At 42.0% G+C, this 118,929-nt stretch overlaps 2 protein-coding genes across 2 annotated transcripts; both read right to left on the bottom strand.

Moving 5' to 3' along the window:
• Nucleotides 1-486: 486 nt before the first annotated feature.
• On the bottom strand, nt 487-94,873 carry IGF2R (insulin like growth factor 2 receptor). Its single transcript, XM_054022209.1, has 48 exons — nt 94,662-94,873; nt 84,684-84,817; nt 74,421-74,545; nt 72,030-72,128; nt 71,324-71,450; nt 68,761-68,881; nt 64,996-65,110; nt 62,045-62,207; nt 61,667-61,847; nt 60,044-60,147; nt 59,356-59,520; nt 58,837-58,977; nt 58,226-58,372; nt 56,810-56,944; nt 56,099-56,249; nt 55,116-55,293; nt 54,241-54,356; nt 50,685-50,847; nt 48,121-48,300; nt 46,747-46,848; nt 45,702-45,803; nt 44,904-45,081; nt 42,855-43,022; nt 40,901-41,044; nt 39,341-39,519; nt 38,784-38,871; nt 37,013-37,225; nt 35,950-36,080; nt 34,321-34,418; nt 32,968-33,104; nt 30,621-30,811; nt 30,115-30,241; nt 29,426-29,551; nt 26,136-26,398; nt 23,061-23,279; nt 19,272-19,421; nt 15,619-15,780; nt 14,550-14,757; nt 13,914-14,060; nt 13,112-13,346; nt 11,806-11,942; nt 10,736-10,850; nt 8,038-8,184; nt 6,141-6,325; nt 4,926-5,112; nt 3,470-3,622; nt 2,743-2,812; nt 487-2,212 (listed from the first exon to the last, which is right to left on the bottom strand). The coding sequence occupies exons 1-48, from the start codon at nt 94,802-94,804 to the stop codon at nt 1,796-1,798; spliced, it is 7,467 nt and encodes a 2,488-aa protein (XP_053878184.1). The 5' UTR covers nt 94,805-94,873; the 3' UTR covers nt 487-1,795.
• Nucleotides 94,874-110,088: 15,215 nt separating this feature from the next.
• Nucleotides 110,089-117,567, bottom strand: MAS1 (MAS1 proto-oncogene, G protein-coupled receptor). The gene is given in 5 exon segments (XM_054022868.1): nt 110,089-110,505; nt 110,508-110,599; nt 110,602-110,672; nt 115,271-115,352; nt 117,432-117,567. Coding segments are annotated over 5 exon segments (798 nt in total).
• Nucleotides 117,568-118,929: the final 1,362 nt, after the last annotated feature.

Raw genomic sequence — 118,929 nt, forward strand, 5'->3', positions numbered from 1 at the left:
ATGGAGAATCCACCGTATCCCTTGGTAAAATGTTCCAATAGACCAACTACCCTTGCTGTTAGAAACGTGCATCTTATTTCCAGAATCTATTTCCTCCCAAGAATTGGCCTTACACCAATTTTCTTTCTAGATATAAAAGTGTCATTCAGGTTTGGAATGTGACACTTCCTTATATTTAACACAGCTTTATAGAATACACCTATGTTATGGTTTTATTGGTTACGCATAGTTATCTATACAGAATCTAGGAGAGAACTCCAAGTCTGAAAAAGAAAATCCATTATTTGAAATCTGCTTATAAACTCAGATGTCTGTAGTGAGACATCTTAAGTTTCATCTTTAGCTTTGCAATCAGAAATATTAACTGTTTCCAGCAGGAAATCTGGAAAGTGACTTTCAGGTGGTCAAACACACTTTTTTAAACAAAACTGTAAGCAAGAAAAATTTCAGCACTTATTTTAATACATATGAGAATCGTTTGGAATGTCCATTTAATTTATCTTTTATTGAAATTGCTGAATAGTTTATATTACACTAAATTTGATTCAAAATGGAAACTGTTTTATAAAATGAAGAAACCAGTGTTGAAACCAAATAAGCCAACCAAAAAGGTACAAGAAAGAGTCTCAAAAATTCTGACCAACAAGTACCTGTACACGTATATGAAACTGTATTATCGCCCATAGATAATTCAGAAAACATTGAGAGGAGCAGACTGCTACAGGAAGATTGATATCACCTCCATTAAGTTCTGGCAACATTGTAATTCAGTGACCATTGGCCTCAGGATATAAGACGACCTGGATCTGAGATACTACTGAAAGACGTGGGCCCACCATATTTTATGCAATTAGTACCAAAAACAATACCTGTTTTGCAAATTAAGGCTTCTCTAGGTCTTGGGCTTTTTAAGATGACAGAAATGACAGGATTGTGAATATGGCATTCTAGGAATTCTGCACCCACGACCTTGAACAATCCAGTTATGTCTGAGCATGCACAAATTCTAGTCCCGTCTGCACTCAAGGGAAAGCTTTGGGTGCTTGTCAGCTGTTTAAGCAAATACTGATGAAATATGTCATGTGACCAGTACCAAAAATATCATGCAAAGAACAACCACCATTTCAGACTAAAGCTAACAGAGTTGTACCTTTCAGTAAATGGTTTTAAATCAATTAACTGTTTAAATTAGAATGGAGTATTCAAATTTACAGGATAAATTAGACCAACTCCAACATTTACATCAAACCCATCCCAAACAAAAAGTTACTTATTTTCCTTCTCATATGATGTGTGAATCTATAGAATAATACCCTGCCGGCAGGAAGAACATGTTGCTATTATTCAGCAAACCTGAGTAGTGAGTCAATAAATACAAGGAGAGAGTTAAAATGCTAGTAGTCAAATATCTTGAATCTCAAGTGACAGGGGCACAATTCAGATTTAATCCTGTCCTTTGAAATGATTTTGTAACATGTCGTGCCTGTGCTGAAGGTTTAAAAAGAGAAAATCCTGGCTAGAGACAGAGGGGGAGAGAGAGAGAGAAAAAGAGAGAACCAACATAACTCAGCCAACTGGATGCTGGAAGTCCAGTCATTACTGAACAGATCATTGTAAACAACCAGGATTGATCCTTTTTTTCTTCCCTTTTGAATGTTTTCTTGTCAAAGGCAAAATCCAGAAGAAATCTCAGGCTAAAGTCTTCATATTTGGTTGGAAGTGTTTTGTTGTCCCACTATATATATATATATATATATATATATATCTATATTTATTTAATTAGGCACAAGAGGGGCTAAACATTCAACAAGTCCTCATCACTATCATCATGAAACGATAGGGTATTCGTAGAATTCTGTGTCTTCTGTTGGCCTGGGTTAGGTTTTGTTTTTCTTTCCTTTCCTCCATTCAGCAAGTTGGTCTTGGCATCACTTCCCAGGCTAAATGGCTTCTTTTGCTGGTGCCTGTTCTGGTCTGAGCCTCTGGATTGCACCCCTCTAGTTGAATGAATCCTCACATCTGGGACAGTTAGAACTTCATCCTCACTGTCCAGGTCATCCACCCGGAGAGATGTCAAGGCTTCTGATTTAACAGATGTGGTAGTGATGTGACCATTTTCTTGTCCTCCTTTTCCTGATCTCTGATTTGGTGCTGCAATTTCCTCCATAAGCCACTCAGTTTCATTCTCATTAGCTTCTTCTTCAGTGTTTATCTACAGTATGAAGATGGTAAAGTTACTGAATATTGGATAGGCTCTCACAAGCACCCTTTATGGTCTCCTGAAATCCATCACCTGAGAACCACTAACAGCCCCATCCCGCACTTTGATTTACCATTTTCCACTGATAAGCAGATAGCACAAAATACGGTGTTAGTGCACTAATACTTTGATCTCTCTATGCTGCCTTTTACATTCTGAGCACTATTCCACATTATTCTCATCTTCTCTGGCTCTGTGCTTTCCCAGTTTGCCTCCTATTTGTTGATCACTCCACAGCATTTCCCTTAATCCTCCTCATTCTCCTATCCTCCCATCTGTGAGGACAGAAACTATTCTGTTCTTTCCCTCCATCTACTTTCAGATTTAGTCTCAGCCAGCCAACCAGCTCGCCGATAGTCAAAAAGAGTAAGTTTAAATTCATTTAAAGTAATTGTGAATAGAAGCAGCTATAGTACTAGTTTGAAAAATCATTTAAAAAACAGAACCTCAGAGGTCATCACAACTATAAGTAGTACAATTACCTTTGTATATTTATAGGAAACATTTGATGTTCTTCTGCAGCAGTTGGTTATCTTGTGTATCACAGTTTCTCTAAAACAAAAAAATGGAAAAAAATAATGTTCATCTTACAGTATTAGATCCCTATTTATCCTTCTGAGAAAAAACAGTGATCAGCAATACCAAAACCCTTAATTTTCACTCTCTTCTGCCAGTCTGTGCGAAATCTGCTCAGTTTCCAGTCAAGAGAAGAGATCCAATACTCTTCTCATATACACCTTTCCAAGTCCATTAATTGAATGGGTTACACTGGTATATAAGAGAAAGATTTGGTCCAAGACTATTCTAATTGCTAGCACTGAGGACTCAATTCTAGTATCTGGAGGTAGTCAATCACACCACTCCCTCTCTACCTCATCACCAATAAATGTTCTGGAACTCCTCTGTCTTCTCAAATCTGTAACAAAATTGCTAGCAGAACATTCACCGGGGGGAAGAGCAAACTACATTTACTCTGCAGTGCTGAACATACTGTTAATCATGATAGCATTAACTCATGTATTTGTTCTCTGCTGTATCTATTGGGTCAAGTTGAACCAGGGGAAACTCTTGAGTTACGCTTAGAGATACCATCAACTTAAAAACACATTCTGAGAAACTGACTAGATATCAAGTAGACACCATCCCTTTAACTGAAATCACCTTAAACACCACAAGGAAACATTTTCCCATTAGCCTCCCCTATCTTACCTCCTCTCTTTTTTGTAAAGCAACAAGATCAACAGACACGCTGTGAGAACCACCAGGAGGACACTCAGCACAGCCCCAACAGCTTGGCTTCTTCCCGAAAGGCCTTTGAAAATTTGCACTCCCTGGTCAGATTGGCCCTGGCTCTCAGAACTTCTGTAGGCAGCATAGGAGACATGGATAAGAGGACACTCTGTCTGGTTGTGTATAACAGTCTGAGGAAACGTTGATTAGAAACAGTGGATCAAACAAATTCAGTAAGAGATGTAACGCCAGCTCTTGTTGGACTGTTATATAGAAGCTGCTTCAAAGGGAGAAGGTTTAGTGCATTTCAATTTAAATACACAAGTGATCTAGTTTATTCTAAACCAAAGCAATAGGAAGAGGGTCATTTGAGTCTGCAACCAAATACAGAATTATTGTTTAAAAGGACAGTTCTGTAAACATTACAGATTTATTAGCACGTAGTTATTAACAAGTAGAATTCACAGCAACAGTTTAAATATTTAAAGAATAAAAAAGCTGAACTCAAAACCACTGTAGGATCTAGCTATGAATCCACAGCACCCCAACCCTGCACCATAGCAAGTTATAGCAGGTGAACACAATTTGTCTTTCAACAAGCTGTAACATAGCACCTAGATGCAGCTACACATCTTACCTTTGAGACCACGACCTATTGTGCCAATCAGTATTGTCTTATTGTTACCTTGTGCTCTCCCATCTGTCTATATCCACTTGTTGGATCTTGTCTTATACTTAGGTCGTAAGCTCTTTGAGGCAGGGACCATCTTTTTGTTGTGTTTGTACAATATTCAGCATAAGTGGGCCCTGGTCTGTGATTGGGATTCCTAGGCACTAGCGCAATACAAATAAATATTGTCCACTCCAGCAGAGAAAGTTCTGGCATAAAGAAGTGGGCAGGTAAAGGTGACAACCATTTGCAGTGTGGAAGAAACATAGCTAGTCATTTCCACACACTGAATAAACGACTATGGAAAGCTTTCCTTTTTTTTTTTTTTTTTTTTTAAATTATTAAAGTTAAGGCAGTTTGTTAATGGGAGATATGCCTTAAGCTACTCCTCTCAGTAACCAGAGAAGCAGTTGTTGGATGGAAACAAACTGAGTGAATGGGGAGAAGTATATTTTAATTGAGGTCTCTTCTTTTCAATTTGTTTCAGTGCAAATATTAAACAAACAAACAATCTAGACCTAAAATAATCTTCGTACAAGATGATCATTTAGCTGGCAAGTGGAATCAATGTTCCGCCATTTATTAAGCCTTGAAATTGTATCCACTCACTCCTCTCATAAGCATTAGATGCTCCTTTTACTAGATTCTTAGATGTCTTTTCCTTGCCACAACTACCGTAGATAATGCTGGAAGGCAAAATAACCTTCTAGTAGATAAACTGCTAACAAGAACTGCATGTTACTTTGGGAGAATAAAGTTACTTACTCTAATGGACAGACTGCAGACGTGTACCAGGTAAACAAATATTGGCAGTCTGCTGTCTCGTGAAGGAATTCAGGGATGCCTTCTTTTGCCTGTAAATTGCAGTGGAATAAAATCGTTGAGGAGGCGAATTTTGATTTATCTTTACCACAGGCTGAATCAGATGAAAACACAACATCCAAGTCATCGTCTACAAAGAAGAAAAGTGAAAAGATTTCATAAAACATTGCACAGGCACTAGGTCCTTACAAATGGTCTATTAAATGTGCTACATTTTTACTGAGGCGAGAGCAAGAGAAAGTGTGTTACTTCAGAATGTCTGTCTAAATTTACTCCTGCAATGTTTAGGTTACGATTACTCACAGCATCCCTTTAAAAAAGTGTTACACTTGGGCGATCAGGCAGGAATAATATTTATATATTTTTATTACAGAGCTCTTCTAGAATTACTAATATTTTGCCTACTTTTCACAAAAACTCATAACAAATATTAAATCCAATATGCAGTTTGATAATGTTTTTCTGAATTCTGGAGAACATGAAACAGTTTGCACCAATGACATTCACTGAGTGCCATCTGCTATTCGAGGTTTTGGGAAAGCAATACACAATGTAAAGAGAGAGATTTAATAAGCAGTGATACCAATAACGGTCTCCAAGAAAACAGAGAGTCTGTGTCTTGGTATTTTGTCCTGTGTGTCATGGCCTGTTTGGCAGTATTGACTAATAGAAGAGGAGGTCTTGTAGCCAGGAGAGAGACATTCACTTTAATACTATTCAGGCAAGTTTTGTATCTGCAGGAGATGTGAAGGGTCCTGCCATAACTAACACTAAGTTTTGTATGCAATGTTTTACGCTGAAGAGCCCGCTTGAGCTTTATTAAACCCTTTTCTGGGATCACAGACAGTATAATCTATTACTTATAGAGCATACATGCAAATGGGGATGGGGAGAAGAAGAGAAGGGTCTTGTTTTCCCCATCACTCCACCAATATCTTTTTCCTATAAGGAAAGTCAGTCATTTCTGTCTCCGTTATGCCACTCCTGCATTTAAACTGACAAGTAAGAGTGGAAAGATTGTAGCCAGGAAGATCAATTCCAGCAGTCTTAACAGGAATATACTAATACAAACGATAGTAAAAGCAGAAGTCTCACATTATAGGAAGTAACTCACAGAAAGGTTCCAAGTGTAGACAATTCTAGTCAGTGAGGACTTACCTTGAACATAATATTTAGCTTTATCGGAAGAGCCAACTTTCCTAACGTAGGTACTAGTAGTTTTAATCTGGCATACGCTGGCTCCAGAGCACTGTGGGTGCGCAGAGTCTGTTATAGCAGAAAGTTGTATTTCATACACATATTTGTCACCATTTGTCCGTATATCACCAGATGCTTGGTATAATCTGAAAGCAAAAGCAACTTTGTAGTAAAGTCCAAATTTCTCTCATAATTATGGGCAAGAACAAATATTGCAACATCAGCAGCAACCTGATTTTAGCAGATTTCCAAGCACATTTCTTATATTCTACGGTCAGAAAGGACAGATATGGGGGAAAAAAAAGTTCAACCCTTGGTACCTACAAGTTAGCTCCCAAATCCACATGTAGACACCAAAAGGTAAGTATCAAAAGATACTGAACACCTGCAACTGCCATTGGCTTCAGTGGGATTTATGGGTGATCAGCCCACTTATTTTGAGGCCTAACTATGGATTTAGGAGCATAATTGGACTGGGCTGAAGTGTTAGTCATAAAATCATGCATTCTGCCTGATCAGTAACTGTGGCAATATCCTGGCACTGCTGACACCAATCCAGCATGTCCAAGAGTAATGGCTACCAACCACTTGTAATGCGTAAATTTTATAATTGTATCTATTGACATTACTGGAGAGAGTCCAAGTTTTGAGGTTTAAAAAAAAAAAAAAAAAAAAAGAAGAGGTTTGTTCCAGTACTCCTCCCCTGTCTCGAGATTGATTTTTGATCAAGCCCACGCCCAGTTACCTTTCCAAGTCTGTTTTGGAATAAACATCTGTTCCCCACCCTGCCTTATTCAATGACATTAGGCAGCAGAATGAACTGAACATGGCAGGGCTGCCATGTGAATAGATGTACCAGTGCTTTTGCATGGCTATACAATTCCTGCTCTCTTTAGTTCATGTTGCTGGTCTGTGACTCAGAGAAGCAATGCTTCTTCACTGTCTTGCTTTCCCATCACACCCTTGAATTATGAGGTTATATCTCCATGCCACACACCCTGCATTGTTTACTTCATTGCCTTTTTTGAGCATGTTGTAACCCTGCTCTAAGCAGTTGCTTCTGTAGTTTTACTGTGTACGTACGTACACACACACACACTAGAGTCAGTCTTGAGGTCTAACATTCCTCCCTTCCCTGAGCCTCCTGTTGCTTTTAAGGTTTCCCATTTCAACCAGTGACTCAATGTTATGCCTCTCCATGGTTAAAGCTTTGCACCATGGCCACAAAAACTTCTTACCTCAGAACTTGCAAGCAATTCTCCCTTACTGGCAAGTTTGGAGGTCTTTGGATGTCTTTCTAAAAGATCCACTCTAGGAATTATTTTGGGGAAGTTCTATGACCTGTATTCTGCAGGAGGTCAGACTATCATCAGCAGAATGGTCTTTTCTGGCCTGGGAAGCTGTGAATGTATCATTACTGGAGTACAAAAAAGGTGCTACATAAAAACCAAAGTCACCATAATGGTGTAGTAAGAGTCTATGACACAGTGGCTGAGGGAACAAACACTGGGCAAGATCAGAGGGTTGTTGTCTCTATCGTCTTGAAAGAGAGTTTTGCACACACTAGATGAACTCTCGATATCTGGTTTTAAAAAAGGGCCTGACCCTAAGGGGTGCTGAATGCATCGAGATACACAGAACATCCTCAACCCCGACTGACTTCAACAGGAAGAGAAAGCACTCAGCACGTTCCAGAATCAGGCCCAGAGTCAGTAGTTTGCACACAGCTGGTGAGTTACAGAAAGTTCATTAGCATGTGTGCTCCAAAGCTAGGCACATCTAAGACAGCCCATAGCAGTCAAAGTGGTACGGTTTTAGTAGCCAAATTCAGCACACTATAGGAACATGTTTTACTTACTTGTAATAAATGTCACCCAGGCTGAAATTTTTCCCAGTTGTAGGATTAATAACCATCCCATTCACTATCTCCACTTCTTGCTGCTTCACAGCACAAGCTGCTCGAGTTCCCCATGTGATATAGTATGTACAGTTTTCTTCATCAATCCTACCAAATACATAGGAAAGCAGTAACAAGTCATATTTGAGTGACGTGCTTGCTAGTCTGAAAAGAATATAACTGACCGTGGGAAAGAAGGAGGGAAAGATACTCATGATTTTCAACATGGTGTAACCTATTGGTTCAGCAGGTAGAAGCTTAATATCTGTGCTTATTTCTTGCATAAACTGATGATCTAGATCAAGATCACTGTTCTACCAGCCTTACTGAACTGCTTCCTATGTCAATGGATTCAGAAGTCCAACAACAGGTAATTTCTGAAACCACAAATGTAAAAAGTAAAAAAAATAATAAATAAATAAATTAAAACAAAAATTCAGAAAAACAGCTGCTTAAAGTTCCCAATGGCACATGCCGCATTTGAGATTTAAAGAAAAGGTAAAACTAATCAGCACTCTGGTTTGCTTTGGAAGGTTTACATTTTGCATTTCACTGATCTTGGACAACAAACATGGCTGGTCAAGTGCCAGTCCCTGGCTCTTGTGCTCAGTTTTCCTATTGCTACAGGGGGACATTTCATTCCCAGACAGAACTGAGCCATAAAGTTTGGCTCCAAACATATTCAGTGCTCAGGGGAGGTGTTCAGAGATTATGGCTCTCATTAAATGAGAACTTTTATACATAGAGTTGTGTCAGCTTTTACCATTGCGCACACAAAACACATTTTAAAGTTAAAGTAACACAGATTAAAGAAACCCGCAGTTAGGCAACACACTCTCTCCAAAACCTCTTTGGTAATGACAATCAATAGCTAGAAAAAACTTGAAACTGATATAATTTGATAAATCTAGAGAATGGATATACTGTAGCTACACCCACCTCAACAACAACTGATTCTTTCCTGCTATGCTTTCACATCTTTATCAGTTTGAAGGAAATGCCAACCAAGATGTTAGCCCACACAATCTAAAATAAATACTGAATGGAATTGCTGTTTATGAAAATGAACAAGTGGAAAGCATCCAAAAGCCTCCAATCTGGTAAACACAGATTGAGAACGTGTTCTGTGTAATTACACACACTGAAGTCTGTGCGATTTTTAAATGGCTTTCGGGGGGGGAGGGAGGGGGGGCGGCAGAGGAATCAGGCTATACATTTGCTATTCCAGGGCAGCCATCCAGTTCCTTTACTTGTAATTTACAGATAGCTGACAAGCAGCACAAAGTTAGGGTTACCATATTAAACAAATAGAGGACCCTCCACGGCCCCTGGCCCCGCCCATTTCCCACCCCAGCCCCACCCCAACTCCGCCCCCTCCTCCCTCCCACTCCCAGCCACATGAAAAGGGCTGCCCGAGCGCTACCGGCTTCACGGTTTGCCGGGCAGCCCCCAGACCCTGCGCCCCCAGCCGGCGCTTCCCCAGCCCAGCTGGAGCCCGGGAGGGGACGCGCCCAGCTGGGGGCGCAGGGTCTGGAGGCTGCCCGGCAAACCGTGAAGCCAGTAGCGCTTGGGCTTCGGGCAGCCCCTATGCCTCCAGACCCTGCGCCCCCGGCCGTGCACTTCCCCTCCGCCGTAGCGCTATGCTCTTAAACAGAGCCGAAGAGTCAGGGGAGGAGCAGAGCAGCCGTGGGAGGGGAAGTGCCCAGCCGGCATTTTCCCCAGACATGTTCGGCTTTTTGGCAATTCCCCCCAGACGGGGGTTTGATTGCCGAAAAGCCGGACATGTCCGGGAAAAAACGGACATATGGTAACCCTACACAAAGTGCACATTTATTCAGAACTTTCTGCATTTACTTTTAAGAACATGTGAGTACAGCAGGCAGCTGTTTGTCCCACTGCTAGCATTTTTTCTTCTGGCATCCTCACTTGTGACCATTGTTTTGGCTCTCCACAAGGTTCTAATGCCAGAGAACAATGTGGAGGATCAGAACAATCAGAGGGATGCCAACTAATCTTTTCAAGCAGAATAGAAAATGTATAGTTACAGATTGGGAGAGAGGTTGGGTAATTGGGCTGAAAATCGATTTAACTGGCAAAATTTCCAAAACTTGGCACCTAAATAAAGTTTGGAAATCTATTTTGTTCAATTTTTTTTTATTTAATAGTAACTGACTGTTGAGGTCTGAGCAGAAACTGCAAGTTAGAACCTATGGCTCCGATCCCCAGCACTACCATCGACTCACTGTATTACCTTGGTCAAATAACCTAGGCCCAGATTTTTAAGGTGTCTATGCACTGTTCCACCTCAATTATACATTGTCAACACTAAGTCACTTTTGAAAATGAGACATAAGCATTGAAACACTGAATGAAGTAATACCTGTAAAAATCTGGGTCTTACCCCCTCCATAAAATGGGCATAGTACAAACCTCACAAAAGTGAGGGAGACTATGTTCCTAAAGTACAGAGATTCTTGGATGAAAACTTTGCTCTGCTATAGCACCAAACGTTTTAAGTTCTTAAGCCAAGAATTTGTTCTGCTGTAAGGATGCAGTACTAAATGCACAAAAACCAAAACTGTTTCCACAACCCCTCTATCTTTCTGGTTGACTGAACCAAGAAGGTCTGGTTAATATAGTCAGAAGTCTTATTACTCACCTATGTAGCCTGGGCTCACCAACTGTTTTTGCACATTTCAGTTCTATAATAGTTGTTGCTTTCTTGTTTTTTCTACATTCAAATCCACCTGAGTAACTAACAAGGACTTTATCATCTGAAAAACAATCATTGAGAGACTCAGTTCTTTGTGTTCTGTAATCCTTTAAATAACTTGGCTTGTGACTGTGGTTATAAAATACTACTGCCATTTTAGATTAAGCTAAATACCTAATCCCAATGTTTTGATGGGCCCAGAGGTCAAATTACATCTTGTTACATCATTCCAACCATCCTTACCACACAGTTTCCCCCATGCCTCCCAAAAGAAACACTTCAGTTACAAATGTGTTCTGTCCTTTAAGGTTATGGATAATTTGCCTAGCTAGTTCCATTTTACAATTTTAATACAGCCCACACATTGTCAAACAATGAATGAAAAACTCATTTTTGCAAGTAAGGCACTGAGTATACGTGCATGAATTTTTTCCCCTATTGGTTAGATTTCTTTCCAATCTTTAAAAACACAAGAGATTTAAAAGTTAGCTGCAGGTACACTTTTGGAAGACAAGAAGAAAGATTCTTCTTTAAAACCAAAGCATTGCAGCAGAATAATTTTTCTTGCATTTTCTAAAACTGTCACTATCTAGTTTCCTTTAACTAGGATTTTAAACAAGAATCCTTGTTTAAAAAAGCAACACGTTCAAACATTCTATTAAAGTGAGTAGAATACCTGAACATGTCCCAGTGCTGGGTTCTTGATAGCAAAGTTTGCATTTTTCCTAAAAATGGCCTCAGAGAAGCTCAGTTATAACTAATTTTACTTCTTTTGGCCACTATCACAGCCTAAATGTTACTCTGTTTTAGATGGAATTTTGGAAGAGTTTTTAAAAGCATGTGTCATTAATAAACTATTACTGCCATTTAAGATGAAAAGCTTAATTAACATGCAACAGATGTATTTACTGAAGCCTTTATGCAAGAGTGTTTCAGCATGACCACTAGATCCTCCCTATAAAAATACTGATTTTGCAGCTGTCTACTGAAATAAGGATTCAAAAGGATTACTGAACCTGTCACATTCAGCTTCTGTGTATGTACAACTCCCAGAACCCGAACAGCCCCATTTCGACTTTTGCTGCAAATAGCGGCTCTTTCAGGGCAGCCTGTGGGTCCATTGTTTACTCTCTGACACAGATTCATGTAATACCTATCATAGGAGAAGAGAAAAGAAAAAAAAATAGTTTATGCTGAATGAACAGGAACAAGGAAAGGATTAAGCATCATGAAATATTCTGTATTCAGAAATTTTGATTGTTGCTTAGTTTACATGAGAACTCAGTGGTTATTTTGACATGCCTCATTACCATAAGAGCTATCTGAATCTGTGTGGGCAAACACAGAATGAGTCAAACTTCAGATTTTTTGACTGCATTTCCAAATCAACTGATCTGATTCTTATTTTAAGATTTGTGTGCCTGGGTCATTCACTGTTCCCCAACATTAATTTACTAGATCAATTTTTCACTCATGTCAAGCTATATTTGGAAGAAAATTGGAGTTCAATTAAAAACACAGAGAGACAGCATTATGAAATTGTTAGTTAAAAAACAGTACCTTAAAAGTGCTGGATACAAAGCCACACGTTTATAAAAGATGTGTTTTGCATTAAAAATTAATTGATTTATTAAACAAAGAAAGTATTAATTGTAGTTAATCAAAGACATTGTTTCTGGTAACAATGTTTTTCAACTTTTTAGAACTAGTACATCTCATCCTCTCCACTTTTACTTTATTCATAGAATGGAAAAGAAAAACAAAGTTCCAAGTGTCTCAACTCAAGTTGGAAAAGTAAACACCGGCATTCACTCCACTGTCACACTCAGAGCAGCAGATATATTTAGTGCAGGCCATACGCTTGATTTGACCTCAAAAAGATAAACCGATTAAGATAAAGATATCCCCTTTAACTCATTAAAGTGAATATTCTCTGAGGCTATATTTTATTTCAGATTTTTAAAAAAATCTGATGTTTATTTTAAAATGCCATCACTTTTAATCCACCCTGTGCAAAGGTACCCATTTGCGAAGAAGACTTTCCCCAGTTAGTTGGATGAGCAGGCTCCTTTCATTACAACTTTCAATTTCCCAAATGCTAAAATGCACACTTGTGATTTCACTGAACTTTATGAAAGGCTGCAATTTGGAGAAAAGCTATAAGTCAAACCCACTACCAAATGTGGACTATCAAATACTGAAAAACCATCATACACCCCTCCATACACCCACATGTAAATCAATCTCAATCCATTGATGCACAAACTGCTGTGTAAAAAGGATTAAAATCATCCGGGGGTGGGGGGGGAGGAGAACACTCACGCGATCCCATTATGGTTAAAGAGCCACGATCCTGTCAGTGAGGAGAGCACTCTTAAATCGTAGGTTTTGTGCTTTTGGATGAACTTGCACTCCATTTTCTTTGGAGGACAAACAAACTGTGTTTTCCATTCAAAGGTCACAGCACAGCCAAGTGTCTCGCTCAGGAGCTGAGGGTTCCCGTTCCCAGCATTGTCATCGCACTTGAAAATAATAGTAGCTTCTCGATTCCCAGTTGCTATGTGGAGATACATTAATGAAGAGAAAAAAAAACTGGAGGGGTTGTAATGTACGTGTGGACCATGCAGCGTAATAATTATGACTCTAGACAGTAGTGGAGAACTGTTCTGAATCAAGCATAGCTTCTCATTAAAGAAATATCAGCTTTTGTTTCTAGCCCACCTATATTAGTTAGATTCACGTAATAGGCAGAACACAATCACTCTGATGTACCATTACTTTAGTACATTAGGCTGATTAAATTCTACTTTTTTTTTTTTTTTAAACTTTATCTCCAGCTTAATGGGAAAATCAACTTTTATTAGGTAAAGTAGTTTTCACCATTTTATGACATTAGGGTGTTTTTTTTTTTTTAAATTGCATACTGTTTGCTCATGTTACAGTTTCTCCTCATAAAGGACTTTTACCCACACAACAGTAGTACTGGAGGGGAGGGAGGGAAAACCACACACTATCATCCTTATAGTGTACGAGCCATGTAAAAAGAGCCTTGGTTTAACTGAGAATCAGGCCCAATGGACACGTGCATCATTTCATATCTCTGGTAAATGAAGTTCTTACTAACCATTTCCACAAAATCCCCGTTTTCCATCTCTGTCATAGTCATTAGTGGTGGCACACCATCGCTGTTTTCCTTTGTCCACAATACAATCCTCATAGCTCTTGCCATTGTATTTGAAGGGGAATACGCAAAGCTCACCTTTTTCAGTCACTGTAAATGGAGGTGATACCCCTTGAGACATATGCTCTGTAGTTACCACGTGTAATGACAGGCAATAAATCAAAAGCAGTTTATAGTTCTCATATATTACTCTGTACTTTTCAAAAATATCCATTACCCCAGCATTCAGGAACAAATACAGAAACATCAAGTCTAAATGCAATCAAAGAGGACATTGCAAAGAGATACACAATTTAACTTTCTGGGCAAACAGCTAGGGCCTTCATTGAGCCACTTCAAACTGACATGTAGCAAAGGCTGTATTGAGCATAGGTAAATAACTTCTTTGCAGAGGTCAGCAATAGATCATAAATATAAATCAACATTATGTTTTTAAAGTGATTAATTATACAAGAGCCAGGATTACATCTTCCTATTGCTAAACTGTTTTTTTCCTGGCAGTTTTTCGGCTGCTCTGTGTCCTAATGGGACCAGACCATTTTTTATGTAAGTTACCTATAGCTAGTTACAGGATCTCACCTGGAGGGCACCGATCACCCCCGGTATACTGCAGAATGACAGTTTCATCCTGATGCCTGTAATCCATTTTCATTCCTTGTATGACTCCAAATGAAGCAGCACTGTTTTCAGAGACCAGGCACACTGCCCCATCTATGCATTTTCCCTGGGGCACATCTGCTACTTCAGCACACACCCCAACATGGTAACTGTTGGATCCAGAAGATACCTGTAGAGGCATCCAAAAGGGAATCATACGTCACAAAGATAAAACACTCTAGAGCCAACAGTCAATACTCTATGAGAATTACCCAAGTCCTTTATATACACCTCTACCCCGATATAACATGACCCGATAGAACACGAATTCGGATATAACGCGGTAACGCAGTGCTCCGCGGGAGCGGGGCTGTGCACTCCGGCGGATCAAAGCAAGTTCGATATAACGCGGTTTCACCTAGAACACGGTAAGATTTTTTGGCTCCTGAGGACAGCGTTATATCGAGGTAGAGGTGTACTTGAAGTCTTGTAAAAAGTTTAGACGACAGGGATTGGACATTGTTTTACAGAAAATCATTTAAGACCATAGGGAAGAAATATACCCTACAATTTAAAGTTTTATCGTACTGAGCCATATTAATAGGTCAGTCTTGCAAAATTCAATAAATATTACTGTAGCACCCAGGAGCTTTTATGAAAATTGATTGGCTTGTGCACAAGTACCCATTCATTTTTTTTAATATTACAATGCCTAATAACGGAAAAGTTAACAATGCTTCCTCACTGGGGAGAAAAAATACCCCAGACAAGTAGAATGTTGCAAGTCTAGTATAAGCATTTTATGAGGGAAGGACTAGAGCTACCAGTACGTCATTTTGTCTCCACCATAGGGCTGCAGTCTGGAACAGCAACACAACTTAATAGAAGTGGCTCTTGGAGATGGCACAAAAAAGTAATGCACATGCCTCTTCACTTTGATTTCCTCAGCTCACATGGCTTATTCAAATGAATATTTACTGCTTTGGTTTCAACGCATGCTATTCCCCTACTACTGAGAACAATAATAGCCCCAACACTGTGTTAATGTTACCTTATACGAGCTTCTAGAAAGGCTGGACAAGTTAAAAGTGTAGTTTAACTGCTCATCAGTCACAGAGCAGCCCAGCATCTTCACTTTGTCGGGACACACTAGAGGAGTGCCCCACTCAAACACAAAACTGCAGTCAGATTTTCGTGTCATCTTTGGCTTGCCCTGTTACAAAACACAGCAAAAGCATTACAATGAACTCTGTGTGGGTTTGATTATTTCTAGAGATCGGGGGATTGGGAGGGGGGGGGAGAGGAAAAAAGGAGACTCCTGATGGCAGGGTTGTTTTTACTAACTCCTTGGCTCAGGGCTCTAACCAGTACAAAATGGTAAGATGCCAGTCACTAGCAACAAATTATTCCATCATATCACCCATTTTCATGCCTTTCTAGAGCTGTGTGGAACACAGAAATGCTGTTTTGCAAAGTATTTTGAGATTCCAAGTTTTGGCTTTGTTTCATATCAGAACAAAAATGGAAAATTACAAAATTCTCCAAAGGAAAATTCAGGGTGGGTTATTTTAAGTTTAAGTTTTGTTTAGACTTTGACTTTTGTTTTATATTCTTCAATTCCTACCTGTCACCTCAACAGCAACAATAGGCTGAATGAAGTCTTTCCACCACTTTCTGTCTTGTACTAGCTTCACAACTTCGTTCAGAACCTTTCTGTTCTATACCATTCTTCACTGTATCTATCCAGCGCCTTTTGGTTACTTGCACTCTAGTGCAGATAGCCATGCATTGCATCCTTTCCAGGTCTATTTTTGACTTGCGTCCAAATCATCGTAGTTTTTTTTCTTGACTTGTCTGTAACAGCGTTATTTCTTGCCCTAATCATTTATTTGTTTTCCACTCCCTTGAACCTCTCAGAATTTCCATCAGCCAGTTCATTTCTGCAGTCAAAATCTTTCATTCATAAGCTTTCTTCATACTCCAGCATTTCGACCTCTACAGCAGTATCAGCATGATAATTCTCATGTACACTGATTTTTGTATTTATTGAAATGTTTTTGCAAGATCTGCAAGGCTAGAGTTTTCTGAACACTGTAGTGGCAAGTCTGATTCTTTATTTTATGGCATCTTCACAATTCCCATTTTTCAATACTAGTCCAAGGTACACATATTCCCACTTGTTCTTTGAGTTTGATCTTTACCACTTCCTCTTGTTTTCTAATTGCCATAATTTGTTTTATATTCTAAAACTCTTTATTAATATAATGTAAGAGAAAGTAGTTTCAAAACAAAAAATTGAAGTGTTCTGATAATGCTGAAATGTCTCATTTTGACATTTTTGGAACTTTTCAATTTTGCTCCTAAACAAAATTTTGGAGAAAGTTTCAAAAAAGCATTTTGACAGAAAAATATCTCAGTCAATGTTTTTCTGACCAGCTTTAGTCTTTATTAGTGCTGTCAAGCAATTAAAAAAATTAATTGCAATTAATTGCGCTGTTAAACAACTGAATACCATTTATTTTAAATGATTTTTGAATGTTTACTACATTTTCAAACATATTAATTTCAATTACAACACAGAATACAAAGTGTACAGTGCTCACTTTATATTCGTTTTTGGTTACAAATATTTGCACGGTAAAAAACAGAATTTTTCTATTCACCTCATACAAGTACTGTAGTGCACTATCATGAAAGTTGAACTTACAAATGTAGAATTATGTTAAAAAACCTGCATTCAAAAATAAAACAAATGTAAAACTTTAGAGCCTACAAGTCCATTCAGTCCTACTTCTTGGCCAGCCAATCACTCAGACAAACAAGGTTGGTTATAATTTGCAGGAGGTAATGCTGCCTGCTTCTTGTTTACAATATCACCAGAAAGTGAGAACAGGCATTCGCATGGCACTGTTGTAGCTGGTGTCACAAGATATTGACGTGTCAGATGCACTAAAGATTCATATATCCCTTCATGCTTCATCCACCATTCCAGAGGACAAGCTTCCATGCTGATGATGGGTTCTGCTTGAGAATGATCCAAAGCAGTGCAGACTGATTCATGTTCTTTTCATCATCTGAGTCAAATGACACCAGCAGAAGGTTTATTTTCTTTTTTGGTGGTTTGCGTTGCTCTTTTAAGACTTTTGAAAGCATGCTCCACATCTCATCCCTCTCAGATTTTGGATGGCACTTCAGATTCTTAAACCTTGGGTCGAGTTCTGTAGCTATTTTTAGAAATCTCACATTGGTACCTTCTTTGCATTTTGTTAAATCTGTTGTGAAAGTTCTTAAAACAAACATGCTGGGTCATCATCCGAGACTGCTATAAACATGAAATATATGCAGAATGCGGGTAAAACAGAGCAAGAGACTTAATTCCCCCCACAAGGGGTACAGTCACAAATTTAATTGCTGATGATGCTTGTTAAAAAAATAATACATCATGGAAGCATGTCCTCTGGAATGGTGGCTGAAGCATGAAGGGGCATACAAATGTTTAGCATATCTGGCGTGTAAACACCTTGCAACACCGGCTACAAAAGTGCCATGCAAACTCCTGTTCTCACTTTCAGGTGACATTGTAAATAAGAAGCAGGCAGCAGTAATTCCTGGGAATGTAAACAAACTTGTTTGTCTTAGTGACTGGCAGAAGAAGTAGGACTGAGTGGACTTGTAGGGTCTAAAGTTTTACACTTTTGTTTTGGAGTGCAGTTATGTAACAAAAAAAATAAAATCTGCATTTGTAAGTTACACTTTCACGATAAAGAGATTCCACTTCAGTACTTGTATGAGGTGAACTGAAAATTACTATTTCTTTTGTTTATCATTTTTACAGTGCATATATTTGCAATCAAATATAATTATATAAAGTGAGCACTGTGCACTTTGTATTCTGTGTTATAATTCAAATCAATATTGAAAATGTAGAAAGATATTCAAAAATATTTACTAAATTTCAAATTGGTATTCTATTGTTCTAACTGCGATTAATCGCGATTAATTTTTTTGAGTTAATTGCAGTTAACTCGCGTGATTGACAACCCTGGTATTTATAGAAAATGTGTATTTTTAAATGTAACCAAACACCTACATTAGAAGAACATTTAAGATTGATTACATTTCCTGTCTTGAGTGCTTAACCAGTCAGCTTTAACATTTCGTAACAAGATATCTTTGGTCTTTAAATTGGGGAAAATGGCACACAGTGTACGAAGGAAACATTCAAATAAATTCTAACGTTTTCCTCCACGAGGCAAAAGAATTCTACTCCTTCCTTTTGGTACAGGGCTAAGGCTGATCAGTGACAGTATTAAGAGGAAGTTTAATGTTAACAATAAGCTACCACTAAACTAATTAACTCAGCAAAGTCTCAGATAGCTTGCAACTTACATATTTTTAGGCAGGCAGGCAAATTACACATCTTAAAATAACCGAACAAAGGACTAATTTTCTTTCAGGCCATAAAATGAAAACACTCTTCTGAAGCAAAACATGCTTGCTGTCTTTCCATGAACTACTCAATTTTTTTTCCTTACTAGGTTTGGTTGCAGTTTAAAATAGAAATTCACTACGGACGAGCAAAGTTTACACTATCACATTGGTTACTTCCCATTTTTCAATATACTTTGTATTGTTCCTTTCTCTACACTACACACATCTGTATTTTCACTGTAAAATGTTTAAAAAAAAATAAAAGTTTCTTACCAGACTTGTTCCTCTTTTACAATGGAATACAATAAGAGAGTTGTAGCTGTACATTTTGTCTGCTTCACAAGGGGTTGTACTGTTAAAAGTGATATAAACTTCATTTACTGCGGGATTTATTTTTGGAGGTTCAGTGATGCGACCAATATCCTAAATGAGCAAAAACATTGATTAATAATGGCATATTAAATACTAGAGCCCCAGTTTTCAGATACGTCAATGGAAGATGCAGCTACTTGGCTTAAGTGAGAACAGAGGTACTGAACACCTCTGAAAATCATGCCCTATAACAACTGCTCTCCTTGGATATACTCTGATTAGATCTTAAAACAGAAGATGACCACTCACTATGATAAATGATTGGTAAGCTTGAAAAAACAGTACATAATAAATCAACAAAAATTCACATCTTGTGTGCAAGATGTGTCATTAGTCCAAGAAAGAGTGCTGTTTTCAAGTAACAAACGGGTTTCTTTTTAGCCAACATGGAAGCATCCAAAGTCAAGTATAAAAAAATGTTGTCATTTAAAATACCAGTTTCACTTGCTCACAGCCTTTGCAAAAAATGCGCATCAAGAGTCAGTAAGTTAATCTTCAGCAAGAGAAAACATCAACATCCCTAGCAACCTTCCTTATGGTGGTGAGTTACCATCACCTTCAAATCCGATTTCACCTTCAACTATTGCTTTGCAAACCATGATATCTGGTAATCAAGTGTTCACATAAGGTTTTGGAGATAATTCACCTGTAATTACATTTCACTACACACTGGGACACATACATATTTAGGACACTGTATTAATTTTATGGCTATCATCTTTTCTCCATATACAGGTAACTTAAAAGCTTTCTGCTCACCAATCCAAACACCTAGTAGGTACTGCTAAATATAAACCATGAATGAGACATGTTTGGCTAATGTTTTGGGTCTATCCCAGTGAGAGTTGCCAGTATATATATATCACAGGAGACAAAAGTCTGCAATGCCAGTGGATCTTTCCAACTCAGAGGATAGCCATGGTGATGTAAGACATGGACACAGTTTGGAGAGAAGTGACAAATGGTGTGATGGGGCAGGATTTTGCAGATGTAGTTTTAATCCACCTTTCCCCCCCAAAACTCATAACACTGCTCTACAGCCAAAATGCTTCTGAAATAAATGTAGTCAAACTTTACTAATTCTGAGTCACTGAGAACGAAAACGATGCTTAAAATTGTTGATTGGCTCAAGTTTTCAAGATATGCTATTGGGTCAGTATATACAACCCTTGACTTGGGAATGGCAGAGGATAAGTGAGTTATAAAGGGAAGGGATCTCAATTTAAACCAGAAATGACTAAAATACATCTTTGCCTGGATCTATGAATGGATCTATGAATAAATCTATGACTGGGTTTGGACAGTACTTGCTTTTTAGGCAAAACAATGAATGATACAATCTGAAGCTGGTATTGCGTCATACATGATATGAATTGCATCATGTTATTCCTAGAAGTCATGGATGATGCAGTCATAACGAAGCTTACATCACTCTGCTGAATTGCCCTAGATCAGCTCTAGAAATCATACAGTGTCCTGCTCTCTTATTTGTCAGTGTTAGAAATGTGTCCCTTTGCAAAATCAGTTTAGCCAAAGTGAGCAGAGATGCCTCGTACTTGTGTGAACAGTGCAGATAACTTCTGCTATGTTTGTGGTGAAGTTACTTTTGCATCACAAAAGCGCAGTATAACCACTATGGTTAAGAAAGCCTATCACCTTTATTTTGGCTGCAAAATTGGAGATCAGGACAAGAGGTGGGCCCCACACATATGCTGCAACACGTGTGCAACAAATCTTCGCCAGTGGTTGAATAGGAAAAGGAAATCTATGCCTTTTGCAGTACCAATGATTTGGAGAGAGCCAACAGATCATATCAGCAATTGTTACTTCTGCATGGTGCCTCCAGTTAGGAAAAGTGTGTCAAAGAAGAAAAAGTGGACTGTACATTATCCAAACATTCCATCAGCTATACGCCCAGTACCCCCCAGAGAAGGACTGCCAGTTCCTGATGCACCAGAATCATTCTCACTTGAGTCAGACGAGGAAGAAGAAGAGGATGAAACTTCTGGTCCTGAACCATCAACGTCACAGGACCCACATTTTCTCCCATCCTCCTCCTCTAAACCACACCTCACAACACAAGGTGAACTGAATGACCTTGTCAGGGATTTGGAAGTACCCAAGAGTAAGGCAAAGCTGTTGGGCTCCAGACTACAGCAGTGGAATCTCCTGGCAGGTGATGTTAGGGTTTCCATGTTCCGTGACCGTCAAAAGGATCTTGTCCCATTCTTCTTCATGGAAGGTGATCTTGTAGCCTGCAACAACATCGATGGTGTGATGGCAGCCCTCAACATCGTTCACAATCCAGATGAGTGGAGACTGTTCATGGATTAATCAAAGACGAGTCTTAAAGCTGTTTTACTGCATAATGGCAGTGTTTTGCCATCAATTCCAGTTGGTCATGCAGTCCATATGAAGGAAACCTATGACATGAAACAGCTTTTGAGGTGCATAAACTATGACCAACATCAGTGGCAGCTTTGTGGCGATTTGAAGGTTGTTGCTCTCTTGCTTGGTCTGCAGACTGGATACACAAAGTACTGCTGTTTTCTCTGCGAATGGGATAGTCGTGCAAGAGATTCCCACTACATCAAGAAAGATTGGCCACTCAGACAGTCATTGGAGCCTGGGAGGAAAAGGTGTTCAGCATCCACCACTTGTTGAACCAAGGAAGATTTTGTTACCACCCTTACACATCAAGCTGGGTCTGATGAAGAACTTTGTCAAGGCCATTGACAAAACACAAGCAGCTTTCAAGTACCTCCGTGGAAAATTTCCAAGGTTAAGTGAAGCTAAGATAAAGGAAGCTGTCTTTGTTGGTCCTCAGATTTGTGAACTTCTTCGAGATGATGCATTTGACCATGCACTGCGTGGCAAGGAAAAGACGGCATGGAAAGCCTTCCGGTTAGTGGCAATAAATTTTCTCGGAAACAACAAGGCAGACAACTACAGGTTGTTGGTGGAAAGCCTCCTCAAGACATACAAAAGCCTTGGTTGCAACATGCCACTAAAGATACATTTTTTGCACACTCATCTAGATTTTTTTTCCACCAAACTGCGGAGCAGTGAGCGACGAGCACGGTGAGCGATTTCACCAGGACATTGCAACAATGGAGAAACGCTATTAGGGCAAATGGAGCCCATCAATGCTTGCAGACTATTGCTGGACAGGGACAAGAGATGCTCCATTTAATGAATACAAGAGACAAGCCAAGAAGCGCCGAGTAGACACTGAATAGGACTAAACTATGTACATAATAGTTTTTTGCCTTTTGTTTCATAATACATTTTATTTATATAACCCTTTTGCTGATTTTTAAAGTGTTACATACACAGGACAGGTGAAATATTATCATGTAAAGCAACCATAAACACATGAAAAGATCTAGGTTTACAATTTATGATTAAAACTCTACTATATACATAATATACATAGACATAAAATGTAAAAACGTAAATATCTTAGAAACAGTAGCCAATCAGTTGTTTTAATTGTCATATTTGAATTCAGCACATCAAAATACAAAATAAATAGCACATTTTATCTCTGAAGCAGACGACTTCTCAAAAATTGTAGACCAGTGTAATCAGACCAGTTTCATTGGGGTAAGAGGTGTTATTCAAAGAAGAAGTTGTCAAGAGTTACAAGATCTCAAAATATTTCAGTGCTGATAGTTACACGGTACTTACTATGGGGGATCCAGTAACAGGAACCATGCAGACAGCCGCTCCAGGTGGGCAGTTGACATCTGGGATTGGATTCAGAGGCTCACAGATGTTAATATAGAAATCTGGAGTGACGTCAGTTAAATCATCATCATCATCATCAAATGCCTCATAATAACCAGTTCGATGGATCAGAGGGGAGAGGTCAATAACTGAGCTTCCATTCAGCACTGAGCACTTCACCTGTTAAAAAACAAATGTGATGCCTTTATGGGAACTGTCTATTATGCAATGATACTTCCCTTTCTCCCTCTGGCCAGAGAGGGAATTTCAAGTGGTATTAAATTTCAAATTCAATTTGGAGAGCCTTTAAGTAAAACTGCATTTGTTGCTCTTTGCTTAGCTACTGACGGTAATCTACATAATTTATATTTGATAGAGGAAATGGTATTTTCTTATTTAATGTTTATGACTTAGGGCCCAGGTTCACCACTAAGGAAGAGAGAAATGAAGCATTGGTGTGTAATTTCTTAGTGTAGATAGCCATAAAAATGTCTCAAAGGGTCAGCAAACTCAGTAGCAATCTCGAAAACAGTCATGGGAGTACACTTCAAGTACAGCATTTAAGCCATTTAATTACAATCCAGTAATTTTTTTCCCCCAATTGTACAATCAAGTACACTTGTTCTCATCATGTTTATACTTTCTGGCACCAAGAGAATCTGAAAGTGTCTACATTTCTCATAAACCATATGAAAGTTTTGGGTTTTTGAATGGTAGCTAGGAAAAAAGCAATTGCAAAATATGTCAGACTTCTAATGCCAGAAGGGACCATTATGATCATCTAACCTGATCTGCGTAACAGGCCATAGAGCCTCACCATGAAATTTCTGCATCAGGCCCATATTTTCTATTTCAGTTATGGCATATCTTTCAAGACAAAGATACTCAATAGTGAAATGACAAAGAGTCTGGTGGCACCTTAAAGACTAACAGATTTATTTGGGCATAAGCTTTCGTGAGTAAAAACCTCACTTCTTCGGATGCATAGAGTGAAAGCTACAGATGCAGGCATTATATACAGACACATGGAGAGCAGGGAGTTACTTCACAAGTGGCGAACCAGTGTTGACAAGGCCAATTCAATCAGGGTGGATGTAGTCCTCACCCACAACCACTTCAGATTTGGGGACAACTTATACCTTCAAGTCAGTGGCACTGCTATGGGTACCCGCATGGCCCCACAGTATGCCAACATTTTTATGGCTGACTTAGAACAACGCTTCCTCAGCTCTCGTCCCCTAGTGCCCCTCCTCTACTTGCGCTACATTGATGACATCTTCATCATATGGACCCACGGAAAGGAGGCCCTTGAAGAATTCCACCTGGACTTCAACAATTTCCACCCCACCATCAACCTCAGCCTGGACCAGTCCACACAAGAGATCCACTTCCTGGACACTACAGTACAAATAAGTGATGGTCACATAAACACCACCCTATACCGGAAACCTACTGACCGCTATACGTACCTACATGCCTCCAGCTTCCATCCAAGACACATCATACGATCCATTGTCTACAGCCAAGCCCTAAGATACAACCGAATTTGCTCCACCCCCTCAGACAGAGACAAACACCTACAAGATCTTTATCAAGCATTCGTAAAACTACAATACCCACCTGGGGAAGTGAGGAAACAGATTGACAGAGCAAGACGGGTACCCAGAAATCACCTACTACAGGACAGGCCCAACAAGGACAATAACAGAACACCACTGGCCATCACATACAGCCCCCAGCTAAAACCTCTCCAGCGCATTATCCACGACCTACAACCTATCCTGGAAAATGATCCCTCACTCTCACAGACCTTGGGAGGCAGGCCAGTCCTTGCTTACAGACAACCCCCCAACCTGAAGCAAATACTCACCAGCAACTACACACCACACCACAGAAACACCAACCCAGGAACCTATCCCTGTAGCAAACCTCGTTGCCTACTCTGTCCCCATATCTACTCTGGCAACAGCATCAGAGGACCCAACCACATCAGCCACACCATCAGGGGCTCATTCACCTGCACATCCACTAATGTCATATATGCCATCATGTGCCAGCAATGCCCCTCTGCCATGTACATTGGCCAAACCGGACAGTCCCTCCGCAAAAGAATAAATGGACACAAATCGGACATCAGGAATGGTAACATACACAAGCCAGTAAGTGAACACTTCAATCTTCCTGGTCATTCTATCACAGATTTAAAAGTCACTGTCATTGAACAAAAAAACTTCAGAAACAGACTTCAAAGAGAAACAGCAGAACTAAAATTCATTTGCAAATTCAACACCATTAATCTGGGCTTGAATAGGGACTGGGAGTGGCTGGCTCACTACAGAAGCAGCTTTTCCTCTCCTGGAATTGACACCTCCTCATCTATTATTGGGAGTGGACTACATCCACCCTGATTGAATTGGCCTTGTCAACACTGGTTCGCCACTTGTGAAGTAACTCCCTGCTCTCCATGTGTCTGTATATAATGCCTGCATCTGTAGCTTTCACTCTATGCATCCGAAGAAGTGAGGTTTTTACTCACGAAAGCTTATGCCCAAATAAATCTGTTAGTCTTTAAGGTGCCACCAGACTCTTTGTTGTTTTTGTAGATACAGACTAACACGGCTACCCCCTGATACTTGACAATAGTGAAATGAGTTATCTTACAAGCTATCAAAGCGTGTCACATCAACTCAGAGGTTAACATCTGAAAATGCCTTTTCTGTTCTTGTTAAGAGTATTCTCAGATTGGTCAATAAGTACCGAAACTAGAAATCCTTTGGTTACAAGTATTAACTGGTAGCAGACTTGCACTTTTTACTGGAACAAATTATACTCACTGCTAAAAAAGACACTTCTGCTATGAATTTCTTTATAAGTTAGGGTACTATATAAGATGAGACCTTTCCCTTGAAATGTAGAATTTAAAGAATAACACTTTTGCCACATCAGGACGACGCTAACAAGAAACAGAATGTTTTTTTCCATTGTACTGTGTCTGTGGTTTCTGTTTCAGAAAGAGAGGCTTGTTGATTCTCTTACCTCCTCCTCACAGGCTAAAGTAGTATGCCAAGAAAAGTAATGGGTGCATGTCTGCTCATCAAAGGACAAAAGCACAGGTCGGCTACCGGCTCCAGCATCAGACTTGCACACAAAGCTAAAATAGCTTGTGTGTTTCAATTCAGTGTTTGCAGGACAGGGATCTCCCCCTGAGTAGACAAGCTTCAACAGCTGATCCTCATAAATCAACATTTTGCTCAGCCTTCCAGCACTAATTGGCTTCTGATCACCAATGATGCAGGCACCTAAATCAAGTAAAATGGGGACAAAAGTTACTGGCTAGGAAAGAAAATGAATAATCTGATTGTACTGTGTAATTGTATGGTAGATGACAATTGTTCCTTAAATCCTACGGTGGTCTTAAACTAGGACTAAAAGCATTTTGAATTATTACTTTTCCCCTAAACAATTTAAAAAAAAAAAAAAGCCCTCTCAATATGGTATCTACTACTTGCACCACTATGTTTAAATATCAACGTTTTACAAGCATAAAAAGGGAGTGGTGGCTGTAGAACATTCAGTCAAGATGGAAGGTAACAGGCAAAGTTTTAGTATAGCTACTCCTAGTCCCAGCCACCCATTCCTTATCTCCATTCAGAACTAGCCATTTGCTTCTTTTAAATTATAAGGGTGCAAAGAACATTAGTCACTGAAAAACTAGAAACAGACTTTTTGTCTAAGATGAAATAAGGTAGGTTACTTGCCCATTTGATGGGTGTTAAGCCCTTTGGATATTAATATCTCTTTATATTAGAGCGATCACTATAAATTACTCAAAGCAGTTACAGGCAGACAACATTTGAAGTAAGTGATGGTGTTAACTGTTGTCCTTTGTGGAATTACACATTTATCTGGTAGACTGCAAGAACTCTGACAGAGGCACTACTGCAGCCACTATGGGTCAGAATATGGGGCCACACAGAGTAGCAGAGCACATCATACCAGACACACTGTGATACTTAGCCATAAATGGATCAGTGAAGTGTGGACCATCAGCGTTGGCTCTCTTTTCAATTCTAAAAGAGCGGTTTGTGTGTCATCGATTAAAGATTGTTTGGGAGAGGAGAGTTCTAATTCCTTCGCCCCAGCTAGAATCCCACAGCTTCGTTGCATTAACAGTGCAAGTGTTTCTACACTAAATCTTAAACGTTGCCTGCCATGGGCTTCCAAGGCCTGTTAGTAGGTTCCGTTTTAGTACATGGCAGATAACGCCTTACCTACTACTGTAGGTGACACTTAATATGGGAGAAGAACACTGTGTCAGTCTTCTAGACCAGATTAATCTGCTACATAAAGATTTATTAAACATCCTCTTAATAGGTCACCACTGGAAGTCTGATTTAGGGATGGGATTAGTACCTAGTGTAGACTACATTTATACTAAACGCACTAAATTACTCCTGAGGGAATTCTGCACTACTGCGTGTGTGCATATTTAATGAACCCTGCAGATTTCTATTTTTTCATGCAAAAAAAAGCTTGTCAAAATGTTGAAGCAGTCCCAAATTTTCCCCACCAGAGGGTACTGTGGCGACAGTTGCAGCTCCCAGCAGCAAGGGTAGAGAAAGCTGCCTTCCCAGCACTTGTCAGGCCAGGTCAGGAGACAGGGTCTGTGGAGTGCTGGAGGGAGGAGTGTCAGACAGGGGCAGAGGCTGAATGAGAGTGGAGGCACAGGGCCACGGGGGGAGAGAGGTGCAGAGACACATGGTGATGGGGGAGAGGTGGAGCGGCTGGGTGAGGGCACAGACACAAGGGGACAGGGGCAGATGTGCCTGACTGAATGGGAGAGTCTAGGGGCCAGCCAGAGTCTGCATGGGGGAAGCTCCCGAACAATCCTCCCCGTCCCCCTCAAAAAACTGTTCCATACTTTTCCCCATACCAAACAACTCTCTAAATTCACACACAGGCGCCTTCCCAGCAATTTACTTCCACTCTCCCTCAGCTCCTCCGTTACCCCTGATGCCCCCAAGCCTTTGCACTGCTTCTGAGGGGTGCAGGAAATACGGTTCTGTATTGTAGGATAAATCAATTATTACTCAGAGTTCTGTAGTAATATGCCTAGTAAGGAATCTATTTCCTGAATCTTTTTTGTCATCTGTATTGTTACAGACATACTTGCTGACAGGTATGTTGAAATAAATGAACAAAAATAATTGAAACTGGTGTGATTATATTGTGTTATTTTGACAAAAAGTATGTTGAATTTTGTAGAATTTGAAAATATTGTGCGCAGAATTTTTAATTTTTTGGCACAGAATTCCCCCAGGCATAACTAAATGCACTAGCAGAAGTGCTCTTCAGTCTAATGATCGCCACTATGCCTTGTAACTGGGTTCCTAACATACAGGTCTGAACTCACATTTATTTCCTTAAATTTGAGTGCAGTTTGAGGTTGTTGGAAGAAGGGTCACAATACATATCTAAGGGGTCTCTTTCTTACAGTTTGGCAGCACTTGTATAACTTACCGTGTCAATAAAGTCTCACTGAATTGAAATGAAGGAGTCATAGCTGCTCCTTAAATAGTTTGGCTGAATAAACTTAAATGATTATATTGGTGACTGTCACATGTCACTCCACAACTTATAACAGTTTAATGGAGTTTCTGCTGCTTGTTATTTGCAGTATTTTTGGTCAGTTTTGCAATCAGCTGTTTATAAGTGATAGGGATGGGGGAAGAAAAAGAAACAGATTTCCATCTTCTGGGAACCATATCTTCCCCTGATTTTTATTCCAAGTGCCAAGTGTTTTGTTTTTTGTTTTTTTTAGACAGAGTGCTTAGTGCAAATTCCCAAGTCTTGCCCAAAAGCAGAGACCCATAGCATACTGCCTGCACATGTCCAGAGGCTGAGAATTCTGGAGAATTCAACAAAGGACTAGTCCTATTCCCTGCTTGCAGCCAGATCTACGGGCTTGTCTCCATGGTCCAGAGAGAAGGGCTTCTGTTCAAACAGGGACTCAGGAATAACACTCACTTCTCCAAGGCAAATGTTGTCCATTTCTAACTCCATTCCTAACATGTTACATTTCTTATGATTTTAAAGTATTTTGCACCAGTGAGTCCCAACCAGGCTACCTCTATCTCCTCACGTATCAGTGCATTATATTCCATTATCTCTTGCCCACTTGTATGTTTTGGTGTTTAATACTGTGAGGAAAAATAGGTTTTTCTTTAGGCAGAGAGTTTCACTGACTGATCTACTGTTAGCGATGTCGCATACTATTTACAAGCACAGAAGGCAAATTCAGAAAAAAGCAAACAAAACAAACTTACCAACCCCACTACCACATGGGCTTTTAGCTTCATTACAAACATTCAACTGAAGCCTTCTTCTTCTCTTGCTGTCATAGACAGTGTAGCCAGACTCTCTCTTTAAAGAATTCAGGTCAAAGAGATGGCCTGCAGGGAGAACAAGGAAGAATTTATTCCTTTTGCAGAATCAAAATAAATAAAATCGAGTCAAACAAACAATGGCTTTTTAAAGAGATGCTGAAGAATCATAGCCCAGCACTCCCCCGACTCCACAGGATGCCCGATAGGCACCAACCAGTTTTGACAATTATTTGCCTTTTAAGTTACTTAAGAGGAATCCAATGCTGGAATTTTCTGAGGTAACAATCTGTTCAGGGTCTGCCAGTAGCATTCATGATAGACCAAGCATCTCCAAGAGGCTGAGAGAGTAGTTCCTTTACACAATATTTCTTCAACCCGCCTCAAAACAGTTCCCCTCTGGAGAAGGTGAGAGACAACAACCCTCATCTCCCAGCACTTGAGAGTTCTCATGCCACATCTGGCAGAATGAGGGCAAGCCGACCAGGGTTCAGGGACCTCCAATTCTCCTCATTCATTGTTACTGGCAATTACAGCTATCCGAGAGTACAAATGCAATACGGTTTCCAACTCCTCTAACACGTCTGGAACACATTGATGCCATATGTATAAAGTTGTCATGTGTCCCTAACCTGTAGCAGGGTTGGTTACTCTGCAGTCATTTTGCACATTTCTTTTCAGAGGACATGCAGCAGCAGTGAACCATAAGAAAGTATATTCACATTCTTCAATAGCAGTTACTAATTCTGGTTTAGACTCCTGAAACACAGAAGATTTGAGAGAGAAAAATCAAAGTATCTTCAAAAGTACAGCAAACATTTAAATGTGACAGCAAGTAATGGAAACTCCACTGCTGGGTATATCTGAAAGCTAGAGAAAATGTTGGACTATGTACTAGAGAGAATAACTCTGCACTAGCAGGCATATTAGACATGAAAGACCTTTCTGGTCAGTCTCTCAAATTCTAGGAGTCTCAGATCAGGAGCTCAACTCCTTACTTAGCTCCCACAGCTAGTTCCAATCCAATTGCACCAAAAGGGTTTTTGCCCCACCCCAAAATAGTGGTGAATATTTTTCCTTCACGGAAAAGTGGATACGTCACAGCAAGATAAAATCCTACTGGCAGTACCATACTTACAACTCTGCTTTCATCACACTTGAGGCGTAATATTGTTGTCCTGTTGCGAATTGTGTCCGGACATGGCTCCCCATTTACGTACTTTAGAACAGAAATGCCATTTTCCCATCGTGGTCCATCAGCAACCTCCCCTAGATTTATATATTTGGAACCATCCACTAAGCAGGCAGCCGCATCGGACGGACAAGACTCTAGATAAGAGACAAATGCAGAAATGTGACGTTTGCTCTCTGTGACTCCATCACCAGCTGTCCCAACACTTTAGGATGCATGTTTACGAAACAAGGGATTCTTCCACATGTACACTAGCGGCAAAGTGCTATGCTACTCACCAACACCACTTTAAAAGAAATGCTTATCTTGACCATCACTTTAAATGGTTGACCTCAGTCTCGAAAAGAACTGATTATGTTAATTTTGGACACTTAGTCACTTGGGACACTTTGCTTCCTTTATACAGCTTCACCTCCCACTCACACGGTCATGCAGCAGCAGGAGGAACCAGCCACAGCTGTAGCTGCTAGAAGAGATGTTTGCTACTGCACAGCTCAGCTGCCAGAATACCTGCCCCTAGACCAGGGGTCGGCCACCTATGGCACGTGTGCCAAAAACGGCACGCGAGCCGATTTTTAATGGCACGCGCAGCAGCGTGCCGTTAAAAATACTGCCCGGACTGCTCGTCTGCCCCCCCGGCAGGGGCAAGGGACAGGGGGCAGAAACTGGGTCCTGCCGGCTCTCCTACCTCTTCCAGCAGTGTGCTGGGTTCCTACCCCTCCTCCGGCTCTCTGTCCCTCCCTCCCTGAGGCCGATCAGCTAATGGCCCTTGCGAGGGGGGGGGGGGGTCAGGAAGGAGCAGGTCGGAGGCAGAGTAGAAGCGGAAGCAGGACCTTGGGGAAGGGGGTGTGGAATGGAGGCCTCCAGCACCCTGCCCTGACCCCCCCCCCCCCCACACACACACACACTCAGCCCTCTGCCTTGAGCCCTGTGCCCCGCACACCCCTCAGACCCCTGCCCTGAGCCCTGCACACCCCCTAGGTCCCTGCCCTGAGCCCTGTACCCCCTCACACATACTCAGCCCTCTGCTTGACTCCTTCACCCCCCCACAACCCCAGCCCTCCCGCCCCCATGCACCCCCCACATCCTGACTCTTGCGCCCCCCACATCCCCACCCCTACCCTGAGCACCAAGTAGGAGCTCCTGCACGCCCCCCCCCCCACATTCCTACCTGCACCCCTCGCACCAAATGGGAGCTGCCCAGGTAAGTGCTCCACACCCAAACCTCCTACCCCAACCCTGAGCCCCTTCCCTCATTCTAGCTCCTGGCCGGACCATACACCCCAACCTGCTCTTTCACCCCCAGCCCTATGCTCAGTGCACTCCCACCCTCAGCTCAGTGCGGGGGGGGGGGGGAGGGAGGGAGGAGGGAGAGAAGAAGAGAATGAGCCAAAGCCAGGGAGAAGGTAGGTACCCACTATATGTGGGCAGGGCTGGGACCCCAGACCGGCAGCGGGCTGAGCGGATCCGGCAGCCGGGATCCCGGTTGGCAGGAGCCGGCAGATGGAACCCCTGAGCGGCAGCGGGCTGAGCCCCGCACAGTCCGCTACCAGTCTGGGGTTCTGGCTGCCAGACCCTTGCCAGCAAGGGTCCCGGAAGCAGGCCCTGCTCAGCCCGCTGCCGGCTTAGGTGAACAGAACCCCAGACGAGCAGCGGGCCGGCAGTGTAAGATCAACGTTTTAATTTAATTTCAAATGAAGCTTCTTAAACATTTTGAAAACCTTGTTCATTTTACAATACAAAACTAGTTATATAACATATAGACTTGTAGACATTAAAACATTAAATTGTATTACCGTCACGCAAAACCTTAAAGTGAATAAATGAAGACTCGTCACACCTCTTCTAAAAGGTTGCCGACCCCTGCCCTAGACACCTGGCCAAGATTCTAGGATCAGCTCGGTGGGGCTAGAGAGAAGCAACCTCCTCAAAAGGTCACCCTCCTCCAGTGATGCTCTTCTGTGCCATCTCGCCCACCCCCAAGATCTATGGCCAATTTAGAATAAAGGGGGAAGAGCTAGAGAGTAGTGAAGCAAGGCTGAGGCTGTGGAGGGGTGGGGGTAAAGAAAAGAGCTGCTAAGGAACTCCACCATTGGTTATGATGAAACTGACCCTAAGCCTTGGCCTTCGCTCTGCTGCCCACAAGCCACAGCTGTGCCTGTGTCTACTCTGCGCCTGGTGATCTTTTGCTTTGCTGTTGGCACGGTGTGGAGAGGAGACAAGGCTGTCTCTCCTCCTATTTTCATCCCATAACTACCAATGGCATTTAAATATGTATTTCTCTTGCTCTTACCTGCCCCTGCATGTAGCACTAAGGACTGGCAGACATTAATATAGTATTTTTGTGTTGAGCCAGACATTGGAATAGCTTCCCAGTTTTCTCTATGCCGTGTCAGAGGTGAAAGATCAAATGAGTTTCCTTTGTTGTCTCTGCATTAAACAAACAGTTTTACATTTAGATGAATCAAAGCCACCTCCAAAAGCAGACCACCACGCTGGATCAACAATTCTGCACTGATTCAGGGGAAAATGCTACATGCAGGAAGCGTCTGGAACTCCTGCATCAACAGTAGGTTTCTATTAGCAGCATCCCAGCCAGGTCTCACACCCCTTAGGTTTGCCAAGACCAACCATTAGATAGGGTGGACCAATGCTATGAGATATTACAGAGAATCCTCTATCTAGGTCCCTAGCTGACGTGTCTTACTCAAAGCACAGTGATTGCCAGATTTGGGGTCAGGAAGGAGTTATCCCCCCAGGTCAGATGGGCTGGGGCACTGGGGATTTTTTCCCTCCCTTCCTCAGAAGCACAGGGTGTGGTTAACGTGCTAGGACCAGCTGGGTCTCTCTCACCTCATCAATTCCCTGACACTGCAGAGACCTCTGGCCCTTGGGGACCTCAGTCTCCCCTGTTCCCTGCCTGTGGCACGCAATTTAGTCTTCTGAGGATTAAATGCTTTAGTCTAATTCAAGTCTCTGGGCTTACTCTAGGTGTATCTGGATGGAACTTCATGAATCCTGATATACATTAATTAGATCCCTTAGTCTGAATTCTGGTCTCTTCTGGCCTTAATATCTCTGTGAAACTATGGCCTAGAGAACTATTCAAAAATGTTTTACTGGGAAAGCCTCACAAGTCATCTTGCTTCTATGAGGGTCAGAGAGAGCACGCGCTGGTGGTTAACTATATTTCAACACACACAGACAGCAAACTCAAACATTAGGTTCCAGTTTCCATCATACATACCCCTCCTTTTCAATGGTTCAAAAACCCAACACCAACAGCTTCATTTTATCTCTGGCCTCTTTCTGCTCCCTCCCCCACCCAGTCTAACAATGTCTGTTCTGGCACTAAACAGTAAAACCTCCCCCTACTTCCCAAAAAACAGTCTATTCCTAAATACAAAATTAGTTCATAAGCTTAAGTTTGTTTTCTCCCATCCCCGAGAATTACATTTGGACTTGTGCATTGGTGATACGCGTTACAATTTAATCCATCGCAAATTCACACTGGATCACTTTATCAACGAGAGAAAATAATAGCTGTGATCATAGCCGCTCATGCTGAATACAATGGCTCCTGAATGGGCACATGTCACCACCAGCACACCACCAGCAGTTTAGGTCAGAGGGAAGCACAGCTTACTTGTAGGAACATTCTATAGATCGGAAGGGTGGACAGGCATATTGGGTGTGCCATTCAAACAGGTAGGTGCAATCAGGAGTTTCTTTTAGAAACACTGGCTGAAAAAAAAAAAAAAAAAAAAAAAAATTAGTACCAGAGAAGTTTACATTTCACATCTCTAAATACAGCGGTGAACAAAAATTTCCCCTACTTCATTTGGCTTTCAAACATTAGTGCAGTTAGACAAGACACCAATCAGAGATCTAACATTATACAGCTGAATGCAGAGGATACCTTCACATGTTACTAGTCCTAAAGTTGTGTATACATGACCAGAGCTCAGAAAAAAGCCATTCATCAAGGGCATGTAAAAATGTTACCCACAGGAAAGGGTCAAGAACCACTGGCTCTTCTAGAGGATTGTAGGGAGGGAGGAGTAGCAGCAGAGCAGTGTAAGGGCTACTGTTTCTTTAACCTGGAAGGAAAAGGGAAAAACAGAGGGATCGGAGTGGATAGAACTGCTAGCTTCTGCCCAGTTCCCTCCAAAATGGGAGTAGGCAAGCAGAGCAACCCCATAGCCACTGGTCCTTTCAGAGTATGGGCTAGGGAAAAAGGAGCAGAGGGATCAGGAGGAGGAGGGCCACCTGCACCTTCAAGGTGATATTGAGGGCTACAGAAACAGCCCTGTGAAGATGTAAATTAATTGCATTTATGAGTGGACAGATTTGGTTCATTCGGGGATGGCAGAACTGGAAGTGCCAACATGGCCATAAAAAAATAAAGCAATCCTGGCTTTGGAAAGTTGGGGCTTTTAGGAACATGGCACTGCAGCAATATATTTCTTCCAAACTAAGAGGCTTAATCCTCAGGCGAGTACATTCCAGGAAGTTATTCATGCTCTGCAATGCAGCTCTTCTGGAAGCATTTGTTTCAACTTGGTTTCAAGCACACTCTTACTAAACGTCAGGCAGCCTTAAAAAGGTGGAATCTACCACTGTCTGTGGGGGCAAGATTAGCATGATCAAGAGGAATACATTTCCCAGAACTCTAATAATTCACTTATAAGGTATGTTTGTTATAAAAAAATATAATCTCGCTTAACGTGTAACAAAAGAATAAAAAGAATGCCCCGTTCTTCTGTAGGACAAGCTACTCATCCTCATGCCATGCGTTTTACACTTTCAAAAAAATCAAATTATTCAAATAAGGAAAGATCTTTTCCCAGTCTCCTTTAAAAGCCAGTTCAGGGCTCATGATTCAGCTACTGTAGTCATAGTAATTCTCCAGTAAGAGGAATGGTGCTGGAGATTTCCCTGAGGTCCCCACAGCATGCCAGGCAGACATCCAGATGCCACATCAGGGTGCCCTTCATTTAGTTGCTGATGCATTTTCTATCTAGCTACATTATCCCAAAACTAAGGAGGAGAACAAAATAATTTAACTCAGTCGGGGGGGGGGGGGGGGAGGGGGTAGGAAGCAATGAGAGGTGTTTCAAGAAACATGTAATCCTCCTTTAACAACAAGATACATAGTTTTCCTTATACTTGTCTCCCCAGCCCTCTGAGTATGGTAACTCATGAGGAGAATTTCATAAACTATTTTTTCTGCAGCTCCCGAAGACTTTTCTCAGTGTACAAAAGATAGACTAACCTCCAGAGTGTGATGATCACAGTAAAAAAATATGGCAGTTGAGCGTTCATATATTTTGTGGCATCTCTCTCCACTGGTATAGTTGATTTTTATTAATCCATTTTCAAAGGTCAGCTTCTCAGTATACAAACCTTTTAAATTAGATAGAAAAAAAAACAGCTGAAATAGAAGCAAATTACTACTTGAATCCAACTACAGAAAGCTAATCCAGTACATTTGCTCAGTTATAGTCAATACTTCTGCCAGCAGGCCACAAGGACTAGGTAAGGGACAGTAATTTAAAAAAGGATACATTTCTGCCAATATGGTCTCAGATCACGACAGAGAAGTTACAGGTTTCTGGTGATACTAGGTTTTTTAGCTACATCGAATAACTCAATCTTAGCTGTGAATGAAAATTTCTATGCAGAAAGACTGCCATAGTCGGAGGCCTTGTGTGCTCTTCTGCAATGTCTTTACCATCATTGCCAGTTAGATGACAGAATGTGCACAGGTTCTTCTCTCTACTCTGAAATCATCCTGACATTTTCACTGAAGCCACAGTCCTCCATTTGCCAGCCGATGTAGCCACCTCATCTGCCCCTTAACTCCCCTCAAAGCACCACATTAAAAACGCCTCCAGTAAGAGAAGGGACTCTGCTCCCCCACAGTCGGTCATTGACACTTGTGCATTAGCCAATGAAGATTCATAGAAAGCCGCTCCAGCAGATGCAGTGCTCTCAGTCGCTCCCAACCCGAGCTACTGATTCACTGTGGTCTGTACCCTACAGTTGAGTGGCAGTACAGGACTTATTCAAAGCTGACAACTGGATTTGGGGCATCATTGACTAGAGTCAGAAAGAGATGGTAAGGACAGCTTCTAGTTATACAGAAGCCATTTTAGGGAACACAGAAGTAGGAGCTGCTCCTTAAATGATGTTTTACTACTTTATATCTGCTTGGCAGTGGTTCTTTATGTCTGGGAGATGCACAGTAAAGCACAATGCGCTGAAAAGCTGCACTCACTTCCAGAATGACACAGCAACCCCCTCCCAACTTCTCTCACTAAATCCAACTACTATACCTGCTACTTTTCTAAGAGACTGGTCTTGCTTCTTTACTTGGCATGATGACACATTGCTCTGATGATTCGGCTGAGGGCAGTCTTCCGTTATTCTCTCACAGACTCTGAAATAGTAGTCATATTCATCTGTACTCACTTTCTTCTCCATCCCAGAAAGAGGCCTCAGATCATACACAAAACCATACCTTGGATCTTTCACTTGACAGTTATCTCCTTTAAATCAAAGTTAACAGAAGGCTTAAATTGCAAATAAATTAACACAGCTAAACACAAGCTTTGCAATATACACTCTGAGAGAGTTATACATACTCACAGCTGCAAAGTCAAACCTGCACAAAGGACAGTCCTTATTAGGCAGCCTCCTGCCCATCACTCCTAAGAACCCTAGAGTAAATTTTGCTCCAAACTTTATTGGAAGGCCACTTCAGTTAAAGCAACTCATTTCTGTTGAGCACGTGAGAAGCCTCTTAAGAGTTCCACTCTTATTTAGCTTTTAATGACAATTAAGAGAAAAACTCAACAATTTTTAATGATCTCTTAAAATTGTTAGATAAAAACTTATAATAGTCACTATTTTAAAGCAATATTCAAAAATAGACTCATGAGGCAAAATATGGCCATGGATCAAAAACCGTCTAGGAAGCAGGATAGAGCAGAATTAAATAGTCAACTTTCATCATGCCAAAAGGTTAAAAGCGGAGGAGTGCCAGGTCCAGGACCTTTATTTATTAATGATCTGCAAATAGAGAATGAGTAGTGAGATAGCAAGGAGAAGAGCAGTTTTGGATGGGCACCTTAACCCACTGCTGCCTAGTGCAGAGCTCTTGCACCTTTCTCTAAGCATCGGGTGACAATACTGGACTAAGACAACTCAGGAATTGCCACTGCAGATCAGACCTATGTTCAGACAGCACAATGTACACTTACATATTTTATCTGTACATCACAGCTTTACTTAAATGTAAGAACTAGAGTAGTTGTGGGTTAAACTGCAACTTGAAGAGCCAAACCTTAAGCTGGGTGTAAGATCAGTGTAGCTTCACTGCCTTCAATGGATGGAACTACACTGATTTACACCAGCTAAGGTTCTAGTGCCACATTTTTAAACACAGATTTTTAATCAAACCAAGACACCTGTGTGTTGACAATCATCACCGTATATTTCGCGCTATTCCCGCCACACGCCACCAAGCTTACTAGGGCCCAAATAAAGGTAAATTTAATGGGATTGGCCTTTGCAGCAGTACTGATCCTACAGCATTATGAAGAGTAATAATAATGGTTCAGAGTACTTTTATAACAAAACTTCTGATTTTTGCTTATACATCACTGGCAATTTAAAACAGAGAAAAACTAAGAGTTCAGGATCGCAATGACACACAGAAGTTACCAGACGGCTTCTTTGGAAGCCAGGACATTTAACATTAGAGCTTGAAATAAAAATGTACCCAGCCCCCACCAGCATGACAGCTAAGCTTACGAGCCTGGGTCGGAAACCTGTGCTGCCACACCCTACCCCAGGGTTACACTTTGTGACTTTCATGAAGCACAGTGTACCATAAAAGTACACCACTTTGTTTCTCTGTCACCATCACAGGTCAGTGGATTTTTCAGATACTAAAAGTTCTCTTCATAACCAAGATGAGCCTTTAGTGCGCGGAGATTGCGTATGAAGGAGCAATTACATAACTATTTTCACAAACCTGGTGTAATAGTAAGGAATAAGATCACATTTCATATTTCATTCCAGTCTAGAGACTTTTTTTTTTACCTTCTGCTCTGTGGACAGGACAGGCTGCCAACGTTCTCCAGATAAACACAAATTCACAACCATCCTCATGCTGAAACACAGGTGATCCCTACAATACAAACACATGGGGATTATTCTAATATTTAAGGTTTCTCTTTCTGGGTAAGCAGTGAGAGGGGAGAAGATAAATGCATTTTATGAACAAACAAAATCAAAGTATATTTCTAACTCATGGAGATTGAATTCAAGCAGACTCGCATCTAATGCCACTACTTTTAATCCTACGAATCAGGTCCCTGAACAAAGCCACTTTTATTGAGTAATAATGGGGAGTCTAGTATTGCACAGCATAAAACTTTATTCAATAAAAGCCGATGAAAATGTTATTTTCCCTTTTCTGGTTATTAGAGTACACTGAAAAACATTGCTAAAACCCTAACCGTAAGCAAAATTTAGAGGCCCCAATTATGTTTTTTTTTCTGGAATGGAGAAATAAAATACATTTTGTTACATGCCATAAGACTGACCTATTACTAGGATTTGAATTTTATATAAAATCAATACACACACACACTTACTAGGGTTTGATCACACTCAAAGAGGATACGTGTAGAATAGCGCTGGTTATCTTTGCATGTGTCACCATTCAAGTAAATAATACTAAGAGACCCATCCGTAGCAGCTTGAGGACTTATCTGAGTAACACCAAGATTCTGGCCTTTATCAGCAGATTTCACACAAGATCCTATTGCACCACCTGCAGGAATAGGAAATTTTATGTCAAGCATGTTGCATTTTCATTACAGAAAACTCCACTTATGTAGACATACCATATATACTTGTTCATAGGCCCAATTTTTTTTTTGGAAAAAAGGGAAGCACCAGAGATGGGGGTCGGCTTATGAATGGGTATAGAGAGGGAGAGGTGGGACACAGCCCCTTCTCCCAACAGAGGGAGCAAGAAGAGGCAGCCCAGACAGCAGAGCCAGAAGGGAAGAGGTGAGGCCAGAGTCTCTCCACTTCTTGCCACGCTGCTCTCCCCTGCAGTCTCCGAAGCAGCTGCAGCCCGGGGCTCGTAGACTGCAGCCGTGCCGCTTGGCCCTGGCCCCCCAGAGCAGGCAGTAGCCATGCCGCCTGGGTGCCAGAACATGCTGCGGCCACGCTCCCCAGCCCAGCCTGCTGGAACATTCTGCGGCCGCGCTGCCCGGTCTGGCCTGCTGGAGCAGGCTGGGGCCATACCAGCCAGGCCAGAGACATCCTCCCCTGGCCCTCCCCAGATAAGGTGGGAAGGGATGGTATGGGGAGAGTGTGAGGGTCCCTGGCTAGGGGTGGGGTCATGTGGGGGGTGGTCACAGGGGTTACTCCCCTGACTCCCAGCTTCTCCCCCCCCCCCCCAAAAAAAAATTCCCCACCAGTTGCTGTCCCAGTCCGTCAGGATAAGCAGCTGGTGTGCTGGGACACTTTGTTTACTTAGGTTTACCTCCGTGCCTGCGGACGCTCAAGGTAAACAAACCATCTCGGCCCACCAGTGGCTTATCCTGATGGCCCGGGAGCCAAAGTTTGCTGACCCCTGAATTATAGGGTCGGCTTATCAACGAGTTATAAAAATTTTCCATTTTTACTTCTCCATCTTGGGGGGAGGGGGTCCCACTTATAAACGAACCGGCTTATGATAGAGTATATATGGTAATTTTTTTTTTTTAAAGGAGTGTGTCAAAAAATGCAGCAGCTCATATCAAAGAGTGAACTGGTCAGGGATCAACTATATAAAAAGAGTCACCAGTTCATCTGAAACGGACAGCACATTTTAGTCAGAACTTTACTTTGTTTTGTTAGACGATAGACTGAAAATGCACCTTGCTAAGTTTATTTATTCATGATTGTGTTTCCAGCAAGTTGTCTTACCACATTAAGATAAACAGAAGGGGCTTGCTTTTTTTTTTTTTTTTTTTTTAATATATTTATGGCTACCGCCTTTGCTATAGCATGTACTAACAGCAAACTGGTTCAATCCTAAAACAAACATAACAAAGAGATAAATATAAATTCTTTACTTCATAAAAATTACTTAAATCAGTACTTAAGTCATAAACCACAAGCTAGGAAGAGAGCATTTTAATGCACCACTATCAGCTTACCAGGGCATCCGGGCACATAAGGTAGAGGCTTGCAAACATTCAAATAGAAAGTTCTTGTTTTTGCATCTTTTGAAGTATCTACAGCGATCCAGGGCTCTCCCTCTTTGCTCAAGTCACTTAGATCATACTCATTGCCAGCCGAGTCTGAAATGTATTTGGGATGTACAATAAATTGAGGGGATATATATGGTATTGTATATTAAAAACCCTGACCTTCTTTGTCATGTTCTTGTTACAAGGTTAGATGGCTCCTCAATACATACTAAGTCTCATTACCAATATGAATTTATTAATTAAGGCAGCAGTTCACAAACTGATCCATAGGAACCCTGCAGAAGGTTCATGAAAAGCTAGCTGGCCAGCCAAAAACACTGGCTCGGTTATACCAAACTGCATGCAGTATTGCTGTAGCCATGTTGGTCCCAGGACATATGAGAGACAGAAGTGGGTGAGGTAATATCTTTTAGTGGACCAACTTCTGTTGGTGAGACACACAAGCTTTCCAGCTTACACAGAGCTCTTCTTCAGGTCATCTTTGTGTAAGCTGGAAAGCTTGTCTCTCTCCCCAAGCAAATTTTTTCCCTTGGCATAGCCTTCCAAATGAACAGTATATAGACTTAATACTGCCGCATGTGGTCGCTTTTATCACTGAATCTGGAAGCAACATAGAATCTGTCTACAGACAAATCAAAGGGCAAAATGCTGTTGTTCTCACAGCTCTATGGGTATAAGGATTAATGCTCTACGGGTGTGAAACATGGACCTATTATGAACAGCACGTTAAAAATCTTGACAGTTTCTATTTGCAACACCTACAATGACAGCTACGCATCAAATGGCAGGTCCAGCATCCAACATGGAAGTCTTGTCAAAAGCTGGTTCAGTTGGTATCAAGAGATATTTGCTTTGCATCCAACTGATATGGACTCTCTGATGGACTGGTCATGTAAGTTGTATGCCTGAGACCCATCAATCAAAACAAATTCTGTATTCTGAATTAAGCTCTGACAACTAAGTGGAGGGTGGATGAAATGCTTCAAAAGAAGCTGAAACAGGGTCTGCACAAAGTGAGTATTTCAGACAGAATCTTCGAGAGTCTGGCAACTGACCATATTGCATGGTGCCAGGCCATAAGGGTGGGGGTCCACGACTTTGAGAAGAACCACGTTGCATAGTGGGAAGCAGCTCGCCAGCTACAGCAATAACGTGCAGTTCAACCAGCACAATCAGGCAAATGGGCCTGTGGTTAGTGCAGTAAGTGTTATTCTTCCCCAACTGGTCTTTGGAGCCATGCTATGGCCCCATCAATACAAACAGATTGTCGACATCCTCTAGTTCGGGGTGACTAATATTATTATTCAGACCTAGCTGCATGACATACAGACACATGCAAGTGACCATACAGCTGACTCTTTCCAGTGCAGACTAAAGAATAGAGTGGTTGTCAAAAGGCAGCTATCAAGCTTGGTAGGGTCAAAATTTCATATACATCTATTTGCAAACTCAATTAGTTCCTAGCTTTCTCCTAAAACTAAGGCTTTTATGCAGTCTAAGAAGAGGGAAAGTCTAGTACCCTAGGAACATGAGACACCACTGGCATGCAACAGAGGAACCTTCCATTTTTAGGCTTCTAATGGGATTAACAGTTGTGAAGAGAGCCGCTTCTGACTAAGTGGGTATTCATCCACGAAAGCTCATGCTCCTATGTGTCTGTTGGTCTATAGGGTGCCACAGGACTCTGTTGCTTTTACAGATCCAGACTAACACGGCTACCCCTTTGATAAGGGTTAGAAAAGTTCGTCTAGACGCTTATCCTGAAGACGAGTTTTTAAACATTTTTGACCCTACCTCAAACTTTCACCCATCTCCATAGAAAGCTTTACCTTTCGTTCAATTACCCTCACCTCCCTGATATGCATTTCATGGAACACCCCCACAGTAACAGTGTACTTACCAGTAACCTGGCAGTCTACTGGAGCAGGGGCACAGGCTAAGGCTGTATGAAACTCAAAGAAAGTATTATGGATGCCCAGTGCACTGTTTATTTGTTCATCCACAAATTTAAGTTCTCCAGGGTACGAGTCATTGCAGATGAAAGTCACTGTAAAAGTGTCGGATGCTCCTGTGTGAAGATATAGCAAATGATCTACTGTTGGGTGCAAATGAAATTTGTTTTCTAATCTCAGATTAAAGAAAAGTGAGCACTCTAAGAATAACAGTCACTCTACTAACTCAACATATCCATTTGTTGCATTAAATCAAACTGCAAACCTTAAAAATCGGTCAGAAAAATTCTACCTTGTGGTCTGCAGTGTTTAGAACTACAAATCAAAACTCCCAAACAGGGAGCGTTTAGAGGATCTGGGCCAGAATTATTCAACTGCCAATTAGAGTCAAAAACAAAACAAAAAACACCCCAGTTTAAACAGACTTGTCATAGGAAGCATATCAAATCATGGGCTGCTGAGGCTGATTTCAGAAACAAGTACACCTCTACCCCAATATAACGCGACTGGATATAAAACGCGAATTCTGATATAACGCGGTAAAGCAGTGCTCTGAGGGGGCGGGGCTGTGCACTCTGGCGGATCAAAGCAAGTTCGATATAACGCGGTTTCACCTATAACACGGTAAGATTTTTTGGCTCCCGAGGACAGCATTATATCGAGGTAGAGGTGTATGCCCAGTGAGAACTGTGCTCCTTGAACCCCCGACCACAAAAAAAGCAGCCCATACATATACATGCCCCATCACTATTCAGGCATCAGATATTGTTGCCATGGTTGCTGACAGGTTAACCATGAAAAAGTGAGCTCTGATTTCTAGGCAAAGTCAAGGATCTTGGCTCAGACATTAAGGAAACAATTACAGCATCAGAAACTGCAGCACTCTTTTGGCCTATTCCAATAGAGTAACTTCCAAGCAAAAACTGGACAAATGGAGTCTCCAGACTGGCATTGCTGAGTGCAGTAGGTTGGGTGTGAAAGGAGAACAGAAGACACACTAAATCAGACAAATAGAGAGAACCTAAGTTACATAGGGCCTTAAGACGCAGTGCCAAGAAGCTTGAACTTTACTTAGTATTTCTGACATTATGATGTTAGATATCAACTTTCCAATTACTCTTCATAATTGCAGGCTGTCCATTTTATATGGCACCCAGCAACAATAATGTTTGTTGCCAACTGTCATGGTGACAGATCTTCACCTATCTATGGAGTATCATTTAAGCATTATGCTTAGTTTTAAGACTGTACATCGACCCTTCCTGCCCAGTGCTCCTTTCTCAAACAGCCACATTCCCTTCCCAATAAACTCCATGTCTCCCAGCTCGGAACCCAGAAACTGAGTACGTTCAGACATACAAGTGAACAGTTTCCTTAGCATGTTTCAGCTTCAGAAAGTTAGTCTTCATAAGAAATAGGAGCAGTCATTCAAGACAGTATGCCACCTAGAGCTAAAAGTTACTGATCATAGTGTTTGAAAAGTTGTTTGTCAAACAAATTGAAAACTTGTGGATAAAAAAGCCCAAAGAGATCATAACTTGATTTTAGTTTTAAACTGAAACTATTTCATTTTGGTTTTCCCCATCCCCCTTACCACTCTTCCAGTGTGTGGGGGTGGGGGGGAGAAGGAGGGGGAAAGAGGGAAGGGGGCAGAGAGGAGGGGATGTTTCTTCAGATTTTTATTAAGTTAAAAACACTGAGAAGAAAGTAAACTTAAATCCAAAACATTTGGTTTAAAGAAACTATGAAAATGTTGACACATTTGTTGCACAAAAAAATTAAGAGAGTCTTAACTCAGCTTTTCTGCAGAATGAACAATTCTCATTTCCTTTGAAGTTTTTGTAGAAATTAATTTGGGTTTTTCAGTCAGCTTTAAAACACTGAATTTATCAGATAGATTTTGTGCACAAATAGCAGGGCCTGGGAATGAAAACACTACCATAGAGCTAAAGCAAACGCCAATTCATCGAAACTGTACCACAGGATTTTGAACTCACCTGATTTTACCTCAAAATTGCCTCTATATGTAAGAGTCAGAAATCCTTCCGGGGACAGAGAGAGGGTTTTGTCCAATCCCACTATCCTCACTGATTTTAGATCTTCTACTTCACATCCACCAGCTGGTTTTCCATGACCACCACCACCACAATCTGGTGCTGGTCCACAAATATTTAGCTAAAAAAAATTAAAATGTGAAAAATGTTAACTTGCCTGAAGAATTAACGTTGAGAATCATTCCCACATAAAAGCAACATCAGAACATAGTCCTCCTGTGGGCCAGAAGCAGCGGAGGCTATCTATACAGGATAATTAAACTCCCCATTTCTGCACTCACCCTAGTTCTTGCTTACTTCCTTTATGTACGTTGACATCAGTACAGAGAGGGTAGTTTCTCAGTTTCTGACCACCCCACCACCATCCAAAAGAAACAATGGAGCATACAATGGAGTAAAGCCAGAAACACAGCAAAAACTACACTTGTTTTATAATTTTGTCAGCATCAGAAAGATGATTTTAAAGTTACTTTCGAGGTGTACCAATTGCCAGTTTGACTCTTTCCTCAAGTAGTTTCTTCAGTGGCTGGTGAGAAGAAATTTTAACTGCCTTCAACTCCTCTCCCAAAGTAGGGCATTGCCTGGCTGACTCATAAGGATACTGGCACAAAGGATAGGATCAGTAGTCAAACTTTCCACTTTACCAACTAAGACCAGAAGGCATGAACACAGCTTTGGCTAGCTGCAGTTTGTACGTTTAAAATATATATATATATAAATAAATAAAAAATTAAGAAGTACCATAAATTTCTTCCCAATTCCACTGGTTATATAGCCTTTTTCTGAAGATAGTGGTTGCATGTTGAACAAAAAGCCACTGTTTGGATCTCTTACAGAGCACGACTGGAAAAAAAAAAGTAGGTGGGGTTGAGAGGGGAAGAAAGAGGTTAGTTATTTTAAGAAGGGACCTGCAGATAGATAAATAAAATAAAAAAATAAATTAAAAAAAAAGTTTGTTTATTTTAAAGAGAAGTTACATACTTAGCTTTAAAAAAATTTAACTTTTACAAAATATGTTTAATGACCAGGATGGGCACAACGTAATTTGGGCAAGGGCTTACTGAGATTTAATTTAGACTGACTAGTAGCAATAACACATTTGTATTCTTTAGTGCGGTGCAAGAACAGATCCCCGTTTACTGTTTGTGAAGCTACCCAAGAAAGCATGCACCACTGGAATATTGGTACAACTGAACATAATGCTCTATAAAGCAAGTCTGAAAAGTCAACTAAGGAGAACTAAATGAGGGAGAAGAGAACGCATCAATGAAATTATAGAAGGACATGCAGATGTTTTGCAACATGGCCATTAATTTAGATCCAATCCAGGATGTGCATAAAAATCTGAGGGTTATTCAATTGCCAGTGTGAAATCAGTCTGATCTCCCTACAGGTATTTACAAATCCAGATGCAGCTGTAATGAGCTGAGCATAAATCCCTAGACAGATACAATACAGTTAGTGGTCTCCGTAGGAGAGCAAACAATTCAATGATCATAGCAAGTAAGTGGTTTTTATAAGTCGACATTCTAGTATATTAGTAGGGCCATTTGGGAAAATTGCCTTACTGCTTCTCATGATGTACCTGCTCTATTGATCACTTAACAGAGGACTTCACTCTTGAGTATTCTAAGTCTGGCCCCTTTCAGTAGCTCTGGATTAATTTTAAAAACTACTTTGCTAAAACTAGTTTTGCAGGAGACAATGTGAGGAAAAGGGACAACAAGAAGCACAGAGCACAAAGAACAATTTTTAATGGCTACAAAATAGCCCTCCCCACTCTCACCTGAGTTTCATCTTTTGTTGTTGTGACTGGACAAGCAGCTTCCGTTTCCCACAGAAAGGTGACAACACATTCTCGATTATCAACAAACCTGGGGCTGCTATTCTGAAAATTCAAATTGCAAAGAGAACAACATAAAATTAAAAAGACTAATTTCAAGTGCATCTGTGTTTCATCTTATGTCAAAACTACTAATTCTTGGCAATTTGCTATTTTAATAAGAGTTATGGGGCAAATTCTCAGTTGATTGAGAATCTGGCTCAAAAGGAAAGAAGAAAAACGAAAAACGTTACTGCACATGCACTTTGTGGTACTTTTTCCCCTGCCAAGAGTTCAAGACTTTCAGTATGTAGGGTGCCTACACCAAACAAACAGCTTAGACTGAATAGTTAATTGTATTAGAGACCTGCATTAACCAAAAAAAAAAAAAAAAAACAAACAAACAAAAAAAGGTCCTACTTATACACTTATCTAAGCCAATTAAAATTGTGTTTTTCATAAATTTCAGGACTTGGCACATAGTCCATTATGGTAAGCAAGCAGTTACGGTTATGGAATATTGAGTAAATAGGGCCATGAAGCACTAGAGGGTTAGTTTAACTATTTCAGATAAGAAATATTCAGAAGTTTACTGTAATCGAGTGTTATAGGTCCAACCTTACCCACAAAAGCAAAGCAGTGCAGAGTAAGTGCTAAAATCCACACAAATATGTTCTTTGTACTAAGATTCTGAGCATGATAATGTTATGCACGGATCTCAGAGTCATGCAATATTTCAAACACCTAGGGTGCAGCAATAACAAACCTAGAACAAGTATTAATCCGGGCTTTCTACCTTAAATCTGAATTCCCTTGCTTATGTGGAGTTAGGTAATTGTAGCTTTGATATAAACAAATGGGAAACAGTTATACATTTATGACAAAGCATAGAGAGACAGTGAAACTGTTAAATCTGGTTGCCTTATAAAGTACATAGGTTTCCTCATTTTGGATCTATCCTCTCCTTATGGTCACATTAGAGAACTTGCAATATGTATATATAATTTAAGACCAGTAGAGTTAAGTGTGTAAATTCTCATGCGTTTTAGGGTCATATGAGAGCCAGTCTTAAATATGGCCTCCAGATCAGACCATTAACTTCTCAATTGTTAGACTTTTTTTTTTTTTAATTGGTTAACAAACAAGACTTATTGTAAGTCAGCTCTAGATACATCTCTGAAGCACTACAGTGATTGGTGGAGGGAGGGGGGGAAAAAAAAAAAAATCACTATTCAGTCTTCAATAGGTCTCCAGTATGACACTGCTTCTGCACCCCATACGAAGCCTCAGAGAACATTAATACAATGAGCAGACTACTAAAAGCGTTTCCATCCTTACAAGAGTGCCCTTGGAGCAGGTAAAATGGATTATGGTTGTATAGGAGGTCCTCTTCCCATCAGCATTGATACACACAGAACCATTTGTGTAGGTTAGGAGGACTCGACCACGTCCTTCAATTACTAGACCTTTGCTAGCAATCCCCAGGTTACTAATGGAAGTGGTTTCAGAAACGGAACCCTATAATGAAGGAAAAGAGGATGTCAATGAAATAGCGCTTGCTTCTCAAAAATAAACAAACTAAAATCAAGCTTCCTCTTTTCAGCTATACCCAGAGTTCTTTGCTGTGCCAAAGTGACATTCCGTAATATCCTTTTTTTAAAGATGCAGTTAATTGTGAAACAGCAACTGAGAGGTTAAGAAATCTACCTTCCCCCATCCCTCAAATTATCCCATCAAAGCAAGATCAATTCTATCTATAATATTGGTTTACAGGAAGGTGTCGAAGAAGCTACCCAAAACCTTTAGAGGCAACACTCTGTCAGCTAACTACAGCTCAGCAAAAAGATTTAGAGCAGGGGGGTTCTCAAACTGTGGTACGTGTACCACTTGTCACACATGAACTTGATGTGGTGAAGTAAATAGACTGAACAAGCTTTTAAGAAGGATTGTACATGACTCAGAATTTGGGTGCCACTGATTTAGAGAGAGAGTTTGTAAAAGCGTTCATCTCACATTTGATGCTTCTGCAGTTTGTACTGCTCTTGTGAGAGACCAAGCAGTCATGGACATTAGGCCATTTCCAACAAGTGACACACTACGTTTCCATAGGATAGAGCCAAAGTAGACTTTTGGGTATGCAATAGGACATCAGGGCCAACAATAACAATCCTCTGCAGTTCTGATGTCCAGGGAAGTGAATGGCTGATGACAATGGATTAGGATGCAGGTTTCCTTACTGTATCTCCATCTTGACGCAAAGCAGCAAGGGTGTTTCTACTAACCGACTCACACCGCATAGAGATTGCCAATTGTGTATGATGACTGATGGGAACAATTATCCACCAACCAGGGGGCAGTAACTACCAAAAACTCATTTCCATTTGCAAACCAAGGCAAATCCAAATGTGAGGCTCTGGAAATGGATAGATTACTGATTTAGCTGACAGTGTCCATTTCTTACTCTTAGAACTACAGAGAACTAATGCAGCTCTTGTGAGAAAGTAGTTTTTAAGTCATGAGATCACAAAAGGAATTCCATCTGTCTCCATCAGTCATAGACAGGGTCTTGCAGAGAAACACTGCTGAAACATTAATTTTTCCAGATTTACAGCTAAACAAAATCTTTCCCCACTCAATCTAGGTACTTATATTGCCCTCATCACCATCAAATTTGAGCACCTCACAATCAGTCACTGTTTTTATTGACTACACCCCCGTGACTTAGGAAGTTCTCCCCATTCCCAGGTGGGGAACTGAGGCACAGAGAGACTAAGGTATGTCTACCCAGGAAAAAGCTAACAAAGAAACAAAAACAAAAACACACACAAAAAACAAACCAGCAGTATCAGAGCCCAGGTCACCAGGAAACTGCTCAGAGGGAGAGGCTGTGGTTTGCTTTTACTCTCACACCCTTCTCTACCACAGTTCACTGTAATGTACAAAATAAGACCGAGGATGTGGATGAGTGAATAACACGTTAAAGTATTTTAAGAGGCTCTCAGTTTGTGTAGGAGAACTTGCACCAGAGTGGGTATAAGCTCTGTGGCATGTTAATTGCTTCACAATGCAGATGTGAAGCAGAAATCTGTTAAATTTGACAGTTTAACAGGAAGCAGGAGGGTGATTGACAAATTTGTGGATGGGGACCTCCCCTCACTCTTCCTGGTATGTTCCTGCTGTTGCCATTTGTTCCTGCAGTGGATTGCAGGTACACACGCTCAGGAGACTTGTCTGTGACACTGGCTGCACTGTCTCCACACCAGCACCAGGCTCCCCATCCCTTTTTTTTTTTTTTTTACTATTATTATTTGGTTAAATAAACTGAAGCGTTTAAGAGTGGACCAAAATCTCATAGGCTCCTACTTACAAAAGCCTGTGAGATTTAGATTATGAGGGGGGGGGGGGGGGGGGGGGGGGGAATTTTGAGATTCTGCCCCCAGGGAAGAGGAAGAAAGAGGCCAGAGCTTCTTGACTTACTTGTATGCCCTTTGTTTAAGGCATAAGGCTATCCACCCCCACAATATGTATTGTAGATTTTGGCTGCAAATCAATAAAGGTGCACAAGGAAAGGTAAGTGACTGAGGAGCGACAGGAATGGGAGACTGACAGTTATAGTATGCCAGCCCTCAGGTGACTGTGTGGTTTAAAGGAAGGTAGAATTTTGCTCGAGTAAATCTGGCATTACAAACTTGTGAGGGCAAGTTTGACCCTTAACTACTAGAGCTACTAAACTACAAATCAGAGTTCTACTGAAAGACCTGCTAGTGATTGTGCTAATGCTTATGGACCCACAGGCCATTATTTTTACCCTCCTAGAGTCAGAAGGCACTTAAAATGATCTTTGATCTATATACAACATTTGATGCACTAACTTTTGGTGCTAGGGTGGAAGTGATACTCACATGATCTTTTTCAAACTTCATCTGACAGCCTGAAGCATATCGATCACACCCTGGAACAGGAACCAGAGGGCGGCAGACATTTATGTAATACTTTCTGCGCTCATTTGGTTCAGAGTTGTCCATGGCATACCAGTTTTCACCTCTGTCTTCGGATTTTGATAAACTGAATTGCCAAAATGAAATATTTATATTCTTAAATTACAATACACATTCCTCTTAGAAATGGAGAGAACTAGAGCAATTATAATTTGTGAAGAGGCAAGAGGCAAGCAAAATCCATTCTTCAAAAACCCATGCAACAACTATTTCAGAAGTAGCAAATACAGGCTTCTCCCTTATTTGCTATTATCATTGTAACAATCAGAAGTAAACAAAGTACTAATGTTGTAAATGTTTGGCTGCAGAATGTTTCTTAAAAGTTAACTGCACTTTCTGTGTTTGTTTGCAGACTACAAAACAGAGAGACAAAGTTTGGATTTCATACCAAATGGACTGAAGGTGAAAAATCCATTGCTATCTACATACTGCACAGACCACAGTGAGAGATTATGCCATACACTATCAAAGAAACTGAGGAACAACCTGATCAGCATCCTATACAGCAAACAGGAAAACATCAAAAAAGAGCTCTCCAACCTGGAGACTTTCATAAATAACCAACCCTCCACACAAATGGACTTTACTAAAATAAGACAGGAGATCTACATTACACACTTCACCTCTTTACAAAGGAAAAAGGACTGTAAGCTATCTAAAATCCTACCTGCCACGTGGGGCCACAACAGTGGTACCCCTAACTCATCCAGCAATATTGTCAATTTATCCAGCTACACACTTAACCCAGCAGAAGAGTCTGTCCTATCTCAGGGACTCTTTTTGCCCCAGCACCCACATGAACAGGATACAGTTCTGCGATGATCTGGAAGCCTACTTTTGCCGCCTCCGACTCAAAGAATACTTTCAAGGTAACACTGAACAGTGCACTGATACACAGATACCCTCCCACCAACACAGGAAAAAACTCCACATGGACTCCTCCTGAGGGTCGAAATGACAGTTTGGAAGAATGCAGTTTGGAAGAATCGGCGGAAGCATACATAGAATGCTTCCGCCGATGTGCACAGGCAGAAATTATGGCAAAACAACATCGCTTGCCTCATAACTTAAGTCGTGCAGAACGCAATGCCATCCACAGCCTCAGAAACAACCCTGACATCATCAAAGAGGCTGACAAAAGAGGTGCTGTTGTCATCATGAACAGGTCTGACTACCAGAAGACTGCTGCCAGACAGCTCTCCAATACCAAATTCTACAGGCCACTTTCCTCAGATCCCACTGAAGAATATACTAAGAAACTGTATCATCTACTCAGGACACTCCCTACACTAACACAGGAACAAATCAGCATACCCTTAGAATAACCCCGGTCGGGGCTCTATCTACTATCCAAGACCCACAAACCTGGAAATCCTGGATGCCCCATCATCTCTGGAATTGGCACACTCACTGACGGACTATCCGGATATGTGGACTCTCTGCTCAGACCCTATGCCACCAGCACTCCCAGCTATCTCCGTGACACCACTGATTTCCTGAGAAAACTGCAATGCATTGGTGATCTCCCAGAAAACACCATCCTAGCCCCATGGATGCGGAGGCTCTTTAAACAAACATCCCAAACACAGATGGAATACAAGCTGTCAGGAACAGTATCCCTGATGATGACACACAACTTGTTGCTGAGCTCTGAGACTTTATCCTCACGCACAATTATTTCAAGTTTGGTGACAATATATACCTCCAGACCAGTGGCACCGCCATGGGCACCCGCATGGCCCCACAATATGCCAACATTTTTATGGCCGACCTGGAACAACGCTTCCTCAGCTCTCGTCCACTCACGCCCCTTCTCTACCTACGCTACATTGATGACATCTTCATCATCTGGACCCATGGGAAGGAGACTCTGGAAGGATTCCACCACGATTTCAACAGCTTCCACCCCACTATCAACCTCAGCCTGGACCAATCTACATGGGAGGTCCACTTCCTAGACACCACAGTACAAATAAGTGATGGTCACGTTAACACCCTATACTGAAAAACCACCGACCGCTATGCCTACCTTCATGCCTCCAGCTTTCCACCCCAGACACATCACACGATCCATCGTCTACAGCCAAGTGCTGAGGTACAACCACATCTGCTCCAACCCCTCAGACAGAGACCAACACCTACAAGATTTTCACCAAGCATTCTCAAAACTACGATAGCCAGACAAGGAAATAAGGAAACAAATCAACAGAGCCAGACATGTACCCAGAAGCCTCCTGCTACAAGACAAGCCCAAGAAAGAAACCAACAGAACTCCACTGGCCGTCACCTATAGTCCTCAGCTTAAACCTCTCCAACGCATCTTCAGTGATCTACAACCTGGACAATGATCCCTCATTTTCACAGACTTTGGGAGGCTGGCCAGTCCTCACCCACAGACAACCTGCCAACCTTAAACATATTCTCACCAGCAACCACATACCGCACCATAACTCTAACTCAGAAACCAATCCATGCAACAAACCTCAATGCCAGCTCTACCCACATATCTACACCAGCAACACCATCACAGGACTTAACCAGATCAGCTACAACATCACCGGTTCATTCACCTGCACGTCCACCAATGTTATATATGCCATCATGTGCCAGCAATGCCCCTCTGCTATATACATTGGCCAAACTGGACAGTCGCTACGTAAAAGGATAAATGGACACAAGTCAGATATCAGGAATGGCAATATACAAAAACCTGTAGGAGAACACTTCAACCTCCCTGGCCACACAATAGCAGATGTAAAGGTAGCCATCTTACAGCAAAACAACTTCAGGACCAGACTCCCAAGAGAAACTGCTGAGCTTCAGTTCATCTGCAAATTTGACACCATCAGATCAGGATTAAACAAAGACTGTGAATGGCTAGCCAACTACAAAAGCAGTTTCTCCTCCCTTGGTGGTGTTCACACCTCAACTGCTAACAGAGGACCTCACCCTCCCTGATGGAACTAACCTCGTTATCTCCACACTGATTCTTGCCTGCATATTTATACTTGCCTCTGGAAATTTCCATTACATGCGTCAGACGCAGTGGGTATTCACCCACGAAAGCTTATGCTCCAATACATCGGTTAGTCTTTAAGGAGCCACAGGACTCTGTGCTTTTTACAGATCCAGACTATCATGGCTACCCCTCTGATACTAAGGTTCTGATTGCACAACCATTTTCGCTATCAAAGCCCGCCAAACAAAACAATGCAGGACACTAATCAATTTACAACTCTGACAGGCACAGCAGTGTGCCTCCTAAAAAAGGGGATATGCTTTTTCCTTCATTTTTGCTAGTCCTTTACAATTCAAGATTGTCAAGAATGATCGTTGGTTTCCAACATTGTCTATGCAGCAGACACCAAATTAATTTACAGTGAGACTTTGCTAGATAGAACATTTGTTTTTACATGCAGGTTTTGTTCTGCAGTTATGAATCTTTTTACTTTTCTCTTACCTTGATAAATCGTATTGTTCCATGGTGTTGGGATCAGTCACAACACATTCCAATGGCATCTCTGGACAAGCATATTTAGTGTACCATTTAAAGTTGTATGTGTAATTGTCTTCTACCTAAGTTATCAGAATCATAGGAAGACAGTCACAAACAGACTGCAGAATAGGTCACAAGAGTATGGCTTCTAAGAATATTATGAACTGATATGCCTTTTAACTTGGGTAAAATGGGCCTGTTCCCTTATACATGGGGAATAGCCAACCTATGCTCTCTTAGGATGCAAAAATTCGGGATCCACAGCTTGCTGATTTCTGTAGCTCTCCTGTCTGTTGTCATCCTCTCAATTGTGTATTTTTCCCCAGTTCAGTTATCAAAACTTGATCTCTTCATTCATTTAGCATCTTTCACGCCACAGGATTCCACAGCACTTTAACAAGTTACTCCTGCATGTAGCTTCAGTCACTGGGATGCAGCCTCCTCAGCTGCACAATGGCCAACTATACTTTTATCCAAAGGAAGCTACAGAAGAATATAAGGTATGGGTGCGGCTCCAATAACCACAGTTGTTTGGCACAGAAGCAGAACGTAATTATTCAAGCTGGAAATTAGCCAGATCAGGGCAAACACCCTGCTGTTGCTCAGAATGCCAGACACAGCTTTTGCAGCTCTTAAAGTTATGACTGTAACCAGAGGCAGATGCTCTGCAATAATAATTCAAAATGCCTTTTATCAGAATCCCCGCTGCAGCTGCTGGGAGTTTGGACTCTCCTTTGTTTTACACAGGTTTCACACAGACACAATGCAGCCGAGAATCCGAGATCCTTGAAATTTAGGGGTTTCTGCCCACACCCTCTTGGTCATTTGGAAGTTCTTACCTGGTATTCAGGCTGACCTATTCCAGCTTCATAATCACAAAGGAAAGTTATAAGGGTAGATCGCTGTGTTTTCTTCTCATTGTTGTAGGTTGTACCATTTTTGTAGGTCAACTGAATCATTCCATCGTAATAGGAAAGTTTGGAACTGGGTTCTCCTAGACTCCAGGTATGATCCTTGCTAAAAAGGCAAACACACAGCTTGAAAAGAATTTATTTAAATCAAATGCTAATTGAACTCATAAGACACCACTTAAAAGCTAGGGCGTGTGCACCCACACAGAGTAAGTAACTGATGTAAATTTAACAAGCCTTGGGGGGAAACCTAGTTTTCAAAATGCTAGTTCTGAACCACATTACCATTAGTATATAGAAAGTAATACCCTTATTCTTTGAAGTGAAGTTCTTCTTTGAAAGTGACTATATATGGCATGGGGGGAGGGGGATCCAGGTTTATTGTATCTTTATGGCTCTCCATTTACAAGTAGAGGGGATGATTTTATCCAACTTTTAGCCCTGCAAACTGAACCTAGAGTCTAGTAGCATAACTGGGCTCTCACAAAAACACATACATAACCACTCTACAAGCCAAATTCTGGCCTCAGTCACACCTATCCAACCTAGCCATTTTCAGTGAGGACAGAATTTGGTCCATTGAAACAGTTATTGAACAATAGAATGCTATTTTTACAATCATTTTTCAGAACAGAACTGCTCTTTAAGTGAAATTAAAGTATAACTCTCATAACTAAAATCTCCAAGGGTTCTCTCCCCCACCCCCTGCCATCAAGTGGGAGCTGTGAAAGGAGACATTTTTACATATTGCTTAGAGCTCCTTTACCAGTAAGTTTGAAAGAATTACAGGACTTCACAGTTAACTTCAGCAAGCTAGTTACTGCATGACCACATCTAGAGACAGGCACCTAATGCATTATGTACAACAACTGACCAAGTACTAGAGATTACATGAGACTGACCATACTTGCCTTTTTGCTACTTGACATGCTGCTGCTGATTTTGGCTGACAATGGTCCTCTGGCACACTGCTACAAATATTTATGTAGAAATCATAATCGGTTGTGTTAACGACATAGCTGCCGCTTTTCTTGGTTAAAGGTGACAAGTCAAAAGAAAACCCTAGAGAAGCAAATGAAAAACACCACACTTGTTCAGTATATTCAGATTTGTTTTCAATTTTTTTCCTTTTCTCATCTTTCTGAAAGCTCTTGGCCTATCGTCAAGACAACTATACTTTATTTTCTAAACCAAATAGATAAATACAGGTGTCATTTGACTAAAGCAGATGCTCTTTTACATTTTACAGGTCTTTTAATCTAATCTAAATACTGTTAAGAACCTCTTGTTATTGCTTTTGCACAACTGTCAAGTACATTTTACTACCTTCAAGAATGAAGATGCCTGGCTAAATTAAATGTATGATTGCAAAAGCAAGTGGAGCATTTGCAGATGCATATAGCTAGTCATGCACCTAACAGCCATTTCCACATGACTCGTTTCGTAGCTCAAGCTTCAAATGCAAGAGTGACTATACATACCTCAGATAATCATTTTATGTATTTTAAATAACACACGATTAAACGTGGAATAGGTTGTCAAATATGAAAGTCCACATAAGCTTGAGATTTCTCCACTAACAAAACCCTCAAATCCATCCTCTGTGGGAGTTGGGTACATACCTGCCTGAGCATCAGAGACTCTGCAGTTGTCTCCTTCAGTTTTAGACAGGACACAGGCAGCAGCTGTATACCACTCAAACACATACAGACACTCATCACTCTCCAAGTTAAAGACAGGAGCACTTTCTAGGTCACCTGGCATTAAAAAAAAAAAAAAAAAAAAAAAAAAAGAGGGACAGTATGGAGCTGAATTGTTATTGGTTTTCAAGCCCCTTCTGCCAAGCTTTGCAGCAAATAGCCTGAAACAGACAAACCTCAGATGGCTGAGCTATCAGTTCCCTATTCCCATTGAATGCAGAAGCTGGCAAATTAAAAAGGGTACTTTTTTTTGACAATATATCCCCATGACTTACAAACACCTCTTCAAAAAAAAAAAAAAAAAAAAACACAAAAACACACACTAGATTAAAGATTCTCCCCCACATAACTTGTTTTAAGTTGTAATCCTATTTCTCCTTTGCTAAATCTAGGATACATGGACATGATACAAGTCTGTTATAGGGAAAAGTAGTAAGAGTCAAAGCTGTGTGTATAAAGGGTGCCACCACTGCAGGGGGTGGGACATTCACTCCGCAACCCCTCTACCTGGGCCTTAGAACTTCTGGGGTCAGGAGGACCCCCTCCCACCTCAGAGTTCAAACCCTGCTCAGCCTCCCTCTCTCCTTTGACTCTCACTAGGCACCTTCCAGACCGCCTGAGCCCCTCACACCAGGATCTGCCCCTCCAGATACAGAAAACCCGAGTGGGGAGGGTAAGGACTGCACCGCACAGCCCATCCTGGACAAATGCCCTACAGTCAAGCTCTCGAAGGCCAGCTGCCAGGAGCAGCCCAGCGCTGCCTCCCCACCGGAAGAGCTACACAGATCCCCTCTGAGGGAGCAGGGACCCTTCAGCCAACCTGCACAGAGCCCACTTGCCTGCTGTCCAGGCTCCCTCCACTGCCGCCACTCCTGCTGACCACAACTCCCGGAGCCCTCCCACCACCAGTTACCTATTCTTCCTTGACAACCAGTATCCCTGTGCCCTCAGTCCCGACCATGACCCTAGCCCCAATATCCCTCTGCCCTCATCCCCAAAGTCTCCCCTACTCTCTCTCCCTACCCCAATGCCCACTTGTTCTCTCCCTTGCCCTCCTCCCTGCTTAACCCCAGTTCCCCTTGGCATCTTCCTCGTTCCCACACAGTTAATCCGATTCCTTCCCCACCCCTGCAGCTCCCACCTCCTCAAGTCTGTCTTCCATCCAGTGTTGCCAATTTAGCAGTTTTGTCACTAGATCTAGCGGAAGTTGCCAGATTTCATTAAAAGTTGCGTTTTAGAAAAGGTTTTGCCAAAGGGCTTTAATGGTTTTTAAACCATTTCCACTTTTATCTTTCATTATAAAAAGCTTAGAAAACAAATGGGTGTCAACATTCTCACCTGGCTTGCACACAAGGGTTATGACAGTTTTGATCATCTTGTTATTCCCACAGCTGTCTCCATTCGAATAAGTAAGCTGAATCCTCTCTCCAACTTTTTTGGGAGAAGACATGAACGTTCCTAGATTTTTAGGCTTGTTATTTTTATCTGGGGTGAGGAGGAGGGAGAGAAGAGAAAAAAGTAAGCTTACTTTAAGTAATGACTATTTTGTGATTTCCCTGAGCTGGAAAAAAGCTGAAGCCAGTATCTAAATATTACAAGGAGGAGGGGGTAAAACCAGATCTGAGAAATTTCTGTTTTGCATGATTATTTTACGGCAATTTTGCTGTTTTACACCTTAAAGCATTGTCACAAGGCCTGGAAACAAAGTGAAATGTACAATATTAGCCAAGAACAATTTCTCTTTAACTAGAAATCCAAGTATGTTTATGCTGTTTTCCTAGGCCTTTTTTTTTGGGCACCAGGCACCACTTTTCCACATTCTCTCCTCCAGCCCCATGCACACCCATCTTTTGTGACCCTCTGAAATATTACAAAATCAGTCTCAAAGTGTTGTCTATCATTATAGGCAATATTCCACACCCACACTTGTTTCAAAATTGTGCACTCACCAACAGAGCAAACAGCTGCATCCTCTGAGCAGACAACAGCTGCTCCTTTCTGAAGTACTTTATGACAGACATTGATGAAAAAGTGTTTCTTGTCTGCTTCGACAGGACTGCTGTCCACAGCTTCCCAATTCTGCGCTGACTCTGGGAACAAGAGATTTTAATTTTAGATATAACACACACACAGTCTTGTCTAACTACCTACGATCCCAAACACATCCAGAATATGAACAGCTGTTTAAAAACCATAGCTACAAATAAAGTGACCTTGAGTGAAGACTGATAGAGGCTGCTCCTTTAGAAGGCATTCAATTCTTTATTACAGAGATTTTTTTCATAAAAAGGAAATTGAACGCTAATATCACACACACAAACAAGAAGATTAAGAACCTATGAAAAAGCTAAGATGAGGCTAAGAAGAGGCTCATAATAGAGAAGTGGCAGTTAAGAAAATAGCACATGGTTTCATAATAAATTGAAAATAGTTTGTAGAAAAACAGTTGTTTATGTCTGCTGCTGTACCTGAATTGCGAATCAGAGGTGACAAATCATATCGTTTCTTCTTATCAGCAACTCTGCAAAGGAGATCTTCCTTCTCCTGAACACAGGCGTATTTAGTATCCCAGGTGAAGAAATATGTGCAGTCCACCTCCCCAGTGAATACTGGGGCCCCTTTTCCTTCATTACCTTATAGGGTTAGAAAGCCAGGAAGACAATTGGATTTCAAGTTAAGGGGTACAGGGGAATTCTGGTAATGGCATTTGTGCCTTTCGCATCCACGTCACAGCAGAAACATTACAAAGCTGTGATTCCAGGGCAGCGAGATGTACTGCAGCATCAGCCACAGAATTAACTGCAGACCATGAAAATAATAACGAAGAAACAGACCCTTTGGTGACTGAACATTAAAAATAAAGTTAGTGCTATAAAACCAAAGAAGTGCCCTCTAGCTGGTCAAAAATTTCTTTAGCATCTACCATATTAGTCAAGAATAACATTGCAATTATTCTCAACAGAAGGTAGTCTATGATGCCGAAGTACTTAAACTACAGAATTACCCCTAACCAACAGATAAGAAATTAGAAACAACCATGCTGACTCATAACCACTTGGCTCTTGGACACAAGGGAGTAGTTCCACTAGTTCAATAGCAAAAGCATATACAGAGGCTACAAAAGCCCTGTAAAGTAATTGTAACCCATATGCTCACCTGCAGTCTCATTGCACTCAAAATTTATGACAGTCATTCGTTGAAAGCCAGAGCTGCATGCATCTCCATCTGGGTATATTAGCGTGAGATCCCCATCAGAGTACCTGATAAAAAAATCCCAATGCTTTAAGTTAACCTTTGAAAAACATTACTACCAGGCATGACCATGTTATTTGTCCCACCTAATGGAGGCCCAATTCATGCAATTGATAACTGCTTCATTCCTTCCAAGAAAAGAAATTGTTACTCAGCATAGCAACTGAGTTTTCCATCAAATTGAGAATATTCTAATTGCTTTTTCCCCGGGATTTGTCAACCATAATTGAGAAATTCTGTTGTATGCACCTTCCCAATTAAGATTAACACTAAGGCCCAATTCGCCACGTTGAGCTTTGCACCTTGTGCATTTACACCTTTCTGATTTGTAGTGTTTTACAACCAGTTTTCACAGGTATAAAGGACTACATGAAGCGCAGATAAGTGGAAACTCAGGCCCTAACTTTTCTCTTCATCAATCTACATGGCATGGGGATTTCATCTTGCATCAATTACATATTTTCTAAACAAAATCTGAATGTTTTTCTTGGATGTTTCTACTAGAAATTAAATTTTTCTAAGACTATCATGGTTTTCATTTAGGATCTCCTCTGTGTCCAATATTCCATTTATTGGAAGAACATAGCTTCACTTTTTAATCTAGCTGGCATGAAAATATTTTCATGCAAAAGTTAATTTGCATTTCTGTTCTTGAATGGGGAGAAAGTCATTCCTCAGAGTGTCCCACCCAGAAAAAGTCAAGACGCTATGAGGGTATGTTCTGAACAACAAGGCTAAGAGGCACCCCCTATATATCAAATCATCTAAAGAGTGCCGTTTTGCAAATACTAGCGTCCAGACTAGCTTAGAGGTGCCTCAGTAAGGAATACGCTGATGTAGAGATCTTGCTTCACTGTATGGGTTTGCAACTCTAAACAATGCAAATTGTACATGACGAAAGTACAATATGTTTAACTTGGCAAAAGCATGCAATATACACCTCTACCCCGATATAACGCGACCCGATACAACACGAATTCAGATATAATGCAGTAAAGCAGCGCTCCGCGGGGGCGGGGCTGCGCACTCCGGCGGATCAAAGTAAGTTCGATATAATGCGGTTTCACCTAGAACGCGGTAAGATTTTTTGGCTCCCGAGGACAGCGTTCTATCGGGGTAGAGGTGTAGTAAGAAACCCTAGCAGGTTCATTACTCTATATGGCCTGGCTCCAACAGGATTCTGATGTAATGTTACCAGCAAAACTCAGTAAGGCAACTCAAGAGCAGCAGCTAGAAAAATCTAGACATCAACAGGAGATAAGTACTTTTTAGTACTCCCGCCTATTGTGGACCATCTTAGCACCCCTGGTGCTGCACAGCTACCATGGTGCTTGCAAGCGTGGCTCTGCCAAAGTATTACCATGATTTTTAACTCTCAAAATCCAAATGGATTTGTTAGAGACTGTTTTAATTATTCATCCTCCTACCGTATTCTGTATACAAGTCTCAGAGAGTTTCTATCATATGTTTATCCCTTCTCTCTTTCAGTGACCTATCTGAAGGCGTAGCTCAGATGCCTTTACAAACCTGAGGGTTTGGTTCTTAAATTTTCCTGCCACTTTTTGCTGGTTACTCTGAGACTTTACTTGGCAAGATGAAACATATCCAGTGTCATCCTTGCAGCTGCCGGCACTGGTTTTCCCACAAATATTTAAGTAATAGTAATACTCTTCTTTTTCATCTTTAGCCATGTACGGTGTGACATAGCCTAAGGAAACAGGGAAAGAAAATGATTAAGGTGGCAGCCTTTTTCTTTAAAAGGGTTCAAAGAAAAGCAACAAACCTGAACAGGTACTGGAATAAAAGACTAGAAGCATTTGGGTCACTGAATTTCAGTCCCAAACGCTCTATACAGGATGCTATCCCAAGCTCCAGTTCTCTGTTAAAGAAAAATAAGGAACTTACTTGGTTGTTGAGTGAGTGGTGTCAAGTCAATGGAGACATCATGCTGTTCACTGGTCAGACTACAGTTTCTACTTTCCAAGTAATCCCTGTGACAGGCATAATCAGTGACCCATTCAATTTCATACCGGCAGTTGAGCTTGGCAGTGAGTTTGGGACCCGTGCGCTGATGTGGAAATGAACATGATTAAAGTTGTAAATAAAAATAAGACCAAAGTGTTCTTAAAAAAAAAAACGTGGGTTTTTTTTGTTTGTTTTTTTATTTGACACAAAAACCTCAGATGGAAGATAGGTATACCTAACACCCCTTCTTACCATTCCACCCCTCATCTATTTAGGTGAAAATCAAGTTTCCAGCAAAGTGAAACCATGCTTTTGGAAATGTAAGAGCAAATTTTTTTTTTTAAAAGGAAGACTAAAGAAGAAATTAAAGAATAAAGACTCCGCATATTATGCAAGTTTGTCATCTTGATTTGTATATTTAATCTATATAAAATTTGTGTGCAGTATCTTTTTTTTTTTTTTTGGGTGAAGAACAAAGTGACCAATCTTTTCAAATCCAGTGCTTATATCAGGGTAAATATCAATCTAGTTGCTATTTAGATGCCCAACGATGATCCTTGGTACATACCTTAAGCACTAGATTCCAAATTATTGGTCTTTTTTGTGTCTAAAATAAAGGTACCACACAAGACTAAACTCTTGAAAGGTTATTAATGGTATAGCAAATTAATCATCACTATTAAGAGTTGACTTAGTCCTTTACCAATGTTAGCTACATTATCTACAGCTTTAAAAAAAAAAAAAAAAAAAAAAAAAAAAACACACACACACACTTCATAACAGTTTTCTTCTTCAAAGCACTTTAGAAGCACTAATCATTACCACCCTTGAGGGACTTTTTTTGGGTAAAGCAATTCCAACTAATAGACTATGGCTTGCCCAACATGAGATTGTATCAGAGCCAGAATTATAATTGCAAATCTCATGCTCACACTACTCTCTACTTGTTAACAGGGGACAAGAGTTCAAAAGAATAAAAGGATGGGGACACTTCTCTGAATAAGACATGGAGTTACACAGGATTCACCCCCTCTCCTCCTCCCACCCCCCAAAAAAGGACTTTGGTAAATGATTTTTACTATATAGACTTCTCACCTCTTGCCTCCCTCCCCCCAAGTTGCCCTCTGGTTAAAACTTCTGGGAAACTTATTTACTGTATCAGAATATCAGTATGTCCTGATGAAGATGATGTTAATTCAATAATTGACAGACTTAAATCCTTATAATGACTTAATAATCAGAAGGAAAATGTGGTTAGAACAGACCACTTTAAATTCTGAGTATCAGAGGGGTAGCCGTGTTAGTCTGAATCTGTAAAAAGCAACAGAGGGTCCTGTGGCACCTTTGAGACTAACAGAAGTACTGGGAGCATAAGCTTTCGTGGGTAAGAACCTCACTTCTTCAGATGCAAGTGACTTGCATCTGAAAAAGTGAGGTTCTTACCCACGAAAGCTTATGCTCCCAGTACTTCTGTTAGTCTCAAAGGTGCCACAGGATCCTCTGTTGCTTTTTAAATTCTGAATGTGCTTTAGTGGAAAGAAAGCTTGTAAGAAATATTTTCATTCATAAGTCTGCATTTAATATTTTTCAGAGTAGCAGCCGTGTTAGTCTGTATCCGCAAAAAGAACAGGAGTACTTGTGGCACCTTAGAGACTAACAAATTGGTTAGTCTCTAAGGTGCCACAAGTACTCCTATTTAATATTTTTGCTTCCCAATTAATGTTCAAGTGTACAAACACACTGGCCAGGCATGGGAAGATTGGGAAGGCAAAGGTGGAATTAGTAAATCTACCTGTATCACGGCCTCCATGTAAATGCAGGATATTTTAAAATGAATGGGGGAAAAAAATCTTTATTCAAATCAGTTTTAAAGAGTAATCTGGCTGAAGTGTAGACAGCTATCTAGGTCAGGAAAGGGACAATAGGCTAGAACAAGATCTGTCCAAAACATGTAAACGTGACAGGTTATGCAGAGAAAGTGTCAGCAATGTTAATTTCAGCCTGGTTTTAAAAGAGTGTCTTGCTGCCAAGATCACATGCCATTATGTGAGCTGGAACAAATGGAGGTTGCTAGATACGTTAAAGTTCTCAGTTCTTGCATAACATTCAATTATGTCAGATAGGACATCTAACGCACAAGGATGATTCTGCTTTAAAAACTAAATCAGAGATAATTTAAAGAAAGCACATGACACTTATTTTGCGGACTAAAGGCATGGTGCAATAATAGATGTAAGACAAACGGTCAGATTTAAATGGAACCAAATTACACAGAACAAAGACTTGAAGCATGTCACACAAATCAGGTTGGAGAACGGCACTTATTAGCAAGCAGAACTTCTTGCCTAGGAATAATGATCTACTCTAGAGAGGGATATCCATTTCCACCCCAATGCTAGGCTCTAAGGATCTCAACACAATTTGAAATTCAGAAGAGAGTAGTTGTCACGCAAAGTAAGAAGAGATTCTTTAAGAGAGCCTCAAGACATTTGTATTCCTATGATTTTTTTGCAGTGTTGTAGCCATATTAGTCCCAAGATATTAGAGAGACAAGGCAGGCGAGGTAATATCTTTTATTGGACCAACTTCTGTTGGTGAGAGAGAAGCTTTCAAGCTACACAGAGCTGGGAGCTCACCCACCTTTTCTCTAATTTGTAGTCCTAGTTACAGTTGAATTATCTCTGAATTTTTTTTTAATTCTATTAAAAAAACACAACCACTAATACTGTAGTGAGTATTAACACTTTGCACCGGAGGATCTCAAACATTAATAAGCTTCATGACCCCAACAGGAAAGCACATACTAGGTTTCTGCTCACAGTAAAATGGAGGCTGAAGCAGAAAATTTAACTGAGAATAAGTTTTTTTAGACTGCATTAATGATCAATTACCTCTCCTCTTCTCTTTGATGGGCACACAAAAGTAATAGTCACTGCTGGATTATGGCCAAGACAGAAATTTGGCTTCTCTTCTTCACTGTATGTTTTCTCATAACTCAGTACAAGCCTAACAATAAATAAATAAATAAAAATCAAACAAACAACAAATGGGAAGCCAGAAAAAAATTCTAACTATAAATAAATACAAAGTGTACTACACAGGAAAGCTAGCTAGCAAATATCAAGAGTGGGATACTTGCAATTTACCCAGAGACCCTGGGAGAGGCATTTGAAAAATATTAAATTCTATCTTTAAAAAGAGGACTTACAAAGGCGGGGGGAAGGGGAGGGAGCGAGAGAGAAGAGATTCTGCCTTTTTTGCTTAGTTACAATAAGAACCTTCAGCCTTATTTTCCCCCTTGTCCCAAAACTACGACAGGCAGAACTGACAGCAATACTTATTTAAGTAGCTTGACACTTCCCATTGCACACCCCATTTTCAGTTGCTTATAACTTTGCCAAATTTTAACAATTCGGTCTGCACCAGAATGGAGAACAGAAAAATGTCAGGTGCTCCCAGTGACCCTGCAAGTGCCCAGGCAGCATGGAGGAGGAAGGTGCCAGACTCAAATATAAAAAGGCACAGGGGAGGAGACACTGCAACAAGGAAGACAGGCAGGGAGGGGCAAAACAGATTGGACAAAAAGTCCGGGGTGGCCGGGGGGGGAACTGGGAAGTAGTGGAGAGGGAAGGCAGATTGGGTGAGGAGTTGAGGGTATGGAAGGCTGGGATCTGGACGGGGAATACTAGGATTGGGATGAGAAGTCGGGGTGGGGAAGACAGGACAGTGACAGGAGGGGTCTGTGCCCACTAGAGCTCACTTCCCTTCGGAGTCTGCTGGAATGGAACCCAACATTCCCTGGTCTCACCATTCTTCTGTTGTCAGTAAACCTCCGAGAAAGCCACTTAAAGTGTGGGTCTCATCCCCCTCTAGTGCTGGCCCAATCTTAATTCATCTGTCCCCTTGTGTGTACACATTATTATACCGTCTTTAATCACACATTCACATACTATTTTTTCCAGAGAACCCCTGCTTCATTCAGTGCGCAGAATGGATGGTGCTCACTTAATGAGGAGCTACTCCTTTTTTTCTTCCTTGTCTGATGTGTGGCCCCAGGTTATTTTATTTACTGATCACTGCTCAAATCATGCTCTGAATACAAAATTATTCATTTCCTCGTGGGTTTTTCTAGGTGCTCATCACTATAGAACAAGTGTTCCACAAATAATTTATCTTCACAAAGCTCCTGTGAGGTGAGGGACTATTATCCCAAATTTACAGTTGAGTCATTGAGAAATTCAAAAGTTAAGAGTGTCCACTAATTTTAGGAGTCTCAAAGTGGGCACCCAGGACCTGATTTTTCAGAATACTTAGCATTATTTAGCACTGTGCCCAAAGCACAGCTCCCATTGACTTTAGCTGCAGCTGTGAGCGCTCAGCACTTCTGCAAATCAGACTTCAAGGTCTCCAGCTAGGCATCCAGAAAGTGTGCACCACACTATAAGTGACCACCTGCAAAAAGTTTGGTTTAAGAGACTTGCCTAGCATCACATAGGAACTCTGTGGCAGAGGCAGGGATAGAATCCAGTTTTCCAGGGCAGCATTCTACTACCTTAACCATCTTCTTGCAATCCCCTGCCTCATTTCACTACACACCTTCCAAAGTCTGCAACAAAGGAAGCAGGGGTCCTACAGATGCTTCATTCATTGCACAACCCTGATTCACTTCCTGAGCAGATCCAGCCTATACAATGAATGAGGTAAGGGCCCTAAGGAAAAAGACAGGCTATGAGCACATTATTAAAGACTGTATGGTAAGACATATCCATAAGGAGACTGAATTAAGGTTGCCTCTGCAACCTTATTCCACCACTTCCTAACTTTTGAGTTCCTGACACTGCAAACTTAATATTTTTGTAATGTAGTTTGCGTTAAATAAATATATACATTAGAAATGTAGATTCTCCCTAGCCTAGAGTATACTAATAACTAGGGAAACGGTGAAATCACAAGAGCGAGTACAGTGAAAGGGAATGGATGAAAAGAATGGATTTTAGTCAGTTTAAAACTCTGTATTGTGTGCGTCTTTAAACAAGTCATTGATGTTAATTAGATAATCTTTTGGAGGAAGGCTTCACTAAAAATTCAACAACCCTCTTCCCAGGCCCTTGATTTAAGGTACAAGTGCCAATAAACATCCCAAAGACCCAGCAAGTCCTCCAACAAAAGCAGGGAAAGCCACCTTTTAGCCATTCTGTATATATCACAAAGCATAAAGGGTCACGAGCCCAGCTTAAAATCTTTTTTAGGTCACCATATTCTTTCAGCTATGTGGATATATTTGTACTTGTAACACGCACAAGCTTGCAATCAGAAAGATGAGAATACTGTTTTATTTCATGTATATCAATCTTGTGGCAGGAACTTTCCAGTTAACAGGAGAACTAGTACAGGCAGACGTTCTTAATTCTCAGTCTAAGAAACCTATGTTAATATTTCTGGCAACAATATTTCGAATTGTCATCCTGTGCAGCAAAGCCAAAATGAATTTATTCAAGCTAGTCATTAAGGCCAATCAATGTCACTACCTGACTTATTTTAACTGGCTTCCATATAATCTGGGTCCCAACCCCTGGTTTCATTCACAGTAACCTAGTTTGCTCTGCAGTCCCACTAGCAACATGCATCTGGCAGGGTATCAATCAAGGAGCTAGTGTTGTAAGAATGGATGGGTAAGCAGTGCTCCCCATAGGCAACAAAGAGAAGAATAAGCTCAAAAAGGGGCCATAAAAAGCTAGTGCTCAAAAACAAAATGCCATCCCTTGTGTTGCCACAAAAAAAATTCAATACCAACCCCATCCAAATAAAAATCTATACACTCATCTGACTCTCCCCTCCACCAAAATTGGGCTGTTTCAGACCAACCCAATTAATTCCAACGTTGAGAGGCCCCCTTGGAGAACGTCCTCCTGGGACTTCTCTCTATTGAATACCAAGGAAGCTTAGAGTCGCTACTAATTCAGCTATGGCAGTGTCACACAAGGAGAGAAGGGGGTCTCAGATTGGCAGATACTAGACAACTTAGCATCACAGCCAACACCTTCTACTGTACCCAGAAGCCAAGAGGCAGCTAACACAAATGCATAATGGCAGCATTCAACTAACCCTTGTAATACTCATGTGAGATAAAGTTTTGTTTTTAAACAGATAAGTAAAGTGAGACAGAGGCCAAATGATTTTCCCAGGGGTATGCAGCAGGTCACTGGAACAGCTGGAATTAGAACTCAGTCCTTTGTTTGGGGCATCCCGTCCAATGACCATCCCATGCCACCAGAGAGTGACACCAATAATTTCAACTTATTCTTAAAAAAAAAAAAACACAAACACACCTCAGTAGTTGCCTCATCCTCCAGAACTTTTCATATGTAAAAAAGAGTGCCCATGGGGTTTAAAAAAAATTAGAAATTTACACTAGGGCAATGACAACAGATTAAAAACCTAGTCTCCTCATGCCGGTCTACAAAACAGATGCCACCTTCCAATTTTATCTTTCTTTTGGTAATTAAATGTTTGAAATATATACAATACTCATTACCATGAAACGCAGGTATATATATCAGCCAAATAACGAACAATGTTTTGTCCAGAAACACAAAAGGGAGCCCTTATAAATATATACATGAGATTCAGACATTTAAGAGTACCAACAAAAGTACCTGTCTTTGTCATGCAGTTTCAGCTGTTCTTGAGGACTGCCAACATCAAAAGCATGGCCTCCACTTAACAAGCATGCAGCACTACCCACAGGGCAACTTCTGGTTTCGCTACTTGAGCTTCCTGTTAAGAGAATACCAGATATATCACCCAAATGAACTTTTTGTTGCAGCGCTAAGAACAAGTATAATCTAGGGCCAGCTTAGGTACAATTTAGTTACATTAGACTGAAGCAGTTTTCATTCTAAACCCCTTTACAGCTCATAAGTATGAGGGAGGGTTTAAAAGTCTTGCACTAAAGTTTTCAAAAGTGCAGTTTGAACTCAAATGGTTTTATTTTTGGCAAGCTAAAATTAGCAAAAAAAGATTGCTGAAGCCATGAAAGAGATAAAATGCACACTTCCACTATTTCTAGCTGAAAAGATTTCATCTAACTTAAAACAAAAAACAAAAAGCTAGAAGCTAGAAACTTCAATTTCTCATTCTAATAGCTTTTTCTTTCCACCACTGAGCAGTATTCTAGATGTGAAGAAAATCCAATTATGGAATTTTAGACAGTATGTTCACCTAGTCTATTTTATAGGTTACTTCAAAGCAACTGGGGTTAGAACACTAGCTGTAGTTCCAGTCAAGACTACATGCTAAAGTGATTCAACTACTATAGTAATAACTACAACTAATATAAACTTCCATACATATAAAGATTTTTGCATACTGATGGAAACAAACAGGAATAATACAACCCTCAAGCATTACATTAAAAAAACCCAAAGTTTACAAAGATTTGAAGGCATCTCTTGTACATGTCCAATTATATGGAATTTTGGAGAGGAGTTATTCTAGGTTTTTAAGGCTCTTCCTAGTATGTGTTGACCAGGTTGCTGCCTTCCTAAACTGTGTTGGGGAGATCTTAGGGACCGGCGCCAGTGCACAGACTGTTGAGAAACGTTGTTCTAGGGAGAACCACTCAGATACCATGGTAATAAGCAACACTATTAAAACAAATGCAAATCCTGAGAGTTTTGGCTAGCGATATTTTATAGAAACCTGTAGACCATTTTGTTTTGATGTGCTGTTGATATTAAATAAAGATGCAACTTCCAACACTAAGTTTCAGGCCAATAGGATTTGAAACAAAATCATAGACTGAGTTTGTTCTGTGAGCAAAGTTCATACATGCTTCTTACTAACAAAACAAAGACCAGTGAATATATATGGTTAAAAATGCAACAGCAATGCAGTGTAGAAAAACTAATTTGTTGTTAAAGTTACCTAATATGTATAAAATTCAGCCTGTCAAGAATTTTCTCTGCTGTCACAACTGCTTATATTGTCTCCATTCTCCCCACAATTGGCCAAAATAAGTATCAAACCAGCAAAGCACTTAAATATTTAAACTTTACGCCGGGGTGGGCAAACTTTTTGGCCCGAGGGCCACATCTGGGTGGGGAAATTGCATGCAGGGCCATGAATGTAGGGCTGGGGCAGGAGGTTGGGGTGTGGGAGGGAGTGCAGGAAGGAGCTCAGGGCAAGAGGTTGGGGTGCAGGAGGGGTACGGCAGGGAGCTCAAGGAAGAGGGTTGGGGGCTCGGGCAAGGGGTTGGGGTGCAGAAGGGGTGCAGGGTGCGGCAGGGGGTTAGGGTGCAGGCTCCGGCCCAGTGCCACTTACCTGGAGCGGCTCTGGGGTGGCAGCAGCACGCAGTGGGGCTAAGAGCTGCTCCTTGCCTGCCCTGGCCCCGTGCTGCGCTGCTCCCGGAAGTGGACGGCACCACATCCCTGCAGCCCGGAGGGGATGGGGGGGGGGGGGGGGGAGGGAAGGGGGATGTTATGGCTCCGTGTGCTGCCCTTGCCTGCGGGTACCTCCCCCAAAGCTCCCGTTGGCCGTGGTTTCCCATTCCCGGCCAATGGGAGCTGTGGGGGACGGTCCCTGCAGGCAAGGGCAGCGCATGGAGCCCTCTGCTTCCCCACCCCCAGGAGCCACAGGGACGTGGTGCCGGCCACTTCCGGGAGTGGCGCAGGGCCCGTGGCGCCACAGGCGTGGCAATCCTGCAGGCCAGATCCGGCCCGCGGGTTGTACTTTGCCTACCCCTGCTTTAGGCACATTATTTCCAATAGGACTACTCGTGCTTAAAGTTAAGTACAGTCAAGAGCTTGGCTGAATTGGAGCCCACATTGAGCTATAATCACTAGTTATAACTCTAGCATAAGAAACATGAATCCCATTGGACAGATGACAGCAACAAGAGACCAACTATAACTGACACCTTTGTTGCCAGTCTCAGCAGAGGAGCCTCAGAGATTGGATTGTACTATTTTAAGACAACCATTTTGTTATCCAAAAGGACAATGTTCTTTAAATAGCTCAACAGTTCTGGAAGACTGCTCTAGGGAAGCTGCCTTCAAAGCCACATTTCAAATCAAAGATGGATTAAAACAATAGAGTTATAAACTCCTAAAAGCAGGTTTTAACGGGAAATAAAACCAGGCAGCCTTTACTAGAGGCATTAGTAAGTACTTCCACAATTCATACAACATAGACACATATAGTGTACACAGAGGTTCAGACCTATGTCTCTACAAACGTTGATATACAAGGAATAGTCATCCGAGTCATCCACCAAGTAGCCTCCTGAAGTCTTGATCAGCGGATTCAAGTCATGTTTCTTCAAATCATCAAAAACGTAGCATGGTACCTAGAAAGTTAAACAGGTTAGTTAGTTCCATGTAAAGTCCATACCACACTACTTAGAGACATCATAGGACATGGAATACTTTTTCCAAAGAGAACTGATTTTTATAAAATCTAGCAGTGGAAAGGTTTGCCCAGAAGTCAAAATAATTCCATAAAAAACACTGGGATCCCTACTGAAGGCAAAACGTTGACAATGTTGGCTACTGCACAAGCAACAGAGAAAACCCTTCACTCTAGTTCTGCTGTGCAGAGGTGCCGAAAGCAAGTCACAAGTGCTGAAGAGTTACTTAAAATTCTCATCTTCATTAACTTAAGCTATTAACAAAGAATTTGTTCTAACAGGATATTCATAAGTTTTGAAAGGTGGATTTTCATTTCAAAAAAGTTGACAAAGCTTTTGTGAAGTTTAAATAGCTACTTGTGCCAAAGTTGTTAGAAAACCATTGTTCAGTCTTAATATATAACTGAAGGTATGCTGTAAAAAACCAAGAGTACTATCTGACCTACTATTCCATTCCTTCTAACTGAACAGTGCAAAATTGGTGATGTCACTTTATGCACGCATGATTAAGAATATTACCTCTTTCTTGGCTTTAAATGAATCTTTTTTGCAAGCAATAGAAGTCCTCCATTCAAAATAGTGCACACACTCAGTTGCGGTGACAAGTTCTGGGGTTCCCTATTTAAAAAAGATCATGAAATCAATAGTTAGCTTTCAGTTTATAGCTATAAAATTATAAGAAATCCAAAATAAATGAGTTTAAGAAGTCAGTACCAACAAAACAGAAGTGATTTTTTTAAAAAGGAAGCAATCATCCAAATTATTACTTGACAATAAGAATGGCATGGATAGCACTCAAACGATGACATGCCCCGTAAATGAATGGCAAGTTTAGTTATTACTAAGGAAAGCTGTTAGAAAGCACAGAGGCATACTGCCAACAAAACACACACACACACACACACACACACACACAGGAAAGTCCTAGTTGTCCCTTCAAATATGACATATACCACAGTGTGCGCATGAGCCCTCAAAAGTAATACCTCATTTTCAAGGTGTACAATTTGTGCTACATTTTACAGGCCAAAACTAGGGACTTTCTTTTCAGAAAGGCTGAGTGCCCACAACTTCAACTTCAGTAGGGACAACAGGTCTCAGCAATTGTGAAAAGCAGGTCTCTGGTGCCCATGATTTATGTTTTAGCAAGACAATGCATTTTTAATGTACGACTCCATACCTTAGCGTTCATAGGTAGGTATTTTTTGCCTGCCATTTATCCCACAAGCCAATTACCAATTAAGGCCAGAGAAAATAATCTCATCTCCAACCATATACCAACAAGGGATCTCTCCTGTAAAGGAAAAACTAGTTTTGATAGGCCTGGTTCAGATTCAAGCTTTTCATGCCCAAACACACCATCAGTTTAACAGTGCAATAACCATAGCTTATTGTTAAGTCAGTCTAGTACTTTAAGGAGTGCTTAACATGGACAGGGCTGGACAGCCATGGAAACTAAATCTATTTACCTATGAATATCACAGGCAGAGCAAGCTTTCCATTTCCAGATGAAGGATGGAAAGGAAGTGGTAAAAGATCTCTATGCCCTGTTTACATTAGTCCCAACCAGACTCTAGTAAATACACACATCCTTGGCAAGAAGCGTTTTTTAAAAAGGTTGTGCCAGCCAATACCAACAAGAGATCATTTTGTTAAAGACCGAGAAGAGTTGGCGGTGTCCTAATCATGTGAACTGTTTAATTAGTTCTAGCAAAGTCACGCCCTGGCCATACTGGCTTTTATAGTTTACCAATAACAGTTTGGAGAAGATTTTCTTATCACTGGGAAACTAATGTAGAAAGGGCAAAAGGATCTCTGAGCTTCCATCTGCATCCTCTCTCTTCAATCGTGTCACATGGGGCATGTGAAACTTTAAAAAAAACTTTGATGTACGGGCACTTCACGTAATGGTCTAAGTTACCCTGCTTTCCAAAAAGGTGTGTAATAACGTTATCATTGCCAACAACATCACTTCCTAAAGTGTTTGGGTCCTAGGTAGAAGTATTTACAGAAGTCCAAGCTCTGATCATTTCAGCTAGTAAGAGTTTGGGAGGTTTGAGTCTAGAGACATCAAGTATCAAACTAAAACCTTTTAAACTAGAATTTTACATTTGTACTAAAGTTTTAAAAACACTTACATGAAGCTGTCCCAAAAAGAGAAATGAGTCAGAGGCCTAGGTTTGTTTTCTGACCAATGCAATATTTATTTCTGACTTCTAACAATTATCAGAAGACACTACATTAAAATAAAAGGACTTTACAAACCTAAACACTGGCTTGAAAGCCATATATTAGCTCGTAAGAATGGAAGTTGGTCACAGTCTTTGATACTGTTCTATTACATCTATTTTAAAGTCCACAATTTACTCAAGCTGACACTTAAATAAGAGCTTTCAGGTGTTCTGTACACTGCTGACTTTTATAAATTTATTTTATTACATAATTTGTGAAAATACTATACTGAAATCCATTTGAAAGCATTAAAGAACCAGGGGAAAAAAAAAAAAAAAAAAAAAAAAGGTCATTGACTAGACCTAGCAAAACACAGGAATCAAGATAGCTGTTCGTTTAATATCACCATGACGCACGGCTTGCATGTCCCACGATCTGAGATCAATACACATTCTTGGAGAGTATGGGTTGTCATGGGAGTTTCAAAGAACTGGAGTAATCACATCTGTAGTGTCACAAACTGGGGTATTTCAGATTTCTCCAAAAAGCAAGTTTAGAAAAATCACAAGCTATGCTGACTAAATGGGAGTTAAAGAGACTAGGTGGGTGAGACAATCTCTTTTATTGGACCAACTTCTGTGGTGAGAGACAAGCTTTTGAGCTTACACAGAGCTCTTCTTCCGATCACTGGAAGTTACTTACACAAAGGACATAAGGAAACAAAAATGACAGACTAACCAGAGTCTTCCCACAAAGGAAGTTAATGTTGCTTTGTACAACATGTTGAGCGCCTTGCTGCGAACAGGGTTTTGTAGTGTTGAACTCAAGAAGTGATTCAGAACTTCTTTTCAAAGATGAGTCACCTAAACGAAGAGATAAGAGCTGCAATAATACAGTACTTTAAACAAAAAAACAAAAAAAAAAAAAAACTTTGTACATCATGAATATCCTCTGTTGTTGTTAAGCTTAAGTACTACGCCAGACATACAAACCCATGTAATGGCAATTTTAAAACAAAGAATAATAAATTAAGTCATTAAGACAGACCCAGGGAACAAATTATCAAAAGTGCTTAAGTGATTTATAAACTTAAATCTCTTTTTCAAGAGCAACGTAGGCACTTTTGAAAGTTTTACCCTCACGCTTTTCAAACTAAAATTCATCCTCTTGTTTTTCCAGCTGGAGCAATTGTGAGTAGTATTTATTAATGCAATATTGCTGCAGTGTATTCAGTTTGTTTAAAGGCAGTATGCATTTTGATTAGGGGCGATCTTTTGTTACACAGCTACAACCTCTTTTGGCTAAGAATTGTACTTACAGCTAGCCAGTGGTAAACCATCTTATTTGTTACCCATCCTCCCTTCTCCCTATCACCATCCCCTTGTTTGCATTTTAGACTGTAGGTTCTTTGGGGAAGGGACTGTTATTTACTCTGTGTGCTAGACACCTGTACACAAGGGAAGCCTGGCTTACCTGAGACCTCTGGGCACTGCATCAGTATAACTTAACACCCCACTACCAGCCAAGACTCAGATCCTCAAAGGTATTTAGGAGTTAGGCACTACAATACCTTTGAAGAGCTAGGCTCAAGTGCCTACAATGAATGTGCATGGGGACATGCCATAAGAAGGTGGGGGTGTGGGGCGGGGTGGGGTGGAATCTATCAATCATCCAGTCGATCTGTCCATGCAGCTTTGCTCAAGATGCTAATTTTAAAGCACCTCACGTGACTGAGCTTCCATCACACCTCTTGGGAGACTATTCCAGCGTCTTTTCTCTTTCTTTCTCTCTCACTAACTATCAGGAGCTACTTCCTGATATTAAGTCTAAACTCACCCTCTTATTTTTACCGTAACACCTCAAGTTATGCTTCTGTATTAGAATAAATAATTCCTCTCCTCCTTTGATGTTTGCACCCCTCAAATATTTTAAGATTTACATTTCTCCTCCCCCTAAGCAGCTGCTTAAGAGAGCTTGGCTCATTCCCCATATCAGTCTCTACCCCACATGACCACATTTGCCGTCCTTAAACCAGCCTCCAGGGTATGTCAGCATGGCAATGCCGTGCTCAGAACGGAACGTGATGCTCCACATACAGATGCACCACAGCCACACAGAAAGGCCTCTCTCCCTCTACATCATGCCTCGGTGGCTGCAAAAAGAGCCAATGCAAACATGTCTCTCAGTAATCCTAGCTAACTGGTTGTCCACCTCAAGGTCTTTCAGCCTTACAGCCTCCAGAGTTTCTCCCATCCACTGAGTGTGGGCATCTTGGATTATTTTCCTCAGAGTCTATTAACATGAGTTTTCGTCCCTCAAGCTGCATCTCATTTTGTTACTTTCTGTCCACGTTTCTTTATTATTTCTCCAACCAAAGTACTGTTTGCAACTCAGCCCAGTATGAAAGATTTATTCACTATGTTGTTTGCCCCCCCTTCCAGATTAATGATGATATTAAGACCTGACCCAACACACCATACCCCACTAGACACGTCTTCACTAGCTGTCTACACAGTTGTTTATCATTACTCCTCAATTATCTTAGTGCCAGTTTTCAGTCCACACAAATGTTCCAGTACAGACCTATTTTAATATTTCTGTTATTTTTAAGAAAAGAATAAAATGTTACACTAAAATCCACATCTACTACACTGACTGCATGTCCTCCTGCTCCCATCCAACACTAATTTTGTACAGCTAGGAAACAAAGCCTGCCTGGCACAATTTTATTACACTGCAGCAAGTGCTCTTTAAATGCCAGCATGATACTTCCTCCTCCCTTTCTATTTCCCTCTGCTTCTAGGCCCTGGCGGAACTAGGAAAACAGATCATGTTTGAACACATGCCAGGCAATGATTTTCCATCTCATATAAATGTAGTCTGATACCTTTAAAAACAGGCTACTTGGTTGTGGTTCAAGTTAGCTAGGCTTCCCCTAACATATTTCCCCTACTCCAGACCTACCTGTGGGCAAGCAACAGAGCTAAGTGAGGAGACCCAAATAGGAATGTATTTTGGGAGCAAGTGGAAACTTCTGAATATTTGTAGAAGACTTTGACAAGATGGGGAAAGAGAAAAGAGTGTTAACATTGATAAAGGGAACCATGACATTACAGGAACGCCAGGCATCAAAATTTGAGACACAGTGCCCACTGCCAATGCTCTCCCCTACTTCCCTCCCCCCCAAAATCCCAGTGTCAGCAGGAAGGCATTACCACCAGGCTCGCAGATACTCTGCCCTTTTGTCCAGGCCTGCAGATAAGCTGGGATGGAATTTGTGATGCAGATACCAGCAAGCTCTATCATGGTGAGCTGTATAGCCAGCCCACTTGACAACTCTGAAGAGGAAACCTATGTTGGTTACAAACCTTACAGATGGAAACTAATGGGTGTGAATCACAATGGAAACTTACCAGCTAATACATTACATTCACTATTTTAGGGCCTCTCTTTTCCTTACTTCTATTACAAGAAGAGCTATAATTGTATGCTAATTTAGCTACAGGGACACATTTTAGGACATTAACACCCTAAAAGCTATTCAGAGAACCCACACACTGTGGTGAGGAGCGACCTACAGAAGTATTCAATTAATCATCATCTGTAACCCGCTAGAGGCAAGGTTACAATGCACAGTTAACGTTGACATGAGAGGAAAGCAAACAAAAATAAAATGACAGGATACACAGAGGATGAATGTTGCTCCAGTTTAAAGTAACTCTACTTTTACAATCATTTCTATTACTACCGCTGTTTCCTCAGCTGACATATTGCAAATACAGTCTGAATTCTCACACAAATGCCAGCTCTGGATGAGTCAGTATGTGCTACACAATGAGGCAGGCCCGGCAACACCCTTTTTATCAAAGACAATAAACATGTTTTGTAGAAGACGCGCAATTTCTACACAATTCTGCAGTGTTACAGATATGCTGGAGAGCATATGAAAACTTGGTCAAGTTGTGTTGAGAATACTCTGTTTTCTTCATAATAAAAAATGACATTTTTATTCAGTGCTAAAAAAAAAAAAAACACTATTCACACCTGCAGTAAGAAGCTTTCGTGGCTGAGTGCCAGCAATGGCTGAGAGCCATTTCTAATTTTTTTTCCCTCCTTCACTGCCCTGATGTTGTACTATCACATACAATGGTGCAAAGCAGCAGAAGTCAGAAAAAGCACCTTTTCGCACTCACTCCTCAATAAACTACGAGTTGGACGTGGCAGCACAGAATTACACCCAAACATTCTAACCCTCACTGAGAAGAGAGCCTTCTCAAGGCAGACGCCGATGCCCGGCTCTACTCATATCTACAGACATGCAACTGAACACCACTGTTGCTTCCCAGAACTTTGATTAGTGTTCTGTTTGCAGCATGGGCAGAGTCTTGCCAGGTTTTGTTGCTATGCCAAACTAAAACAGCAGCAACAAAACGCTGACAATTTAGGTCTGTTTCATTCTGCTGCAGTGTGGGAAAGCTCTGGACAGCTAGAGAGACAGGTACTGGAGGACTCAAAACAGAACAAGAAATGTTATATTGCAGCATTGAAGCCAACCATCACTCCTTTTGCTGCTGCCAAGAGATTCTGAAATAGGGAACATAAAACAGGCAATTGTTTCCTCCAGCAGCAAGGGGTGGGGGTGTGGTCTTCAAGTTTATCTCCTGCTAGTCAAAAACTACAAGAGTTTCTAAGCAGGATCCAGACGACAGCATCTTGGTACACTCTCCGCACACATGGCTTCACCCCGGGGTATTGCCATGAACAGCAGGACCGCTGGCCTGAGTTTAGTCCTCCTGTTATTAGGTGTCTGGTAAACTTTAAGACCCATCTACAATGGAAATGGATGTGCTTATTTGGGGTTCAGGTAGTTGGTATATGGCAGGAGAGAGATGGAAAGGTCAGAAGATGGTAATGTGTAGATAGTTGCAAGGGGACAGACATTTGAGACAATATATTGGATAGGACAGAATATATAGTAAATAAGGGAAAGGGACTGAAAACAACGCAGAATGAGATACATCACAATCTACAGTAAGAAAAGAAAGACTGCAGTGAAGTCAGGAAGAAAGGATAGTGTAGCAAGACAAACTAATACAGTTTGAAGGGAAAAAGTTGTATACATATTTCATTCTTTTGACTTGCTAGTGAGATGTGGCAGTACAGTATTTCTTTACCCTGGCTACTATACCTACTTCTCAGGCTAACAGTTGTCAGCTAAAGTTTCAGGACCTACTTATATGTTTGTTTTCACTTAAATCCCAAAATGGGTTTGGATGCAAATTCATTTTAATTCAGGAATATGGGATTGTACACACTAGCGCTTACTTCAGCATAAAATGTATGTCACTCCAGGGTGTGGAAAAGCCACCACCCTGCGTGACGTAAGTTACACCAATCTAAGCATCAATGTGGATGGCGCTATGTCAGCAGGAAAAGCTCTCCTGCCCACATAGCTACCGCCACTTGGGGAGGTGGAACAATGATGCTGACAAGAGACCTCTCTCCTGTCAGCATGCAGCATCTGCGCTAGCAGCACTACAGAGGTGCAGCTACATTGGTACAGCTGCACTGCTGTGGCGATTCTAGAGTAGACTAGCCCTAAATATCTAGATTAAACCAATTTTCTCAAGAAGTCAGCTATATGCTAGAGCAGTGGTCCTCAACCTTTTTGGTCTCAGGACCCATCTGTAAATGTTTACAGCAGGAGTAGTCAATAGGCAGACGCGGGCCAAATCCAGAATGTCAGATGCTTTTGAACGGACCCCAACATCCCCCCCCTTGACCAAGACATTTGGATTTTGACAAAAAAAAATAATGGACTACCCCTGGTTTAAGGCCTGCCGCGACGCAGTAAATAGTCTAGGGGTGGAGGCTCTGGGGCAGAGCCATAACTAGGCATTTTAGCAGCTGGGGTGAGCAAACATATTTATGCCCCTACCAGAGGTAATGTGTCGGGGGGGGGGGGGGGAAGGGAAGGGAAGGTAGGTAACATCCCCCCGCAGATTTTTTGGTTGCACTCCCCCAATTCCGACAGGCTGGATGGCCTGCTGAGGTGAATCAGGAGGTGGAGGTGGCACTCCCTCCGGAGCCCTGCAGCCCCAAGCCGCCCCCATACTTTGCACCCTGGGCAGCTGCCCTTCTCACTCTGTCTTGGTACATCCCTGCCCTGAGGTTGTTTCGGTCGGATCCTGCCAGGCACTCACCCCACAGTGGCGGCTCCTGTGCTGTGGGGCTGGCTGGGCTTGGCTCACCGCTTGGGACATTGCAATCTCTGGGTTGCAGCACCTGTCAGGTTTGGCCCTGCCCCTCTGATTGGGCCAAATTTGTGGGAGTGGAGTTGTGATCTGGCTCATGAGGTTGCAGTGTCATTCACACAAATTTGGCCTACCCAGACTCCAGTCATCAGGACGGCTGGACCAAACCTGAGTGGCGCTGGAACCCCAGAGGTTACAGTGCCTGGAGCAGGGAGCCCAACCAGCCCTGTGGGACAGGAGCTACCATTCTGGCAATCCAATTTTGGGACCCCAACCCACAAGTTGAGAAATCCTGTGCTAGAGTCAGTGTCTCATATTTCCTTCTTGTGTGCCATTTCCCAAGAGCCTATACATAATACAGAAGTTAACATCCTTAAAAATCTAAAGCTAAAAATCCTCAGTAGCTTTTCCTCACCTTAAAACTTTGGCAAAACTCCGCATCAGCTTATATCATCTCCATGTGCCTCCTATACACCTTCCCTTTCCTCACACTGCAAAATTCTCTGTCAACTTTACCCACAATTAACCGGAGGGAGGTGGGGGAGGCAATCACATACATGCCTTGAACAGGATCCTCATCAGTGGACACAAACTCCCCCCCAATCCCCATCTACTCAAAAGAATACCCAAATTTCTCCCTAGGTTCAGATATGCATCTTCTCTAGAGGAATAGAGGCCTATTAGAGTCTCATTAAACTGTGCTGTGCATAGCTCATGCACTTAGGTGTCTATCCTGGAAGGCTGCTACTCTAAGTTATTTGGATAAATTGTACCCCTTTACTATATACTTAGCGCAATGTAGTAGGCTAGTTATGTCTACATATTGATACAAAACATGTACAATGGGATATTGCACATTTTTCCTTTTCTGTTCTGTAGAAGAAACCCCAGTTTAATATTAATATTCCGCTTGAAACCCACCAGATTACAAAGAGAGAGAGAGAGAGAAGGAAGTTCAGAATTAAGGCTGAAATTGTGTCTTCAATCCTCCCGCTGCACCTGGCTAGCACCGAACAGCCCTAGTGCTCAAACAATGCACACACATTGAGCGTGTTTGAGCACTCAGGTCAAGCAGGCCAGATTAAGATGAAGTTTCAGCCTTAGCTGAATTCTTCCTTTTTGTTCACTGAAAGCCTACAGACTTCTAATGCAGTGGGTCTCAAACTGTTTTTTACTGGCAACCCCTTTCACATTGCAAACCTCTGAGTGCAACCCCCCTAATAAATATATTAAGAAGTGTGTTTAATTTAAACACCATTATAAATGCTGGAAGCAAGCAGGGTTTGGGGTGGAGGTTGACAGCTTGTGACCCCCATATAATGACCTCAAGACCCCGAGGGGTCCTGACCCCCAGTTTGAGAACCCCTGTTCTAATGCTACTCCAACTAATTTGTGTGTTACTGGTGAGTGCGTAAGCATATGGTGCTCACAAAACCAGGAGTAAGGTTTTCAAGTTTTTTGAAATTCAATGATTGTATATTCAACCTATACTTTGCAAGCGTCTGATCACAGTCAAGTTAAAACGATGCAATATAAATAAAACTGATTTACTAAAATTAGAATCCACAGATAGACTTAGTCCTGGGCCTGTGCAACAAAGACAATAGCTAACGATTAACTGAAAGGAACAATTTGCTTTCAAAGCTTTCTTTCTGTGTATCTATTCTAACTGACCACTGTACAAGTGATTTGATGAACGCTATACTATACAAAGCTTTTCATTTTGCAGAGCTTGTGTAGTAGAATTTTGGCTCTGATTCATCAACGTACTTAAACCAGAAACGTAACTTTAAGCATGTGAGTTTTCCTGCTGAAATGGGTTTACTCACAAGCTTAAAGTTAGGCACGTGGCTTAAGCAACTTGATGAATCACACTTTTACTTAAGCCCCATTTAACCCAACTAGGAGTTCAGACACCCAACGAAACAAAATCTGTATTTTGTTTCCGAACACTTATAGGCACCATCTGATTTTAACAAATCATAGTGGAGGCAAAATAACTTAGCTTGACATTTTTCTTAACCCACTGTTAAAGAGTCACAAGTAATCAGAAAATTCAGAAGTTCAAGTTCCTTTACTCAACCACATTGCACATCCTGTTTTTTTTATTGCATGCCTTTGACAATTATCTTAAGCCACACAATAAAAGAGGAATAAGAGTATTAGCCATGTGGAACTTAGTCAAGTTAGCATTGACAATGAAACCTTTGCTTCTGCATTCCTTGGCTTTTTAACTAGGCAACCTTGATTTTGCATATGGAGGGTTTTTTAACTGCATTACTTGAATTATAAAATTTTTATCTTAGTCATAAAGTGATGTTTTAAGATATAGTTCAGAATTACATCAAACAAGGCTTTAAAAGGAAATTTTTAATTGGTTCAACTTGTTGTGCAATTCCTTTACCACGCTAACATCAAGTCAAGAAAAAGACATTTGAAGCTTTGCGTCAAGTGGAATATTAATGTTTTGTCAAGATCCATATGGTATCCTTCCTAAACCCTTTACAAGAAGTTAAAAATCTGACAAGCATTTAGTAGTTATGTCTCTAGAACCTGGGCTTCACCAGTAGGAATACAAAGGGCAGAGACTCTCAAGTCCATTTTAACAAATTCTGCACACCAGTCTTAGAGGGAAAGGTGTTAGAACTGAGGGTCAGACTCTGCCCATTTTTGAGATCCTTTCCCAAGTGACACATCTGTAGGACAAGTTTAGCTGCCCTGCTGCCTGGGCTTTATAGCAAACTGAATTTTGTATCAGATTACATGGGATATTACAGTTATACAAAGTGTTCAGATAAAGCAGATCTGAATCTGTATGGAGCCAAAAAATTAATTTTATTCCTTGACTACTGGCAATTTACGGTAAGAGATGTACAAGCAGCCATTCCAGAGAACTGGACATTTCAGATAGCGTTTGCATTTTATGCACAGACAAAATCATGAATTAAGGCCTAGAATTTCCATCTGAAAGCCGGATCCTTTATGGCAGGACAAGCTGGTCACTTAAAAAACCCACCACTAATCACTTTTGAAAGTGTAAGTGTGTTTGCAGTTTATAGATTCTCCCCTACCCCATGAAGATTAAATCTTCAATCTAATTGAGCTCTCTGGTCCAGTAGGTCGAGTCCAGCAATTGTTCTACTGAAGAGTTATCACCTCTCCTAGAACCCATCCACGCACTGTAGCCTACCAACTTGCTTCATGTAGCCTAATTTAGACTTAAGTTTCACAGTTACTAAGTAGTCAGAAAAGATGCATGAAAAAGATTTTTTTTTTTTTTTTTAAACTGGATATTTTTTAATCTTATTTTAAAGATCTTGAAAAAATGTGTTACAAATAATTACATACAAGTCTGTTTCATCAGTTAAAAGAACTAAAACCCTGGAGAAAAGGAGTAGCCACTGAACTCTTGAAAACAGTAGTCAGAAGTACACAGTTTTGCTTTGGTTTTACACGTGCAGATAGCAGATCTAAGCATGACCTGCCAAGGCCCAAATATGGGACTTTATTTACTTTAGGTTTTACAAAAGTACCATCCATCCCAGCGTTCTGGTCACCCTGAACAATTTTTAAAAGGGACAAACACACTGTACCAAACAGATCTGTCAATTTCCCAATATCAAATCAAATGCACAGTGATGACAAATATAAATGAGAAATAATCGAATCACCATTACTACCCAATGTGTAACAAAGAAACAAATAAGGGAGCCGGAGGAGGGTGGGGGGAGAAAGAGAAAAATATTCATGCACAAAACTTAAAATACTGTGGAATTACTTCTTCACAGTAAATAATTTTCAGCAATAGAAGTAGGTGAGGAGACACTATGTTTGCGTGGGATATAGGTAACTATGAGTCTATAATAAAGGACATTTCTCCAGTGAGGTATCGTTGATAGATCTAATCCGGGGTTTCTCAAACAGGGGTCACCACTTGTGTAGAGAAAGCCCCTGGCGGGCCGGGCCAGTTTGTTTACCTGCCCCGGCCGGACCTGCGGACGATTGCGGCTCCCACTGGCTGCACATCGCTGCTCAGGGCCAATGGGAGTTGCTGGAAGTGGTGCGGGCCAAGGGACTTACTGGCCGCCGCTTCCAGCAGCCCCCATTGGCCCGGAGCAGCGATCCACGGCCAGTGGGAGCTGCGATCGGCCGGACCTGCGGACGAGGCAGGTAAACAAACCGGCCCGGCCCACCTGGGGCTTTCCCTACACAAGCAGCGACCCCTTTTGAGAAACCCTGATCTAATCCAAGCATTCGTTTTCTACATAAAAACCACACTTCAACCAACAAGCACGTATGCAATGTACATTGTGCTATAAGTAGATATACTAACAACTACAGTGTAATACATACTGTTACTACTCCTGTTAGGGGAGGATTTTAAGAGACGAAGATTGGATTTAAATTAAAAAAAAATGATATTGCTCTAGTTCAAGAGGAATTTTAGAAAAGTTCTAGGACCTGTATCATGCAGGAGGTCAGACTAGATGATGACCGTGATCCTTTCTGACATTGGAAGCTATGAGTAACAGCTACAAACTCTTGTAAACTGGGTAAAAGTTAACCAGCATAAGAAAAAGAATTTAGTAGGCGGGGTAGAAATCTTAGATTACAATTTTATTCTGTAATTTAAGCAATATTGTTGTGGCTAACATACATTAGGAAACCTGGAGAGAAGCTACAGCAAACAGCAAAGTTCGCTATATTTTGGAATGTTGACACTGTAAAAAACAAAACATTAACTTACCTACTGACAGATATAACTTTTTATTCAGGTCATATGCACAGACTGCACTTGATCCGTCACAGTCTTCAATGCCACCGCAGGGATTTATTTTATAACGCACATGTTTATCTACATCAATTGCTTCCCATGTATAACTGAAAGAAAAGAAAAAAAAACAAAAAATGGCCTGTCAGTTAATACATTCCTTCGCAACCATTTACTCAAGCCCAAAAACCCATCCATGAAATATCAGATCTAACCAACGCTAAGCATAAAATAATGCCACAGTCTCCATAACATTGGAATCCCAATTCTGAAGTTTGTCTCTGATGCAGTATAATAATTCCTTCATGTTATTTAGGTGTATGGGCCCGGGAGGAGGGGGGGGGGGAGGGGGGAGAAAAACAAAAAGAAATTTAGCCACTTTACCACTGACTGAAAATGCTTCCAACTCAGCAGTTGTCTTCGTGATAATAGAGACCCATCTCTACAGAGCTGTTGCGAATATTCCTTTAAAAGTCTGGCCACTCAATACTATGCAGGTGTTGACAGAGATAATTCAGATGTGACCCAGAAAAATGACAGGTTTCAGAGTAGCAGCCGCGTTAGCCTGTATCCGCAAAAAGAACAGGAGACTAACAAATTTATTTGAGTATAAGCTTTCGTGGGCTACAGCCCACTGCTCAAATAAATTTGTTAGTCTCTAAACTGCCACACACACTCCTGTTCTTTTTGAGAAAAATGACAGGGGCTTGAGAGAGATGCTTCTGAAGGAAAGATGGAGTACTAATATGTATGGCTAGACCAAAAGAACAACTGAAGGAGGCACAGAGTTTCATACTCATCTTTAAAGTATGTAAATACAGTGAATGGAGAGCCATTTAGCTAAGTACAATGGAGTGATGCTATGAAAAAAATGAAGTAAAATTAAGGGGACAATGTAAACCGAATGAGAAACATTTTCCCCAGAGATGTCAGTTTGTGGCTCCATCGCCCAAGAAAAAATGGAGGTACCTTCTTCACTTGGGCCTTTTAAATTTAGACTACACAAAGCACTAAGATAAACATTCAAAAGAATGGCCAGCACTCGAAGATTATCTGTCACAGATATTTCTAATGCATGATCATGGTGGAATTAAAGCACTTGTGTGACCTATTAGCTCTTCCCCACACCTATCCCCTTTTCCAGTTTCTACAGTTTTACAATTTCAATATGGTTTGAGACATTTATCAGACAGCTGCCATCTCTACCAATAAAATTCAGGGTCAATGCCACAAGAAGTCCAACAACCTGGTCCAGCTACTGGGATTTCACCAGGGTGCAATCCATGGACTCTGCTTGAGGGCCTCATCTTCTGTACCAATCTCTAGCTGGCAGGAGTTTTGATCATTTGAAGCCATCATTCCCCAACCCACAAACGGCTAGAACGCAAACATACTCTTTTGGTCCACATTGAAGGCTGACTGCTGGGACCAGGAAGAGAGAAGAGGAGCAGTTCTGCTACTCTGTCCACTCTCAGGCTGGTTTTTGAGTCATCTTTGTCTATGAAGATCTCCAGTGCCTGGTTGCATTACTGTCTGAAAGAGCAGGTCAAAGTTTACTAGGGAATTTTTAGTGCACCACAGCAGCGTCCACACAGACTGTTAGGGCATGGCATGGAGAAGCACTGTAGATTTACATCTAGCTTGCAGTGTACTAACTAGCTATATAGACAGGCCCTGAGTTCTTGCTTTCCCGAGAGGCAGCAACACAAATAAACTTGATAAGCAGTGTGTCAATTTCACCACTGCCCACAGGGTCTGTGCAGCAGCAAAGAAGTTAACCAGTTTTCTTAATTTCACTCTGCTGCTGCTTGGAAAAAAAAAAGTTATAGGTTGGTGTAGAGGCATCAGAGCCATCTGCAAACTTAAAGAGTGTTAGACAACTTTCCAAACATGACCTGTTTTCTTCCCTCCAAGCCTTACAGTAGATCACCTTTTAGTTACTAAACACCAGGTAGGAAAAGTTGGTGGCATTAGCAAACCAATGGAAGATGGGTAAAAAGAATTCAATATCTACTCCATAAGCATTTCCCCTTTCCTGTATACAGTCTAATCTTTAGCCCCATATGCACAGGTACATTTCACAAATTAGTTATCACTGAGGTAGAGAAAGAGCTCCAAGCAAAAGCAGCAAAGAATAGAAGTTAATGTAAAAATACAATAAATGGAGGAAGGGAAAGGAGTTAGACAATGCCAGAGCAAGATTAAGTAAAAGAGTGAAGAGGTAGTAAAGTTAAAAAAAACTACACACACCTGAAAAAATTGACTTAACCTTCAGTTACCATGGGGGCAGGAAAAGAAAAAACTTAGAACAGTTTTCCATTGGAAAATGCAGTTCCATTGAAATCAAAAATGTGTTTACAAAATTGTGTCAGTCTCACCTAGTGTAGATAAAAATCATTGATTTTTTTCTAATAAGGTTATTTAAATCAGATTTCTAAGTTAAATTTAATACGTTTATTTAAAAAAAATGCACACCTAATTTCAAGTTACATTTGAAACTGACATCCTAAGCCAAGACTTAACTTATCAGTCTATTAAATTATTCCATGTGTCAAGATTTTCATACAGCAAGTAACATGCATTGAGTTACAAGAAGGTGAAAATCAGTCCAAGATCTGTCTTCTCAAGTTTAGGCTGTAAGCCATCTAATAATAAAGCTTGAAAATGCTGGTCACCAGTTCTGGTAAAGCAGAAGGAACCTGGTTGGTTAATATTCTGTGTGAATTTGCTCTGAATAACATGACCTACTGGTTCTCTACAACTCAGTGGTAACAGAGGACTACTGGAAAGTCAGACACGCACCTACTCCCATGCAATTGTAGAGGCCCATCACAAGTGGTATTCATTGCCTTGCTAGCTACCAAACCACACCAGCCTCTCCTTTTTGGTGTGCTCAAAATTCTGCAAGACTTCCACATCAGTAAGCTTTAAAAAGAATTGTAAAGTTAATCCACAAGTGTCTATGTAGTCAACAGCAAAGAACACAAGACTGAAGTTTTGTTTTCATGATTTGTGAAGAACCCATTCCGTTGTTAAACATCATGTTTACAAGAATCAGGTTTTTTTTAAACTTTTAAAAGTGGTCTTTAAATTGAAAAAAACTTAAAGATGAACCATTCCTGACAAAAACCTTAGAGATATGTTCGTATCATAAATACAAAATCAAAGAGCAACAAAAATTGATCACTACATCTAGCCTTCCAAGAAGCATAAAAATCTGAACAGCAGGAAATGCAAAGTTACGGTCAAATTTTAAAAAGCCACACTGGAAAGAACGCAGTTAATGTACTCCAAACAATCTCACCCTCTGCTCTTGTATGCCAGTCACTTTGTTCAACAAACATTGATGGTAAGTATGTCCTTACGACAAAGCTATGTCATATGTCAAACCTATATAACTTACTGATTTGGCCAGGAATTCTTAACCCTCACCCCTATGCTTTAACATTTCACTTGGGGCTACATACGTCTTAGGACACATCCACTGGCTTATGGAGCAGAATACATGCAAGCCAATTACAAGGATGAACCAATTTTAAAGTGCCTGCAGCTGAATGGAGCTCAATCACTGCAAACAGAAAAGGGTTAAAGCAACAGTAAAAAGGGATCTGATATGAGGGAAGCATGTTATTAAGAAAGCGAGATGGGATTTGGATCAGTCTGGTTTGCATATGTAGAATAATATCTTGCATTCATGTGGCACCTCCTACTTAAATATTGCAGCATACTTTAGAAACCTGCTAATTTATCTGAATTTGCCCAAGTCACAAGGCACAGTTGTGACAGAGCCAGGAACAAATCATCAGGTTTCCCCATTCCCAGCGTGCACCTCCTCAAAAGAGGGTGAACTGGAGGCCGTTCTCTGGTTCTGTCAGTGGCACACGTGTTGGGTGTGGACCTGACACACATTAGTATGTCAATTATGGTACAGTGTACTGTGATTAAGAGGCTGAAAGAATAATAGCATAGAGTTATGATTGGAAGCGCATGGGCGATGAGATTATGAGGAGAGAGTTAAGGTTGTTGGAGTTGGAGTTAAGCTGCAACAATTTTGAATTCCTAACTTTAAAACAAAACTACAAGTATTTGAAACACTGCAACAGTCTATTAATATTCTACTCATTTTTTCCCCCTAAAGCTAGTGACACTGCAATGGGTTTACAACTTTTGCTCCACCTTAGTGAATCTTTGCCTGAGGTTTATTTTAAATATACACAAGAGCAGCTGCTCAGTAACACCTCTCTGCACGTTACCACAATACTGGTTGAGCTAGCATATGAAAACTACATTGACTCATCCTACTGCTGCAGAAGAAGTCACTTGCTCTTCATCAAGCTACACCTGTTTTGTCTAGGCAAGGTCCATCAGAAAGGAGGAAGGCAGAGGGGAAAATATGAAGGTGGAAAGGGGCTAGAACATATAACAGTGCAGAAACAGTTAAAGTCCAGGAAGAAGTTGTTTTGCAATGGGGGGGAGGGAGGGAAGGAAAGGGAGGAATAGTTTTCTTTCAAAATTGCCCTGAAAGTATTTGTTGTATAGAAACATCATTTTGAAATTCAATAGTTTTGCAGACATGACTTAGAAGTAGTTTTCAATACTAAATCTGTCCCCAGTTTATTTTGTGACTTCACAATAATTTTCCTTAAAAAGGATTTGTCTCTCCTCTTGTTGCTGTGCGAAAGATGCAAACAAACTGGGGAAGAATTTGAACTGTATCCAAAGTGCAGTCAGATACACAAGATAAACTGAAGGTATGGAGAGGCTCTCTTTCCTCTACTTGTTCGCATTATAGTAGCCTTAATGGTTTAACTGGTAAATTTTGTGACAATCATGCAGATTTAAGTTGACTGGCTTAAAGGGACACTCTCTGAAAGCAAGATTTTTACCTAGCACAGTTATGGCTGAACATGTGAAGAAAAACAGCTGGTGGAAAACATGAAATTAGTTTTATAAAGCCAGAGAACAGGACTTAGAAAGGAAGACTGTTTCTCCATAAAAAGCTTCCCTTCACTCCTAGATTCCACAGGCAACCTAACCAACAGAGCACCAGGCCAAAGCAACTCAGACCACTACAGCTGAACTGCAGAGAACCTCAGAGTGTGTGCATTTGTGGTGCCTGTGAAAACTTGGAGGCAGGCTGTCCTATACACTACTTTTCTACCTTGAAAATTTTCCTTCTAGTTTGCCCAGCTTTGAACACTGAACAGGGTGTGGTAGGACCAGTGAGAAGGAGACATGGTTCCAGTGTTCCAGCAAAAGAGACTAGCCAAAAGTTAAACTGATTGAGAGACCTGCTATACCCAGGCCCTTATGGGATCAGTTAGCAATCGAGATATTTACAAGTTATGTCTGTAGCATTAGTATTGTGCTAGCAGTTTTTCCACAGTATATAATAATGGAGACAGAACTAAATTAAACTTACAATTAGATGCTATTTTTCACTGCAAGTTACCACAGCAAGATTTTCATAACTGTTAAATTGCAACAACAAAAATTATATATGATTTATCAGCCAGACACTTCAGATTATTGGATAAGAGTAAGCTATATACAAGGAAAGTCAATATGTTTGTGATGAGCATGTTAATATTGTAACAGGAAAAAAGGAAACACATAAGATACGAAAATAACCACACTACACAGCCTAACAATTGGAGTTCCCCCAAGCACAAGTTTCTCCTCCCCCCAAAAGAGTTCCAGTGTCATTTTAATTCCTTGGTGATAACTGATGGCAATGGATGGCCAGGATTCTCTAGCATTAGGGAATGACTTTCATTTGAGGTCATTCTGGTTAAAATTAAGGAGTGTACAGTTCTGTTTTCAAAGTGTTACCAGTCAGTCATAGAAAGAGTGGACTCTGCCCAGTTTTTAACATACAAGACAAGTTGTAGCACTGTATCAAAAAAAAAAAAAAAAAAAAAGTCTACCACCAATCCATAGTAGAGTTAGATATACAAAAGGATCCAAAAATTTTCTAGGTAAGGTATGTTAAGAGTTCATCTCAGCCCTGGAAAATGAAACTGTGTCTAGCCATAAGACAGGTACATCATAGTCAGTTGGCAGTACAAGCTCCCTCGGCAAAATGCCTCATCACTGATACAGAGGGACCATTTGGTGACAGAAATTCCATCTCTATGCATTCTTTGGAATTCCTATTCAGGATGCCACACAGGGCCCCAGTTGCGATGTGGACTCTGACCATTAGCAAATGGACCAAGATCTCTCTTTAATGTCTGCTACTGAAGAAGAGGGATTATTCTATTAGAAGATTACAGAAATTAGAAAACTAATCACTGATGAGGTCATATATTCTTATCAGCATCAATTTTAATTCACGATGGTTTGTGTTGCCTGCTTCTGACCCATGCCTAGGTAATGGACCTGTGCAGTATTTAGGTGTCAGATGTGTAGAATCTGGTTTCTTATTTCTGCCTTTATTTCCTTGGACAGCTCCTCCCAATTCAAACTGTGATAGGAGAAGTAGTAGATGTTGCCAAGGGATGTGCCAAGTGGAGGAATGGTGGTCTGATTTCCAAGATGTCATGGGAAAGGCAGGTCCGTTGAATATCTTTTGGAGCTCTAACCTAGCTGAGTCCTGGGAATGGGCAGAGCTGAAGCAGTGTGTTCTTGGAATAGTGGTGGATGCTCTGGAAGCATTATGGCATAACACCAGTGGAAACCGTAATAAATGATAACAATAATAGATAGGGCTGAGCCCAGTAAGAGGAAGTGTCAGTGGCATCATACATCAGTTTCCTTTAAATAATCTGTGGGTTGGCATGACACCCCTGTTGCTCTTACCTGATTTCGGAGGGAGGTGCAGAAGAGGAAGGAAGAGAATAGTACTTACTCAGACAAGACTAAAAAATAAGAGCTGAAATGTGGTTTCCTCACCAGCAGATGGCAGAGTAGCCTAAAAGAGCAGAGCTGGGGCAGGGGCTTCTTTCTTATAAAAGGACAGAGCCCAAAGGTGGCCTTGTTCCTGGTGGTGGTTATTGACTTAAGGGAGGAGTCACGGCCTCACTTTCACCTTTTAAAAATTGAAAAGTTATCTGAAAAATGAAAAGTGACCGAAAGTCCCACTGGGAGGAGGCAGGAAAGTGGCTGGAGCAGCAGGGCCCCAGACCCTTTAAAGGCTCTTAGGATCCCCTGCTATTTCCACTGGTGCCAGGTGCATGTAGGGCCAGCTGGACCCTGCTCCTGCAGATAGAGCTGCATCCCCAATGGGGAAGACAGGAGCACTAGATAAATATTTTCTTCAGCATTGGAGGGGTTAACTTTTAATGGAGATCTTACACAAATGAAGATGTGCATGTGTGCTTCAAGAGAATGAGGTGTATTCATTTTCTGAGTGTTCTGTTTTGTGAGTGATGGTAGTTGAATTATTCATTCAGAGCTGAAATAACATGAAAATCAAGCAATCCTGGACCATATTCCTCCTAAAAATATAGCTTTGAAAAGGTACATTTATAGTTAGACTGGAAGCTCTTTGGAGCAGGTATTGTCTGTGTTATGTCTTTGTACAGTACCTGGTGTGACTCAAACTCCTGTTATGATTGAGGACCCTAGGCACTACTGTAATGCAAGAAAATAATCTAATAAGATGTATTATTGACTAGAGCAGAAGAAAGGCCCATAGCACTTTTGAACAGATATAGTAATCACCTGAGAAGAAGAAATCCATTGTATACATGCCCATAGTAGGTAATCTTGTGCAGAGTTGGTGCACTTGCTGACCGTCTTAAAAGACTCATATCTACAACATATTTTAATTCATTCCTACAGTTTTTTTTTTTTGTGCAACTCTTATATTAAGCCATAGAATTCATCAGTACTAAAACAGTTAAATGCCAACAATATTTATAAACTGGATGGAGTAGAATCACACTTTAAGGCTCTGAAGACTTACTCCAGAAGCAGCTCCAATAGTGGGTTCCATGTTTATTATGTCTCAATATCAGAACAAATGTGTTCGGTTTACAAGAAGAATTTTTTCTACCTGCCAACTCTGCAAAAATCAATTGAACTGTCACATTGTGACTATGCACAAGGAGGAGGCGGATACAGCTCCTTCTTAGCTGTGTTTGCACTGTAGAACTTACAGGAATAAAATAAAGGAGTAAACTTGTTTGCCTGACTAAAATAAAATATGACAGCACACAACAGAAACAGGCTTAAGAGTAAGAAGGTGCCATTTTTAAAGTTTTGATTTTCAGAGTAGAACTATATTTTAACTCACCCCTCCTTCACACTTAAAATTACTTTGATTTCTAAGTGTATTTCTAACTTGTTTAAACAGGAGAAGCTGTATACATAAATATATATTTATATATAATCTGTCTGCCTCTGAAATATCTGAGACCAACTGTTTTATGATAGATATGTTAACAGGACAAACCTTCAAAACTTCTAGCAGAGAAGCTGATTACCTACATTGTTCATTGAAACTATATTTGTGATGAAAGTACATAGAAGAGAGGGCCAATATACTAATATGATACTACTGTACACTCTGGGTTAGCACAAGCCTTTACATTCTTCCTTGTATCAACTAAAAGTGTATAGCCACATTGTCCCTCTACCCTCACCCAGAGCATCAGGCAGGGGCACTGGAACAATGTTTACAGTGGGGATGCTGAAAGACACTGAACAAAACCATAAACCCTGTATATGATGGAAGCCTACTTCAAATCAGAGGTTGCTGCCATACTCCCAGTGCTCCTAGTTCCAGCATCCCTGGCACCTGGAAAGCATTTGTGACTCAAAGACACCTATCAATTTCAACTTCTGAATCTCTAGCCCAGAGGGGGAAAAAGCTAGCTCACAAACAGCTGCTACACACTAAGCTAGGGCCAATATAAGTTTTATTTTTTCTCACCACTGTTTAGCCTGACACCCACTGAAATTGGCAACTGGAACAACTTGCTTGAGTTGACTCAGAGAGAGACAATTTATGCATGCAGAAGTCATATATTATGTTAACACAGTTCCTTTGATCCCAAACATTCCAAGCACACTTAATGAATTTAGAGATATTTGACACTAGTAGAAAGCAGTCACCTGCAGGGAGGAGGGCAGCAGCCAGGCCATGGCCCAGGCATTGGGCAACAGGGGCTTGGGGAGGAGGAAAACTAATCAAATATACCAGTACAAAACCAAACTTAATAAGCACAATGGGATCACTGACACAAAAGCAGAGCCAACTACTCATATTTAAGGTTCTCCTCTGAGAGAACACAAACCCTAACAATTTGGGTGAAATTTTCAAGTGTCCAAGTCACTTTTGAAAATGGGACTTAGGAGCCTAGGTCATTTAGTGACTTGGGCATTCCCTCCCCCCCCCCCCCTTTAACTACTTCAGCACGACATAAACAAAGGGTAATAAAAGGAGACCAAGCACCTTGCAGCCTCAAACATTACCCACTCTTTCTCCACAGGTGTATACCATAACGGCAGTCTCCTTAGAAACCAATTAGGGAGGATCCCGAAGCACTCTACTAGAAGAGTCACAAACTGCACATAAGGGTCAAGCCCCCCCGTCATGCAGCCACCGGAGCTGAAATGCAGGGCTATTTAATGGCACAACACAAGGCAGATGGTGAAGGCAATAAAGGCTGTACCCCTGAGGACTGGGCCTAAGGAAGCAAAAGGCAATTGCACAAGAAAGAGCTTGGCCACAACACCACAAATGGTACGGGCGGAGGGGCACACAAATAACCAAGCATGGGAGGCAAGGACCGCATCTGACAAGCAGGGAGACAGCACCTCCGGGCACCCGTTCGCCCCCCAGTTCGCTGCCACATTTTTAGAGGCGTTTGCAGCTCAGTGAGGGATGGGGGGCGGAGGATCTCCTCAGAGATTGTCTCTTTAACGCCACGGGCCTTGCAGGGGGGCTCCAGCCCACAGCCCCCTCCCCCCAGCCCCGCAGCGGCAGCTCCGGCGGAGGGAACCCACCTGCACAGCGGCTCGTAGTCCAGGCTCTGGGCCTCGCCGCCTCCCCGCAGCCCCGAGAGCAGGAGCAGGAGCAGCCAGGCCGGGAGGCGGGGCGCGGGGAACCATCGCGGAGCAGACCCCGGGCCGCGGCCGGCGCGTCTCATGGGTGCAGCGCGGGGGCCTCAGAGCGGAGCCAGAACTAGCAGGCGTCGCTGCCCCTGGGACATGTAGAGAGGAACTGGGGGGGTCATGTGATCCCCACCCCCGACCCGCTCATGTGACTCCCGGGTCATGTGACCAGTCATGTGAGGAACTGGCTCTGCCGCGGTAGCGCTGGTGCCCGGCGAAGGGAGGTGTGAGGGGGATTTGTCTGACTCCGCCCCGGCCCCGAGACCCCTCACAGACCCCTACGCCGCCGGACGAGCGTCAGCCCCGGCCAGCCAGGCACGTTCCCCCAGTGACACCTCCCCTCCCCCAGGCACGCACCCCCCTGACACCTCCCCCGGGCACTCACCAGCCCCCGCACCCCCCTGACACCTCCCCCGGGCACTCACCAGCCCCCGCACCCCCCTGACACTTCCCCCGGGCACTCACCAGCCCCCGCACCCACCGGACACCTCCCCGAACAGTCACCCCACACACACACCCCCCTGACACCGCCCCCGGGCACTCACCAGCCCCCGCACCCCCCTGACACCTCCCCCGGGCACTCACCAGCCCCCGCACCCCCCTGACACCTCCCCCGGGCACTCACCAGCCCCCGCACCCACCGGACACCTCCCCGAACAGTCACCCCACACACACACCCCCCTGACACCGCCCCCGGGCACTCACCAGCCCCCGCACCCCCCTGACACCTCCCCCGGGCACTCACCAGCCCCCGCACCCCCCTGACACCTCCCCCGGGCACTCACCAGCCCCCGCACCCCCCTGACACCTCCCCCGGGCACTCACCAGCCCCCGCACCCACCGGACACCTCCCCGAACAGTCACCCCACACACACACCCCCCTGACACCGCCCCCGGGCACTCACCAGCCCCCGCACCCCCCTGACACCTCCCCCGGGCACTCACCAGCCCCCGCACCCCCCTGACACCTCCCCCGGGCACTCACCAGCCCCCGCACCCCCCTGACACCTCCCCCGGGCACTCACCAGCCCCCGCACCCACCGGACACCTCCCCGAACAGTCACCCCACACACACACCCCACTGACACCGCCCCCGGGCACTCACCAGCCCCCGCACCCACCGGACACCTCCCCGAACAGTCACCCCCCACACACACCCCACTGACACCGCCCCCGGGCACTCACCAGTCCCCGCACCCACCGGACACCTCCCCGAACAGTCACCCCCCACACACACCCCACTGACACCGCCCCCGGGCACTCACCAGTCCCCGCACCCACCGGACACCTCCCCGAACAGTCACCCCCCACACACACCCCACTGACACCGCCCCCGGGCTCTCACCAGCCCCCACACCCCCCTGACACCTCCCCCGGGCACTCACCAGCCCCCGCACCCCCCTGACACCTCCCCCGAACAGTCACCCCCACACACACCCCACTGACACCGCCCCCGGGCACTCACCAGCCCCCGCACCCCCCTGACACCTCCCCCGAACAGTCACCCCCACACACACCCCACTGACACCGCCCCCGGGCACTCACCAGCCCCCGCACCCACCGGACACCTCCCCGAACAGTCACCCCACACACACACCCCACTGACACCGCCCCCGGGCACTCACCAGCCCCCGCACCCACCGGACACCTCCCCGAACAGTCACCCCCCACACACACCCCACTGACACCGCCCCCGGGCACTCACCAGCCCCCACACCCCCCTGACACCTCCCCCGGGCACTCACCAGCCCCCGCACCCCCCTGACACCTCCCCCGAACAGTCACCCCCCACACACACCCCACTGACGCCGCCCCCGGGCACTCACCAGCCCCCGCACCCCCCTGACACCTCCCCCGGGCACTCACCAGCCCCCGCACCCCCCTGACACCTCCCCCGAACAGTCACCCCCACACACACCCCACTGACACCGCCCCCGGGCACTCACCAGCCCCCGCACCCACCGGACACCTCCCCGAACAGTCACCCCCCACACACACCCCACTGACACCGCCCCCGGGCACTCACCAGCCCCCACACCCCCCTGACACCTCCCCCGGGCACTCACCAGCCCCCGCACCCCCCTGACACCTCCCCCGAACAGTCACCCCCCACACACACCCCACTGACGCTGCCCCCGGGCACTCACCAGCCCCCGCACCCCCCTGACACCTCCCCCGGGCACTCACCAGCCCCCGCACCCCCCTGACACCTCCCCCGAACAGTCACCCCCACACACGCCCCACTGACACCGCCCCCGGGCACTCACCAGCCCCCGCACCCACCGGACACCTCCCCGAACAGTCACCCCCCACACACACCCCACTGACACCGCCCCCGGGCACTCACCAGCCCCCGCACCCACCGGACACCTCCCCGAACAGTCACCCCCCACACACACCCCACTGACACCGCCCCCGGGCACTCACCAGCCCCCGCACCCACCGGACACCTCCCCGAACAGTCACCCCCCACACACACCCCACTGACACCGCCCCCGGGCACTCACCAGCCCCCACACCCCTCTGACACCTCCCCCGGGCACTCACCAGCCCCCGCACCCCCCTGACACCTCCCCCGAACAGTCACCCCCCACACACACCCCACTGACGCCGCCCCCGGGCACTCACCAGCCCCCGCACCCCCCTGACACCTCCCCCGAACAGTCACCCCCCCACACACACCCCACTGACACCTCCCCCGGGCACTCACCCTCCGCACCCACCGGAGACCTCCGGGCACTCACCCCCCGCACCCCTCGGACACCTCCGGGCACTCCCCCCTTCCCCCCCCCCCCCGCACCACACTGACACCTCCTCCGGGCACTCACCCCCCCCCGACCCAACTGACACCTAACCCGGGCACTCACCCCCCGCACCCCTCGGACACCTCCGGGCACTCCCCCCCTCCCCCCCCGCACCACACTGACACCTCCTCCGGGCACTCACCCCCCCACACCCAACTGACACCCCTCCCCCGAGCACGCACCCCACTGACACCTCCCCGGACACTCACCTGCCTCCCCCCACACTGCAATGACTCCTCCCCCGGGCATTCACACACACCCTTGCACCCCACTGACATCTCTCCCAGGCACTCACCCCACACACACACCACTGACACCTCACCTGGGCACTCAGCCCTCCCTCCATGCACCCAACTCACCCAGGCACTGAGCCCTCCATTCAGCCTAGTGACACTTCACCTCCCATACACCCCACTGACACTTCACCCAGGCACTCAGGCCCCATGTACCCCACAGACACTTCATCTCCCCATGCACCCCAGTGACACCTCACCCAGACACTCAGCCCTCTCGAACACCCCAGTGACACCTAACATGAGCATTCAGCCCCCATACTCCCTAATAACACCTCACACTCAGCTCCCACACCTCAGTAACACACTCAACCTCTACACTGCCCTACATGCCGCCAAACACATGCCCTCGGTCCCCACACAGGCACACACACACACACACCCAGCATCTCCCAATCCTACACACACCTCACCTATTGTGCCACCACAAGGCTACCCATACACCCCAACAGCCCCTCACATACATACTCAGTCCCTCACACACATGCACACACCATAACACCCTTGCCTTTACTCACATTCTGTTCTTTAAACATCCCACATACTCATCTGCTACTTACAACACCCCAACAACCAACTACACATAAACTCATCCCACAATCCCCGAACACCTCCCTCACAAACATCCCCAACAAACCCACATCATATCTATACACAAACACATGTGCATTCCCTCATATACACAACCCAAACTGTATGCATACACATACCAAACACATCAAGATCAGCTATGAGACGTTGAACGATGGAAATTTTTAAAAAATGTTAAGTGAGATTTTTAATGACTCATTTATTGCTGTATAATGTTTCTGTAAACAAAAAGCTCATTGTTATCATGATTATCACTTTGTCTTTTATATTTAAATGGCAACAGTTTGCAAACCTGTTAAAACTTCCTAAATAAATAAATAAAAAGATTAAAAACAATTCACACATAGCAAAATTCTTCAGCACTGGGAGAGACTGAAAGCTAATCCCATATGGGTGAGACCTGCCAGCAGGTCTGTGGTTAAATGAAAGATGCAACGATTATTACTTCAGCAGGAAAGCCAGGATGATGTAGAAACAATACCTTGTTTCAGACTTTGGGAGGGAGTGGAGGCTTGCACATGGTGACATTTTTCTCATAGGGAAGTAGAAGAGACATCCCCCATTGCCACCTCCACTCAGTTTATCTCAGCAGAGCCAGTAGACTCTGAACTTGCACAATCGGTTACTACCAGGCATATGTTATAAATAGGGACACAAGAAAAAAAAATAGGGACATACCTTATAACTCTATTGAACTACACTTTAGATGGAGAGCATTCTGGAGCGACAGCCAGAAAATGGAAACAAACGTATCCCTCCCAAATAGTGACAGCTGGCATTTATGGAAAGAAATTCTGCCCAGTAGTTATCAGCACTCTCCAGTAGAAATTTAAACAAACAGAAATATAAAATGTATAAGACACATCGCTGAAAGTGTTTTCTCTTTTCCTCCCACCCTACTTCCTAGCATCCTGCATCCTTTTGACCAGTGGGACTCCAAACAAGGGGCAAGATTATAATAACCTAGCTCATATTGAATAATGCATTACTCCACAAGCAGTCCTACCGGTACTACTCATGGTATGAGGCACTATTCAACATGAGAAAGAATATCACAATCTAGCCCAAGAACAGAGTCCTAAACTGATGAATTGGGAGATTAAAGGCACCCACCTCTGGTCCCACTACTGGAGGGAGAAACTGAGGCATAAAACAGCATTCTGCGTATATCTGGTCAGGATCTGTGATAAAATTAAAGGGGCATACTAAAAGCTGTCAGACTTTAAATGTTATCTTCCTTGACAGTTTTCTCTTATTATAAGATTCAGGGTTAACAACTCTCATGATTTTATTGTGAGTCTTGTGATTTTTTGGTGTTTTTGTTAAAGCCCCAGTTCTGGCGCTTTGTGATTATGTGGGAATATCAGCTGGTTGGTTGGGTGTTTTTGTCTGTTTGTTTGATTGGGGTTTTTTGTTTGTTTGTTTGTTTGTTTGTTTGTTTGTTTTGTTTTTTAAACAAGTTTGCAGCCAGCATGGTTGTGGAGAAAAGATTGGAAACATGAACCCACTGGCTCAGAAGAGAAAAAAAAATCCAGAACCTTTTATTTTTAATAAATCTCATGGGGATGGGGAGGTTCTGACTCATGATTAGGTAATACTGAGTTTTACTTAAAGATTTTTGGCAAAGTTATGCATCTGCTATGCTGAATTCACCACAACAGAAAATAAATAAATAAATAAAATAAAAAAGCCACTCTTACTACCACATCTCGCACGCTAAACAAAGCAGTGAAGACTTGTTATCACCTATCAATAAATTCTTCGTTTATTTACCAAAACAAATAGTCATGCCAGAATTAATAGCAGTGCACACAGACATACTGTAACTTCTAATTTGAATGATCAGTTTAACTATTTAAATTATAAAGTTGAGTAGGGCCTTGTACCTGAAAAGACTTATGCATATGCTTAACTGACTTCAGTGGAGCTAGTCACGTGCTTAACATTAAGCACGTGACTAGCTCCATTGAAATCAATGTGACTATTCGCTTGGTTAACTTGTAAGCACGTGTAAATCTTTGGAGGCTCAGGGTCTAGGAATTTATCACAATTCAGTTAGGTTATGTTATCTGAAAAGGCCAAACCAAAAGCCGTTTTCCAATAAAGGAATTAAGAAGTTTATCCTTATCTAGTTCCCAATCCTGCAAGCTGTTTCACACACACCAACCCCTGCACTTGCACAACGCCCTAATGACTTCAATGGTGCTCCTGGCAGACACAGAAGTCCATGAAGAGCAGCTTGCAAGATCTGGCCCTTCCTAGAAAAACAAAAAAATTGTGCCTGTATGTGCAGTGCAGTCATGCGCATCATCAACCTACCAGCAAATCAAGGTTAAAATATAGCAAGGTAGTTATAAAATAGTATTTAAAGTATAGTATAAATAAGTATTTAAATATACATTGAAATTGCTGATACCTTTAAAATCAAATTAAAAGGTATAACTGACTTCAGCTGGCTGGAATCCTATGGATATAGGTGCTGAGCCTGCAAACAAATACACATATGCTTAATTTTAAGCACATGGATCATTCAATACTCCCATTGAAATCTATCTATCTTAAATCATTTTGGGGCACCCTATTAAATGGAATAATTCATTATAAATACATTTGTATAAATAATAATTAAAGCATTTACCTCTCATGAAATTGGCACTTCAGCTGTCTCTCAGTAAGTCAGAAACTACAGAAATGGTAACACATTAAAAATATTCCATCAACTTAATCTAATAGTCGCCTTTTCCTCTTCAGCAGCTGAGACATGGCATGCATGGGTTACGTTTGATTTTAATCTGTCTCTAGCATCTTAGGCTCAGGTTGAAAACCTGGGGCTGATTCCTAGGAGACAGGATATCATAGATTATGGATGACAAGTCCTTTGGGGTCCTTCCTCAGGTCTGGTCTGGTCTCAGATGTTATGGCCAATATCAAGCTCATCATGCTTCATAGGTCCTTGTGTGAAGGCGCTCTCAGGTATAGTTTGCTTTTTAAGTGTTTTCTTCCAAAATGATCTCAGTTCCCCATGACAGTTACATCTGGTCTGTGGCTTTTAAAAAATCAGGAAGCAAAACCCCTCTCTGTCTCAAGGGGCATTTTTACTGTAAATCCTCCATGGCTCACGAAAGTTTCTTCTCAGGTGAGGTTAGGACACTTAGTCACTAATTTTCTCAACAGTTTACAATAGTAAAATAATTATTTCCAGCCTTTCTAAGGCACAGAACTCTTCATAGGATTCCTCTCTGGCCAGTCCTAGTCTCTAAAAATCACATATGCCATTGTTCACTGTCACCGTCCACAGAATCTCACCCTCTCTACCTACCAATTGTCACTGTTACAGTATCTCTCACTTTCTTTTGCTCACTCACTCTCTCCTTTCTCACTCTCCCCTCTCTAGTCTCTTTCTCCCTTTAGTCTTATCTTACTTTTACTTTTCCCTTGACTTTGCTTCTCCTTCTTTACTTTTCTATTGCTCCTGGTAATGGTATTTTTCAAAGGCTAAACCTCTGATAAGGGTACCTCCCCAGTCATGCCCACTTAGTCTACTTTATTCTAGTTTAAAACAAGATTAGTACAAGAATGCAAACAGGGTCTGATAACCTTGTTTCACAGGCCTTGGTTTAGGCTTCTCAATGCCTTTACAAGGATAGCATGGCGTTTCCAAATCCAGCTGGGATTGCTCAATGAAACTCTAATGTAAAATCAACTTTTTCTAAATTTGCTGAATTTAACCCCATGCCCTGATGCAGGACAAATTCTTACATACTGCACTTTGTGTACATTGCTGACAAGGGTGCTGTTTTGCACTCTGTGCCAGGAGATAGCACTAGGTATTATTGATGTCCTGAGGTCCATTCTCTAAGCCTTTAGGTCATCGTAGAAATGATTCTTCTTGATGCCCACCAAAGCCAAAAGAGGCTCCAAGTTCTTTGTGGCAGCTGTTGCAGGAATCTCTCCTCTTTCCTCTGCATGAGTTGTCAGAAATTAGCTCTCCAGGTATCTCTTCAAGACTACCTGCCACAATGTACCCAGCTTTTCAACGTAGTGAGTTGGGTATAACTGGGCCACAAAATAAGAAAAGTGTGGAGACCAAAAGGAATCTCTATATAATAAGATTATTATTGTCACTTGTCTGTGGGTCATTCTGAAGCCTAAAATGTCTGTTGAGTCAGTGTGAAGCCATGGAAACAGCTACAAGCATGTCTGGGAGCTCTTTTTGTTCAGAATATCAACAGGATCAATCATCACTGGGACTCATGATCTGTTACTGTCCAGTTTTTAAGAGCTCAGACATTTTTACTCTATGCATTACACCCATGTGATCTATTTATGCCATGCCAAGACTCCTAGACCATTGTGATAGTGGAAGTAACCCAACTTTGCATTCCTTTGGTTGTATGAGGGAGACTACATGGATTACCTGGCCAACTGCCATATCTGTAAGACAGCACGGGCTCTCAGCTATGAGTACAGCATTACTGAGTGAAATCTTGGACCCCTGGAAGTCAATGGAAGTTTTTTTGGGAGGGTTTCACCTTTCACCCCATTCTATGTGTTATTCCTTTTAGCCACTGAATCCCATAGAATGCATGATGCTAGGGTTTGAGGGAAGAGGTTCACTTTTCTAATTTTTCATTTGTTTTAACTACCATGTAACTTTTCAAAACGCTCTGGGCTTTGGAAAAAATGAAACAGAAAGAAGAAGACAACTTTTCCAAACATGATGATGTTGTGAAAAGTTACCACATGGCAGAGTTAAAGTATACTTTTTCCATTTGCCACTCAGTAACTGTTCTAAAGTTGGAGACGTTCTGAAGGATGCGAAAGGAAATTTTTTTTTTAAATGAATGACAAGACAAAAACCTGACCATCATTCATTTTATTGCACTCAGAGCAAAAGGAGGGAGAAAGGGGTGAAAGAGGGACAATTGAAAACATAAAATTAAAAAATTTGAGGGGGGAATATTTAACAAAAATGTTTAAAAAATATTTTTTTTTCCATTTTGAACCTTGCAAAACAGAAACAACTTCAAAATTTCTTCCTTTTTTGCAACTGTTTTTCCACTTTTCATTCAGCTCTAATTATCTCCAACATTCTCCATCTTCTGAATTTGTGACAACTGCTTATACTGCAGTGCCTGGCTGCACAAGTATCCTGGGAATTAATGCCATGTTAGCCCCTACACTGTCTCCCTCCTAAGGCAGATCAGAATTACTCATCCCATCTGAGAGATTGATATCCCTTTCTGAATCCTCTCCTCAATTTGACTGGCTAGATAAGACATATCCTCAGGACTCCTTCCCCAAAGCAACCAGCACCAGCTACAGTAAAGAGTCAACGCTATAGATCAAAGCCTTCTAGCTTCCTGTATACCCCCCTGGACACAGACAAACCTCACTGGACCCAGCAAGACCAATCCAGATTAATTTGTTGTTACCAGTTACTCAGAAAATTGTTTTCCTGGTGACCAAGTAAAAATAAAAGAAAGCAAAATAACACAATATAACAGTAACAATCAAACAAAAAACAAATCCCGAACCAATTAGGTGCATCTGTGGTCTGTAACGTATTCTGTGACTCATCATTTAAGACTGCCTAGCTTTTCTCAAAGATCAAGGGCTCCTTTGTGGAGTACCCTACCAAGGTTTCTCAAACTTAATTGCACCGCGACCCTATCTGACAACAAAAATTGCTATATGACCCTGGGAGTGGGGGCAAAGCCGAAGCCCAAGTCCTTCAGCCCCAGGCGGGGTGACTGTACCTGAACCCCACCTGCCACCCAGGGCTGAAGCCCAAGGACTCAGGCTTTGGCTCTGGGCGGTGGGGCTCAGGCTTCAGCTCTGGGCCCCTGCAAGTCTAACACCAGCCCTGGCAACCCCAGGGGTCCTACTTTGAGATCGTGACTCACAGTTTGAGAACCACTGCTATAAGCAAAGCTATATTGACGTAGCACAAATCTGATATCGTGGTATTGCCACAAGGTGACAGTATTACCTCAAATCTATGAAGACAGTATGTTTTATTTTTCAGATTCTCCCCTGCATACTGTATACCAGAAATAAAAGGAGAGTATTTTGCCTGCAATTGGTATTCCATTGTTTATTAGTCTCTGGGGGATGGAAATTGTCTAGGTCCACATTTTTTGTACAGTTTTACTCATGAGCATTTGTCTTCAATTGCACCACCCTGTGTGCCTTGAAAATACATTCTTGTCTAATCATATCTCTCATGTTTATGGGTGCCCATCACTATAATATCTGTTATTTACACAGTGCTTCAATAAGTCCATGTAACACAAATCCCCCTAGCATCCTTAGCAGAGCTAACAATGTAGCTTATTGTATAAAAATAAACAAATTGCTAATGGACTGAAACTATCTTCATTGCCAGTATTCATTTTCTTCTTTATTGTTATTTCCTCTGGGGAAAGATTTTTTGTAGCTCTGACACAATTTTTAAAATGCTGGCAATTTTCTCTGTACCATGTTATCTGAATACTTTCTGTTATACTTTAACAGTTTCAGATTAGCTGGTGGTGTGCTAAGGTATTTCTAAAGAGAACTGCTATAAGATTTTAAATTAAACAAATCTTTAAGATGAAAAAGTTATATCCTTTGATAACTCCAAACTGCTGGCCACAAACAGGATCTCTTGGTATTGATTAAAAATACATATCTCATGAATGACTCTTTCTTGCGAAATATATTTGCTAATTGTCAGCAGTGGTCAGCAGTGAAGTTATTAATATTCCCTCAGTATTCATTAATACATTAATAATAATAAGTTTGTTTACTATTAGAGGGCATTTTAACTTTTTCTTTCCATGACACCCAAACCACCCACCTTTTTTCTCATGTAATTTCCACCTCCCATAATTTTTTGCATTGTTTCAACAAATTTCAGAAATTAAAATGTTGTAATACCCAAATATAATAATTTAATTTTAAAAAACTGTGCCATATATTGACAAAGTATATATTACATTATATTAATATACATTTTATAAGTTCATGTTCTACCAATATGAAAATAATATTTTATACTAGAAATATGTATTAATTGCATATTTCCCAGTATTTTATAAACGTAATTATTGATGTGACTTACCTTTGGAAGTTTGTTCTCACAATCAGATGTCTGGAAAAATAATTATTTTAAAGATATCTTAGATATGATAGAAAATGTTATACTCCTCAGAAGATAGCTTTATAACCTCCTTGAGAGTCATAGGCACCTGTGTGAGAATACTTAGCCTTTCGTATGGTCACTTTATAGGAATCAATCAATCCTTTGATCTGGTCTTAATAAGGAAAAAAAAGCTCATTTTCTGTTATTGGAGTGATTTTTACCAGTCTCTGTAAATTTAAGGCCGGAAAGGACCACTATGATATGCTCTAGTTCAAAAGGAATTATTTTGAGGGAGTTCTAGGGCATGTGTTATATAGCAGATCAGATTTGATTATCAGACTGGTCCCTTCTGGCTGTGGAATCTATGCATCACCTAGTCTGACTTTCTGCATAACACAGGCCATAGACTCTCACCCGGGGATACCTACAGTGAAGGGAATTATTCTTAGACCCAAGGGTAGACATCTGTACTATAATAAAAACAATTTCCTTTATTTTAATGTTCATTTAAAACCTTGGATCTTGCACAGCTGGGGCCTGATCCAACTCTCACTGAACTCAACAGAAAGATGCCCACTGACTTCAATAGGCTTTGGCTCAGGCCCTTGCTGTCTAGATCTGTCTCACCCTGGTATATATTTGATTAGCTTTTGAATGTTTATATTCTGAATACACATCCCTTCCAACATTTTTTCTCATCATAAACTAGTCTGGGAACTTTAGTCTCAAACACAACTGATTTCTTGCAAGTTGCCTCTGCTATCTCCATGTTGGAAATATTCTCCCTTTCTCTCTGGGATCTATCCTTCCTCCATCCATGAAGGCTACTGAGTACCTCATGGGAATCTCTGAACCTCTTCTTTCTGCTGCTCCCCACAGAGAAGTAAATAAGTGGGTTGGCAGTACTGTGGTGGTGGAGAACAATATAACCAGATCATTCAATAACACTGATTGATGCAGATATCATATGAGATACACGTGACTCAACGGCAGAGCAAAAACACGGAATATGATGACTAAGCTTATGACTACACTCCAAGACTTTCGATAGGACTTAAAAACAAGAAGCAGGTTGGACCAAACTAAGAGGAGTGTGAACCCTAGGAAAATGAGGCTGTATATAGAAATTATCATTGCCAAGCACTTTCTCTTGGAGACATAATGGCTATTCCTTGCATACATATCGATAAGGATAAAATAATCTGCTGCATTTATCAGGCATGAAAGAACCCACAGAAAGACACAAACACTAACTTTGGATGGTAGCATCAGTACCAGACCAGGTTAAGAACAGAGAGACACTTCTCAACAATAATGGCTGCTAGAAGATATAATGTTGTATCCAAAAAAGAGATATCATATATACTGTTCTCAGAGCAACAACTGATGCAACAGACTGTTCATAAGCAAGGACTCAACAAGCAAGAGAAAAAACATAGCAATAAGTACAATTATGTCAGCAATACACAGGTAAGTGATGTAGACAATTAAGGGGTTCACCCTCATCTGAGAACAGAAAAAACAGAGGACTATTCTCAACAAAGGCTAGGGAGGAGAGGACCACAGTTATCCAAAATATACATAACTCTCAATCACTTTTCGTAGAAATATTTTCTTCATTTGAGTTGTAGTCCATAAGGTCTTGAATGAATAGAGATGTCATGTTACAGTGCACAGGATCTTCAATAAGGAGCAATGTCTTGTTCAACTCATCCATCTGGAAACCTCTAACTGAGAAAAAGAGACCTTTGGTGTATAAATATATAAAAAGATACACCATAAACCTATTGAGCTGTGGGTGTCAATTTTCATTGTCTAAACATGGGGTCACTTAGACCCCGACACTTGTATAGTGTGTAGCTTTTTAAAAAATGTGTTTGATCATGGGGTCAGTTAGACCCCAATACAAGTAGTGTGTAGTGTGCTTCTGAATCTAGGAAAGTTCTAAGTTTTTCATAGTATTATAGTTCACTGGTTACAATTAAGTCAGTTTTAAATGCATCCATCTGTTTTTTTTCCAATTTTGACATACTAGGGGTTTCCCATATACTCCAATACAGAAGTAGTTGGGTGATTTTTGATCGAACACAAAGGTTAAAGAGCCATCCTTGAAGGCTCAAGCTATGTTACTTTTTTATCATGTTTCCTCTATGTGGAAAGATGCTATTTTCCTAATACACCATTTCTTGTAGGGATGTTGTGTCATGGATAACTAGGACACATGGTACATTTGCTTCATTGATTTTCCTATTACCACACACAGTGTCTGTGCATACACATCTATTTGTATGTATTCACATACAAATATACCTACAATTAAAATGTAATGTAGATATGCATTTTATTTATTGCCATTACATTTCATTACAAAATGTTTTGAAAACCTGAAGCAGATACTGTAAAAGAACAAGGAATAAGGTTACATTTGAATTGTTGCAGACCTGTCAGTTAAAATAGATGACAATCCATTTCTATAACAGATATTATATTTCTCCAAATGTGCTATACACGCGGGTCTCTAAAGTAGGTAGGGAAAAGAAAAATAAGTATTCATAACAATATGTATGAGGAGGGACAATTAACCCATTAAATACACATTTTATTTTATCAAGTTTACAAGAAGAATTAATGCCAAAAACCAGTAATAGGCAATAAAAGAGTCATAGCAATCACATACTGCAAATTTGCATGGAAAAAAGCAAAGAAAAAGGTTCAGATTCTGATCTCAAACATACACCAGTGTAAATTTAGAGTCAATGGAGTTACACCAGATTTATATTAGCATAACCACAATAAGAAACTGGCAGAAAGGAAGAACTATCTGAATATGTTTTGTAATAGACTCAGGCCCGTTGGGTACAGCAGAGTAGTCCTGTTGGTATTTAGGAAATGGGCGGGTACAGCAGAGCCTGCCCACTGCTAAAGGACCACCCCCAGCCTAAGGGGAGGATCCACAGGTCCGTGATACCAAATAATTGCTGAGGACAACTAATGAGATAACAGGAACGGGAGTGAGGTCACAGGGCTAAACGAAGGGAACCTGATGGTGACACCGAGCACAGAACTCTGGACAGTGCCCACTGCTCCTCGAAGGCATCAAGGGAGCCAGCGGACGCCGCCTAGAGGAACTCTGCCCAGATGCGTGAACGGACGGAAGAGCGGAAATAGGCCCCATAGTCGCTGGAAACCCCATTGACCAACCTCTTCTCCTGGTTTTGTAGATGGCCATTTTGGCCAGGGCTAGGAGGAGGTTGACAAGGAGGTCCCGCGACTTTGTGGGGCCACGGATGGGGTAAAGCAGAGTAGTAGAAGGCAGATATACTGGCCACTGGATAATCATTTTTCTGTTCCCTGATTGAGCAGAGCGGGGGCTGATCCAGGTTAGGCTAATGAGAACACCTGACTCCAATTAACCTGCAAAGAGTCAGGTGAGGCTGTTAAGCTAATGTGAACACCTGACTCTAATTAAGGCCCCTCTGAGACTATAAAAGGGCTCACTCCAGTCAGGCCAGGGAAAGAAAAAGGGAGCCAGAGGAGAGGAAGTGCGGCTAAAGGGCTGGGTAATGAAGACACCCTCAAGCCACTGGAAAGGAAGCCCCAAGGTAATGGTGAAGAAGGCATTAAGAGAGAAGTGGGATTACTGTGGGGAAGTAGGCCAGAGAACTGTAGCAGCTCTGGCGGTGAAAGGTTGGCAGTCAACAGTTGCTGCCACTAGGGTCCCTGGGCCGGACCCGGAGTAGAGGGCAGGCCCGGGTTCCCCGCAACCTGCCACTGCAGAAACACCTCCTGGGAGGGGAAGGCAGGCCCCTGTCAGGACAGGAGGCTAAACTGTTCTAAAACAAGCCCTAGGGACAACAGAGACTGTGGGAATTCTCTCACCAACCTCCTTGCTGGCTTATGATGAAAAGGGCTCAGTAGACTGTATCCCTGGCCCTAGAGAGAGAAGGGCTACGTGGAGGGTCGCAGTGAGCCTCTGAGGCTAGCATAAACCGCCTGGAAGCGCGGGACCCACAGGGACAATGTCGGAGCTCTGCCACAGTTTAAATATTGAAATTAGTGATCTACAAAATACAAATTAGAATTCTGGGACAGTAACATTTCTAAACACTTTATCAGCTCAGCTTTTTCTCATTCATTCAAATGAACTCTAAAGATATGACAAACATCATCAAAGTAAAATAAATCCCACAGTTCGCCCTTTAGAAAGTCTACATAATGGTGCTGGAAATAAGGCAGGAATATTCAATTCAGTCTTACAAAATTCTGAATTTTAAAAACATCAAGAGTTTTGCTTGCAGTTGAAGCTAAGTAATATTAGGAAAAATATGTATGTTTCTCCCCTGAAATATAATAACCTCTTTCTGCCACATAAAAGAGAGAAAACCTTTCCCTCTATTTAAGAAGTGTTTACATTACTTTCCCTCTCACACTACTTCACTTTACACTTGTACATGACTGAACTTTAGAGCTAGCTCTGAAGCAGCTGTTTGAGGAACGTTGCCTCCTTAACATTCTGGCTCTGACCAATCTTGGAATACTCTGGAAAGAATTACTTTGAAGGGTTTATTGGTTATCTTCTTCTTGCGGCTCCCCCCAAAGTAATAAATGAGGGGGTTGGCACTGCTGTTGATTGCAGATATTAACGTTATAAGGTCATCCAGTACTGTTGAAAGTACTGAACTATACTGATGCTGCAGGAGGCACAAAATCCTCATGGGCAAGGCAAAGATGAGGAAGATGATGACTGTAGCCACTATGATTATGTAGAGCTTTGAAGAATGAGATCACTGGGTTTTTTTATAGATCTTCATGACCAGGATCAAGCTGGATAGAATCATGAGTGGAGTAAACAACATGAAACTCAGGATGGAAATGATGATGATCATTGCCTGGCATAAAGATATGCCTGGCATATTTCCCTGTAATTTTCTAATGGTGTATCTGTTAAGGTATCTCTGCACACAAGATATTCTGCTGCAGTGACCAGACAGGAAAAAGCCCACAGAATGGCACAGTAGCTGATTGGTGCTTTGGGCAATGACATCAGTACCAGATTGTATAATGTACAGATAAACACCTCTCAACACCTCTCAATTCTCAACATGGCTGCTCCATGCAAACCTCCTCCCAGTACAGACATGTCTCCATCTGTTTCTCACACAGGCCCAGTTCAGGCAATGCTGCCAAACCTAAGGTCTCCTGGGAATTCTGGATCATGGAGACCTCACTCTGCATAGGAGAGATTGTAATAAAAGTGAGATATTTCCTACTCTAGTGCCATATGGCGTGGAGTACAAGCTATTTCTCAATACCAATCCTTATTGAACATGCTTCCTATTGCTCACCCTGTTCCTGACCCAATTCGTGGACAGTTCACAGCTCCTGTCACAAGCTGGCATGGCAGAGAAGTCTGAGGGAAGTCTGGGGGAGGGACAATGTTGCACACTGGATTTTGGTTCTTGTAACCAGGAGCCCAATCAAATGGCTTTAGACGGGGGCCCAGATTTGCTAGAGCTGCCCCCTGCCCTTCCATTCTTTCTTATGGCATTTCTCACTGGTGACTAGTGCCCAAAATAAGTTGTGGAACTGCAGGTTGTAATCTGCCCCTGCCCACTCCCATGCGCGCATCCTCCTCCCCTGCAGGATCATCATATTTCAAAGTGAAAAACTGGGAGAAGAGGTTGCCCTAAAGCACTTTTGGTAGGGTATAAGGGATGCTGGTGAGGAGCTGGGAAGATACAAGGGTAACCTTGCCTTTTCCCCAGCCCCTTTCTCTTTGATAAAGAAAAACTGGAGCACTTTACACTTTACACTTCCACTTTAAATGGAAGAGAGGGGAAAATAATATTAATTCCTCTGTGACCCATTCTCCGTTCTCTCTCATTCTCAACATCTGTCCCTACAGTCCCCCTGGTCTGCCCACACGCCACTACCAATTCACCCATACCCTCCTTCCACAACTGACTCCATTCCTGCAGTCAACCCTGCCAGTGCGGCCCATCTGTATCCTGGCTCAAACCACCTAGAATCCCTGCAGCTCCCTCGATCCAATTGGCACCCGCTCAGAAATTCACACATATTAGGGTTGCCAGGCATCTTGGTTTCTAACGGAATGCTCGGTCAAAAAGCGACTCTAGCAGTTCCAGTCAGCACCGCTGACCGAGCCGCTAAAAGTCCAGCTCCCTGCCTGCCCTGGATCTGCACAGCTCTTGGAAGCAGCCTAGGTAGGGGGCGGCCAGGGAGGCTCCGCACACTGTCCCTGCCCCAAGTGCTGGCTCTGCAGTTCCCATTGGCCAGGAACCGCGGCCAATGGGAGCTGTGGGGGCAGCGTCTGCGGGCGTGGGCAGCACACAGAGCCCCCTGGCCGCCCCTCCGCCTAGGAGCCAGACATGCCAGCTGCTTTTGAGAGCTGCCTGAGGTAAGCGCTACCCAGCCGGAGCCCGCACGCCACACCCCCTCCTACACCTCAACCCCCAGCCCCGGCCCTGTGCCCCCTCCCACACACAAACTCCCTCTCAGAGTCCACACCCTGCACCCTCTCCTGCACCCCAACCCTGATACCCACCATCACCATCAGGCTCCTCTTCCCCAGCACAAAAACCCTCCTCTAGCTGCTGCTGGACCTGGAGGAGCAGGTACAGAAGCAGCAGGCAAGGACTGTGCCAGAAGCAAACATGTTCAGGGAACCCTATTCTGCCTCTTTTGAAGTAAGACTGATCACTGGCTCTGCATAAACGGGTGCTCCATATTCTGTGCCTCTAGGGCTGAAGATTGCAGAGATCGCTGTCCTCTGCCTCTTTGGGGCAAACCTGACTTAAGACCAGTGATTTCCCTACACACACACCCCTGAATTTCCCCAACTGCCCCCCCACCCAGTTTTGTGAACTAGTTACATGCCAATATAGTGATTGTTTGGAAATTTGAATTGAAATTGAAACATTAATACACGCTTCAAAAGCATATACAATGTATGATAAAATACGTGTATCTGAAAAAGTATAATAGATTTGAAAAGTATGAACATAGACTAGCTTCCTTATACAGCTGCTGTGTTTTATAACAATATCAGTGCATTCATTTTGGTGATGTTGGCCAACCTAATAATTTCAAATGATGATTTGTAAGCAAAGTCTAAATGAGCTCTCCCTGATAGCTAGTGATGAGCTGGGGCTGGAGGGAAAGGCTTCAGGACCAGATCGTGTTTACATTCACACCTAATCTACCTAGGTATCCAGGAAACAGAGCTGTGTTGCCCAAGTGATAGATTTTGGTTAGGGTTGGGTTACAAATCACTTGGATGGTGCGGGGGGGGAGAGGGAGAGAGAGAGGAATGAAATGTTGTTGTTCTTATTGTATGAGTAAAGGGCAGTAGAACTGTACTTAGCCTGTGGTGATTGAGGGCATCAAGAGAGAGGGTGGGGACCTGTCCCTCTCCACTGTTTAAAGACACAGCTGATTAGGCTCCATAGATGAGTCTTTTGTTCTGTTAAGTGACCACTGCAGCTGAAATCACTGATAATCAGGTCTAAGTGCTTAGTCCTGCTGTGGGGACACTGTTTCTGTGGAAGAAATGGCCCAGACTGCACTAGCAGTGAGGTTACCCCACTGAGAGCTCAGCTGAAATCACTGAGAGCTGGGTGGAACCTCGAGAGACCAACTCGCAGAGGACACAGTGGCAGCAGAAGGTGACTGTGCAGGGCCATTGGCAACAGAGTGGTGGAGTGAATGGTGGCACAACGAACAGCAGTGGCCAGAGTGAACAGTGAGCAGATGGAGGAACAAGCAAAGTGCCTTCTTGCCCCCAACCTGGGAGGTGTACTCACGTGAAAGCACCTCTGAACTCTGAGTCTCCTCCACTGACCAAGGACAACACCGGTGAGTGGGGTGCAGTGGAGGGGAAAGTGAGGGGCACGTTAAATAAACATTTGTTTGTTGGACTATATTTTAGTCACTTTGCTCCAGAATGCTAGATTTGTGACTGGGAATGGAAACTTATATAAATATGTTTCCTGGTAGGCCAAGATTTTTAGAATGCATTATTTACCAAGGTTGTTATCTCACATCATTGCTATCTTGAGAGGTCATTATGTTGGGGAGTTTCTGTACTAAACTTTTTTATTATTATAATAAATTTTTACATAATGGTCATACTGGGTCAGACCAATGGTCCACATAGCCCACTATCCTGTCTTCCGACAGTGGTCAAGGCCAAGTTCTTCAGAGGGAATGAACGGAACAGGTAACCATCAATTGATCCATCCCCTGTTGCCCATTCCCAGCTTCTGGCAAACAGGCGAGGGACACTCAGAGCATGGTGTTGCATCCCTTCCCATCCTGGCTAATAGCCACTGATGGACCTATTCTCCAGAAAGTTATCTAGTTCTTTTTTTAATCCTGTTATAGTTTTGGTCTTCACAGCATCCCCTGGCAGAGTTCCATGGGTTAACTTTATGTTGTGTGAAGAAGTACTTCCTTTTGTTTTTTTTAAAACCTGTTGCCTATTAATCTCATTGGGTGACTGCTAGTTCTTGTGTTATGTGAAGGATTAAATAACAATTCCTTATTCACTTTCTTCACACCAGTCAAGATTTTATAGACGTCTATCGTCTCTTTTCTAAACTGAAAATTCCCAGTCATTTTAATCTCTCCTCCTGTTTCATACCCCTAATCATTTTAGTTGCCCATCTCTGTACCTTTTCCAATTCCAATATATCTTTTTGGGGATGGGGTGACCAGATCTGCATACAGTATTCAAGGTGTGCACGTACCATGGATTTATATAGAGACAATACGATATTTTCTGTCTTATCTATCCCTTTCTTTGGTTTTTTGACTGCCGCTGCACATTGAGTGGATGTTTTCAGAGAACAATGACTCCAAGATCTCTTTCTTGAGTGTTAACAGCTAATTCAGACGCCATCATTTTGTATGTATAGTTGAGATTGTTTTCCAATGTGCATTATTTTGCATTTATCAACATTAAATTTCATCTGCCATTTTGTTGCCCAGTCACCCAGTTTTGTGAGATCCCTTTGTAATTCTTCGCAATCTGCCTGAGCCCTAACTATCTTGAATAGTTTTGTATCATCTGCAAATTTTGCCACCTCACTGTTTACCCATTTTTCCAGATCATTGATGAATATGTTGAACAGTAATGGTCCCAGTACCGACCCCTCAGGGATACCACTATTTATCTCTCTCCATTCTGAAAACTGAAAAAATTATTCCTACCCTTTGTTTCCCCATCTTTTAACCAGTTACTGATCCATGAGAGGACTTTCCCTCTTAACCCATGATGGCTTACTTTTCAAAAGTCCATTTAAATTAAATACATTTTTTTTTAATTATATTTTTTTTAGAAATCTAGACCTGTTATGTGTTTTGGTGTAACTTGCATTATCCTTATGTTACATTTGCATTATCCTAACAAAACATTTACTTTATTCATATCTCTTTTATATATCTCATCGGCCCTGTATATTCGAACCCCCCCCCCCCCCAATTTCCATTCCTGGGGAAACCACTGCTTAAGACTCAAACAAGCCTTCACCCCTCTTCTCTAATTACTTTCTCTGCTGCCTGTGCAGCAGGATCAGGAGTCCCTAGTGGTACCCAGGTGTATTGCATCCTGCAATATATCAACCATAGTACATGGGTCTATGATGAGGTTGACAGCTGTGACATTACTGGTGTGGTTTAATCCCATTGGTGCCTAAAGACGAGTCACCACTGGTATTTTTCTTTGATGTTGTTCCATCATCATCTCTCACTATAAAACATGGGAAAAACACAAAGACAATGAAAAATCCTCAGGGACCTGGTAAAGCTAAATAGCTGGCTGAGACAGTAAATTTTGGGAACAGAGTTCCCAAACTTTGGGATTGAATTTCTCATTAAATTCCTTGAGACACCAAATCTCCTGAGACATTTAATTTTGGGGGATAAGCCAACATTATACTTTGCATTTAGGGCAAATGTCATAAAGCAATCGCTGTGTGACAACATTCAGGTATTCTTAGCTGTACCTGTACATCAGATACAAAATTACTAGAGCTGTCAAGCGATGAAAAAAAATTGTTTAATCATGCAATTAAAAAAATTAATTGTGATTAACTGTGCAATTAATTGCACTGTTAAACAATAATAGAATACCATTCATTTAAATATTTTGGATGTTTTCCACATTTTCAAATATATTGATTTCAATTATAACACAAAGTGTACGGTGCTCACTTTATATTTATTTTTATTACAAATATTTGAACTGTAAAAAACAAAACATAGTATTTTTCAATTCACCTCATACAAGTACTGTAGTGCAATCTCTTTATTATGAAAGTTGAACTTACAAATGTAGAATTATGTGCCAAAAAAAAAAAAAGCATTCAAAAATAAAGCAATGTAAAACTTTAGAGCCTACAAGTCCACTCAGTCCTACTTCTCGTTCAGCCAGTTGCTCAGACAAACAAGTTTGTTTACATTTGCAGGAAATAATGCTGCACGCTTCTTGTTCATAACGCCACCTGAAAGTAAGAACAGATGTTCGCATGGCACTGTTGTAGCCGGCATCGCAAGATATTTACATGCCAGATGTGCTAAAGATTAATATGTCCCTTTCATGCTTCAACCACCATTCCAGAGGACATGCATCCATGATGGGTTCTGCTCGATAACAATTCAAAGCAGTGTGGACCGATGCATGTTCATTTTCATCATCTGAGTCAAATGCCACCAGCAGGAGGTTGATTTTCTTTTTTAGTGGTTCGGGTTCTGTAGTTTCCACATCAGAGTGTTGCTCTTTTTAGACTTCTGAAAGCAGGCTCCACACCTCATCCCTCTCAAGATTTTGGATGGTACTTCAGATTCTTAAACCTTGGGTCTAGTGCTGTAGCTATCTTGAGAAATCTCACATTGGTACCTTCTTTGCGTTTTGTCAAATCTGCAGCGAAAGCATTTTTAAAACGAACAACTTGTGCTGAGTCATCATCCGAGTCTACTACCACATGAAATATATGGCAGAATATGGGTAAAATAGAGCTGGAGACATACAATTCTCCCCCAAGGAGTTCAGTCACAATTTTAAGTAACGCATTATTTTTTTAACAAACATCATCAGCATGGAAACACGTCCTCTGGAATGGTGGCCGAAGCATGAAGGGGCATACGAATGTTTAGCATATCTGGCAAGTAGATACCTTGCAATGCCGGCTACTAAAGTCCCATGTGAATGCCTTTTCTCACTTTCTGATGACATTGTAAATAAGAAATGGGCAGCATTATCTCCCGTAAATATAAACAAACTTGCTTCTCTTAGCGATTGGCTGAACGAGAAGTAGGACTATGTGGACTTGTAGGCTCTAAAGTTTTGCATTGTTTTGTTTTTGAGTGCAGTTATGTAACAAATGTAGATTTTGTTTTTGTAAGTTGCACTTTCACGATAAAGAGATTGCACTATAGTACTTGTATGAGGTGAATTGAAAAATACTGTCTTATTTTTACAGTGCAAATATTTGTAATAAAAATAAAAATATAAACTTTGTATTTGAAATCAATATATTTGAAAATATAGAAAAACATCCAAAAATATTTAATAAATTTCAATTGATATTCTGTTTAACAGTGTGATTAAAACTGCGATTAATCACCATTAATTTTGTTAATCATGATTTTTTTTTGTTGTTACTCGCGTGACTTAACTGCGATTAATTGACAGCCCTAATAATTACCAAAGGAATGTTGCAGGAGGAACAAGAGAAATATTAATGCCTCCTATCACTGAAACACTCAGAGATTATTCAGATTATTGGACACTGGCGAGTATCTCCATGGTGGAGGGAGCTGCACCTACACCCTTCTGGCTTTGGCTCGTTCTCATCTGCTCCATTTTGGATGCTGTTGTAAGTGGAATTGCCCTCTGGTTCTTCTGCCTTCACACTCAACCAGACCCCCTCAGCATTAGCATGCTGAACCTGGCTGTTGCACATCTCCTGTGTTCTGTTGGTGATGCACTCCTGACTCTTCTGTCAAACATGCCTTCTAATGAATTGTTTTTCCCTCATTGACTGGCAGTCATAGTAAGTGTGACCTACAGCTTGGGGAAACAATGCCAGCCTCTTTTTCATGCCAGCTATTAAGGGGGAGAGGGCCATGTCACTACTTGTCCAAGCAGTTTAGGCATCTCCACCCAAAACAGTCCATCTTTTGTGTTTTGATGTGGGTCCTGTCCTCTTCGCTGACAGGAACGGAACATGCATACTACAGTGAAGGGGACGCTGAGGAAGTGGGCGCAGGAGTTTACAGAGGGCTGGGACACAATGTCAGAGTGTTAATCTTTATGAACATCCTATATCTGGTGGATTTTGTTACATTTATGGCCATGTAATTTGATGCTGTGTAGGCAGATCCAGCAAAGCACATGTGTACCTCACTCAAAGCTCTATGTAGCCCTTACAGCTGCAGATGTGATGGTATCTGCTTTAGGCAATACCCTCTGGGTGCTGGATTATGAGTTTGAACTCTCTTAATTCCATATTTATCTTTTATGAGAGCTGCCCCAGACAGCAGATGTTCAAGCAACATCTCCACGTGCTCTTTCAGAAGCTCTTATGTCACAAGTCAGAAGCAAAACAGCAAGTGGGAGATAGTGGAGATATTCCCATCCTGTTTTATAACTGCCAGAGCAGAGCCCCGATAGTGAATTGCCAGAGTCTGCTGGAAGGTAACAAAAGGTCCAGACCTGACTATCACACACACAGTTTGCTGATGAGATCTGTGCGCTTACTGACAGGAAGAGGCTCAGTTAAGCTGTTCATTTACTTGGAATGAGGCATACTGGCATAGAAAAAGCTGAACTGGAATTTTTGCCCAGATGCTCTCTTGTGTGTAGAAGTAGCTAGTTCAAGCCAATCTACCCCCAGATTGAACATTCTGTTCTTTATTTATAAGAAAACAAGTTCTCAAGCCAATAAGGAGTCAGATTACATAACTGACAAAAGGAGAAACATGATTAATGAAGCTGTAAGTATACAAGCTCTAAAACTGAAGAAAGGTTTACGAAAGTAGTAGCGGCTTAATTACTTCACAGCTGCCTAAAGTACCACTTATATGTGGCTAAAACCATCTTCAGTACACCCCTGTGTACTTGGTACAGCTCTACAACTAATTGTGAACTTTTTTGGGTGGACTGTTTTATTGCTTTGTAGAGCACCTAGCACAAAGGGCTCCACTGTGACAGAAATAATTAAATACTAATTTACCAACAGTGGTACACAAAGGACCACCACCAGTCAACCTCAGCTGCTAAGGTGTCACAGAAAGCAAATTAATGGCCTGATGAGAGCACTAAC

This window comes from Malaclemys terrapin, chromosome 3 (genome assembly GCF_027887155.1).
Source record: "Malaclemys terrapin pileata isolate rMalTer1 chromosome 3, rMalTer1.hap1, whole genome shotgun sequence".
Lineage (NCBI taxonomy): Eukaryota > Metazoa > Chordata > Testudines > Emydidae > Malaclemys > Malaclemys terrapin.

Coding starts and splice junctions, on each gene's coding strand:
- IGF2R (XM_054022209.1), bottom strand. CDS start 94,804: ATGAGACGCGCCGGCCGCGGCCCGGGGTCTGCTCCGCGATGGTTCCCC. Junction 36,081..37,012: donor GTCTCTTAGAAAAGTAGCAG/GTATAGTAGTTG, acceptor CTAATTTAAAAG/GTTTGTATACTGAGAAGCTG. Junction 26,399..29,425: donor CCCATGTGGTAGTGGGGTTG/GTAAGTTTGTTT, acceptor TACTTGATTTAG/GTGCCTGCATCATTGGTGAT.